The sequence below is a fragment of the Echiichthys vipera genome (genome assembly GCF_963691815.1).
Source record: "Echiichthys vipera genome assembly, chromosome: 23".
In the NCBI taxonomy this organism is placed as follows: domain Eukaryota; kingdom Metazoa; phylum Chordata; class Actinopteri; order Perciformes; family Trachinidae; genus Echiichthys; species Echiichthys vipera.
In genome coordinates, this window is record NC_139848.1 from 1,705,060 (window position 1) to 1,849,238 (window position 144,179).

Sequence of the window (144,179 nt, forward strand, 5' to 3'; positions counted from 1 at the left end):
TTTTTAAAGACTGACCATGCGCGGATATCTAAAACAATGGCGGCGATAGGTTCACATTGGTGTGATGCGGAGGCGGAGTGTTTACTGCATATTTGGTAGGATGAAAATATTCAAAAAACAATCCGAAAATGGTACAGGTTCCCTTGATCCCAAAATGTCCAAAATTAAGTCAATAATCATACTGTGTGATATCTATCCAGAATATGGTTCCAATTAACTGAAAATGGTGCAGTGTCATCAGCATTAAGTTGAAAAATTGTCAACTTCTAAACAGTCAAACTAATTGTTTGATTAAGTGAGAACTCATCTGACATTTTATGACCTCTGGCAACCTATAAATGGTAGAAAGAGCTCCCATGATCCCGAAACAAAACATTAATGGCATGCGCAAAAGTTGCATGATGCCTGTTACTGCTCAGCTCTTTGAGTTTGCTTTTTTTAAACTTTCTTAACTTCTATTCTCCTTTTGTTTGTTCTGTTTCGTCTTTGTTCTGTCAGTTCTGCCCTCTACAATGAGGTTACTTTCGCTAGTTTTCGTGTCTCTTTTCGTGCTGGTTTTATCAATCTCGGACTGTAACCTGTTACGCCAACAACAAACCCTGGATTACCAAGGACATTAAGGCAATACTGAATGAAAAGAGGAAAGTGTCCCGAATTAAGTCAGTATTCACACTGATATCTACCCAGAAAATGTTTCCAGTTATCTGAAAATAGTTAAGTGTCATCAGCATAAAGTTGAAAGATGTTAACTTCTAAACAGTAAAACTAAGTATTCCATTAAGTGAGAACACATCAGACATTTTCTGACCTCTGGCAACCTAGAATGGTTAGAATGGGCTCCTATGATCCCGAAATGTCCGCACCTATCTGAAAATGGTAGTGTCATCAGCATAAAGCTGAAACTTGCCAACCTCTAAACAGTCCAACTAAGATAACCCTTTAGGAAAAACATTCCAAGAAGGATGGTGTCGACAATCTTTTCCAGTAGTGTCTCACACCACATCCCAACATTAGTGGAAAAAAATCATGTTGCATTGGCCGGGAATCGAACCCGGGCCTCCCGCGTGGCAGGCGAGAATTCTACCACTGAACCACCAATGCTCACATGACCTTAAAAAAAAGCCCTCCGAAAAAAAAAGTGAATGAGCTCCCTTGATCCCAAAATATCCGCACCTATCTTACCAGTTGCATGATGCCTGTTACTACACCGCTCTTTGAGTTCGCTTTTTTCAGACTGTTTCTTGAAGTTCTGCCCTCTACAATGAGGTTACTTTCGCTAGTTTGCCTGTTTCTTTTCGTGCTGGTTTTATCAATATCGGACTGTAACCTGCTACGCCAACAACAAACCCTGGATCTCCAAGGACATGAAGGCAATACTGAATGACAAGAAGAAAGCATTCAAAGAAGGCAACCTTGATGATGTGAGGAGAGTGCAGGATGTACTGAAACTGAAATTCAGGGAGGCTAAAGACATAATAGGAGAAAAGCGAGAACAATAATAATAAGTTGAAACTATAAACGCCAAAGCTGTCTACAACAATGAACAAAGTAGACTCTTCTTCCTGAGGAGGCTGAGGCCATTTCATATCTGCCAGACGATGCTGTGTATTTTTTAATCACTCTGGGTATTTCTCAATGACTGCAGCTCCTTCAAAGAAGCGTTTTTGGGGTGGTCTGGTCAGTGGTTTAACACCTAAAGAAGACCGGCTATCTTCTGTTGTCTTCTTACTCCCATAAAAAGATCCGAAGCAACACTGAATGTGTATGCAAACAAGTATCTCAGCCTGTTGTGTCTTCTTCATCTGTGTCAAAGAGCTTCATTGGTGTTAATACACATCAGAGAGACACACTGTTGCACTGGGTGATGTGTTCATTCATTACCATAAGCACTCCGTCCTGCTGTCATAAAAAACAAAAAAACTAGTGCAATACTAAAACCATGTTTGTTATACCCCCAAAGCAATTTCAGTCAAAAGCAACAAGACTTTGATATTTGTCTAGGAAGACGTTTCACCTTTCCTGAAGGGATGAACGCGGCCCTTTCATCCCTTCACAGGAGATTCAACAATCTAACTTCAGAGAACAACTGATCACAAATGGCCTCCTGTGACTCCAACAACTGTCGTTAAGACTCAATAGAGCACTAACCAAGTCCAAACCTACTTCCAACCAACGACTGTCACTCTAACGACTGTCGTTGGCACTAGAAGCACAAACTGTTCCTGTGACATCATCGGCCTTGTGAAAGGTTATATACCTGGTTCTCCACACCAGTTAGCTGGTACAGTTGCTGCCTGGTCCTGGTCCAGTCCTAGTCTGGTCAGATGCCAACATGAAATGATGAAGCCTCTGGGATTAGAGGTGAAACGTCTTCCTAGACAAATAACCAAGTCCAGTTGCTTTTGACTGAAATTGCTTTGGGGATAACGACGACCTGGACAAATGAGAACATTCACGGGCCCGTGTTTGTAATATTATTGTTTAAATTAAACCATATTCACTTCTTATCATGTTCAACAAACTAAAATCTGAAAAAAAAGTATAGAAAAATACTGATGGGGAACCTAGTGCAACATTAATATCCTCATCATAATGTCCGTTATATCATTATTATTTTTATTATTATTGAGTCCTCCTCTAATGCTAAACAAACTTAAATCACCTCACCCTTCATATAGCACCTACCTGTACCTCTGCAGTGCTGGCTCCTCCTGCATCACTCTCACCACTGTCACCCCTGTCACCACTAGTTTCCAGCTGAACTTCATCTGATCTTTAATATGAAAGAAATGGAGAAGAATAAAGTATAGAAAAATACTTATGGAAATGTCAAGAACAACACACGTAAAATAATTTTGGTAGTCAAATTTTATGCAGGAATAACTGTACACTTTGGATGAGCAGCGTAAATAATGTCTGTGTCTGTGTGATATTAAGATATTCTTGTGTGTGTGTTTTTGTCTGTGTGTGTGTGCATGTTGGTGAGTGAGTTTTATAAGCTCCTGGCAGGTGAGGAGCAGCCTCACAGATGTATTATAGGTAAACATGCCACATCATTGATTGACAGCTAGTGTGATTATCACATTATATGTTTATAATGTTTCTTTGCTTTACCTGTTTCCTTAAAAACAATTTTGCGTTTTAAATAAATAGCATCTGTATTTTAAAACAGCAGATGGCAGTCAATGTTTAAGTAAGCTGTTAATAACTTCGTCTTCTCACTTTCTGTCCAGCAATCGGATTGACTTGTGCACCACTACTTTGTGTTGTTAGACGGATCTGTACCCCACCCCCATTCCGTCTCCATGCCTGACACAGAAATGACAGGGCATAATAAAGACGCAACTGCTGCGCAACACAGGCGAGCAGCAGGGAGTGACTAGAGTAGAATGAAGGCCAAGACTGTCAAGCAAACGTTGAAAAGTTAATGAATTTACGAAAAGGATGTTGCATTGGCCGGGAATCGAACCTCCCGCGTGGCAGGCGAGAATTCTACCACTGAACCACCATAGTGATATCTATCAGAAAATGGTTCCAAACATCTGAAAATGGCACAGTGTCATCAGCATAAAGTTAAAACTTGCCAACTTCTAAACAGTCAAACTAAGTTGACCCTAAAAAAAAACCTTCCGAAAGCGGCAGTGTACTATTTCTGACCTCTGGCAACCAAAAAAGGGTGGAAAGAGCTCCCATGATCCAGAACTGTCCGCACCAATCTTTCCGAAACAAAACATTAGTGCGCATGCACGAAAGTTGCATGATGGCTGTTACTTTTCCAGTCTTTGAATTCGCTTTTTTCAAACTTTAGTAACTTCTATTCTCCTTCTGTTTGTTCTGATTCTTCACCGTAACTGTGAAGTTCTGCACTGTAAAATGAGGTTTCGTGTTTCTTTTCGTGCTGGTTGTATCAATATCGGACTGTAACCTGCTACGACAACAACAAACCCTGGATCACCAATGACATTAAGGCAATTAGTTGTTTCCCAATGACTGCAGCATCAATATCTCCTCTCAGAAGTGTCTCTTCCAACTTTTGTAAAGTCAGCAAGTCATCCTGGTTACATAGCTCACTGAGCTGTGAATCTACAATATCAAGGATTTTAAAGAATTTCCCTCTGTAGTAGTCTTTGGCACTTTTAGGCTGATATGCCTCAGCTCCTTCAATGAAGCGTTTTGGGGGTGGTCGATCTGTGGAATGGTAATGGTTTTAACACCTGAAGACTGAATGACAACCGTCGCCCCTTCAAACAGAGTTTGAGAACCCCCAAAGCGATTTCAGTCAAAAGCAACTGGACTTGGTTCTTTGTCTAGGAAGACGTTTCACCTCTCATCCAAGAGGCTTTAGCAGTTCATGTACGCATCTGACCAGGCTGGGACTGGACCAGGACCCGGACCAGGACTGGTCCACCTAACTGGTGTGTAGATCCAGGCATTTAACCTCTCACAAGGCCGAAGATGTCACTGGAACCCTTTGTGCTCCAGGTGCCAACGACCGTTGTTAGAGTGGCAGTCGTTGGTGGGAAGTTGGTTTCGACTTCGTTAGTGCTCTATTGAGTCTTAACGACAGTCGTTGGAGGTTAGATTGTTGAATATCCTGAAGGTATGAAAGGGCTGCATTGTAAATTGGAGATAAGTGGTGTCTCAGACCTTCTCCTCTGTTTAGCAATGGTTTCTTTACTTTTGCATGGATGGCTTCTTTTCCTCCTCTTTCAAACCATCTTTCATCTCTGTCCAGGATGTGGACATTGATGTCATCGAAGGAGTGGGCTTTCTGCTTGAGATGTAAATGGACAGTGGAGTCCAGGCCTGAGGAGTTAGCTCTCCTGTGTTGGGCCATGCGTTCATGCAGTGGCTGTTTTGTTTCTCCAATGTAGAGATTTGCATTCCTAGTTGCATTGGACAGCATGAACCAGATTGCTTTTGTGGGTGTCTGGTGTTCTGTCCTTGGGATGTAAGAGTCTCTGTGCTGCCCTTTCATCCCTTCCCAGGAGATTCAACAATCTAACCTCAAAGAACAACTGTTCACAAATGGCCTCCTGTGACTCCAACGACTGTCGTTTAGACTCAATAGAGCACTAACCAAGTCCAAACCAACTTCCCACCAACGACTGCCACTCTAACGACGGTCTTTGGCACTTGGAGCACAAAGGGTCCCAGTGACATCCTCGGCCTTGTGAGAGGTTAAATACCTGGATCTCCACACCAGGTAGTTGGTCCAGTCCAAGCCTGGTCCTGGTCCAGTCCCAGTCTGGTCAGATGCGTATATGAACTGATGAAGCCTCTTGGATGAGAGGTGAAACATCTTCCTAGACAAATAACCAAGTCTAAACCCGGGCATCCCGCATGGCAGGTGAGAATTTTACCACTGAACCACCAATGCTCACATGACTCCCACATTAGGTCAATAATCACACAGTGATATCTATCCAGAAAATTGTTCCAAATATCTGAAAATAGTACAGTGTCATCAGCATAAAGTTGAAACTTCTCAATTTCTAAACAGTCAAACTAAGTGTTCCATTAAGTGCAAATACATATGACATTTTCTGACCTCTGGCAACCAAGAAAGGGTAGAAAGAGCTCCAATGATCCCGAAATGTCCACACCAATCTTTCAGAAACAAAACATTTGTGACACGCGCGAAAGTTGCATGATGCCTGTTACAGGCTCCGGTCTTTGAGTTCGCTTTATTTATACTTTCGTAACTTCTATTCTCCTTTTGTTTGTTCTGTTTCTTCACCCTAACTGTGGTGTTCTGCCCTCTAAAATAAGGTTACTTTCGCTAGTTTTCGTTTTTCTTTTTTTGTGTGCTAGTTTTATCAATCTCAGACTGTAAAACTTAACAACAGTTTTAGGTTTAAAATAAATAGCAGTTCACAGTAAACAGCATCTGTATTTTCCAGCAGCAGATGGCAGGCAATGTTTATGTAAGCTGTTGATAACTTCGGCTTCTCACTTTTTGACCTGCAATTGGATTGACTTGTGCACGACTACTTTGTGTTGTTAGACGGATCTGTACCCCACCCCCATTCCGTCTCCATGCCTCACACACAAATGACGGGGCATAATAAAGACGCAACTGCTGCGCAACACAGGTGAGCAGCAGGGAGTGACTAGAGTAGAATGAAGGGCAAGATTTTTATGCAAACGTGGAAAAGTTAACGAACTTACAAAAAGGATGTTGCATTGGCCGGGAATCGAACCCGGGCCTCCCGCGTGGCAGGCGAGAATTCTACCACTGAACCACCAATGCTCACATACCCCAAAAAATGGGCCTAATTTTTTTAAATTTTTTGCAACATTACAGTCCGGTACGGTTTACCTATGAGGTGGACAAGAGACATTGACTGTGTTCAGAGCCCTGGGTTGAGTCCCATGGGCTCTGCTGGAGTGGGCGGGACTTACCAGGAACAGGTAATAGTTTCCGTTAGGGTAAAATGTGGTTGCTCGGAAGGTTTCAGGCCATGCCTTCTCCAATGTCCACTCACTCGTCTTCTTTCCATTTCCACAAAAGACTACTCAATCGAAAAAAGTATATGCGCCCAACGTGGGGCTCGAACCCACGACCCTGAGATTAAGAGTCTCATGCTCTACCGACTGAGCTAGCCGGGCCTGATTGATATCAATATGGATTTCTGTTTTTAAATGCACGGCTCATGGAAAACATGGCCAACTAAAAAGGCAAAACATATGCCCCGTGTGAGGCTCGAACTCACGACCTTCAGATTATGAGACTGACGCGCTGCCTACTGCGCCAACGAGGCTGCATATCGGCAGAACCCGGAAGTCGGTAAATAGGAGCTACAGATAGTAACAATCATAAAACCATGAACGTCTTTATATCCGGTTATATCCTAAATAATAAAGGATCTCTGATAAGTTTCAGTTTTGTTTTTACCGTTTGGAGTCGAGCGTCTTCCCAAACATTCTTCGAACAGGTGAATCTCCAACTCTGCCTGAGTTTTCTGAAAATAGTAAACACGCAGCCATGTAGAGACAGAATTTACATGCCCTCCTGTAAATAAGCTAAATTTATAAAATTGTATTAAATAAATAAAAAGTTTCCAGCCATGAGCAAATTCAAACAGCAGTACAAAAGAGGGGTATGACAAACACTAGGGTTCTCACATTTTGCCATACTATTTTAGTTTAACACAAGAGGTTATGTGTTATTTGTTGGAGATGGTTTGTTTTGTTGACAAAACTGCTATAACAACAAAAAAACACAACAGGATACACAAGAAGTAAGATAACCTATAGTACAAGGTACTAAGTGGAGAAGGAAGGGATAGGAATTAATTAGCTAATGCTTCTTCATGCTCCTTTTTAAACATGCAAAGGGTTTTAATGACGATTGCTTCAGGTGTAATATATTTTCATTCATTCAGGACAGAGCCGTTCTATAGGAAATGGATCCTAAAATGACTCCTGTTGTGATCTGACACTATTCAGAAAATACAATAAGATAGAATTAAGTTGACTTTCAAGGGGGGACGGGGCGCCTGCCTCGTTGTGTGTGTATATATGATTTATTAAATGCATAAACTTTAATATAGCAATTAAAAAAAAAGAGAAATGATATATATTTGTTGCAGTTTCCCCCATTGTCCACCAGAGGGAGGAATAACGCATCTTGCTCCGAGTGCACGGCCTGCCCTGATCTGCCCTCGTTTCAATTACACTGTCCGATGAGATGAAACTATACAAATACACATGTGAAATGTTATAAAATTGATATACAGTGTATATACAGTCAAGAAATGTGTTATAATGTAAGTACACAAGTGCAACACGCCCATCTTAACCAGTCAAAAGCATATGGGACAGTGTCAAAGTCAAATTACACTTGCTGGAAAAACACCTTGTTGCATCTTAACTGTGCACACATGACTTTATATTCCCATCAAAGCATGAATTTAAATAAAAAAGTATGTGAATAAATAGGTGCCCCATTGGACACCAGCCCGCAGTGCATTGCAGTCGCAGCATGTTAGCTTTTTAAGCTAGCTGCAGGCTCCTGGGGCCTTGAACCCTAACCTCGAATTAACGCTAAAACAGACAATTTATCTGCTTTACACGAACATTTACACGATAAAGCCACAAAAGCAACATAGCTCATTATATTTTCTGATATATTTCGACAGAAATTTACCCACTGGCCGTGAAAACGTCGACTTTCTGCTGCTTTCTCTGCCGTTTTTCTGGAACCTTCCTCGGGGAACAGCGCTGCGAAGTCCCGATGTCCAGAGCGGTTAAACGTCCTCTTCCTTTACAGGAATTAAACGAAACCCCGACAGTTTCTACCTCGAAACATAAACTTTTAACTAAACTAAACTAATTAAACTAAACGGTAATAAGAGGATGCGAGCAGGTGATTCTTCCATCGTCGAGTCCGTCGAGCGAAGTGAGCGCAGACACCGAGGCTCCTTCAGTGACGCAGCAGCCAATGAGAGAGGCCGAAGCTGACACGAGGTCACGCGTGGGACTCATGCAAGGCGCGTGCAACGAAAACTTTTATTTTTTTAAATGTTACAAAAGTGGCCAAAATGGCTACAGAGTATAACAAAGCATTATAAATGTTATAGTGTTAAAACAAAAACAACCTACAAATGTTAATCAACTGGCCACAGTGTATTAAAAATAATGTTTCCAAAGTGGCTACAGTGTTTAAAAAACACTACAAATGTTAATCAACTGACCATAGTGTATAAAAAAAACATTAGAAATGTTACACAAGTGGCCACAGTGTTTAAAAAACACTACAAATGTTAACCAACTGACCATAGTGTATAAAAAATAATGTTACACAAGTGGCTACAGAGTTAAAAACTGTTAAAATGTTACAAATGTTAATCAACTGACCATAGTGTATAAAAAAACCATTAGAAATGTTACAAAAGTGGCCACAGTGTTAAAAACAATGTTAAAATGTTGCAAATGTTAATCAACTGGCCACAGTGTATTAAAAATAATGTTACACAAGTGGCTACAGAGTTAAAAACTGTTAAAATGTTACAAATGTTAATCAACTGGCCATAGTGTATAAAAAAACATTAGAAATGTTACCAAAGTGGCCACAGTTTATCAAAAAACACTAAAAATGTTTCCAAAGTGGCCACAGTGTTTAAAAAAACACTACAAATGTTAACCAACTGACCATAGTGTATAAAAAAACATTAGAAATGTTACCAAAGTGGCTACAGTGTATCAAAAAAGACTAAAAATGTTAATCAACTGGCCATAGTGTATAAAAAAACATTAGAAATGTTACCAAAGTGGCTACAGTGTATCAAAAAACACTAAAAATGTTACCAAAGTGGCTACAGTGTATCAAAAAAGACTAAAAATGTTACCAAAGTGGCTACAGTGTATCAAAAAACACTAAAAATGTTAATCAACTGGCCATAGTGTATAAAAAAACATTAGAAATGTTACCAAAGTGGCTACAGTGTATCAAAAAACACTAAAAATGTTACCAAAGTGGCTACAGTGTATCAAAAAACACTACAAATGTTACCAAAGTAGCTACAGTGTTTAAAAAAACACTACAAATGTTAACCAACTGACCATAGTGTATAAAAAAAACATTAGAAATATTACAAAAGTGGCCACAGTGTTTAAAAAACACTACAAATGTTAACCAACTGACCATAGTGTATCAAAAAACACTAAAAATGTTACCAAAGTGGCTACAGTGTTTAAAAAAACACTAAAAATGTTAATCAACTGACCATAGTGTATAAAAAACCCATTAGAAATGTTAAAAAAGTGGCTACAGTGTTAAAAAAGTGGCTACAGTGTTAAAAAAGTGGCTACAGTGTATCAAAAAACACAAAAAATGTGACACAAGTGACTGCAGTGTATCACAAACAGGACCTATATACATGCAATTACTGGAGAGATGTCAGAGCGAGGGGGCTGCCAATGACCAGCGCCCCGGGCAGTTGGAGGTTCGGTGCCTTGCTCAACAGCACCTCAGCAGCCCAGGAGATGAACTGGCACCTCTCCAGCCACAGTCTACGAAAGTGGCTACAGGGTATCAAAAATGATTAAAATACAGCATCATATATAAGTTCCAGGTAATTACTCAGTTTTATTTTTGTAATATTTTGGTATTTGTTCCTACATTAGTCTGTGGTGGTTTACTGCTTTGTATTTATGTTTGGTCTGTTTTCTCTTGTGCTGTCTATCTGTGAGGAGACCTCGAGTGTCCTGAACTGGGCCCATGTATTAAACGTGTTATTATTGATTATTATGTGTATATATAAATCATTATAAAGCCAAAACTGCAGGTTTCTGGTGCTATTTCCTCCAGTATTTCAGATATCATGTTGTGGGAATTTTGATTTAATGATCTTGTTATTATCCACTGAGATAACGTAATAAAGAAAAACCTCTGGTGAAGAGCTGGGGTCCACCGTAGCGTCTCACACGAGTGTTTCTCTTAACCAGGAACTGTTTCACGCGCCCGTTACATCCGGAGTGATGGCACAACACAATTCAAACACACACCGACTCAGAGCCATGTTTAATAATTTAATTCACCATGCATAAACCATACAGAAAGAACTTTACAGCAAATGACAATAATAAAAAAAAACACATTTCATGATGCAAAGAAACAAAAACACATCACTGAAGGCTCATGTTATCGTCACGTTAGTTCAATGGTAGTTAGTAAAGCAAAACAACCAAACAGTTAAAATAAAGAACACAAGAAAAATCGAAATTTGTTAGAAAAAAATGCAGATGTCAATTTTTTTTGTTACATCCCTTTTGCACCCAGCGACAGATGCTTGATGTTTCTTTACAACCCGAACCGTCTTGGCTCTGTGTCGGGAGTGGAGTGGGTCGTCACCGGGAATTTCAGTGACCCCCCCGACAGAAATGGGGGTAGAGATGAGTGAAAAGCAGGTTTAGAGTGTGTTAGCTGAGGTGGGGGGTGACATGCAGAAGGCACCCACGTTACACCCCCACCCTTTTCAAATGGCACTAGTTCAAAAAAAAAAAAAGTCCTGGCAAACGCACTCCTTCATATTACACATGAACACCACACATTAATACTGTTTTCATCACAGCAGAGAGAAACATTACAGCAGACGGCTGCAATGTTTTACCAGCAGCTCGTCGTCACATATCTGGAAGAGACGCACTCACATGTTTGGCATTTGATGACAATAACTTGTATTTAGGTTTAAATCTAACTTTGTCTCCATGTCTTTTATAAATGGGATGCAAACGGGTATTCCCTTATGTGTGAGCAATGTTATTTCTCATAATTTGACATTGAGAGGATACAGAGTAATTAACATTTTGAGTTTCTGTTTTATTGAGCTCCTTTCTTTCCTCATTTGGGACGATATTAAAAATGTCTGAAGTGTCTGAATTATCCAACTCAGGCCGATAGATTCGACAGGCCTTGAAATTATTATTCCAATCTGTCGAAATGCATCTGGGGAAAGGGATCGAGACATTTGAATTACAAATACCGAGCACGATTAACACTGCTTGATTAAAAAATACTACTTCATAAAAAGCGTTTAAAGCGCCGCTTCACATCTTCATGTTTCAAGTCACGTGTTCCTCTCTTCACCACCTGCCAAATGAATTAGCGTTGTGTGGAGAAAATATGTCAAATTAAAGCCCTGATGGAGAAAAGCGTGACAAAAAAAACCCCATTAAACTGGCTACAGAAATATTCCCAAAGCAAAAAGTGTCATTTTGCTCCTTCAGTTGTAACAGAACTCATAACAAAAGCGTATAATATGCCACAAAAAGGGGAAACTGCGCATTGTTTTTTCTGTGTTAGCGACTAAAAGACTAGTTTGTAGTGTAAAATGACCGAGTCACTACATGAGTGTAACAGAAGAGGGAGCTGTGAAGTCTCAGGAGGAATGAAAAGGCAACCATAATAAAAAAAATAATAATAATAACGATGATAATAGGTCCAAGTCACTTAAGTTCCCTTCAGAGAAACGAGTGGTTCCCTTTTTCCTCTCATTCATTCACTCATGCGTTCATTCATCCAGCTGTCTCCTGTTGAAGTGAAGTCAGTGCTCCTTCTCCTCTGGAGGAGGATTAAAGGGATATCTTGACATTACGGAAAAACAAAGCAAACAATCTCTTAACACCACAGGAAAACATCCATGAGAAAGGAGCGTTGTTGCATTTTTTCCATAGAAGCCGCTCGTGGCTTCTACGGGGAACGCTAACGACACGAACCCAAGGTTGTTTTCCAAAGGTCGGACCTAAAATAAGTCTAAAAAACCATCAAGGCATCCATTTAAGACGTTAACATAAAGACAGAGCACACAGTGTTTCCCTAACATAGACAAAGTAGTGCTACCATTAGCTTCTCCCCATGATAGAGAACATTTTTATCTTTTCGTCTCACGAGGAGAGATCATAATTGTTCATTTCTGTTAAATAAGGCGGGAAATTCTCCTTAATTTCATTTAAATTCCAGGTTTATTGATTTGAGTTGCGTTTAAAATGTAGGGAAACACTGCAGCCTTCGATCTACCTCTCACATCTACTCCTTCATTGTTCCCTCCATCTCCTCCTCACAATAACACTACTTGTCGTCCTCTCTAGAAAGACACAAGTACGCAGGTATCTTCGTTTTCTTGTAAAAAAAACAACAAGTCTTCCATCTTCCCGATCTATCTGTCCTTCCCCCTCCTCGTTGGGAGAACCCTTTCCTCCGCTCTCCTCTCAGAACAGCACGTCTTCGTTGGTGATGAGCGTCTCCACCACGAGTCTCTGGTATCGGATGTCGTTGAGCGCCGTCATGGCGTCCAGCCCGGGGGCTCTCATCAGCGTCGGGCCGAAGACGATACCCAGGTTCTCGCTGGACATGAGGTTCTCCTTCTCGTACTCGGTCACTCTGGAAGCAGGGAGGACAGAAATAAGGTGTGATACAACTCGTCATCATCAAACTCTGACTCAGCAGCCACGACTTAAGGTGCATGACTGAGTGAACCCATGACCCTTGTGCGTTCTGACCTCTTGAGGTGAGCCATGAGGTAACGCAGCGTCTCGCAGTGAGCCGGCGGCAGCAGCTTCAAGGCCTCGTGGAGAGACTCCAGACGTTTCTCTGGGTCTGTAATCTCTGCAACACACACGTTAGACCCCTTTATTGTTCTGCTGTTTGGTGGAGCACATGTTCAGTCACTGAGCAACTCTTTTATTTTGTGTGATCAGGTGAGTATTCCTTCTCGCATATAACGTAGTGAGGCACATAAAGCGTGAACACCTACTTCCTGTTTCTATGAAGCGCGGGTAGGCGTCATACGTGATGAGGGGGATGGGCAGCTCTCGGAAGTAGAGTTTGAGGGCTCCGGTGATGATGTTGAGGTCCTCGTAGGCGTTCGAGGAGATGTCCGCCTTCTCTCCGTCTGTGGAGCAAATCGGCCGAAGCATCGCCCAAACGTGTTATTGTTTCATATGACGGTTCGCTGATAATAATAATTCCTAAAAGGGGGAATTATTCAGAAGGAACAGGACGCTCACCTCGGTCGAAGGCCAGCTTGACATCTTCAATCAGCTCACTGAAGCCTGATATTCTGTACAAGCCCTCGGACTGGACACCTGAGAGTTAAAGGCGCGTCAGTGTTCATGTGATTATGACAGATTTAAACCCTAAATGCCAAAATTCAACAGTTCCCGCTCCTCAAATGAGAATTCTGACAGATTTTCTTTATCTTCTATAATAACAACACATATCTTTACTTTTTGGACTGCTGCTTTGACAAAGGAGACTATTAAGAGACACGTGACGAAGCATTTCCTGTTATTTTATTACATGTTCCAGATCAAAACGCTCGCAAGTCAGAATTATTCATCGACTTCAGGCCTAATTTCTTCACTACAGGGCGGATTATTCTGCGTCAGTCGCTGACAAAAGTTGATCTACAACAACGTGTTTGAGACGACGATGCCTCTCCACGTACAGACGAGATATAGACAAAGAGAGATGGACGGCAGTGACGGATGATGAGAGACTGCGACGGAGAGAGACGGAGTGGGGGATGAGGAGAAAATTGCTCCCCAGCTCCTGTCAAGTTCACTCACTTCAAGTCACGCGTCTCTTATTGATTTCACGTAGAAGTTTCACTCAGGTCTTGACTCCTAGTCAATAAAATCCTGTCTGTGGCAGCTCCCCTGTGACTTCTCCCATCAGCTTGTGTACTTCTTCATACCAGTGACACACACACACACACATCTTGTGCAATCCTCTCACCTCTCGCCTCGATCTCCTGTATGCACATGTCGACGACCATGGGCCTCTTGGTGTTGTGGGCTTTGACCAGCGTGGTCAGGTCGCAGCTGTACACCTTCTTGACATGCCGCAGATCCGGCTGGCAGTCGTTCGGCACGACTTTGGAGCACTGCTTGTGGACGTTCAACCCGCAATCTGACAGAGAAACACAGAATATGAAAGTAAATAAAACGTAGCGTCTTGTGTACCCCGTCTGCCTACGTAAGGCGTTCAAACATATAGGCGTCGCAGAGGCACAGTTCATCGCACAGCAATAATCACACAAACAATGTGTTCTCTGGCACCAAACTGAATCTTTCAACGTTTGGAAATCCGTGATGAACAGCAGATGAGTCAACGAAAGTGAGTAACTTTAAGCCTGCTCTCTAAGTTTTGAGTCACGGTGTTAAGCGGGAGGAGGTGCGACACGTCGAACACAGCGGAGGAGGCAAAAAGGACTGAGATAAGTGCATCATTCTCTGATGTGATGTTTTTATCTGTGTGTGTGTGTGTGTGTGTGTGTGTGTGTGTCTTACCTGCACACTTGACTCCCTGAGCGATGAGACCCCACATGAAGTTGGCACAGTACTCACACCAGTGGGGTCCTCTGAATGTATGAACCTGACACAGAGAAGAGGCGACATTTCATTATATTTTAATCTAAAATGATCCCGAAATTAGCAACAAATAAGTGAAAACAGATACGGCCATGCAAAATCATAAACAGAAAAATAAACGAGTTGAATGTGTCAAAATTGTATATTTGCACAAAAGAACAGGTGAGAAAAATATGAATGAGACCCGAGCTGCGTATACCAGCAGATATCTTTACTATAGACATCAAAGAGAGAGTGATGGAGGCGGGAAAATGACAGTTTTAATCTGCTTATTTTTAACATAATTGATCTGTATATAATAAAAAATGCTAATAATCTCCATCTGATCACAGTGTTTGTTTCCCTTGAGCTCAGCACGCTCTGGTTCTGACCTTCATGCTCCTCACTAATGGCTTATTGGAATTTAGAAACCTGGGAATCAAGAAAAAGCTTAAATGGAAATACAGAAGTGTGTGTGTTCTCTTTGTTTGTGTGTGTGTGTGTGTGTGTGTGTTCTCTTTGTGTGTGTGTGTATCCCAACACTGTGCTCTCTGAGGTGAATTTGAATAAGACCCATGAGCTGAATCAGCAACTCTGGCAGCACTCAACACACACACACACACACACACACACACACACACACACACACACACACACACACACACACACACACACACACACACACACACACACACACACACACACACACACACACACACACACACACACACACACACACACACACACACACACACACACACACACACACACACACACACACACACACACACACACACACACACACACACACACACACACACACACACACACACACACACACACACACACACACACACACACACACACACACGACAGGAGAATCTCACCTTGAAGTTATGGACCTTCTCATATTTGGGCGCCAGGTCGCTCTCCCTCAGGGTGGCCCTCCGCACCAGCGATGTGAGCTGCGAAAGGGCAAAACATCGGATTGGTTGCCAGAAGGTGGAAGCAGGGGAGGGGGGTTTGGAGGGGGCTGGCGCCCGGTTGAGACGGGTCCCAGAGCTCGCGCTTGGGTCTGAGGTGCTTCCAGAAAGTGGCAGGGAGGGAACTGAACCAGCGCTGACATTCAGACTGAGAGCTGCGGTAAACAAAGAGCCCTTCTGGCTGGTCTCCTTCTCGGCTCGCTTGCGTGATTGCTTTTTACCTCTTTTAACGACATAAGACTCTCGGCTCGGCATTGTGGGATCTGTGGTTGTGGTGTGAATTTAACTCACACCGGAGATTTAAATCAAACGCTGGCTCTGAAACCAAAATCCCATCAATAAATACAGTGAGCCAAAAAGAGGAAATACTCTTTTAGAGATTGTGTTAAAAATGACAAAGAGAGTGAAGATTAAAATGTCACAGCAACAACGACTAGACTCTCAAATCATTTCAAAGCCCTGTCCGACAACAACATCCCAAACCGAGGAGCCAACGCAGGACCAATCCTGCAGTCTTAGCACCACAAAGATCAGCCAATCAGATTAGCTCTGCATACTGACGGGGCTGCGTGCTGCAATTCCACTTCATAACAAAAAAACAAAACAAAAACAGCCGGCCAATAAAAAGCAGAAAATACAAATTTGTGAAAGAAAGTTCCCTTAATATGATTCGATAAATCTTCTTGAAAAGCGCTCCCAAAATCCGCCGAACCGGACTGATGCTGCAGAATGTGCGCTCCCGTGTCTCAGTGTCGTGTCGGTGAGCGCTCCAGCCCACATGGCTCAACGTGTGTGTGTGTGTGTGTGTGTGTGTGTGTGTGTGTTAATCCTCTTTCCCTCCACACACTTGCCAGGCAGAGCAAGTGGAGGAGGGAGGTGATAAAAGGCGGAGAGAGAAAGAAGAGGCAGGAGGAGGGGGGAGGAGGCTGAGCCACGGTGCTGTAATGGAGGAATTTAACAGGTCACACTGAGAGGGGAAGGAGCCAATCAGAACACAGAGATCGCTGTTGTTCGTCACTGATTTCTGCCTCCTCAATTGTCCCGGGAGATGGAGAGAAAGAGAAAGAGAAAGAGAAAGAGAAAGAAGGAGAGAGCTATTATTACATTCATCCATTCACACCTTTTGATTCCCTCTCGTCTTTTGCTGTTTTTCAACTTCAATCCTTTGTTTTCTCAGATATTTTTCTAATACTCATCGACTGTAAACGGCCTCATGTGAGTGTGTCTTGCTGCTTGTTCGACAGAATAAACACCATCCCATGTCCTTAAATGGCCCTGGTCCCCCATTATCTTAGATCTTACAGGTAACATTACATAAGAATAGTTTATGGCAAAGTGTTCACTTAAGAAGGGCACTTTCCCGCTTTCTATTTGGGCAAATTGTCAACAAACGAGAGGTGGGACTGCGTTAAATCCTGCTACTGTGGGAGAGATTTACAAGCTTTAAACTGTGTGGTTTGATGTTTTTTTTAAGATACCTTACATATCATACAGGATACTACAGTTCTTTTGTGGTTAAGTTTCGTCAAACCGGAAAAAAAAAGGGAATTAAGATGAATTTTAAAGGCAAAATGCCATGAAACAAGCGGCCACATATTCAAACGTCATAGTGTGTGTGTATGACTGGTTATGGATATTTAATGACATGTTTTCAGTGTGTGGTGATGGCGGGGTGGATAACAAAAGAGCACCGCGATTATAGAGACAGAAAGACAAAAACCTGTGACGCTTTAAGCTCCAAACGTGCAAATTTTGTGTATTATTTCTTCCGTATTTTCTCTCAGATCATCTTTCTCCTGTCCCTAAATGCTTCACCGTCACCGTCCAGTGAACTCTCTCTCACCACAAGGCCTTAAAATTTAAAATTTAAAAAGCCATCACCAGAAACACACCTTCATTGCCCCCACGGGGCCCATGAACACGACATTTAACCCTGCGATAAGAGGTTATTAGCTCCACGAAAGACGTATTTCTCGCGTGTTTGTCTCCCCCACAGAGAGCCACCTCTGGTCTCAATGTCACGGCTGTGCTGCACTGTCTGCAAATCCACCCAATTATGAAAGCATACACGTACACAGGACCACCCCCCATCACACACACACACACACGGACAGTGATGTATGAGGTGCAGAATAGGTGGTCATGCACTGCAGGTCACACGAGGCCTCAGGAGGTTCAGTACTGGCGTAGCAGATAAAAAAATTGCACACACTACCTTGTTATGTGTGTGTGTGTGTGTGTGTGTGTGTGTGTGTGCGCGTGTTCCGTGTCGTCCACTTTAACCGGACCTCGTTTTCATGCACCCGCCTGCGTAAACACACAGCTGCAGAACCACACATTTACATTAAATGTCGTCCTCCTCCTGCGTCACACTGAAGCCGCACATCTCCAAACTTCTGTTTTCAAAAGCTCCTAGTGAGAAAATAAAGTTTCCCGTGTGTCCTCTGGGTTAAAAACTAATCACAGAAAACAATTATCTCACAGCTGAATGGAAACTAATGAGCCGGCGACGAGGCTCGGCTCCTGCTCCTGAATACTTAGTAGACGGCTTTTGGGAGATAGCGGGTTTCTGCAGGCTGTTATGTAATTTTGCTGCAGAGCCTTTGGCTGGAGGCCATCGCGCCTCTGCATCCATCCTCCTCCTCCTCCTCCTCCTCCTACTTCTTTCACAATGTTCCTCAACTCTTCCACTCTCACTCTGCTGTACTGAAACAAGAACTCAGAACATTTCATACTTTATGTCCCTCGGATTCAAGCAACATACATTTAAAGATTTAAAGAAGTGTTGTCTTCACCCTAGAGACCTCAGTCTTCCTACACATTTCCACTGCCAGTGTCTCTACGTATACTGACAGCACAGGCAGCCGAAGACTCTTGATGAATGATTGAATTTGTCTGAGACTGGTTACTCTTAAAGGCCTAATTTTAAACTGTAGTCCAAAGGGGATATTCGTTGGTCTGCAGCCAACACAACTCACTTTATTATTCAAACCAACTGCTCAAAAACCTAAAAGCCTTCAGGTCAGGTTGCCAGAAACATATGTTAATTGGATGCTTTTGGCCCGAGTTCCTACACAGTTCCTATTTCCATATTTCCTGCAGAGAGTGATGAGTTTAGAAAATATTGATTGGTATTCACTGGGATTATTACGCAGCCTGTAAAAGCTCCCTCTTTAGCTTAAGACACATCCTCAGAATGACAATCAGTGGATTCTGATGAGAAAGAAAATGGTATTTCAGTTCTGAACAACATTATATTTTTATGACCAGGCTCCATAACAACCCCTCGCCAAATCCTGCCATATAAGTGCGTTTGACCTCACCCTCTCCTCGGCATTACAGTCGTCTTTGGCCGGAGCGGGTCCATCCGGGGCCTCTGGGCTCTGCGGCAGGTGCTTCTTCAGGGTGGGCTCCTGATTCAGGGTGGTGTAGCCCACGTGTTCATAGATGGGGTTTATGGTCATCTTAGCAATGTACTCCGCAGCCTGTCAGAAGAGAAGGTTACTGTTAAGATGACAGGTTTATGTCAGTCACGACAGACTCCTAACAGTACAAATGATTACTTTCCATTTGACCTCGCCGTCTCTCAATCTTGCAATTAAATTCTTGATTTTACGGCCCCGTTTACCCCCTTGGTACTTTCCTATTGTCTGAATAACAAATAAACATTTAATGGGCATTTAAGAGCTTAAGGAAATGCTGATGCCGCTTCTTTCCTCCGTGATTATTTTTCAAAGAATCCAGGGACTTAGATGATCACGTAAACACGGGGTAATCAAATGCGAGTCAAGATGAATGCTGGCAAACATGGGCTGAAAGCTTGAAACGCTTCCATTTTGTAATCATCCATAATGAGCATTTGCATTGATTACAGCCCTGATAAATGGCTCTCACTGTGCAGCACCGTCCTCAGAGCCAATGTAGAAAGTTTTTCTTTTATTAGTGGAGTGCGGATAGGAAGGAAAAAGCACCTTTGTCTCAATGTAGAGTGTGATGAGGCCGTCTGTGACCAGGTCGTGGATGGACTCGAACCTCTTCTCTCCAACAAAGTGCTTCCCATCATGGTAGAGGCGGAAGTTTCTTGTCTGGTTGCCAAACCTGGATGGAGCGGAGGAAAACTTTAAGCTTTAAGGGACATCAAAGTTTAAGTAAAGCATCTAGGTTTGGTCATTAATGCTTAAAATCTAAAATCTGGGCTGAAACAGAGGGTTCATCATAAACAGCCTGCAGAAAATACAGAGTTTAAGAAATAAATGGCACAAACTTAGTGAATTGGGCCAGCACATTATATCTGCTCCACCGTGAGATAAAACAGCACCATTTAGATCATTAACCCCGAAAATCCAACCTTTCCATTTCTGCCCGACCCAGAGTGGGACTCTAGTTTATGAAGTGGTATTTATGGAAGGTAATTATAACCACAGGAGATGAGAGAGGCGGTGGAAGAGAGAGAGAGAAGCTTTGTGCAGGTGGAAGAATGACGAGGCTATGAATAGAGCGAACTGACCCGAAACCAAATTGGAATTGTGCCGCGCGCCCGTTTAAAAGTGTGACAACTACTCTGAGAAAAAGACACTCAAGCAGAAGTGACTGCTGATGTGCTCCCTCCCTCTTTGCCCTCTCCTCTGTGGAAAAGGTGTGTGGAGCCATGTGAGAGTAGAGATGAGCGCCTCTGAGCAGCTTACACCTCCAACGGCCGCGTTTAAACCCCTCACACCCTCACATGCGATTAGAGGCGCTCAACGTTCAGGGACGCTCCTCTCCTCTTTTTCTTGCCTCGTCACTCAAATGCACGCGGGCCTCAGACAAAGGAGGTCAACACGGACCCAGAATTGGTTTGACGTGCGATACGACAAAAAGAACAGGCTGAACGTCTTAAAAAAACACAAACAAATGAGCTTATTTCATACAGAAAATGTTGATAATTCATTATGAAGCGACTTGTTTTTTGATCAGAAACTCGGTGACGTTCCCCAGACTCTGTGGCGGTTCATTTTCTAATAAACCCGCTGTAATCCTCGCTCCGTTGGCACCACTGAGCTCACATTTGCTCCTGATTGTGGGGATCTCCCTTAATCAGACAAACACACAGAAACGAACCTTAGAGCCAGCGTGTATGTGCCCGGCTGCCTCTGACTCTCTCGGATGAGGTAGCTGCCTTCGGCCTGACTCAGCAACTGGTCGGCCTCCTCTCTGGAGATCATGCCGTGGTACCTGGTAGCGTGAAAAGCATCAAAATATCAGGTCAAAATGTCTTAGTTGTTCTAATACAGAGACGCCAGCCTTGAGGACATCTTATCACCATCACTTGAATTTTGAATTAGCATGGAAAAATGTCTTTTTTAATCATAAAACAGGTCTAGGTGCTGTTTAAATACGGTGACAGTATCAAAACGCTCAATCCACAGAGACACGCACACAGGCCGTAATCAGAAACTGCTCCGCAAACCATTCTCACTGAATTCTCACATAAATCACAGATAAAGAGAACTTACTCTCTTCCATAGTATTTAGGTCGATTATCCACCTGCAGGGAAGAAAGAAAACATGAGACACTAAAAAGGTACAGGCTGCGAAGAGAAAACAACTACAGAATGAAGGTAAAATTGGGATTTCCACGCTGGCTTAAATGTTTATGCGGCAGTATATTATTGTCACATTGCGCTGTAGAAATGCCACCACGACTAAACACAGCGCGCTCTCTTCGGGAGTGTGTGGGCGCAGAGAATATTGCACGGGTCAGATAAAAAGCTGAACATTGTGTTGCTCCCGACAAAACCGCTGTGGAGCCAATAAATCAACAAAGACCCATCGGCGCTGAATATTAATTTGGATGCTGTGTGTGTGTGTGTGTGTGTGTGTGTGTGTGTGTGTGTGTGTGTGTGTGTGAAAGACACAGGGAGAGAGGAAGGTAAAAAACTAACTCTTGCAGGTTCAGCGTAGTGAAAACGAAAAGCAACAAAGTCGAGATGGTGAGAGTTTCTTCAGCGTTATCAGCCGTGCATGGGAATCTCTGGACGCCTGCCAAAACTGCTCTGAGGTCTGTCAGTAAGCCATGCATGGACACACTAATATTACTAATGCTCAGCAGACATCCTTGGCTGCACAGTACATTTTAAAGAGCCTATATTAGCCACCTGTAGTGGACAGTTAATGTGTCCTTGTTATTAGCTAGTTTTTCATTTTAATAAGCTGCGGTCTTCCAGCTAAAGGACGGTCTCCACTCGAAAAGTCCCCCTGACACGCCACAAATTTAAAAAGTATCAGCCTTAAATAAGTGCCTAGTGGTGCATCATTAAATCACAACACGGAGGAGCTGCTGGTGGCAAAGAGGGGGCTCTTCTACCCCGTCTGTCCGCGGGTTTTAACTGGGTCAGCATCGACTACCTGACCCGACCGGGCATCAAAGCCGACAGCTGTTCATTTAGCATCTACACACACACACATACACGAGGATGCCCTAAGTCTTTTACAGATTAACACCAGATGCACAAACCCCCATTCTCTAATCCCCCAAACCTTGCTGTCCCCCATACTCTCACACACACACACACACACATCTGGTGGCTGCCCCCCCTGTGGGTAGAGGTGCTGGTGCAGGGCATTTGGTGGGTGTGCTTGGTTATTAGGATGGAGCCTCTACATCAGGTGTCTCAAACTGAAGTAAAGGGTCGCTGTGGCTGCAGGTTTTGATTCCAACCAAGCAAGAACACACCTGACTCGACTTATTCAACCACCTGAATCGCTCCCACACAGTTGCATTTGTTAGATCGGGTGTGTTCTTGCTTGGTTGGAGTGAAAACCTGCAGCCACAGTGGCTCTTTACTGGATCAGTTTGAGACACCTGCTCTACATCATCCCACAGAAAACATACAGATGCTAATATTCATGTTGTTTTGATGGGATAAAAAGCAGGGGCTGAAGGGAGCAATGAATTGTGAAATGATTTTTATTGAATAGAGTATTATATGAATGACTTCATTGGTCACCAGTATCACTAACAGGGCTCTACTTTAAGAGAAAGAGGAACAACCGGAGTGGAGAGCTGCTTTTGTTTTGTTTGGTCTTGTTGAAATGATTGGTCCTACAAAATAAAAGCACAAAAGCACTGATAGACGATGTTGGTTTTACTGTAATAACATGAAAAAAAAATACATGCAGTGTTTAACATTTTTAGACTTTACACGCGCCTTCCCCGAAGACAATGAAGTGGTGAACTACAGCAAAACCAATCAGCCGTGCTGCAAACTGAGTCAGCCATCAGTCTCTCTGAGGGGACGAAACACACACGTTAACACGCCATAAAACGTTCCGCTTGCTCGAGGCTCGATCCGAACCATTATTGTTTCAGCAGGTAATCGTATGTGATGCAGGAGAATAGAGAGAACGCCAAAGTGACCTCCTCGGGGTGCTTTTAACTGAAATGAAACATCTGTGAAACGATACCCCCCCCGATCACCACTCTGCACTGACACGCTGCACCTGTGCTCAAGTCTCCTGCTGCTCATTTAAAGCTACGTTTCCATGCATCAAACCAAATAGCACGAGGAACGTGGCCTCCTTCAACGTTATGGACGCTTCACTCTGCCTTTTATCCATTTGCCCGGTGTTATTTCTGAAAGGTAGCACCACAAAGTCATAAAGTTAGGCAAGGCAATTGGGGAAAACTGTATTTTGACTTTTATTGAGGTGAACTTCTAAATTCTGGGTTTAGTCGGATCATTGATGTGCCTGACTGGATTTTACGCAGTGCTTACGCTTTAGGGAATATATTACTGTTGTGCGTTGCCTTTGGGGGGTATTTAGATAAATTTCTCACTGAACATTTTATTTCAGTTAATGAAGCAAACCTGCACGGACGAATGCTCTATTCGTGCGTTCACGTCCTCTGGAAAATATGGTAAATACCAAAAGCCGACGTGAAAATTGCACATGCACACCCCCTCATGTGGTCATTTCCACCGGGGAGCTCGTAGAATATTTTGATACAGGAGTTGCGGAGATGAGATAACCTTTGACCTTTTCAACATGGCGGAGCGCAACACAAGAGTCTCCTTTATCACAACAACACTGATTATGTGCTTCAGATTAGCGCAGCGCCCGGTTTATGAAGCTAAAACAGAAGTATAAGTTTCCTCTACTGTCCTAAAAACCTACTTTTCATGATCTACAAAAACTACAGCCTCTTATTTACTGTTTGTGTTTCGATAAATTCTCTTCTCGCTGTAGCAGATGAATTAGTCTAAAAGGGTTTTCCCCAATGTAGCAGGTCAGGATCTGAGGGTCCAGGTTTCATTTCCCCACGACAACAAACGCACTTGAACACAACACGCTGGTCTATTTCCAGCTCACAGGTGGAAATGACCGTCTTTTCCTTAACACGTGAAGGCACCATAATTCAGCAGGAAGTGCGTTCTTACCTCGCAGGTGCAGGTGAGTCTGCGCGGGTGAGGCGCCTCCTGCTGGAGCTGGTACACTGTGGCAGAAAACACACACACACAGCAAATTATCAGCAAACAGCACGTTACCACCGTAAAGAACGAGTGTATACGAATCTTTACATTTGAGTTACAAAAGGTTAAAATAGGGATAATAGCACACAAGCTGTTCTGTTGATACTTACAGTAAGACTTCCACACCGGTGGCCTGTATTCGTCATGATCTGAGGACAGAAACAGAACAGGAGCTTTTATTCTGACTTCATTTCCTTTGCTACGGCACCTCCAAGTGGACAAACATAATAATGATCCGTGCTGGTTTTATCTGAATGTTCTGTCTCAATTTTGATATGAACCATCACCCAGATAACATCAGGATTCTCTTATTTTATTCCATTTAATTTCAATTCAATTGTATTTATAGTGTCAAATCATAACAAAAGTTATCTCAGGACACTTTACAGAGTAGGTAAAGACCACACTCTATGACTTATTTATGATTTACACAGACCCAACAATTCCCCCGTAGAGTACGGTGGCGTTGAAAACCTTCACTATAACATTTTTCAATCTTTCATATTTTAAAACAATGAAATAACACAGAGTATCGATTTGAAACAACAAACCGTAAATGCTCAGATGTTTGTTTAACAGTCTGAACTGGGGCAGGATTGTGGTGCAATCATAATAAAATAGTTTCATTAATAACACTGCTAAATAAATAAACAAGCTAACAAACAGCGGTCTAATGATTACAAACATCACAATGACACATGAGGTAAAAGCTTCAGCGGATCGATTTCCTTCAGTTTGTGTGCGATTACCTCGGTGTATCACACTGATGGATGTTTTTCCCTCACGGAGCATGAACGGCGGCTAAGTGGCTTCATAAATAAATCTACTGTGAAGCATAAAACGCTGATTCACTCATATTGATTCTGCAGAAAGGACGGTGTGTAAACGAGCTGTGATGTTAGTGTGTGTTTACTGCCCTCATACCTCCCCCTCTGAAATGAACTGCAGATAAATATCAACAGTAGCAGTGTTCCTTGTTGCTTGTGCGGCTGTTGCGGACCATAAACAACGCTTGCATTAATATTAGAGTACGCGTGACTTAGATGCTGAGGAGAACGGGATCATTTTCACCCCCGAGCGCTCAACTGGAGTTTGGATGAACTCTGCAGAAGCTACTGAACATTTTCACTGGAATTCCTTTCGGGTGCCATGACCGAAAGAACGAGGTCGCGGGTACAAGCGGCCGAAATGTGTTTCCTCAGGAGGGGGGCTGGAGTCTCCCTTAGAGAGAGGGGGAGAAGTTCAGCATCCGTGAGGAACTCGGAGTAGAGCCGCTGCTCCTTTGCGTTGAAAGGAGCCAGTTGAGGTGGTTCAGGATCATCTAGTAAGGATGAACCCTGGGCGCCTCCATAGGGAGATGTTCCAGGCACGTCCAGCTGGGAGGAGGCCTCAGGGAAGACCCAGGACCAGGTGGAGAGATTAGATCTCCACACTGGCCTGGGAACGCCTCAGGATCCCCCAGTTAGAGCTGGTTAATGTGGCCCTGGAAAGGGAAGTTTGGGGTCCCCTGCTAAAGCTGCTGCCCCCGTGACCCGACCCCGGATAAGAGGCTGAAGATGAGATGAGATGAGATCCTTTCGGGTTCAAATTCTGCCGTGTGCGTTTATTCATGAGTCACTGTGGCGTCAAAAGATATTCAATTTAACACGATGTTACCTTCTGACATGACAAATAAGACCATTGTTGTATCTGGAATAGGTCGGGACAGGTTAATATGCGTTTTTTGTTTATTTCTTGTTAAAATAAAACACAAACGACTGCATCCAAAAGTGAAACTGAAACAAAAATGACTTAATTTCATTACTCTACGGAAAAATGAGTATTAAATAGACTCATTTTGACACAGGAACATAATATGCATGTGTCCTTTCGCCAGCGCCTTGCAAATTCAGGCACACGCCGTCTTCCACCTTCTCTGCATGAGTAAAACTAACAGCCTGCTTCCTGTCTCGGTGTACGCTGTGTCCACTCTGCGAGCCTTATCTATTCAACACTTGTCGTGCCGGTATCCTGTCTTCAAAATAACTCCAGATCCTCCCCGGGGCGAGTGTCTCACACACTCTTTCTCAAGGAAACGCACCCTCGCAGTAAGACACACTCACAAGAGACCAGACACAACATTTCAACTGCAACAGGGGTGGAAAGTAATAAGACACAGACGCAGTGCTTAAAGGACAATAATGCATCTGTGCTGGAGATGACTGTCTATGTTTTTACACTCTGAGACTTTATACGGTTACTCCAGTGCATGTAAAAGAGAAATATTGTGCATTTTTCTCCACCACACACCCCAAAATAGCATACAATATAATGCTATATTGACAACCATTCAACAGGAAGACCAATTTTAGATATACAAATTAAATACAGTAATGCCTAAAGGACCTTATACTTCTTAAAGGCTCAATGAGAGTGCATTTGACTGCTAATACGACTTTGTTTAAAGACGTTGTGATGTTTTCTTATTGTATTTAAAAAGCCTACTTTGCCAAAAACTGAGATACAACATTATAAAATACTCAATTAAAAGTATTATCTGCAAATCCACTTGCAAAAGGACACTGACAATGTGTATATTGTCATAAATTATGTACTTAATTATTAATGCAGATGTTATAACAGGTCACGGTAAAGCAGATTTGACTACTTGACACACCGGTGGATAGTTGATTCTTTAAAAAATATGCATCATATTTAATGGGATCACCATATTATCTGCAGGTAAATACTCAGTCTGCAAAGTAAACCACCAACTCTAATTCTTAAATACATGTAGAGGAGTTAAGAATCTAATGATTTGCCTCAGAAAGACTGAAATAAGGTAAGATATTCCTTATATATGTTCCTAAAAATACTCAAGAACACACGTGCTACACCATATTTGACTTATAGTTATAGGATCAATACGATTTCTATTGACCTTTACCACATTTACATGCAAAAACACACAAAAACACCATGAATACACTCAGGAAAAGGCAAAAAAGGCCAATAATCCGATGCATGATGCTGCTTACCAAACACATTTAGGGCCATGTTGATGTTCTGTGATATGCTGCCGGTTATGATTTAATAGTCCTGACTCTTAAATCCTGAAAGAAAACACACAGAAAGTATTTCACGACCCCTGGCTGCAGACAAAACAGCTGAGTAACGAATGGACAATAAATGCTCGAGCTCAGATTGGCGGGACTAAGATAAAAAACGGAGCCAACGGCTGTTTTTTTTTTTACATTCAACAGTTAAAAACACATTTGTTTGGTATTGAGATGAAAATGCACCGAAGACGGTTCGCAAAACTATGAATTTATCAGAATATAATAATACGACCGTACTCACGTTAAAATCCATTCTACAGAGTGGTCGCCATCTTGCTGGGTCACGTGAGTCATCTCGCCCTCTCCCTCTAGAGTAACTATGGCAACGGACCTTGCTGATGGTACTTCGTGGCAAAAACGACGTCGTCACTCCCGATTTAAAGGTTGTATTTTCCGTTTTTACCGTAGTTACTGTGATACGCAACGTTATTTATGTTTTCTCCTTTTAAAGAGAACTCACCAAGAGTAAACTGAAAAGGTTATTTCATGCCTCGTAAGCCAAGTACTCACGTTATGTGCGTATATAAAGTGATGTTTTCTCCTTATTATCTCATGGCCGGTTAGCTCAGTTGGTTAGAGCGTGGTGCTAATAACGCCAAGGTCGCGGGTTCGATCCCCGTACGGGCCAACTAAGTTTTTTGTAACGTTTACAAAGTACTTTTTGTCCACAGTTTAGTGGTACAACATCTGTATTCTTGAAATGACAGAATCACAATTCTGAAAAATGTGTAAATATAACATTTTATAGGAGTATTACCATGATTAGGTCTGCTTTTGTTGTCGAAGACCCGAGTTGGTTCAGATTTGAACCATTTTATACACTGTCTGGTCGTTTAAACTCATTGTTTTCCATGTAAAACCTTAATCCAGTGGGAACTGGTGGCAGCAAAATAAGTAAAATAACAAGGGAAACTTAGATTATAGAGATAGAAAAGTACATACATATTTGAGTGTCTCGTCAGTCCATTTTTAGAATATTTTTCAATAAAATAAACAAAACAATTAAAGCAAAGAAACCTATACATTTCTAGTTTTAACCACGATTTACTGCCTATGGCCGCAGAGTCGGCCGCGGGTTCGACTCCGATCTGCGGCCTTCTGCTGCGCCTCTCCCCCTCTGACTCACCCCATTTCATACCTGACCTCTGTAATAAAAATAACGAATTCATATTATAACATATCACCAATTAACCATATTGTCAGATGAATTATCCATAAAGGGTAGAGACGCATCTTGCATGATATTTCTGAGGCTCTGTTTATTTGAGCATTTTAAAATAAAGTAAAAAAACAAACCAAAACAAATCCAAACCCTGCCACTGTCCCTAAAGTGCCGTGTGGTGGCGCTGTTCAGCTGCACCTGGTCGCACTTTCCTCCCTCCCCGGCACACACACACACACACACACACACACAGACACGGTAGTGCCGGGGCGCTGTGGTGCTGCTGGAGGCGGTGTGTGTGCAGCTCTTTATTGTTCCAGTAGAAAGCTCAACGCACGCCCGGTTTCCCCACATTTGTTTCAATGGCTACCGCGCAGGAACCACGTCCCACCTGAGAGAGGGAGCGGTTCGGGCTGCGCACACAGAGAGAGGACCCGTCGATCGGAACTTCCAGCCCTGGACCGTGAGGGGATTTACCGTCTGCCTTGGACATAAAAAGCCCCTAGTGTCCGTGGATCCCGAAGGAAGAAAGGGTAAGGAAACCATGCTATCCGGATTATGAAGCGAGCTCACACGTAGCCTCTGTGGGTTTCCTTCTGTTTTATAAACTTAGTGCTTAGATTTGGACACATTTGCTACAAAGCCCAGTGTAAAGACTTCCCACAGGAAGCAGCGCGTGATGTTTGATGAGCCCGATATCTTTAAGCATTAAGCTCGGGGCTGTTGCAGCAGCAGCAGCCTGTTCCTTTTCCTAATCGGCTGAGCTTTAGCAGAGCTTCTTTCACTGTAAGCTTCATGATACACAAGGATCTCTCTCTCTTCTTTTTTTTTTTTTTTTTAAATAAGTGCTGCAATCACTTGCACGCATTTGCAACATTTTCCCACAAATAATTCACATGGTGTGGATCTTTAACTGGCATTTGTGTGAGGTTTAAAGTGTGGATTTCCCCCCAGGTTATTATGGAGGACTGAACATGACACCAGCAACATTAGCATCAATAAATACATTTAAAAAAGTAAACAGGAACTTCTACCTCCTCAAGACATGGACACAGAGATAGAATAAAGTGTAAAGCATGTATTTATCTATTCTTTTATTTATGCATACATTTATTTATGAGTTTAATCATTTATTCATGCATTTATTTATTCATTCCTGTGTTTATTTATTGATACTTCAATCATGTTTAGTCCTCCATAATGTATCTCCTGTGTTATTCCCTTCACCCAACCTTACAATAGGTTTGTCATTATAATACTGTGTGTGTGTGTGTGTGTGTGTGTGTGTGTGTGTGTGTGTGTGTGTGTGTGTGTGTGTGTGTGTGTGTGTGTGTGTGTGTGTGTGTGTGTGTGTGTGTGTGTGTGTGTGTGTGTGTGTGTGTGTGCAACCACCCTGTCCCTTGAGTGTGATCAGGGTTAGCCTACTGACATCTTTACTCTGGCCTAAAGGATTACTCTGCTAACCTACATCCTGCGAGTGCCAACCGATGTGTCTTTATTTAGGGGTGTGTTTGATTTAACTCACTGGACAAAGCTGCTGTGCCACATACATCGCTCCTTTTGGATCCTTCGTGCTGCCACAGGTGACCAACCCTGGAGGTTGCGTGCGTGCACGGCACCAATGAAAAGGAAAGACATCCCTTTCATTTATTGATCTCTTGGTAGGGCATGTGCTCTCTTTTTGCACCCCCCCCCCCCCCCTTTCAAAGTGAGGTCAGAGCACAGGGTCAGTGGGGAGGCAGCACCCGGGGATCTGCTTTGTCTTCATGGTTGGTGCCTTATCATTAGGCCGCCATGTCGCCAATTCACTTTTACAATCAATATCGAAACCCGTAACGCCGGGGGAATTGGTGTTACACTCCCTTCCCCTCTCTCTCTCTCACAAACACACGCACACACACAATAGAGACCACCCCCGAGGGCGGTTGAGGAGCCTAATGGCTCGTGGGGGGGGTGCAGAGTCACCTTGATAAAACGTAGAAACAAGCGCAGCCCATTGATCTGTCAGGGCCCGTGTTGTGCTGCGGCCTTGATCTCACCCTCACCTGTGTGTTCGTCAGGGAGGAGGTGATGCTTCAGGGTGTCATTCATCAGTTAAAGTCAGACACAGGCTGTTTATTAAACAGCAACAAGTAACACAATCCGGTAATAGATGCACTTGACTGTGCATGTTATTGTTTTTGCAAGGAGCTCCACATGCGTATGGGTATTTTCAGCTTTTTCACATTAGTGTCTTCTTGGAAACGTACCGTAGAGTCTGTGTGAATGCAAATGCTGCGCTTGCTTAACCATCCCACAGCGTTCCTCAGCGAATGCACAACCTTGTTCAAGTGATAACAGATGGTCGGGGAATAGCTGAGTGAAATGACCTTGTGTGTTTTGAATATTTGTCTCATAGGTTTCTTGTCTTTTTCTAATAGAAATTCTGTCTTTTCAAATGATCCACATCTCCCTGCAGCCCCCCCCCCCCCCCTCTTCTTTCTTTCCCAGAATTATAATTCACTGTTTCCTGCTTTTTTAAAATGTCGTGGGTACAAGCGGCCGTGTTTTCTCAGGAGGGGGTCTGGAGTCTCCCTTAGAGAGAGGGGGAGAAGTTCAGCATCCGTGAGGAACTCGGAGTAGAGCCGCTGCTCCTTTGCGTTGAAAGGAGCCAGTTGAGGTGGTTCAGGATCAGCTAGTAAGGATGAACCCTGGGCGCCTCCCTAGGGAGGTGTTCCAGGCACGTCCAGCTGGGAGGAGGCCTCTGGGAAGACCCAGGACCAGGTGGAGAGATTAGATCTCCACACTGGCCTGGGAACGCCTCAGGATCCCCCAGTTAGAGCTGGTTAATGTGGCCCGGGAAAGGGAAGTTTGGGGTCCACTGCTAAAGCTGCTGCCCCCGAGACCCGACCCCGGATAAGAGGCTGAAGATGATAGATGAGATGGTTCCTGCTTTTTTAAAATGTGATTTTTCTGTCATTTATACTAGTTTACTTGTAGTACAATGCACGTCTTTGCTTCGTTAGCTTGTCAGAGTACCGGAGAAACCCTTCATGACACATACAGCACGTCCATCACATCCCGTTTGAGTCAGTTTCATCTTGTGACTGCTGATCCTCTTTTACAGCACAGTTTCTGTATTCATGTTCCCCGTAACATAATCACTATACTTATTAATCAGCTATCTGATGCTGCTTTGAAAAAAAAAAAAGTGTTGATTGTGAGACCTGTTTTACAGCCTGTTGTGCAACCTCCATGTGAATATTGTAACTCGGATTATAGATTAATTTCCACTTTAACACGTGCTCTCTTCAAAGGAATTAAAACCAGATTTGACCGTTAATACGTATAGAAGATAAAGCCTTCTCTGTACGCGCACTTGTGTACACACACACGCGCTCACATCCGATTCCCAGAGTCTTGGCTCCCCTCTCGCAAACTCTTGGGAAACTTTCAGCCACCACCAGTTCAAAGGCTGCTTGAGAGGCCTCGGTCCCTCCGCGTTTTAAAGCCCCAGGCTGCTGGAAGCTCCCACAGTGGCTTCCTTTGTGCCTGTGTGACCAGCTCGCTCTGTATTCCTCTCAACAAAACTCCATGTTTAATCCCCAGTCCAGCCCCTACTGAGGAGATGATGAAACTTCTGTTTCCGAATTTCTACCCTTGTGCCATTCTCAAACTCTTTTAATCGACCCAGTCGGCATTTCTGATTTTGTTTGAGAGGAAAAAGAACTGTGGACGTAGCTGCGTTTTCTGCCTTTTTGAGCGCTGCACTCTTGCTGTAGTTGCTGTGTTGTGTTTGTGGTTTCTGAAATGAACCGTGCTGAGCCCCGCGGGCCTCTTGTTGATGCGTTTGTGCGACAAACCAACCATGCCGTCTGCAGAAAAACCATCCACTGCTGTCTGTCGGGGTAATTGGCACCTGCTTGTTAGAGAATGCTTAGGCAGAGCTATAAATCTTTCTCTGAGTTTAATTGTTTTGCTTTGAAAAACGGATAATTCGAGGCTAATCTTCTTCTTTTTGGGCCTCTCAGATACTCCCCCCAACCGGCCGACACTGAACAACTAACACACAACCATGCAGAGTGTTCATTTCAGTCCACTGGAGAAGTAGCACACAACAACAAAGGAATTTTCCCACAGGTGTAATGAGTAACTCGAATGACAGGTCCCTTTTTATTGTCGGGTCACTTCCTAGGCTGCGCTCCAGTTTCCAGTTGAGCTTTTGTCACCGAGGTGAACGGAGGGAGTCGTTTTTGTGCGTGCAGGTGGAGGGATTAGCAGAAGACGGTGGACTCCGGAAAGATTCAGTTCTCACGTAAGGGAATAAAAGGTTGGATTAGGCGTGAAAGAACAAAAGGGGACGTTCTCCGTGTATATTTTTGTAGGTGAGTGATTCAGGAAGTAAAAGTCAACTTTCCCACAGAGGTCAGAGGTCGGCCACATAGCGGCTCCCCTGGAGCTTGTAGGCATTCCCTGGCTGTGTGCCATATCCGGGGCCTCTTCCTTTTGGACTTTCTGACCATCGGACGACTGAAAGCCCTTCTGTAGGGCTGAAACTAGCAATTGATTTCATCATAAATGAATCTGCTGGTTATTTTTTCAATTGATAAAGAAAATAATGGCCGAAATGATGTCTTGAAATTGCGGTTTTGTGTCTGATCACCAATTAGAAATCCCAATAGATTGTCATAATAGTTTCAGGTTAATGTCTCCATTTGATTATTAGTTTCAGCTCCGCTCTGTAGGATAAACTTTAAACATGTTGTCATTGCACTTCCCATCTTTTAGCCTCACAGAGAAAAGTGACCAATGCTTGGTGGATTTTTAGGATAGTCTACCAAAATAAAAGACCGCAAATTATACACCAGCTTAAATCTCCAGATTTGGGCAAAAGAAAGCAGTGATTCTCAGGCATGTTTGGAGCAGACTTTGGAACCGTCAACCCAGTGACATACTGTATTTAGTCTTGAAATATGGACCTTTAAATGCAGTGGATCCGAAACCTTTAACTGCAGAGAAACTGTTAATCATCATGACGTCCAATAGGTCCCTAATGAGGTATCGATTTAATGATTTATTGAAGTAACGGTGACCGAATGCGTCTGAACCAAAGACGAAAACAGCCATTTCACCTTGGAGAAAAGCAGAGAAAAGGAGATGTTAGAGATTTGATCGTCATGGTCTTGTATTTTCCTCATGCCCTCACGTAGAAACTGCTGTGTTTGTATGTCGGGGCAGTTCAGCCGCCGTCCGTTGCCCCCTGACTGTCTTCTAAAACATTCCTCAGCCGTTATGTCACCAACCGTCTGAGAGCATATTTATTGTCTGAGGTTGAGGGTATATCAAGTGTGGGATGGAGGTGGGGGCGCTGAAAAGTTTGTGTGTCTGAAAGAAGAGAGGGGGGGGGGGGTTGCGGCTGAGCGTCTTTGTGTGTTCTCAGACCGTATCTCATCTGCCCTACTTGTGAAGCTTTGATTCATGTCTGAACTGGTCTTAAGCAGAGCTCCGTGTTTGCTTTGTAGGAAATCCCACCTGCATGTGCTGCAGCTGGAATAAGTGTGTGTCTGTAGTGGGGTGTGAGACGCTAAGTTAAGCTGTCAAACTGTACGGGGCTGTTCTAGTGGCTTCATCATCCTAACCAATAAAAAATCCCCACTGACTAAACGTCTTGTGGTTTCTTCATTGTGCAAGATCAGTTTAACCGAGACTGAATAGATGTGGCAAGACTTTTTGCACATTTCTTGAACTAATTAAGAACAAAATTTTCCTCCAAGAAATGAACTTACTCCTTTTTGAGACAAATGTTGTATTTTTTTCCGCCCATGTTTTAAGGAACTTTTATACTTAATCATTTTCTCAGTGAAGGTTGGTGGAGCATCTCATCTGGCTTGTTTTTCTCCTCAAAAGGCTTCCACATATAAAAAGATTACAGGAATTCATGTACATACACACAAACAAACAGGATGTGATGTGCTGTTTAGGCTGAGGGCCTGTGTAGAAGGTCGGGTGTTCGAGGAAATGCCTGATCCTTCTTGCTATGTGTTTAAAACCCCCCAAAATTTGGGTAAATCTATCCTTTTCTTTTCCCTTCCAGACGTGATCAGAGGTGCCTGCAGCTCCAGAGCCCCTCACTGTAGCGTCTGTCGCCATGGTGGAGCCAGCCGACAGGCCGTCCACAGCCGGACAGAGGCTGGGCGCCCCTGAAAGCTTCGGGGTGTCCACCCTGGAACCGGGTCTGCGTCCTCCTGCCCAGCCTCCGGGGCGACAAGTCTCCATAAGGGTTCAGATGCTTGACGACACACAGGAAGTCTTCCAGATATCGGTGAGTACTGCGAGCGTATGTGGCTGCGAGAGGATGGCTCACTATGCTCCATTTACCTTTAGCCTTATCTCCACTTCCTGGAGGTATACAGGAAGTGGGATAGAACCCAGCTTCCTGTCTAAGCAAGCCACACCTTCGGATCCTGCCCCATAGACAAACTCGTTTCTAGCCAGTATTCACCCTGATCAGGCATCTAAAGTAACCTCATGTGTTTTGAATCTTCCTGTAAGTTCCAGCGAAAGTGCGTGCTTGCATTTAAGTGAAGCGTGCGTTTGTCTGTGTAAGCTCCCGGCTGCCTAATGCTGTTTAGATAAAGAGGTCCTCTGAGAGGCTGCAGCAGCTTTAATGACCCCGGTGCTGCGGTGCTTTGGTATGTCATCTCCTGGTGGGAGTAGTCTTGGGTTTTCTGCACCAACGTCTGCCGCAGGCTGAAAGAGAGTTCGCTTTTGTGCCCTCTTTGTCCGATTTGAATGCCTTTTTTTTAAGAAAACCCAGCCGCTGTATTACCGGCTTAGAATTCCGGGCGTTTTTTGTGATGATAATAAGGAAAGATCGCAGCGATTCACTGTCTCAGCTGGCTTGTCGAACATCCAGAGCTGCCAGTTCAGGGAGCTGTAATTGGCTCTTGTGGAAATGCCAAGAATGTATGTGGTTGTTAGTGTGTCAGAGCCTCGGGATGTGTTTGGGCTTAGTTTGACAGACTCCTGGGATCTGCGTCAATGATGTCATCCGCAGCATGTATGTTTTAGCATTTTTCTTAATTGATTCCCGAATTGAGTGGAGCTTGTGGGGTTTTTTTTCCACAAAGCAGCAGCAGCAGCAGCAGCAGCAGCAGCAGCAGCAGCAGCAGCAGCAGCAGCAGCAGCAGCAGCAGCAGCAGCAGCAGCAGCAGCAGTCCTAGTCCTCCTCGTGACCGGGATATCTTCCCCCTTATCTTTTCCTATCCCCAGTGTTTTTACACACACAGATGTCCTATCTCTGTGGAACATCTTTGAACGTCACAGCTCAGACAACAGGAGAGCATCAGCTGATAACAGCAGCGAGCATGGCCACTAAATACCCATACTGCACTCACACACCGTTGTTCTAGACGGACACTGTTTGGTTGCTGTTACATGAGCGAAATGGGAACCAGCAGAGGGCTGGACTGGGAATAACAATGAAGGAAAGAGAGGAGATGGATGAAGGAGAGCTGAAGTGAACCAACCTAATTAATTACTAGTGTGTTCGGTGCTTATCACAGACTAGGGGAAATAAGGGAGGCATTGTCTTCTGAGATTGACTCCCGTAATCTGTCTTTTACCCGTTACAATGGCTGCCAGTGTGTTTGTGCAGTAGGTGTAGTCTAACGTGTGAATGAAGAGATAAGCCCGCAGCTCCCAGCAAACACTGGCACTGGATTGGGCATTTTGTCCCTCCGTTGAGGGAGGTAAAAGTGGATGGCTTGCTCATTAACTGGGCCGGTTATCTTTAAAAGCTCAGCAGAGGGGGGGCTCCAGAATATATTTTAAAGATCTGAGACACACGGTGCTCTTTATCATTAGCAGTCACATTTATTTTACACCTTAACGGACAATGTTGGCATGCAGCGGTGCTAATGTTGTAATGTTGACTTGGTCAGTGGTTGGATTTGAACCTTTTTTAGTCCATGTTTTAAAGGTCTCATATTGTAAACAGAGAGTCTTTCTATTGTAAAGCAGGGGAAGGTGCTTCAGTCATATTAACTGTGAAAGTATCAGCGCATACACAGAGAAATGCACACAGCCTGTATTCAGAAACTGTGACTTGGCATCAGGACTTCCTGTACGGTTGTGATGTCACAGCTATACAATATATGAGGGTATCGACCGATATGGAATTTTTAGGGCCGATGCCGATTCCTTGAGCCGATATCTGGAGCCGATGCTACTTTTGCTCCCTCAGTTTGCATCATAAAAATGACACAATGATGTTAACAAATGTTACGCGTCTCAATTTAAAAGAAGTTAAACAACATTTATTGAATTTAAAAAAGGCATCTCCAGCAACGCAGAGCTGCCTGTGGACGCCTGTCTGTAAATAATGCCGGGGAAAAACTATCTGCGAACACAGCAGCCCGCATCGGCCGATACCGACACACGTAAAAAACACAAATATCAGCTGGTCGATGTGTCGGTCTGTCACTACTATAGAGAGGTAGAAATTGGCGCTAAAGTGCTGTAACAGTCACTCCAGAGACACCAAGTGTGCAGATGTTGAGGATCCGGAAATTCTCTTCCCGTGTAAACCCGGGGTCGGCTGAAAACCAATACTGTGTCATTCAAAACATTCTGGTGCAACATGCGGCTTCAATAAGAGCTTCTTGGATCCAGGTGGCTGACACTGAAGGCTCCGGCTTTCATCCACTAAAGTCTGTGTCCTCGTGACATTTCCGGAAATCAGCTGTTCATCGGGCTCTCAGTCGGGAATGTGGACGGACTCTATTAGCCAGATTCCCATGAGGGGGTAACGTGGGATTCATTAGATCACAATGAGATCCTGCAGAGTTTAATCTTCTGTTATTTAAATCTAACGCAGCTTTTACTTTACAGGGAACGACCGGAAAAAAGGCCGGTCAGCATCTGCATAAAGGATTCGTTCATCGACAGTTCATATTATTTAGTTTGAGTATACATTTCATCAATAAAACATCATGACGACACACTGGCACACACTGCATTAGTGGCACACACACACACACACACACACACACACACACACACACACACACACACACACACACACACACACACACACACACACACACACACACACACACACACACACACACTTGGAGGCTCCATTATTAATGTGGAGTGGTAGCAGCATGGTCGAGGAGTGTGTGAGTGCAGAACATCGTCGCTCACCCACCTGGTGAATAATTGAAGGTAGAAAGGATGTGCTGTGTGTGTGTGTGTGTGTGTGTGTGTGTGTGTATTTGAATGCATGGTAAATTATAGAGGATGTGTGTTACTCATTAGCTTTCAGTTGGTCTCACCTGTTTTCATGTAATTCAGTATCAGTGTGATCATTCACATAAGACATGTGTGGATCCGACTGTAACTGACCACAGACACACACAACATACGTTTTTGACTCTGTGCTTTCAGAGAGAAGCTTTCGTTGCAGGATTTGCCCTCACGAGAAAAGCTTTCCCGCTCGAGATTCTCTCAGTTTATCACGAGGTCGCAGCATCCAGCATCCAGAGGGGAATTTTCCAAAGGAAACCCTTTTGGTTTGTGTGGCGGAGATGAATGAAACTCAGCTAAAAGGAGCGAGCGGCTGCACTTTACTGTAACTCCAGCACCTGTTTCTCAAAGTCAATTAGATGCATTTATTTTTAAGATGTATTCCTTTAAGTGAAAGCAGGATTTTACTACCAACTCAAAGGATAACCTGTTAATAAATAAATCAAAATGACTTTTAAGCAGTGTGTTTGTATCCAAAGCCTAGGATAGCTTATTCATCTGTGCCATAGAGATCCATAGTTGTCCAAAAATGATTAAAAGCACATTAATGAGCCACTGGGTTGTTCAAATGTAAGTGCCAAGTTACTGCATCAAAGTGGTATTTCACTTACAGCTGTAATGACGTGCAGTAATCTTATTATTTAGTGCTTTTTAAAGAAGAACGGTTTTGGGGTTTCGTACCACAGACATGGCCGAGAAGTTGGAAAGTAGTGAGAGGCGGACTAATGCGTCGTTGGTTTTGGCCTTTTTCTGTGTTTACGATTGGAAAAATAATGAATATCCTTCAGCTGGATCTGAACCAGAACAAAACGAGCCTCGCAGAGAAACCGAGGTCAGAAAAGAAGAGCGAAACAATGCGACCGGATATATGTTTTGATCCTGTCAAGACTGGAAACAGCAGAACCAGCGTCACCCTTTATTTAAACACCTTTTGTTCGCCACGATGTGCGCATATGAGATGATATAACACCGAGGAAGTATGAGGTTCTCTTCTGTATCAGTCAGTGGTGTGTGATTGGTCCGTTTGTTTCTTGTCTAGCATGTTTACTTGATCTTAATCCCTGCAAGAGCAAGTCCAATATATCAAGACATACCTCTCAGTGGAGCTCTAACAACAGACCGTCTGACAGCATGAGAGGCTGGTTTTGTGTTCGCGTGTGTGTGTGTGTGTGTGTGTGTGTGTGTGGGAGGTGTCCCCGCTCAGGTAAAATAAGACCACTGTTGGGTTTTCGTTGCACGATTGGATTGCGGCTTCATGATCTGCGTGGCTTTTGACCTTGTGTGGTAATAGAGAGAAACAGGGCTGCAGGGGGTTGAGGATTAGGATGATTGAACTGCTTTATAGACAACATCATTTGATGGACTATCAGCCCCCTAAGGCCTGGGATAAATGGGCTCCAAGTCCCCCTGCCACATTATGCACAGACACACACACACACACGCTCACTCCTTAGCGCTGATCTGGAGCAGTTGACATTTTAAATGGATGGGCCTTTGTGCCGCTGGCTGCCTTTGGGAGTAAACGACACGTGTGGAAGGAGCAGATATGAAAAGGAATGAGGAGGGAATCAGTCATTTAAGAAGTGTCTTAAAAGACTAAAGGAGCAGTGAAACTGCAGAAAGATACACACCGTTTTACCGCCGTGTTACCTGATTGCAGTCAGCTTGTCCCTCGTTTGGAGAAGCAGTAGGACGGACCCAGAAGCTAAACAAAGAGGTATTACTGCCTCATTGTTGTGCTTCCACAGCTGAGACCTTTGCCATTTGCCCCCGAGCAGGAGTAGACGAAATTAGTTTTCTATTTGTGACTTAGTATGCACAGAACCAGGCCGTTACAATTTTGCCCCAGACTTATTTTTAAGCTTTATGTTGAGCAACACACTTCTTTTCTTTTTACAGGCGTTAGCTAGAAGCCTCACGTTGAATTTGGTGATGTTTATATGTCCCCCTCCTGCAGTATCTTTTGCCCCGAAGCATTTAAAACTCAGCAATTTCCACCGTTTTTGTCTCTTTTATAGAGTTTGTTCCCCCTTGATATTTACACTGAGGAGAAAAGAGAGACACACACACACATACAAAGTGATAAGAGATGAGAAAGTGTGTATTTTGAAACACTATGATCGTGTTTCTTTATGACTCCTGAAGTTGGCAGGAGTCCTGGCAGCTCAAGTGGTTTGGATGTGTGTGTAGAGCCAAGGTGATGTTTAAGGACAGTAAAAAGTAGTTATTTCAGGGTGAGGCTCAAACACTGGCTTTGTGATCTCTGCAAGTTTACGACCCGTCGCGTCAGCGTGGTTTCTTCTCCTCTTCTCTCTCCCTCTCTAGCTATCCTTCCATCCCATCTCCAAACCCCTTTACTACTGATCCTCCAAATAATCTTCATTCTTTCCGCTTTCTTGGAGCGCTTACAGAACTAACAGTAGCTTTGGCAGGCCGCATTCATCATCATCCTCCGCGGAGACCTGCTCCGTGTGTGAGTGTGTGTGTATGTTGAAACCCCCCAGCCCCTGCTCGATCCAGCGCCGTAACATACTAAAACCTATATTGATGCTGTTTATATGGGCTCACAAGGGCCACATTAAACCACGTTACATGGTTATGTGCGTTTATGGGCCAATGTGCATGAACGTGTACACGGTGAGTGCATGTGTGCATGCCACGGCCTGCCTTGCAGTTCTACTGACTAAGACGAGTTCATTCCAGTCGTATTAAAGTAAATATTTGATTAGATTTGCTCATGTAATATCCTCCTCCTCATGAATGTCTCATTGATGGGAGCGGGGGAGGCTAAATATTGTATTGTGATGCATCGTCCTCCCTTCCGCTCTGACTCACACAAATAAGAACATTTGTTCATCATGGCATCTTGGCCCTACATTAAAAATATACTATATATATATATATATATAATATATACTATTTTAGGTCCCAATTGACCTTGTGCTTCCCTGAACAGTAATTGGCCAGTCATAGTTCTGTCACGCTTTCATTTTGAATGTCCTGTATTGTAAAAAGTGATATTTCCTCGTCTCTTTTTATTCTAAAGCAGGTTGAGGTGTTATATAAACACTGTGAAAGTATGAAAGTGATCAATCCACAGAGGAATGCACACAGCCTGGGTCTTTAAGCGAGCCGCCAGGACTTCTGTACGGTCGTGATGTCACAAATATACTATATATAGTGGTAGTTATAGTTCCTATGATTCAGGGGAAGCTCCTCTTTCTTTCTGCTGCAGTGTAAAGTCACAATCAAGCGTACCACGCTTGACAAACTTATGTTTTGTTAAATAACGCCAAAGTCAACCAGGGCATTTTTCAATGTAAAAAGTTGTATTTAAGTGTGTCGTTGCTCTGTTTCAGAGTTGCTATGTTTAGCATGAAACAAAAGAAACATCAGAAACATGTGGATGCTGCGTGCTTGCAGACAGAGCCTCTCAAACGGAGGAGCTGTGCCGTCTTATGTAATGGTTGGCATTCACTGTCTCATTCCTGCGGTCAGAGAGGGAGTGAGGACTGACTTTCCTCTCAGCTACCTCTTCTCCTTATGTTTCCTTCTGTAGCTGACCCCAGAGTTTGACCTGCGTACGGAGCAAATAGATTCCCCATGATGCATCGTACTTAAGTCAAAGGTTATAGTAATGCATTTTTAGCCCCTCATCTCTTGGCATGTCGTGGTTGAACATGAACATGTTAGTGCAATACTACTGTTGCACTATTACGACAGAAGCAGTCCTTTTCCTTTTGCATTTAAGGTGGAGCCACGTGGAAGCGTTTAGACGTGCTGAGTTCAAAGACAGGGCCACAGACGGCGCTGCCTCTGAGCTAGGAAGGAGTGAAGGAGGGAGCGAGACAGAGATTATTAGACTGTTGCTGATGGAGGAACAATTACTCAGAGATTGTTCCCGAAAGGCAGCAGGACGGGGGTAGGAAACAAATGAAGGGGGGCCCCGCTGAGGGACGAAAAAGAGACGTGGTGTTCTTCTGAAAGAGGGGGGATCGCAGCATTGGAAGGGAGAGAAAGATGCATACAGGCACACATCCGTCTCCCACAGAAGCCTTTTGCCCAACGCCGGCAGCCAATGAGCGAGCAAACACTGTCCGCTCCGCTCTGCTTGGCTGCAGATGGGATCTTTTTTTTTTTTTTTTTTTGTAATTGCAGTGAATGAGGTCCCGAGTGAGGAGTCTAGTCAAGCCAACAGTGGAAGAGCTGGGCCCCATTTAGGGTAATCACTGTACCTCTGTTTCACTGCAAAAGCAAATGAGCAGCTATTGTGGATTACAAGCACAGGTTTGGAGCAGAAGCCGGGCTGAATGTGATCTATTTTTACAAGTGGGATAATGATTATTTCCTGTATTTGATTGGAGTTGTGCTACTTTGATTCTTGACATACTATAATAACATCTCCTTGTCCTCACAGCTACTATTCCAGTTGGGCACGATAATCCCTCAGTGTTGTTTTAAACACAACGGGAAATGAAAATTTAGCCGCTGGAAGGTTTATCATCAGTACCAGACCCCCTGGAAGGTAGCCAACGCTCGTTTGGAGCTCCTGTTGTATTAGAAAAATGAATCTGGGTGAAGTAATGAAGAAGTAGCTGCACCTGGGTGTTCATGTCGCTGTCGGACACAGCCGAATCCCCAACTGTCCCTCTCTTCCACCTGAAAACTAGGAACTAATTTGATGGAGCGAGGCAGCTTTTGTCGTCCGTTTGAAAGGTTATAATCATCAGTCATTCCCGGGACAGATGACTCACACGTCACAGGTGCTTATCAGCTCCAGCTCCAGGACACGCTGATTTTCAGCCTTTTTCCAACACGATTCTATGACGTGCGTTTGCGATGTTGAACGTGACACACACGGGGGAAAGGTCGGGTTAGGTTCTTTATTGTCCCCACGGGGATAATCGATTTCACACAAGTCAGTTCTCTTTTCCATGGCAGCATACATTACAAAAAAGGCACAACACATGGGCATCACATACAGATCACACACCCTCTCCCCACAGATAACAGATATAAGAAGAATTCCTTCATTAGTCCAGCGAATGGGGAAATTCAATTTTCACTTTATTATTTTTCATGTTACACACACACAGGCCCGAAATACACACACATGCACAGACAGGACCTATATACATGCAACTAATGGAGAGATGTTAGAGCGAGGGGGCTGCCAGTGACTTGCGCCCCGGCAGTTGGGGGTTCGGTGCCTTGCTCAACAGCACCTCGGCAGTGCCCAGGAGATGATCTGGCACCTCTCCAGCCACCAGTCCACGCTCCATACATGGTCCACACAGGGACTCAAGCCAGCAACCCTCCGGTTCCCAGCCCAGTCACCTATGGACTGAGCTACTGCCGCACCATAATCTCTTCCCACATATCCCCAGAACAACATATAGACCTACAGACAGCACATACCCGTCTACTGGCAACCAAACGGAGACTTTCGCCTATTTTTAGCACTTGAATTCTCCCCAGGAACACAGAGGAATTCAAGTTTTTGTATGTATGGTTAAATTTTGGTTGCGTTACTGTCCAACTGCAGTTTGGATGAGTACAGAGGGGACTAAACGCGCAGGGAACCAGTGCTTCTTGGTGAGAATAGAAATGTCTAAGAGTTTGGAAAGCAGCTCCCAGCCCAAGTGTCAGCTTCAGGGTCCTAAATGAGATTTCCTCCCCCTTGATAAGCGTTAACCATGGCTCCTCATTAAACCTCTCTAAGGGCTCCCTCAATCTCTGCCACAAATCTGGACCAGGCCCTGTAACTTCACCCCTGTGTGTGTGTGTGTGTGTGTGTGTGTGTGTGTGTGTGTGTGTGTGTGTGTGTGTGTGTGTGTGTGTGTGTGTGTGTGTGTGTGTGTGTGTGTGTGTGTGTGTGTGTGTGTGTGTGTGTGTGTGTGTGTGTGTGTGTGTGTGTGTGTGTGTGTGTGTGTGTGTGTGTGTGTGTGTGTGTGTGTGTGTGTGTGTGTGTGTGTGTGTGTGTGTGTGTGTGTGTGTGTGTGTGTGTGTGTGTGTGTGTGTGTGTGTGTGTGTGTGTGTGTGTGTGTGTGTGTGTGTGTGTGTGTGTTGGGAGCATGCTGCCCCAACTTCTCTTTCAATAGGTGAAGTGTTTCCTAATCTCTTTCCTCGCTCCCTCCTCGTCCCCGTTCTGGATGTTTTCCAGCAGCTCTGGTGGAATTCAATGGCGTCCCCCCTGCTGCGTCTCTCAGTCTGTTTCTCTGAGAAACTAGCGGAGGAATGTGTTTGGGAGGAAAAGTAGTCTCTGTGTTCACCTCTCTCCACCGTTTGTCAGGCCATTTTCATCATGTGTCATCATTCCCATTCCCATAATTCACTGCAGACTTTAAAGGGGGTTTTCCCAGTGTTGCATCCCCTGACAGCCACCACTCACTCTCACACACTGATGTATGTGATTTGAAGTGTATTTGTCCTGTGATTGAGTGCTTTTTAACGTATCAGGGTCGTTGTGGAGCATTTCGGCTGCAGATATTGGTGTTTATTTGTGTATTTGATCCATTCTTTATCACATTGGAGACCTTTAACTGTGGTGTAGTTAATATGCAGCTCCTTACTCGTAATTCACCCATGTATCTTCATAATCGCACACATACTGTATGTGTTTACCACAAGCATGCTTTAATTATTCAATCGTGTTTGCACACCCTTTTTCTGCTCGTAAATCGTCGGTTTGAGCGACACGTGCACAAACAATAACACAACCACGCTGAGGCATCTGCGACTCGCTTTAATGGCTGCTTCTTTGCTGAGGGGTTGAACAGGGCGAGGACGCTGAAGACTTTGACTTTGACTTATTGACACAAATTCAGCAAAAGAGCGCCCATGAGTGTGTCACAGCCACTGCTCCTGCTCTGACTGCTGATCTTTACCTCGCCCTTCTCCAGAGTTATCACATTTTAGATAATCTCAGAATGTCACACATCTAAGACACGCACCGCTTCCTCGACCAATTATAACAGATCTTTGGCACAATGGGCATTCAAAGCTAATACCTGGATAGAAACGGTGTTCCCACAGCAGCTACAAGTGTACTCGCGGTACTGTACCATTTCCGTTTCATCATCCTATGTCTCGATGGAGCTCCGGAGGCTTTTAAGAAAACAAAGCAGCCCTGTTGCGAGATTTACAGACCTCATTATTACACGAGGCGTCGAACAAACACACCCGCCACCAACCTACACGAGACACCAATTGCTTTTTTTAATGGTACAACAGTGTGCATGTGTTCCCGTCTGCTGCTCGATTTAATTGTCTGCCTCGATTGTGCTGTGAACACACACACGTACATATACGTTGCACACACACACACACACACACACACACACACAAATACACTGCACACACCGCTGTCTTCATAGCAGCCTGTAGGCATTTACATCATCCCCCATCACTTTGATTTCCCACAGTGCCTTGCTGTCACTGCTGACAATGCTGGAAGGTATTTTGCCAACATGCTGTTTATTCAACAGTCCAGTGAGACGTATGTGTGCCCATCTGTTTACGCGTGGACCCTGAGTCCTCTCCCTTCTAGTGGTGTGGAGGAACAGTCTCTGACGTCTTGCCAGTAGGTTAAGCTGTTTAACCTAATCTGAACGAGAAGATGTGATTGGCGGACGATCGAGGAGGGAGGAAGCCTCTCCCAGCTGTCCTGCTGTTCAGTGCCATGGTTTTACTCTTTTTTTCCTTAAGGGGAAGTTGTACTGTTCAGGCTCGCAGCGTTTTTTTCCCCTTATTCCGCGGTGATATCGAATGTAGCACAGGTATCACAATAAAAACCTGTTCCTCTTCTAAATAACGCATCATTCAAGCCCACAGGCCACAGGGAAAACTCCTCCTGGGGATGAGGAACAACAGCAGGGGCTCTTCATCATTCCTCTTCTCTTAATTTGAGAAGCTGCTTTTAGGCAGCATCAAATAAAGCTGCACCATCAAGTCTACAGCTGCAGAACTAGCACTCTAACAATGACTTTAACATGACACCACTAAACCAGATTTTATGGACTACTTTGCTTGGTCCTTTTAAGAAAATGGCCCGTGTGTTTTGGGCTATTAAACATTGCAGGGACTCAATTATTTTAAGCCTCAGGCAACCACTCCTCAAGTAAATGGTCTGAGACAACATCATAACGTGCATACTAACAAACGAAGAAGAAAGGAAACACAATAGGACTCTTTTTGGAAAGAGGCTTTGGGTTTAAGCTTTGCTTCCTGAGAATGATCGCTGACTTTGGTGCGTTCATGAGCTTTAATGTGGAGACAACATGGATCCGACAAAGATGACGTGTTGAGTTTTATGGCTTGGAGCGTTTAAACAACACGTTGACAGCGGTTTCTTGTGTTGACGTGACAACGAAGAGCAAAAGAAACGGATGAGAGAAAAAATCGAATGTTTCATTATGGTCAGTGCAACATTTGCGATTCTCTTCCGTGTTTCTGCGTAACGTGACGGCAAGTCGTGGGCCATGATTTTTGAAGACAGTTCCGACTTAGGGAAGCGCGTTCATGTGATTTTTTCCCAGTTGTGAACTAATTTTCCTGATTATTCTGACACCACATGAATGCAGCACATTGCTGTAACTCAAGCTGCGTCTCCTCTGTTGATTTTGTTTCCCCACTGACCTGCAGGACACAGCATACACTGTGGTGTGAAGCCCTCAGAGCTTCAGGATAAGGCCGACCATGAAAATATAAAAAAACCTGTGCAGATTTACGGCTCAAATTACAGCTCAGTACGCGCCCACACAGCCAGACAGGAGTTGAGTTAAGGTTCAGGTGATTCCCCGGTACTCAGCAGGGTGTAACTATCGCTTTCATTTTCACTCTTCCCATAACTCTTACTCCTCTCTCCTTGTCTCTTGTGTTGGCACAATTTCTTTTAAGCAACCAACTGATGGATTCCCCCATTTCTCTTCTAGAAAGGTCCATTGCAGGGCCATTGCTGCTTCAAAAAAACTCAAGTAATGGTCGAGTTTTAATATCTCAAAGTCATAACAACTCTCATCTGCCTCGCAAAGATCCCTGCAGGAATTCACAGCAGACGACTGAAGCAAGAAAGGTTTTTGGCTTTGAGGTGTTTTTCCCCCGTCTTTTCCCCCCTTGGAGAATTCTTATCATCGGTCTCACCCATCTGGTTTCTATCCCTGTTGACATTAGCCTGTAGTGAGTGATGGACTACAGAGAATTACCTCTCAAACATCCGCTTACTTCGTGCCAGTTTGCCCCAAAGTCATATTCTCTTGTTACGTGCATGTCTTGAAACTTATTTTGAAATCACAATTCTGCGGGGGCAGTAAAATATCATGATTTTAATTTCCGGGAAAGCATAAGAAGTCTTAATTAATTCCCTTTCCAAGTCATTTTTGTAGTGAACCAACTATTGCAATATATCATAACCCAAAGTATGACTACTACAAATGCCGCGAGCGTCTATTTTTTGGGGGGTGTTCATAGGTCATTTGCATCCGTGACGCTGTGGGGCTCTCTGTAAACCCTCAGCACACCACGACAGATGGTGAGAATATTTTCCTTGGCCGTGGTTTGCAGGGCAGGACAGGATCCGGAGAAAGGGAGTGTGAAGGAAAATACGGGAAGATAAACAAAACAATTAATAGGTAAAACGTGTCTGGGTGGACTTTTATAAGGTGATGGAAAGCTGACGTGTGATTTGAGAGAACGAGATACAGATTGTGCTTTAAGTTTTGGACGCACACTGGTGTGACTGTTTTACTAACTTGTTTAGGAGAGAGATAGACAGAGGCCTCTTATTATAATTGATGCATCTTCATTCAGCTGTTCATCGTTGACATAAAGGAAGCTTTGACCGCAGAGAAACAGGGACAATAGGAGAGAATAAAGTGAAGTGAAAGAGGTTTTCTGAGCTATAGGCCTTGAGGGGCAGAAAGAGATTGGGTGGCAGAATAAAGAGAGCAATTACTTTGATATACAACATCCCAGTTCAGCCAGGCACTGACTTAGTAGCATGAGAGAGTTCTTGGGTTAAGAAGAAGTCGGGTAGGAAGTGTGTTTGATGTGTCTAGGAGACGAGAGATCCAAAGAAAAAGAAAGCAAGAAACATCTTCCCTAATTGGAAAGCAGATCGGTTCTGTGTATTTGACGATTTCGGTGTCCGTCCTTACTGTGAGAAGTAAGTTGTCAAAGGGCGCACTCACACTGTCCATCCGTACCGTACCCAAGCACGTTTCACGGGTAAAGTCTTGTTTGTTTGACTTTGTGAGTGCATCTAGGTGTGGTACGCCTGCCGGCCACGGCCCGTTTGGGAGAGGTGGGCTTTTGTAAAGCACTTTTGCACGTGTACGAGCACGAGCGTGCGCACGTGTACGAGCACGAGGCCGACGGCGGTTCTGACGTCATTTTATGTGCGCCTGTTGGGACATAGAAAAAAGAAGGAGGGACCATGCGCAGACATATAAAACAATGGCGGTGAAAGGTTCACGTTGGTGTGATGCGGAGGTGGAGTGTTTACTGCAGATTTGGTCGATGAAAAGATTCAAAAACAGTCGACAAGACGCACAAAAACTCTGAGGTCTACGGAAAGATTTGGAGACAAAGCGACGTACCCTAAAGCAGGGGGCATGGTACGGACGGACAGTGTGAGTGCGCCCTCAATGTTGTGTAAATCACCCTTCTTCTTCACCTTTGGAGCTTTGTTTCTCATTATCTACATGACGGAGATGTGCTCGCTCGCTGTGAATTCTCCGCACAATTCACACATGAGCTCAATCGGACATTAGACAGACTTTGTACGGAGCTGGCCGGTAAAGTTTGCTCGATGTCCAATCCAACTGATTCAGACCTTTTTATCCTCACATACAGCTCTGCCAGGCAACATAATATACGGTTTGCAGTGCATGCAGTGCATGTGTGAAAGGGGCTTTAGGAGCAGTTTGGGCCCATTTACCTCCGATTTGGGTTTTGCAACTTTCCAGTCAACTCCAACCTTGTTTATTGTCAGTAACACAAACCAGAACCACTCACTGCGTGGGATCTACCACAATCAACCTGCCAGCTGACCATGAAGGATATTTTTATACCCCGTTGTGACACACAACCCCATAACATACATTTTGTTTCAGGGGGCAGCACTATAATTTGAGTCTAGTTTGCTGTTGGAAAAGGGCATGAGTCACTTTATGAAAGGTAAACAGAAGGAGCGAGCAGCCGCCACAGCTGCAGACTGCGACTCTCACATACTGAAGTATAGCGAGTCGTTTTGCTGTTGCTCGCTGTCCATCAATCAAAGTGTGTTTTCCTCATCAGCTGTGTCACAAACAAGAACCTTGAGGCTGCGCCAAGAACACTGAAAAGATGCATTGGTTTCTGTTTCTTTTCCCACATCTGGAGCTATTTTGATTTCTTCTTAACATTTGACTTGTATTTTTTCGGCGTGCGTGATGGTTGCCAGAGCTGGAGCCAGAATCCACTGATGGACAGTTGCTTTGCTAAGGCTCACTGCTAGACCTGCTAGCCTTCTAATTATCTTAAAAGACAAGAGCCGTGTTAGTGTGAGGCCCGAAAGGACAGCTGTGCAAAACTAGACCCTGCCCTTTAAGGACGTGACCTCAGCCTTTTTGCAGGCCGCTTTTTACAGTCGAGAGTTACAGCAGGAAAATCTGACTCCAACAGCTTTTTTCAGACTCTTTAATTGTGCGTCTGCATGCGAGCCGCATGCCAGTGAATGTGTCACTGTGTGCATGTGCTGCAGAGGAGGGCCTCAGTACGTCTGGGTTTGCAGAGCATCATTCCACTTCTGCTTAATCGGACAAAAATCACGCCCCCGAGATATAAAAATGTGTCTTTGTGTGCAAGAGTGTGTTTTTGGCCGACTAAGAAAGGCTCATTGATGGTAGCTGTTGAATGAAGTGATTGTGATTTGGACTGAAAGGACCTCAGTCTGAGCCCCGAAGGGCCTAGTCTGCCTCGCTCAGCTGAGAGATTTCAGCTCACATACACACCGGTTATTTTTAGACCATAAAACTCTCAAACTATGAACTTGAAGCAGATTTTCACTTCCCCTATTTGTGTCCCAGCAACAGTAACATCGCTCCTATTCTTATTCTCCCATTTTATCATAAACAAATCCTATATATATCACGATTGACTTCGGCCGGGCGGCCATTTCCTCGTCTGAAACCGCTGCCAAGACGAGAGCAGATCAGGAGAACAGGCTGTTCAATTTCAAGTGCCACTTTAATTTAGTAAGCAGCGTTGGCAGGGTTTCTTTTTCCTTCTTTTTTTTTAACACTCACGTGTTTTTGAAGAGTTTACAGCCTGAACAAACAACCCCTAACTACTTACCACAAGCTCACATGGTCCGGAAGTTAGTTTGAAACTTTGTCGGGTCAACAGGTGATCACAAAATATTATGGATTCAACTGGCGATCGTTTTTTAGCTTTGATTAATTAGATTTTCTAGTTTAATTGATTAGTTGTGTCACGACATGGTGAAAAATGTGGTCACACAGGTTCCACGGGTAAAGTCTAGTTCGTTTGACCAGTGTGAGTGCAACCGTACCGCGCCTAGCATCGGCACGCTTGCCGGCCACGGACTGTTTTGGCTTTCAGAGCGCACTCACACTGTCCTTCCGGACCGCGACCCGGACTTTAGGGTACTTGTCCCCCCTCCCTCTCCCCCCCGCGCCCCAGCCCCGTTTGTACTCACACTGCCAGGGCCGGCCAATGCTTCTTGCTGTCCATACGCCTTCAAGCCGTAACACGTCACACGCATTGATCGCATGTGTGTGGCTTTGTTTACAAATCTTTCCACAGACCTCGGCATTTTTGTGCGTCTTGTCGACTGTTTTTGAATATTTTCATCCGACCAAATCTGCAGTAAACACTCCACCTCCGCATCACACCAACGTGAACCTTTCTCCGCCATTGTTGTTGTTGTTAAATGTCCGCGCATGGTCCCTCCTTCTATTTACATGTCCGAACAGGCGGACATAACGCTACTGCCGTAGGGCTCGTGCTCGTGCTTGTACACGTGCGCACGCTCGTGCTCGTACATGTGCAAACGGCTCCGCTAAAGCCCACCTTTTTCAAGCGGGCCGTGGACGGCGGGTGCACTCACACTGCTTAAAGGTACTAGGCTTTAGCTGAAAAAACGGTTTTGGCCGCGGCCAAAAGGACAGTGTGAGTAGGCTCTTAGTCTGTTTGAGATCACGCTTTCCTCACTTCTGCTCACACCGTCTCATTACAGCTTCTTTTCACACGGGTTGACAAGTCTTTTTCCTGACAGCTTGTTGTTTTGACAGATATTGTATTAAAACCAGACTTCTGAAAAATATATATATAAACTGTATATTATGGTTTAGCGTCGGCTCGGCTGCTGTCAGGTTCATCATGTGTTCGTGACGCCTGTGTTATTCTTACTGGTACTGATATTTAAAGATTTCACCACCGTTCCCTCGATGACATTCCCCTCTGCATTCCCGAGTCTTACGTTACGTGAATGTGACATGGGATATCTCCCCGATGCATGCACGCGGGCTTACTGCAGTTATTGGAGAAGGGTTTGCTGATATTAAAGGAAATTGCTTTCGCCCCAAAAACATGCTTGGAGATCTTCCTCGGCCGAATTAAGTTCATCTCGTACGACGTGACCTGCCGCACCCAGGTCCACAGACGTTTTCAGACTCTGGCTCGTGCTTTTCTGTCACGAGGCTTCTCCTTTCCCGTGCAGGATTGGGATTCGTACGTGGAAAAGTAGTAAAATACAGTGTTTTGTTTGTAATTTTCCCCTTTTACATCTCCATGTCTTGCAGGAGTTGCAAGTTTTAATAAAGCTAATTTAAAGAGGTGATTGAAAGTGCAGTGTAATATAAAAAAACAATTCAAATGAGGCACAAAGAGGCAGTTTTTTTGCACAACTAACTGCAGACAAACTAGCTCTTAGATCCTGTTCTCCCACTTCCTCTTTTCTCTCCCCTCTTAACCTCCTCTAAACCAAGATTACCAGACCTGGATCCTGTCCAAACTCCAGGGATCTTTGAGCTTTGCTCGTGACCGCGGCGTCTGTCAAGTGAAGCTCCACCATCTCTCTGTCATAACATCGTCGGTTTGCACAATAACCGACAGAGGCGTGTGTAGCGTGAGTGTGTGTCTGTGTGTGTGTGAGTACAGTCTGTGGGTGTGTCTCTACAGACGGGCTGGCCACACAGAAACAGATGGACACACACACACACACACACACACACACACACACACACACACACACACACACACACACACACACACACACACACACACACACACACACACACACACACACGCGGTAGCCAGATGGCGACAGACTTGGCTCCCACCTTGGCCTTCACCGCTCTGATTCCTCTCTTCTTCATTGTTCTTCTCTACCTTCTTTACTCTCTCCCTTCCTTTTTTCCTTTTCAACCAGTGTAGAAACAGAGGAGCGTGTGAGTGAGAGTTACTTTATGTGCAATAGTACGCTGCCTGTGAGTCTTCAGGGTGGTACCGTTTAGCTCAAACTGCCTTGGAGAAAGTTATTCTGGGCTCATTCGGGGGTTCAGTTCCACTCTATTTTGTCTTTATTCAGGAAAAACATGGCCAGCATCAGGTATAGCTGCATCATTAGACAGAGAACTCACTTTTCCAGTGGCACTGTGGTTGTTTTTCCCAGCTGAGCCTCCAGCTATTCATCAGACCCAAACCTGCATCGAGGTTAATGGTCATTGGCTCGTTACGTAAGTGAAGAGAGGCTCCTTAGAGAAAATGGCATCAACCTTCTTAAAATTAGACATATTTAAAACCAACTAGAAAATTAGATGACACATGGTCATGAAAGCTGGGTCATGACCGACAGAATGAGGTCGCGGGTACAAGCGTGTGAAATGTGTTTCCTCAGGAGGGGGGCTGGAGTCTCCCTTAGAGAGAGGGGGAGAAGTTCAGCATCCGTGAGGAACTCAGAGTAGAGCCGCTGCTCCTTTGTGTTGAAAGGAGCCAGTTGAGGTGGTTCAGGATCATCTGGTAAGGATGAACCCTGGGCGCCTCCCTAGGGAGGTGTTCCAGGCACGTCCAGCTGGGAGGAGGCCTCGGGGAAGACCCAGGACCAGGTGGAGAGATTAGATCTCCACACTGGCCTGGGAACGCCTCGGGATCCCCCAGTTAGAGCTGGTTAATGTGGCCCGGGAAAGGGAAGTTTGGGGTCCCTGCTGGAGCTGCTGCCCCCGCAACCCGACCCCGGATAAGAGGCTGAAGACGAGATGAGATGACACATGTGGAGACGTATTTGGTTAAATATAACTTCCAGATAACCTTTGGGAAAGTCTCTCTCTCCTGATCTCCGTAACTCCGTTATGAGCACTCCCCTGATGAGATGCTGTGAGACACTCTGGCCTCTTCTCGTCTCGCCTCTCCTGTCCCGTTCCTCTTTTATTTTTAATCTAATTTGGTTTTTCTCCACCTCTGCTATTCTCTTGCAGCAACGATCCCCTGGCAAAGTGCTGTTTGACCTGGTTTGTGTTCATCTCAATCTGGCAGAGGGAGACTACTTTGGACTGGAGTACCAGGACCAGCGCAAGATGACGGTGAGAGACACTGACACTGAATCTCTCCGCATATTTTAAGTACTGTGTTTTTTTGCAGATTGATATACAGACCGCCCTGTGTGATACATCTATATTTTACTCTTTTTAGTGCTGTAGTTCTCATCTAGAGAGCAAAGTTTTCCTGTTGCACTGTCTTTATTTAATTCATACTAAAAAATAGTAATTTCTTTGTAACCTTTGCCCGCAGCTACAACCTAAAGGGAGACTTTTAACAGAATCTTCCTCTCATCTGGCGTAAAACCACGGGACTTACGCAAATCCACATTTAGCATCTAAAATGTTATTTCAGAGGATTTTAGTTTTAATCACGCGGGTCCCCGTTCTTCTCCCTTTCATCTACATGTTTGTGGTTTTCACCTGGACTCACTTGTTCCGCTTCTTTTACGGAGCAGCTGGTTGTGATCATTTCCAGGATTGTTTGCAGATGCTATTGTCTCCACTGGCTGCAAACGTCTGCTGCTAGCATCTGCATCAGTGTGTGAGAACGCTACTAACACAGGGAGAGTCAGACCCACTTATCTCAGCACATACAACACATGCAGTGTACTCAAGCACTGGGCTCTCACCGGGCCTTTCAGTGCCTCGGGCATGCAAAGCAGTTTTGAAGTGGATCGATGATGTAATGCTGAAGAGATGATGACACACACACACACACACACACAGACACATGGAGCCATACATCAGGGAGATAACTGAGCGCCTCTTATCACATCAGTGTGGATTTTATAGGTGTAATAAAAAATTAAATGCTTCACATCAAAAGCCATTTTAAGCAACATGTGAGACACATGCTTACAATAGTGCTCAGACGAATTTGGTAAAGCTTTATTTTTATGCATATTTTCCTAATAATGTGCAAAAGAACTTATTTATTATAGCAAAAAAGAGACAGTTTTCTGACAGTTAATGCACTGTAACCAGCTGCTGGTGTCATTCAGAGAGTCTTTTACTTGATGCAAGGCTGCACGTGCAGATATGTGACATTTGTCTGCAGGTAAACATACAATTCAACATTTTTATGATGTTTTATGAGGCTCATGTTTTATGTTATATTATGTGCTGTCATGTATGGTGTTGTTGTCCTTGGTCAGCACTGTCGCCTCACAGCAAGAGGGTGCCTGGTTTGAATCCCGGCTGGGGCCCTTCTGTGTGGAGTTTGCATGTTCTCCCCGTGTCTGCGTGGGTTTTCTCCGGGTTCTCCGGTTTCCTCCCACAGTCCAAAGACGTGCTCGTGTTAGATTCATTGATGACTCTAAAATTGAATGGTTGTCTGTCTCTGTTTGTCTCTATGTGCCCTGCGATAGACTGGCGTCCTGTCCAGGGTGCACCCCGCCGCAATAAAGTTTTCATGCGTTCATTCAAGCGTGGAGAATAAAACAATTACTGACGGCTGAAATGCTGTATTTGAATGGAACAAGGGAAGCAGTACATTCCCTATAATAAGTATAAAATGACTTTGATGGAAATATTTGGAAATGACCCGTCAAAGGGTTTGACATGTTTATATTTTATAGAGATTTTCATGAAGCAAAAGTAATTATTTTAGTATCAGAACGCATTTAGGTCTCATTTCGAATGCAAACGAACTAAGGTTGCACAGTCACAGCGTCAGTTGTGATTCTGTCTGGATGCTGTGGTCGTGGCAGTCCTGAACTGTTGAACCACAGCCCACTTTTAGGGGGAAAACTTTTTAGTACCAGTAAATGTAGTAAAGTTGTGCTCTGTCCTCCACAGGTGTGGCTGGATCTGCTGAAGCCGACACTGAAACAAATCAGACGTAAGTAACTCAGTGTTACTGATCTCTTACTGTCGTTTAAGTTTCTTCTTCTTCTTCTTCTTTCTAAATCCGACACTGACGCCTTCCCTCTGAACCACCTCCCTTCTTTTTCCCTCCTTCAGGGCCTAAAAACACCATCCTTCGTTTCGTGGTGAAGTTCTTCCCTCCTGACCACACACAGCTCTTGGAGGAGCTGACTCGGTAGGTCTTCCCAAAACAGGGACCACGCCTATCTGCGGAGGAACGTCTGAGATTAAAAGACATGTTGCTCCGCCTTTAGTTCGGTCTGCCCAGACGTTTTTTTTTCAGTCTGAACATGAAGCAGATGCCCTGTTACAATATGTTTGCATCCTGTCGCCATTTAGGACACATTTTTATCCACATGCCATAACATCAAACGAGATTTGTTTTCCCTTTCTGGACCCAACGAGAGAATTGAGTCCTTCTTCTGGGAACCAGGCTCATAAAAAACACATTTGTTGTTCCAAACCAGCTGAAAAGATGACTGCTCTGACCACTTCTGATCCATGATAGTTTAGGAAAATGGGCTGTTTTGCTGTAAAAAACACTTGTGTTTGTCACCCTGGAAGACTTATTTCCATGTTAGACTAATCTCAGACATCCAGCTGCATCTGGAGAAGCATCTTTAGCGTTCAAAGGTTAGATTATAGAGGACAAATGTTCCACTCATTGCCTCCTTTTCAGCTCCTTGTGTTCAGAAAGTGTAAATTATCAGCCCCCATCGTGTCTGCCTCTTTTGTTTTGTTTAGTCTCCCGGAGCCGGACTGTACAAGTGTTTGTACGCTCATTCAGGGCTTCAAGTTTCAGCTACAGTACGGCGCCATTTTGAATCACAGAACCAAAACATTTGACCCCGCCACATTTTCCCCATGGTGCTGTGGTTCCCCTCTAACTGCCCAGCTGAGTTTCCTCAAGAGCCAAACAGGAAGCCGGCCTCTCATCTGTGAGGGGGTCACTATAGATTTAATAAAGTTATAAGAAAACCCTGTTTTTAATACATTTTACAGTCGGCATTCAATGTGTTTACATTCTGAAGTTCCCTCTCGTAGTTTCCAGTGTTAGTGGCAGGGTCGGCCATTCCTGCTCCGGACTTAAATCGCTCTTATTTGTCAAAGTCTCTGTAGTTTTCACTACTTTCACGCTGATTTAAGACTTTTTTGAGACCTTTTTAAAACCACGTAGAATGCATCGAACTGTTTATGATCATTCTTTTCACCGTTCCTAATTATATATATATTTTTATATATTTATATAAGAAGAAGAAACACATTGAAGGAATTTGACTTGGTGATGATTTGGTGCATAACAATAAACTCTGCAAAAGTATAAAGACATGATAAAAGAAAGACGATTTACAATAGAATATGAGAAAATATACAAATATGTGAAATACCCGTGTGTTTTTTAGTGTATACAGTTGTTTAGGAGTGTGGAAATGATGGCTGCATGAAACCCTGACACGACAAGGAGTCATGTAAACAAGTCTCACTATCTGTTTACTGCTCACTTTGCTGCAGCTGCAAGACGTTACTGCAGAAAATCACATGTATTTGTCACCGACTGTGGCTCAATGGAGGAGTGGGTCGTCCTCCATTTGAAAAATTGACGGTTCGATCCCCACCTCCCCTGGTCCACATGTCGAAGTGTCCTTGGGCAAGACACTGAACCCTGAATTGCTCCTTGGGCTTTGCGTGGGTGTGTGAATGTGTTACATGAGATTAGATGGTCTGTAGATGTCCGCTGCCATCAATGTGAATGTCTGTGTGAATGGGTGAATGTGACAAACACTGTGAGGTACCATTTACCATTTACCGAGGTCCGTGCTGACGGCCACTGATGGATCTACAGAAACAGTCGACCAGCCTGGACTGGAATGAACTTTATATATTTTCCACTGAGGTTGTTCTGCTACTTTATTCCAATAATCTCATATTGTCTTGGGAGTGAGTCAGCGTTAAACAGGAAGTGCTTTGACTCCCATCGTGTCACTGTTGTCAGTGTGTCCTTTGATGGATAATGTGGGCACAGATACAAAGATGGACGGATGAAAGAGAGATTTCTTTGAAGATAGATGAGGCTGATATCATCGTTTAATTACAAGTCCGTGCTGCTTTACTAAGATGGACCCGAGGTCTAATACAGTTGGACAGAAAGAGATTTGTTCCATTTTACTGTGAATTCATTACATGAAATTGCTCTCTGGGGTCTTTTAAGACTTGAATTGTTATGATGCACAGTAACAGTAACCCCGGGCTAAAATAGAAAGAGATTAAAACTTGCTAAAGCCTCATTAACTTTATTAGACAGATAAACATGTGGTTATAAAAAGGCTGAATTATACATCACATAAAAAAAACCCCCACTGTGGATCGTTAATCACACACTCACACACACTTGGATGCACCCTGGGAATGCACACCTCTGGCTGCCAGTCCACTTTCTGGTCCTTGTTCTTTCTTTGGTTTTAAATATACAACAACTCTCCCAAAATATTCCACTGATGGCAGATAGTTTATGGAGCATGTGTTTTGTCTTTGAGGACTGAGGTTGTAGGTTTTGGGGTCAGCTGTAAGTGTTGCTGCATTACAGTCCTGTTCATAGCGCTGCCTCGGCTGTTTCTGGACTCAAATGCACAGTCATGAATCTGGCAACGTGTACATGCTGGTTGCAGACCTGTGCGTGTGTGTTTGTGTGTGAGATCATTGTGTTATAAGAAGCCGACTTTATAATGATTAACAGAAAAGGGGGCACGGGTACAAGCGGCCGAAATGGGTTTTCTCAGGAGGGGGTCTGGAGTCTTTGCGTTGAAAGGAGCCAGTTGAGGTGGTTCAGGATCATCTGGTAAGGATGAACCCTGGGCGCCTCCCTAGGGAGGTGTTCCAGGCACGTCCAGCTGGGAGGAGGCCTCGGGGAAGACCCAGGACCAGGTGGAGAGATTAGATCTCCACACTGGCCTGGGAACGCCTCAGGATCCCCCAGTTAGAGCTGGTTAATGTGGCCCGGGAAAGGGAAGTTTGGGGTCCCCTGCTAAAGCTGCTGCCCCCTCGACCCGACCCCGGATAAGAGGCTGAAGATGAGATGAGAAAAGGGCATAAAGTCATTAGGGATTGGTTTGAAGTCGGCAAATTCACATTATCAGCAGTGTGTTGATGATGGAGGAGTTTATAAAGCGTGCATTAACCCTAATAACCTTTGAATGTTTCCCCCCTGTCCCACGCTCTCCTCTCTCTCTGCCCCGCTCCTTCTCCAGGTATCTGTTCGCCCTGCAGATCAAACGCGACCTGGCCTGTGGTCATCTCATCTGTAACGACACCAGCGCTGCTCTCATGGTCTCCCACATCATTCAGTGTAAGTGCAGTAACAACAGAAACACGCTCCCTCGATATCCCGACTCACGGGTGTTCTCACGGGTGTTCTCACGGGTGTTCTCACGGTTCCCTCGCAGGCACCAGGTGACAAATGTCACACTGTAAATGTTTGCGTTGCAGCTGATCCTGAGCCAGAGCAAACACAACTTCAACAGCTCCAGGAAGACGGCAACTGTACCGTCACCTGCTCACACCTGCTCACACATCCTCACGCAAACAAAGTGCTGCTGGGCTTTTCTGTGAATCACGTCCTGCATTGCTGAAAATAAACAGGGATGATAATAAATGAATTAATAAATAAATAAAATTAAAAATTAACAAAGTATTAGAGACTTAACTGAGAATAAACAGGGATAATAAAAAATAAATAAATAAATAAATTAGTAAATAAATAAAATTAAAAATTAAAAAAATATTAGAGACTTAACTGAGAATAAACAGGGATAATAAAAAATAAATAAATAAATAAATAAGTAAATAAATAAAATTAAAAATTAAAAAAATATTAGAGACTTAACTGAGAATAAACAGGGATAATAAAAAATAAATAAATAAATAAATTAGTAAATAAATAAAATTAAAAATTCAAAAAATATTAGAGACTTAACTGAGAATAAACAGGGATAATAACAAATTAATAAATAAATAAATTAGTAAATAAATAAAATTAAAAATTAAAAAAATATTAGAGACTTAACTGAGAATAAACAGGGATAATAACAAATTAATAAATAAATAAATTAGTAAATAAATAAAATTAAAAATTAAAAAAATATTAGAGACTTAACTGAGAATAAACAGGGATAATAACAAATTAATAAATAAATAAATTAGTAAATAAATAAAATTAAAAATTAAAAAAATATTAGAGACTTAACTGAGAATAAACAGGGATAATAATAAATTAATAAATAAATAAATTAGTAAATAAATAAAATTAAAAATTAAAAAAATATTAGAGACTTAACTGAGAATAAACAGGGATAATAATAAATTAATAAATAAATATAAATAAAGAGAAATCTCATAAATGCAATTTAATGAGGTGGATGCCAATAGTGATATTAACAATCTAAGTTAAATGAATAAATTAGTAAATAAATAAATACATACAATCCACAGTAAAATATAAAATAGGATATAAATGATTGTTAAAAAAGTAAATAAATAAAAAGAAATGAAAATGTAATTCACACTAAAATATGTATAAAAAAATAAAACTGTAGGATAAAGGACAAAAGAGAGGATTAATAATACATTAAATACATGAACACGACCAAAACCAACCAACAAAAGAAAGAATTATATTTTTATATTTTTTTTATATAAATGAACACTTTGTTTCCGTCGCCTCGTCTCCGCGGCGCCCGTTGTCATGCAGCACCACATGTGAACAGTTGTAAGATTTATGGATTCAATTCAGTCTCGCAGACGGCGGCGGGGCGGGGGCACAGCACGCCCAAGAATATCACTTTGTTGCCGTGGTAACCGTCCATGCCGTGGCCCGTATGTGCACCTGCGGGTGGTACAGTTGTACGCCGTGAGGGTGTATTATTATGGCTGGTGTTGGACAGATGGAGATGCACGCATGAGCGCACTGCGTCCTGATCTACAGTGGAGTAGATCAGACGCAGTGGGAGGAATTATAAATTCAACAGAACAGAAACATGAAGGATGAAAAGACGTGTATTTTCTTTTTCTGCTGTCTTTTTCTTATTTCCCTCTTTTCCTCCGCCTCTTTATTTCATCTTCTCACTCATTTCATTTTTATTTTCACTCCAAACAAATATTGGGTTCTCACACTTCCGCCCTCCTTCTCTCTCCCTCCCTCTCTCTCCCTCTCTGTCCCTCCCTCTCTCTCCCTCCCTCTCTCTCCCTCTCTGTCCCTCCCTCTCTCTCCCTCCCTCTCTCTCCCTCCCTTCCTCTCTCTCCCTCTCTCTCCCTCTCTGTCCCTCCCTCTCTCCTCCTCCCTCTCTCTCCCTCTCTCTCCCTCTCTGTCCCTCCCTCTCTCCTCCTCCCTCTCTCTCCCTCTCTGTCCCTCCCTCTCTCCTCCTCCCTCTCTCTCCCTCTCTGTCCCTCCCTCTCTCTCCCTCCCTCTCTCTCCCTCTCTCTCCCTCTCTCTCCCTCTCTCTCCCTCCCTCTCTCTCTCTCCCTTCCTCTCTCTCCCTCTCTCCCTCCTTCTCTCTCTCTCTCTCTCTCTCCCTCCCTCTCTCTCTCCCTCTCTCTCCCTCCCTCTCTCTCTCTCTCTCCCTCCCTCTCTCTCTCCCTCTCTCTCCCTCCCCCTTCCTCATTCCATCTCTCTCCCTCCTTATCTCTCCCTCTTCTCTCTCTCCCGCCCCCTCTCTCCCTCCCTCTCTCCCTCCATCTCTCTCCCTTCTTCTCTCTCCCTCCTCTCTCTTTCTCCCTCCTTATCTATCCCTCCCTCTCTCCCTCCTTCTTTCTTCCTCTCTCTCCCTCCTTCTCTCTCCCTCCTTCTCTCTCCCTCCCTCTCTCTCCCTCCCTCTCTCTCCCTCTCTGTCCCTCCCCCTTTCTCCTTCCATCTCTCTCCCTCCTCTCTCTCTCCCTCCTTCTCCCTCCTTCTCTCTCCCTCCTCTCTCGTTCTCCCTCCCTCTCTCTCCCTCCTTATCTCTCCCTCTTCTCTCTCTCCCGCCCCCTCTCTCCCTCCCTCTCTCCCTCCATCTCTCTCCCTTCTTCTCTCTCCCTCCTCTCTCTTTCTCCCTCCTTATCTATCCCTCCCTCTCTCCCTCCTTCTTTCTTCCTCTCTCTCCCTCCTTCTCTCTCCCTCCTTCTCTCTCCCTCCCTCTCTCTCCCTCCCTCTCTCTCCCTCTCTGTCCCTCCCCCTTTCTCCTTCCATCTCTCTCCCTCCTCTCTCTCTCCCTCCTTCTCCCTCCTCTCCCTCTCTCCCTCCTTCTCTCTCCCTCCCTCTCTCTCCCGCCCCCTCTCTCCTCTCCCTCTCTCCCTCCTTCTCTCTCCCTCCCTCTCTCTCCCGCCCCCTCTCTCCCTCCCTCTCTCCCTCCCTCTCTCTCCCTCCCCCTTTCTCCTTCCATCTCTCTCCCTCCCCTCTCTCTCCCTCTCTGTCCCTCCCTCTCTCTCCCTCCCTCTCTCTCCCTCTCTGTCCCTCCCTCTCTCTCCCTCTCTCCCTCCTTCTCTCTCCCTCCCCCTGTCTCCCTCCCTCTCTCCCTCCTTCTCTCTCCCTCCCTCTCTCTCCCTCCCTCTCTCTCCCTCCTTATCTCTCCCTCCTCTCTCTCTCCCTCCTTCTCCCTCCTTCTCTCTCCCTCCTCTGTCTTTCTCCCTCCTTATCTATCCCTCCTTCTTTCTTCCTCTCTCTCCCTCCTTCTCTCTCCCTCCTTCTCTCTCCCTCCTTCTTTCTTCCTCTCTCTCCCTCCTTCTCCCTCCCTCCTTCTCTCTCCCTCCTTCTCTCTCCCTCCTTCTAACTCCCTCCGTCTCTCTCCCTCCCCTTCTCTCTCCCTCCTTCTCTCTCCTTCCTTCCCTCTCCCTCCCTCTCCCTCCCTCCTTCTCTCTCCCTCCTTCTAACTCCCTCCGTCTCTCTCCCTCCCCTTATCTCTCCCTCCTTCTCTCTGTCCCTCCTTCTCTCTCTCCCTTCCTCTCTCTCCCTCCCTTTGTCTCTCTCCCTCCTTCTCTCTCTCTCCTCCTCTCTCTCCCTCCCTCTCTCCCTCCTTCTCTCTCTCTCTCTCCCTCTCTTTCTCCCTCCTTATCTATCCCTCCTTCTCTCTCCCTCCCTCTCTCCCTCCTTCTTTCTTCCTCTCTCTCCCTCCTTCTCTCTCTCTCCTCCTCTCTCTCCCTCCCTCTCTCCCTTCTCCTCTCCCCCCCCCCCCTCTCTCCCTCTCTCCCTCCTTCTCTCTCTCTCTCCCCCTCCAGCCGAGATAGGAGACTTCGATGAGACCCAGAGCTGGCAGCACCTCCTCCACAATAAGTACCTGCCCGACCAGGACGCCATCAGAGACAAGATCACCGACTGCCACCGCAATCATGTGTGAGTTATCGCGTACTCGTCCAAACATGAACAACAAAGACCTTCATACACTTTCATGTTTTAGAAGATTAAAGGAGGAAACTCTACTAACAGCAATCAAACCATCAAACGGATATCTATTTAAATATCCAGAGTACAAAACGTGCAAAATAACAGAAGATAGTGGAGGAAAGATCTTCAGATTACCTGTTTTTATGAGCAACCGTCCAAAACACTTTTCTATTTTAGTCACTTATTTTAGTTTAGTTTACTTGAGTCTCATCCGCATTACTTCGACTTACAGAAGCTGCGTTGAATCATGAGGATACCACCCAAAAAGTGCAATAATCAAACATAAAGATTAATCAAATAAGCATCTTATCTGATCTAATCGAAGCAAATACTCACTTTTGAGAAGCGTACATTTTTATTTGCATCAGCTCTTTAAAAGTTTTGATACACTTCTAAATGTTAAAATGTTTAAGGTCCTATAAAAATGCACGGCTTCGATGACGAATCATCAAATCTACTGATTAAAAAGTCCCATCAGCAGAACTGTTTATCTGTAGCTGGGCGAGATTATCCCTGGAAAACAAGCGCTTTAGTCTGATTTGGGATTTTAGTTTCTTTGTGACACTAAGCCTGAAGGTGTCAGGAGAAATAGTTTTTACATTAACACACACACACACACACACACACACACACACACACACACACACACACACACACACACACACACACACACACACACAGTTTATCTGTATATTCAAATGTGCACTCACAAACACAGCCATTACACAACTACACCCAGCCCATAAGTCTCTCTCCTGCTGAGATGTTTATCTCTTTAACCACAACTTCTCACACACACACACACACACACACACACACACACACACACACACACACTTTTAATCTCTCCCCCTCAGAGGTGGCTATCTGCAAACATACCACATTGCACCCCCTCTGTGCCCCTGGGACACAAACCTCTCTTCTCATTTACATTATAGCTGTGCTTTTTCCCAGCCGCTGTTTGCAAATACATGGAAAACACGTTTCTTGTTTCTGGAGATGCAACAAATTCCCTTACCTAACCACGGGTATGAGCTGAAAACCAAACCCCTGACTTGCTGATTATTTGTCACCACATACGCCCCCGCCCCCTCCTCCCAAATCCCTCAACCAGCCCCAAGCCGACACAGGAAGGAAGTGGCTAATTCAGCAGCTCATACAGGAAACAGGAAGCTATTTTCAGATTTGTGAGGAAACAAACTTCTTTTGTAGCACATTTCTTTTCCGCCCACAGTGGGTATTGCCATCTGATGCTGTGGTGTATGCATTTTAAGACTGTTTGTTGATTTTACACACAACAAGTCTGGAATATAAACCGGGAATGGGCTATGTCTAACACTTGGTACATGCAGTACAGACAATGACACTTTATTTACAATCTAACAGAAGAAGAAGAAGCTGAATGTGTTTTTTCTTCTTGCTTCATCCTGAGAAAGAGTTGGATGAGCTTCTAATTGATTATGTTGATGAATGGATAATAAATGGGTTCATTGATCGATCACTCTCCTCAACAGCGGGCAGACCCCTGCAGAGTCTGACTACCAGCTGCTGGAGATCGCACGGCGGTTGGAGATGTACGGCGTTCGTCTGCACCCAGCCAAGGACCGAGAGGGTACTAAACTCAGTCTGGCTGTGGCACACATTGGCGTGCTGGTTTTCCAGGTAAAACCATTAATCTCAAACCTACCTAAAATCTGTAATTGCTTTGCATATCTAGGTTGGGGTATGAGCTGTAAACTCCTTCAAGGGTCATGCAGTATTTCGCAGAGATCTTCTAATGGCCTTGACCTCTGCTGTTTGGGTCCAGTGTTACTATTATTAACCTCTTCTTTATCCGCTACAAAAGGGGAAGATATTCTTGACAAACTTCCACAAAGCTGTTAAACCTCTTAACTAGACGGGTTCCCACGCACCCTGGAAAGCCTGAAAACCAATTTTCCAGTAATGGAAAACACATGAGAAATAAAAGAAACAGTCAAATGTCCTTTTGAAAGTCGAAAATTATCGGAAAATGATTTAAACATTCTCCTATTTTCCTAGTAGGTAGCAGAAGAAAGTAATAAGATGTAGAGGGAACGAGGCAGAACATCTGTATCATGTGTTTTGGCTTTAGAGGAGTCGAATAATCCAGATTTTGGGGATCTGTGTGCTTACAAAGTTGTCAGATTAACAGATTTCCTTTCATTCAATTTAACTTCTCAATAGTGAGATTGTCATGGATATTAATCATCTCCTCGTAATGTCTCCTTTATTCAGGGGTACACGAAAATTAACGCCTTCAACTGGTCCAAGGTTCGCAAGCTCAGCTTCAAACGCAAAAGGTTTCTAATCAAGCTGAGAGCAGACCCGGCTGTAAGTCCACACACCCTCCTCATCCTTCCTTATCCGCCCCGTCCATCTCTTCTTCCCTCCATCACACACTTATGTTGTGCCTCTGCGTCTTACAGCAGAGTGCCCACCACGACACGCTGGAGTTCGCCATGGCCAGCAGGGACTGCTGTAAGATCTTCTGGAAGATCTGTGTGGAGTACCACGCCTTCTTCAGGCTCTTCGAGGAGCCCAAGCCCAAACCCAAACCCATCCTCTTCACCAGAGGATCCTCATTTCGGTTCAGGTACGGAGAGAAGAAAAAGGGGAAAGAGACTGGAGAGTGGTACATCTGCATTTGTGTTTCATTTGCTCTTTGTGCCCGCAGCGGTCGAACCCAGAAGCAGATCATCGATTATGTGAAGGACTCGGAGCTCAAGAAAGTTCCGTTTGAAAGGTGAAGCGCCGTCTTTTGTTTAGGTTACAGCAGCAACGGATCTGGTTTGTGTTGTTCCTGATTAGTTGCACATGGTTTGACCTCATCTATCCCCTCCTTTCTTTTTCAGGAAGCACAGTAAGATCCTGTCCATGTCCCCTCAGTCCTCATCCTTCAGATTGCAAGTGCCAAAAGAGGTGACAGTCTTGTTTATTGTTTATGTATCTCTTTAATTTCCGTTGTACACATTAACAGACTCTGTGTCTCTGTGTCTCTGTGTCTCTCTCTCTTAAATCTGTGGCCAAAAGTTCAAAGCTGTTCTCTCCAGAGAGCCATAGTCTTTGAATGAGTGCTTTCTTTTGCCCTCTTTATTCAAAGTCAAAGAATTCAGTTTAATGAGCCCCAGTTAAATAACAGTTTTCTTCTCCTTTTGTTTCCTCGACCCTCTTCTTCTTCTTCTTCCTCAGAGTGCCATGTCTGTGCAGTTAGCAGACCAGCCTGACTTGACTAGACTGGGCCGTCGAGCCGAGTGCAACGGTTCTGAGGAGCCGCCGGTTGCAGCGTCGACCACCAACGGCTTCCACGATATAGCGGCAGCGCCCAGCTCGGCCCCGACTCAGTCCCGACAGAACCACAACGGATCAGCGCCAGACCCTCAGTTCCTCAACCCAGGTCCATCCTACAGGGCAAACAAAGGCAGCAGCTCTTCTATTCCTTACATAGACTGCAGCGACATAGACAGTGAATGTGATGTGACAAAGAACAACGGGGCTCCCAGGGGCCATGGCGGCGCAAATGACAGCAAAGCAGATGAGCTGTGTGTATATAATAATAAGCACGGGGATGGCAGTCGCAATGGGGGGCAAGCTGGGAGTCTGTTCGGGGCTGTGAATGGGTTCTACCACACCAATCACAAGGGGCTGATGCAGCAGCACCAACAGCAGGGTATGCTGGGTAACAGAAGCGCTGTAGATCAGTCTCAGGTGGCGAACAAGTTTAGTGCGAGTCACGAGCTAACGGATGACGATGTTTTGCCCAATGGAGGTTCATTTCATGGCGGCCTCCCGCTCCACAGCACGCTGCTGGATGAAATCTTTCAAGGTCGAGAAAAGCGCGGTGCAGCAGTAGGGCGACCGTTAGGAACCGGGACTCGTAGTCAGTGCTCCAGCCCGGTGATCGGTGGCTTCCACCACCGCACAAACTCGCTCAGTCACGCAGAGATGACAAACGGTCAGCAGCCGCGCTCCGCCCCACGTTGGGACGATGGTGGGCATTATTTCACTAAACGTCCAGGAGTAGTCCCCGTGGAAGCTCCTTCTGTCCCGTCGCCCTCCCATCCACCAAACCCCTACGGTAGCTACTCCCCGATCACCTCGAACCGCACACCGCCACATTTCGCCACACCATATCACAACAACAACATGCGAAATCGCTCGGACACAGATCCGTTCATTCTCAGCCAGCTGACGTCCACCCCCGTCCACCAACACGACCGCCATCGCTCCGGGTCGCACGCCCAAGCCCCATGTTCCGCCCCGATGGAGCGCAAAATGATCATAACAAACGGCAATCACGTGGGGAACCTCGGCGTTCCAGGTCAGGTGCGGTCCAATACTGTGCAGCGTTTGTTCGGTCGTCAAGGAAAGCCCGCTCACAACCCGACTCGTAACAACAATCTAAACCAGCCGGTGCAAATGATCGACGGGTCGACCAGCAGCGGCAGCGGCAGCGACACCAGCGACACGGAGTCTGACACCGGCAGCAGCGCGTACAGCCAGCCGCTAATGTACGGCAATCCAGTCGCTGTCAATTCCATGAATTCGGGGAACTCGAACGGCGTGAACTCGTCCCCGCTGCCTCACAGCAAGTTCTCCTTCGGGAGTCTCCAGCTGGAGGAGCGGGAGGATGGCGCGCGAGAGGGGGAGCAAGGGTGTTACCACTTTAACGAGGGAGATATCGGGGGGCGGGTTTTCAGCTGCTGAAGGGTGAAGATACGGAAGGAACGCACCGTAAATTTAATCATGTAGAATATTCCAGATAAACCGCTTTTATAGACGTGCACAGCCGTGAGTTGCGATCGCTTCAAAAACACATTTTGTGCAAAGGTTCTAACATATTTTCGGCGTATTGAAATTGACATTTTGGACACATTTTGTGTTTTTTTCTAAAGAATAGAAACACTGACCCTACTTTTAAAGGAATCGATAACACGTCCGTTGTTTCTAAACCCCGCAATCCTCATTTTTGTATCGAATTTTGTAAAAACTGCTGACTTTAGCCTAACGTGACACACAGGAAGAACTTTGGCTGAGTGAATCAGTCTACTGTAGGTAACCTCTCTTACAATGTGCCATAACTTAACACACAGATTATGAAGGAAAGTGAGGAAATGCTCATAGAAATCTAAGGGAATACCGTTTAGATTATTTCTGCAATTGAAATCATCCAATAGCACTGATATTATTCATGTCAGTCTTCTCCGTTCGGGATGAATTAGGATTCTGCTGAATGTAGCTCACTCATGTAAATGCTTAATCTCGGGATATGTAGCTGCCGATGCGAGACGTACGTAGATTTTAAGGCGGCACCTGTTGAGTTGCTCTGCTCTAATAGAGAACTCCTGTTTGTTGTAATAGTTAAGTGTCCTAATGTAGCATTTTTTAAATACTTATTTCACTGTTGTCTTGTGCAATAGGAGGCTTTAAGAGCGTTCATTAATGGAGGTTTAAAGGGGGCGGGCGGGGGACTGTTTGTGGTTGTCTTGGAGAGATATTCCCTTTTAATTGTACAGTATATTTAAATGTTCTTTAATGGATTGTAGAGTAATACACTTGACTTGGTAGTAAAATGTGTTAAATGTGTCAGGGGGGGTCTGCTGGAGGAGTAATGCTGTAGCTAGTGGCTGGTCTGCCTTTCTCGTTCGGTTTTCGGCTCGGGACGATTTCCTCTGAGCACCTTTTCATTCGATTTCTACCTTTTGTGCGCACCTCGCACTGTACCTGTGGATATTGGTGGTAGAAACGTTCTGTAGTAATTCACAGTATTTGAATACAGTAGGGAGAGTATGAAGACCCTAACCTTTTTATATTTGTATTTTTGATAATAACCGAAGCTCCTTTCTTGCTGGCTGCTTCCTTCCTCCTATCGTTCTTTCTTTCTTACGCACACGATCAATCAGCAATAATCCAAAAACCATCGTTCCTTAAACATGTGACCATCCACAGCTGTCTGCTTTGCTTGGCTCGGCCCCTGGCATGCACTTAAACCACGCGCATGCGCACACACACACACACACACACACACACACACACACACACACACACACACACACACACACACACACACACACACACACACACACACACACACACACACACACACACACAAATGTTATCTTTCACTTTCACGCCCTCTCTTCTGTTCCATCGCTCTTTATTGAAGGTGTGCTGGCTCTTCATCACGATCACTGTCATTCGCTGGCTTCTGCTCACTGCAACACATGTTTTTGTCTTTCTGTACATACAAATTACGTTGTTTATTAGCATGCATACATTTATGAATTTGGAGCTAAAGATGCTAATGAATGATTGACTCGGTGCATAAATATTGCACATGTTTAGGATTAATTTTATTTTGAAATCTGGGGCTATATTACAGAAACTTCCTGTCTTAAATTAGGTTGTTATTTAGCTATCATAACTACAACCCCAAATACTCATTTATATCCATTTCCAACTCTTGGTAACATCTTTTTAACGTCCTTTTTGGGAAATCATGTTAACAATTTTCCCAAACTTTGACAGGAACCGCTCATCCGTACTGTCTTTTTTTTCATAACCCTTATTGCGACTGGTTACAAACAGTTAAAATAGGATGTGTAAGTTCAAAAGTTTCTGTAATACAACTCCAGGGCTGGATTTCTAATATCCCTAACCTTCTAAGCCACTTTTCTATGATTATACTAGTCGTCAGGGAGCCTCAGCGCTCCCTGAAGCAGTGATTTAAAGGGTTCAGTCTACAAAGTGTACACTACTTCTAAAGCCAAACCACATTTTCTTTTCTCAGAGCTTCTCCCTGAAACAAATGTCCATGCTTTGTAAATTGCACTGTTTTTAAGCATGAGAACTGTCCTTTTTTTTTCTCCCTTTACTCTGAATGCATGTTAACCAGGCGAGCGATGTCCCTGCTTCTCTGTCATTCTGCTGTTTCTGTCCCGGGGGCTCGTAAATGGTTTCTAATGTTTGAGGAGCATCCGGCGCAGTATTACACAAACCTAACAACTCTAGAGATGTGCAGCGTCCCTGTGTCCCTCTTCACTTCTCGTGGGATCTTCCACTTTTCCTGCCTTCTTTCGTTACAACACCATCATGGTTTATTCACTGCGCCCTGTCTCCTTCAAATATTTAGAAACCATTTGTGTTTTTGCCTCAGGTTTCCGCACTGTGCACAAGGACAAAACAGGGCCGGCTCACTTCCAGTGTTTGTTATTTTTTAACGGAAAGTGAGAGGGAGAATAGACGGACAAGTAAAGTCAACCTTAATGCAAACGTAAGTGCAAAGACAAAGATATATCTCTGAGGCGTTTTGTCAGGTGTGAGAGTCTGAGTATTGTCAGAAAGTGGACGCACACGCACACACACACGAGAACACTGGAGGTGAGCCGTCTTCCCTTTCACTGTCTCCACGGCACCTCCACTGTAATGTTAATGTGCTGTACATACAGTTACGGACTGATAGATTGTGATTTTGTACTCATATTGTCATTCGTATGTTAATGGGGTTAATCAGAGCCGACTTTTCTAGATTAACTCAGTAAAATGATTGTAGCTTCTTCTGCGGTACACGCGCTGTGATGATGTAATCGTGTTTGACCGATATCGAGCTGCTTAAAGCAAACGGTTGAGCATTTTTGGGAGATACACTTGTTTGATTTCTTCAAGAGTTAGGTAAGAAGATTGATACCGCTCTCTACGCAGTGAACCCCCAGTCACTGAAGCAACTGTTTATGCTGCTTCTGTCTGGTCCGAGCATTTCGAAGCGTCCACCAGAGTTTCTACTTTTTACACGTTGAGATGATGATTAAACCGCACAGGGTCGGTACAAAAAAACAGCATTAAAGGAGAAAACATGGCATCAGAATCAATCAAATCATGTCAGATAAGATCAAAATGAAGATAAAGTTGAATTATTTAACTGATAAAGACCTTAAATATGTCGTTATTAGACGTAAAGTGCTCAAACAGACATGAGAGTGGCATCAATCTTCTCCTTAAACTCTCACACACAAGCATATCTCCCTAAAATGACTGTTTTCTTTCATTTGAACGGTAAAAGGTGGCATTTTAGCATCACCTCTGTGCTTCTCTTTCTGTTTACATAACACACTTTTTACCCACTGACTTCTTTTGAGGGAATAAACCGGCTCTCTGGCTTTTCTTGGTGGCGCTCCAGGATAAATACGGAACACGCGAAAGGTGCAGCCCAAGAACTGCCAAAAAGTCTTTCTATCGTCCTCAAAAGAACGGCATTGAAATGACCATTTTACCCTCAACGCACACTCTCTTGTACCACACTGTATTCCTGCACACCTGTCCCTTTGTATTCTCATTGCGAAACCCCTACTGGATTTTATTTCTTGTGACTTCACTGAGGTTTTATTTCTTTGTGCCCCTCATCTCTCTCTTTAACACTGTAACTGTGTGCACTAGTGTCAATAAAAAGACGACCTTGTCTGTTGGAAAGAAAAGGGACTTTGGGATTTTCTGTAGATGGAAGCGACGTCCAGCTGCCCCTACCCCCTCAAACACCCACCCCTCACACCCTCCACCTCCCCGCACTGTGACCCCTGACCCGTGTCTTGTGTTGTGGTAGCTAGCTCGTAGAGTAGAGGTTGTCCGTTTCGTTCGGTGTTGTGCACACGTGTGAATCGTCGTTGTTGTTCTGTCATAGTAGTTTGTTTTTTCTGTATGGTGGCAAGTTCTTTTATAGCACCCGTCACAGATCTGCACTGTGGTTTTACCCATGATCCAGTTTGGTGTGTAACAGTGGACTCTTTGGAAACTTTGGGCAAGTATACGGTCACAACTTGGTAGCATGTAGTAAACCTCTGTAGTGACTCTAGCTGTAGTGATTTTTTTTCTTTTACAATCAGAACCGACACTAAAAAACAGGTGATTTTAGGCGTCATCACATATAGAAGATCATATCTACAGTGCATTTTTAAGGGAAATAGAAACATAGCATTGATTTTCCCCTTGTTATGCACAGATATGTCTCGCAAATAGACTGACTCATCAAATCCATAGCTCCTTACTAACATCTACTTACCATTTACTCAAATTACGTCCTTCTTTTGATCCTTTTTTTTATGTTTTATAACCGTATTCTCGTTAAATATTAAACCTGAGTAGATGTAGCCTCCTTCAGAGTTGAGCGACTGTAGCATTTTTGACATGTGGGGACCTGCCTTAACATGACAGCTGAGCCCTGACCCACACGTTTTACATTTAGTGCGGTTACTGTCTAACCTTGATTCATCTTCAAGTATGTGAGGAGCGAATGAGAATGTCACTGTAAAAAATAAATGATTAGGAAGGTGGCAGTGAGTTTAATGACAATAGATAGAGCATGTAGAGTCGATTTTAACTCCCTTTATTCTCTCCTGCCATCTTCTCCCTTATCTCACTCTTTGTTCTGTTCCTGTCCCCTTTTCCATTTTCCTGTTTCCCTCTCCTCCCCCAGAAAGTCCCGGTTCTGAGGACTCTCCGGGGGGCAGTCCCTGTGCGGTTGTTAACGGCAACGGCTCGGTAAATGGACAGGGAACGGGCAGTATTGGCGTCCTGGGTCAAAGCCCCGAGGGACGGCTGCTGTCACCTCTCACCAGCCCGCTGCTCACTGACGCCGGATGCGTGCGCCACGATGATGAGGACGAGGCGAGGAGGAAGGTAGAGATAAAAACGGGGAGAAGGGGGATAGGAACATTTGATGCATGAAACATCTACGAAATCTGAATCCATCTTTCTGTTTGGGTCTAGAAGTTTCCCACAGACAAGGCCTACTTCATCGCTAAGGAACTGTTGACCACAGAGCGGACCTACCTCAGCGACCTGCAGGTCATCACAGAGGTAAGCAGGGCCTTCTGTATTTCCTTCAAGGGAGAGTTCTGATATTTGTATCATCACTTGTACCTACACACGGTGGTTGACACGTCTCCAGTTTGGAGAAGCAGGCAGGCGTCCCAACATGAAAGCTCATGCTCTCGTGGACAAACCCTGTAATTTCACCTCACAGCGGCGGTGATACACTGTCTGTGGATAAGAACCTCACAAAAGCCCACTTCCAAATCACCAAACATCCCTTTAAGGTGGCGTGGTTGAGTCTACTGCCATGTTGATGCGAAATGCAAGGCCATTCTCGACTGGCTGAGAGACAGAAATCTTTTTAAAGCCATGTGTGTTAAGTCCAGGAGCTACTGTGGCCAAGTGTAAACACATCTCCTCAAGTATACAGCCCCAGAGAAACAGCGAAGGTTGAGTCTCTTTTGAAGCCTCGCTGCTGGAATAGTGAGGCAAAGACGGTTATTTCAGCTTTCAGAGTCTGACGTTCGGAGCTAAGGTCAGTCTTTTAAAAGCTCATGTGTTGGGACACTGAGTCAGAGGTGGTTTGTGCTGGAATCTGGACGTGAATTTGATGTTTTTACAGCTTAAACATCGGGGAAGGTGAAACCAAAATCATAAGCTGACAGTCTTTTCTGTCGTGCGACATCAATAATACATCGGGTTGCTAAGGTCGCTCCGGCTTTCCGTTCCAGTATTTTTAAATCCCATCCTGAAAACGGGCTTTTATGTGCATTTAGTTTGGCCAGCGACGGTAGGCTGAGGTTCGACATCTGAGCTGTTATGAGCGTTTCTCTTGTGCAGGACACATGACAGCTTCCCAGGGAGCACATTCAACTTACTTGAAACGACATTCTCCTTTTTGTTTTTCACAAGAAAGCAACGCGTGTGCCTTAAATTCACCTCCGTTTGAAGCGGGCGAACTTGTATCTTGTTTGTTCTTTAAGACGACACACAAGTGTATTAGCTCGGGGCTCTTGGGTTTACAAGTGAAACCACTAAAATCAACACGCTCCGCATGCATTAAACACAACATCTGCTTCTTCAATCCTGGGATGAAAGTACAGCTCAAATGTGGGTCAGACTCCAACTTTACTGTCTGCGTGTAACAAATGAAGGGGAGCTCAGCAGCGAGTGTGACGAGGAATCACGGGTTCAAGCCCCTGCAGCAGCAAACACCTGCCTGCTGCATCACGTTAATATTACTGTCGGACTCCTGACTTCAGTGTGGAGGGAAACGTATCACATTTCCCCTCTCTTGTGTCTTTTTTCTCCCGTTCAGCTGTTTTTCTTCCCTACAGTAGTTTCCACCCCTCTTTCATGTGGGAGGAAGGCGTGTGCTGGCGCTTTTTTAAAACCCCTTAAATATTTTCTCTGGCTGGCACCCTCAGGCCCGATATCCCGCACCCTTCCCTCTCTTCCTCCCTCTCGCTGTCACCCTTCCTCTCTCCCGCCGAGTCCTTCTGTGAAACAGCTGGACGGCATCCTGTCTGCGCGAGCTGTCATAATCTTGTGTGATTTACTCTGAAGGGGAATATAATACCTCTGTGTCAGGGGCTGTAGTGCGGTCGCTCGGGAGCCGGGAGGGTCACTGTGTGTGTGTGTGTGTGTGTGTGTGTGTGTGTGTGTGTGTGTGTGTGTGTGTGTGTGTGTGTGTGTGTGTGTGTGTGTGTGTGTGTGTGTGTGTGTGTGTGTGTGTGTGTGTGTGTGTGTGTGTGTGTGTGTGTGTGTGTGTGTGTGTGTGTGTGTGTGTGTGTGTGTGTGTGTGTGTGTGTGTGTGTGTGTGTGTGTGTGTGTGTGTGTGTGTGTGTGTGCGCTGATGTTTATCATTAGTGCAAACAAATGTCACTGTGCTTTCAAGTCAAGTCCTGACCCATTGACCTCTAATTCAGCGGCCTGTTGGGATCAACCCAGTATTGTCTATCGAATATGAAAAAGGTCTTTAAGTGTCTTGTTTTGTCCAAAACTCAAAGATATTCAGTTTAATAAAAACTAAAACAGAAAAAAGCAGAAAATCTCCATATTTAAGAGGCTGAAAACAGCATTTTCTGCCATTTTTGCATAAGAGAATTCTGATTAATCGATTAGTTGACTAATCATTGCAGCGCTAATATATACAAAAATTGCTTTTGCATTTGTAATCACTGGTATTTCTGCCCGGTTGTGGGTGTGTGTCTGCTGTAGTCCTTCCACAGTGCTGCGGGGCAAGACGAGGCCTTCCCAGACTCCGTCAAGAACCTGGTTTCTGCCAGCTACGATCCGGTGCACAAGTTCCACCAGGGATTCCTTAAAGAGGTGGAGCAGCGGCTGGCGCAGTGGTCAGTATCCGCCTGTTCCCATTCGGAAACTGGAAAAATGATCATTAACACGAGCTTCTGTAAAATGGCACATAATCTACATTTACTTCACATGACCAAAAACTTCAACGAGGAAGAACGAATGAGGGGATTTAATGGGGCTTTGCATGGGAACGTAATGTGCATGAGTCCTCACGTCCTCCTCATAGGAATCTTGTCTGTGTTATTCCTGTAATGACACACACACACACACACTCACACAAACCTTATTTTTGGAGACGGCCCAAAGACTTGCTGGTTACATGAATGGGATTGTGTAAATTGAGTGAAGAGTTTCCAGTCGTGTGGGGTAGGAACGTGGCTGTAGCCTGACATCTACTGGTGAATACGTGTGACTGCATGAGGAATTAAAAGCTATAACAGTGCTTAACACTGCAAATACCTTTACCTATGATGGTACATGATGATCTTTGCTCAGGGTCTGCTACGGTGTGCGTGTGTATGCGTGTGTGTGTGCGTGTGTATGCGTGTGTGTGTGCGTGTGTATGCGTGCGTATGCGTGTTTGTGTGTGCGTGTGTGCGTGTTGGTGTGTAAGCTTGTCGTTTTAAATGTGTCTTTTAAAGGTCTAGCCTTTTCTTTTTGATGCTTTTAATGTTAAATTATTTCTGCACTTTAAGGAATTGTACTGTACATTTCGTTGTACTGGTACAATGACAATAAAGACAATTCAATTCAATTCATTCATTCATGACAAGCATTTGATTTCTTTTCTTTTCTCTTCTGTAGGGAGGGTCGATCTAACGCCCACATTAAAGGAGACTATCAGCGGATTGGTGACATTCTCCTGAAGAACATTCAGGGTCTGAGGGTAACTACAGCCTCCTCTTGTTCTTTTCTTTCGCAGATTTGGATGACAGATGTAGAAATGATAGATACTCCTCTCTCTGTTACTAATCTTTATTTAAATGATCTGCCTTTTGCATCTGCAGCAGCTGACCGTTCACCTTCAGAAACATTCAGAGTGCCTGGTCGAACTGGAACGGGCCTGCAGGTAGGACAGTGTTTCATCTGACATGTTTAAGCTTGTCTTCACTTTCGGCGGCAGGAGCTCAGTCCATAGGTGACTCGGCTGGGAACTGTAAGGTTGCCGGTACGAGTCCCTGTGTGGACCATGAATGAAGTGTGGACCGGTGGCTGGAGAGGTGCCAGTTAATTTCCTTCATCTTCAACCCCCAACTGCTCAGGGTGCCGATCCATTGGCAGCCCCCTCGCTCTAACATCTCTCCATTAATTGCATGTATACAGGTCCTGTTTGTGCATGTGTGTGTATTTGGGGCCTGTGTGTGTGTAACCTGAATAACAGAGTGAAAAAATCGAACTTCCCCTTGCGGGATTAATAAAGTAACAATTCTTCTTTCATCACTTTCCTCCCTCCCTGTTCCTCAGGTCCAGTCGGAAGGTGGAGGCTGCGTGTCGAGACTTCGAGCAGCAGAGAGTTTGCTACCTGCCCCTCAACATCTTCCTCCTCAGGCCTCTCCACCGCCTGCTGCACTACAAACTCATCCTGGAGAGGCTCTGTAAACACTACCCGCCCACTCACGACGACTTCAGGGACTGTAGAGGTACGTGTGTGCCTCTTTAGTGTATGTTTCTCTACATGTGTTGGGTTTTTTTCTCACCTTCTTGAACCCATCTTTTAGCGGCCCTGGCGGACATCTCCGAGATGGTGCTGCAGCTGCAAGCCAGCATGATGAAGATGGAGAACTTTCAGAAGCTTCTAGAGCTGAAGAAAGATCTGACCGGCATCGACAACCTCGCCATCCCCGGGAGGGTTAGACTCTTTACTTACGTATTGGACAGCTTTTAAATAGATTGTTTCCACGTTTGGGGTGAAAATTGTACGTCTGTGTTCAACTCGCAGGAATTTATCAGGCTCGGTTGCCTCAGCAAGCTCTCAGGGAAGGGGCTTCAGCAGAGGATGTTCTTCCTGGTACGACATTTCAGTTACTTTTCAAAGTGAATCTAATGTCAGTGATGGCGAAAATGACGCCTAACCTCCACTTTTCTTCCTTCCTCTCCAGTTCAGTGATTCCTTAGTGTACACCAGTCGAGGAATGACCCCATCCAACCAGTTTAAAGTTCATGGCCAGCTGCCCCTGTACGGCATGACAGTACGTGACCGTAGTCCCTGATCTAAGCATGCTTTTCAATAAAACAATCGGAGGAACTGAAATTGTATTTCATTTAGATGTTAGGACTTGTTTTTGTGCATCGGTGCTTTGTTTTTATTAGTGGTTGTGGCTTTTGTTTACATGCATCGGCCACATTAAGGATTCCTGAGGTGTAGTGCTGAGGGAGTGTGTGTTTTTGCAGATCCGAGAAAGTGAGGAGGAGTGGGGAGTCCCTCATTCCTTCACCTTGTTTGGACAGCGTCAGTCTGTGGTGGTGGCAGCCAGGTTCACACAAACACACACATCTATATATCTATCTATCTCTATATATATATATATTTTTTTTTATAGGAGATGAAAAACGGTGTTTTCCACAGAATCCCGATACAAAACAATTTAAACATCCAATCTGTGTCTTCTTCTCAGCTGTGCGTCAGAGATGGAGCGGTGGGTGGAGGACATCAGGATGGCCATCGACCTGGCGGAGCAGAGCAGCAGCTCAGACACCGACCTGCTGTCCACCAGCCTCTCTGACCACAGTAAGTCTGAATACATACACAGTCTGCGTGCGTGCGTGCGTGCGTGCATGGGTGTGTGTGTGTGTGAGAGACTCACTGTGGACTGTATTTCAGTTTGTCCATTTCAAAGACCAAAAATAAGACAATGAACAGTTTTACCGTTTACATTATTCTATCGATGTACAGTATGTACTCACTTAACTGGGTAAACCTGTATATTATAGGCATCATTAAAGTAGACGTGATGGCTGAGCTGTGGTATTAAGTTGCAAATTCAGTCTAAAAGTTTAGGAAAATGCTTGATTTTAACCATTAATATTCTTTTTGAGATTGAATTTGCTTGATTTTCAACATAATCTGGTGTTACCCAAAAATCTTTTACCATTTGAAATGAAACGAGGTCCCAAGGCACCTTGAAATGTGACTCTTAAATATCTATACAGACCCTGAATAGAGCGTACAGGTGAACCTAATAAAGTGGCCACTGATTCTTGTTTAGATACCGATCTATTCTATCTTTCTATTTAAATGCAAGATTCATATTTATTGTTTGTTTTCTTGATAATGTGGGACATGTTTTACTGTGGACTAGTTAATGCACCTCACTGGATTAGAGCTTTGTATTGCTCCAGAGGATTTGAACCATCAACCATCACGTAATCACCAAAGTATTGCAGGATTGACTGAGAGCCTGTGGGAACCAGAGAGTTCAGTCGTAAAAAGCCCCGCAGGAGAGTTATTTCTGGATGTGTTTATTTGATTTGTCACCCACGGTGGCTTTCCTCGCCAAAATCCCCCGGCTGACGTTGATGTGAGACGGGGACCGAGGACGTATTTCAACCCTTTCTCTCCCTCCAACACGACACACAGCTGCTGTCAGCGCCTCATGAATAATCTCGCTGAATTGTTCCAGGTGGTCTTTCATCATATTTTTTTTTAACGTCATCCGATATATGTAGGTCCAGGGACCAGCTGGCGCCTTCTTTCTGCTGTTTCTTTTTTCTCATCCTTTATAATAAACGCCTGTCACGATGTTCAATGAGACCTCCACCTGGTGACCTTTGCTTTGACGTCTCTGTTGTCCCTCGGCTAAATCGGCTGCTACGTACATTTGAACTCAAACTGTCGGAGTATCGGCTTACAAGTAGCAACAAAAGAGCTTTTTTTCTCCTTTATTTTGTGCAGACTGTATTGAAATTGCGTTGATCACTGTTGTGGCTCAGCGTGGGTTTCTGCTTAACTTAACTTAGGCCTTTCAATTCCTTTGGGAACATAGGGCACTGGTGAATCTTTTCCACCCTTGTCTGTCTCGGGCCATTCTTTCCAGCTGTTTCCATGTCAGTCCTCTTTCTTTAGCTTCTTTCTCTGTGCTTCTTCTCCAGCAAAACCACCACAAAAAGATCCAAAACCACCACAAAAACATGCAAAAGGACCAAAAAGGATCCAAAACCACCACAAAAAGATGCAAAACCACCACACAAACATGCAAAACCACCACACAAACATGCAAAAGGACCAAAAAAAGATCCAAAACCACCACCAAAAGGACCAAAAAAACATGCAAAACCACCACAAAAACATGCAAAAGGATCAAAAAAAGATCCGAAACCCCCACAAAAACATGCAAAACCACCACATGGGGCGGAAGTAGCTTAGTCCATAGGTGACTTGGCTGGGAACTGTAGGGTCGCTGGTTCAAGTCCCTGTGTGGACCATGTATGGAGCGTGGACTGGTGGCTGGAGAGGTGCCAGTTCATCTCCTGGGCACTGCCGAGGTGCTGTTGAGCAAGGCACCGAACCCCCAACTGCTCAGGGCGCTGGTCACTGGCAGCCCCCTCGCTCTAACATCTCTCCTTAAGTGCATGTATATAGGTCCTGTCTGTTCATGTGTGTATTTCGGGCCTGTGTGTGTAACATGTTTAATAATAAGAGTGAAAAAATTAAATTTCCCCGTGCGGGATAAATAAAGTAATTCTTCTTCTTCTTCACATAAAGATGCAAAAGGACCAAAAAAAGATCCAAAACCCCCACAAAAACATGCAAAACCACCACAAAAACATGCAAAACCACCACAAAAACATGCAATAGGACCATAAAAAGATGCAAAACCACCACAAAAACATGCAAAAGGACCATAAAAAGATGCAAAACCACCACAAAAAGATGCCAAACCACCACACAAACATGCAAAAGGACCATAAAAAGATGCAAAACCACCATAAAAACATGCAAAACCACCATAAAAAGATGCAAAACCACCACAAAAACATGCAAAACCACCACAAAAAGATGCAAAACCACCACAAAAAGATGCAAAACTACCACAAAAAGATTCAAAACCACCACAAAAAGATCCAAAACCACCACCAAAAGGACCAAAAAAACATGCAAAACCACCACAAAAACATGCAAAAGGATCAAAAAAAGATCCGAAACCCCCACAAAAACATGCAAAACCACCACATGGGGCGGAAGTAGCTTAGTCCATAGGTGACTTGGCTGGGAACTGTAGGGTCGCTGGTTCAAGTCCCTGTGTGGACCATGTATGGAGCGTGGACTGGTGGCTGGAGAGGTGCCAGTTCATCTCCTGGGCACTGCCGAGGTGCTGTTGAGCAAGGCACCGAACCCCCAACTGCTCAGGGCGCTGGTCACTGGCAGCCCCCTCGCTCTAACATCTCTCCTTAAGTGCATGTATATAGGTCCTGTCTGTTCATGTGTGTATTTCGGGCCTGTGTGTGTAACATGTTTAATAATAAGAGTGAAAAAATTAAATTTCCCCGTGCGGGATAAATAAAGTAATTCTTCTTCTTCTTCACATAAAGATGCAAAAGGACCAAAAAAAGATCCAAAACCCCCACAAAAACATGCAAAACCACCACAAAAACATGCAATAGGACCATAAAAAGATGCAAAACCACCACAAAAACATGCAAAAGGACCATAAAAAGATGCAAAACCACCACAAAAACATGCAAAAGGACCATAAAAAGATGCAAAACCACCACAAAAAGATGCAAAACCACCACAAAAACATGCAAAACCACCACAAAAACATGCAATAGGACCATAAAAAGATGCAAAACCACCACAAAAACATGCAAAAGGACCATAAAAAGATGCAAAACCACCACAAAAACATGCAAAAGGACCATAAAAAGATGCAAAACCACCACAAAAAGATGCCAAACCACCACACAAACATGCAAAAGGACCATAAAAAGATGCAAAACCACCATAAAAACATGCAAAACCACCATAAAAAGATGCAAAACCACCACAAAAACATGCAAAACCACCACAAAAAGATGCAAAACCACCACAAAAAGATGCAAAACTACCACAAAAAGATTCAAAACCACCACAAAAAGATTCAAAACCACCACAAAAACATGCAGCTGTTTTTGGGTCCTCCTCTGGGTTCCATGTTCGTGCCTCGTGGTGATGGACTTTTTACCTTTTCTTAAAGTGTGACTAATCCAGCTCCGTGTCCTCCTCCATAGCTGTGCCTCTGTTGGTTCCTGTTTGGCGCGTTCCCACAGGTCGATGTTATTTCTACGGTTAGGCCAGAACATTGTGAGGACACGTCTCAGGCAGCTGTTGATCAAAGTCTGCAGTTTATCGGTGGTGTTGGTAGCGCTCCTCCAGGTTTCTGGCCCGTAGAACAGTACGGAATTGACGTTGGAGTTAAAGATTATTAATTTGGTATTTAATGATGTGTTTTTGGTTTTCCAGACTTTATTTAATATGTTGAAGGTTCTGCAGCCATATGCCTTTATGTACGTTTGTGTTTTTGCTGTCCGCACAATAGAAATAGCAGGAATGAGTGTTTGTAGAGTCAGCTTGGTTGGCTGGACTCAATAGCCAGACTGAATCTATTAAAGTCAGACTGTTAGAATAGAATAGAATAGAATAGAATAGCCTTTATTGTCATTGCATTTGCATACAACGAAATTCGAGTGCTACTCCCCCTTGGTACATTTTTAGCAAAAGTAATATATAATAAAACAATAGCAAAGTATAATATAAGCAATAAACACACAATATAGTATAAACAATATAATAATGTGAATGGTATAAACAGGTGGGAACAGTATAAACAGATGGGTGGAGAACAGAAACTATACTAAAATAAAATATGTATATTTAGGGTGGAACATGTTATTATTGCACAAGAGTTTTAAAGTGGCTTTTTCAGTTTAAAGTGGCTTTGTTAAGTTATTTAGATTCTAAAATTTTAATCTGATCAATGTGATCAATATGTGTAACATTGAGGTAGTTTGTTTTGTTGTTTTATTTTTTGTTATTGACTGCAGTGATAACTCTGGAAAAGAAGCTACCTCTGAGTCTGTTTGTGACCTGTTGTTACAAAGTTACATCCAAGTCTGATAAAAGGGGTCCAAACCAAGTTGTCCAGTGGCAGTTTCCACCTCCAGCTGCAGCCGATTCAAAATGCAATACACCGCGGATCATTAGCCAATCACTTTGGCTAATGAGGGTTTTATATGTGGTCACAACTTTAGCATTCACTTCTGTGGCAACAAGGTCAAAGGAGTTTAATATCCTGAAATACATTAGTCAGTATAATGTTCTATATCTAAAGTCAAAATGACAGATATAGATAATAAATGTAGGTGTACAAAAATACAGAATTACGTGTGAGATATTTATTTATGCCCTGTTTAATTCTAAACGTTTATGTATTTATCTATTTATTTATTACAGCGTTTATTCATGTTTGAATTTATTTCATCATTTTTTATATGCATTTATCTATTTCCATATTTATTTTTTCATTCATATGTTATTTTATTGATTTATTTATACTCAATACTCAATTCATCCTCCATATCTCCTCGTCATGGAGCCATGACTGGTCATTTCTCCGCATTAGTTGTTCTTAAATGTGCTTAACTTGATCTAAGTGCGCACGTTAGTCTTTTAAATGGTGGATAGTTCACGTGAACGTTATAAACGACTCTACTGACTTCCGCACTTTAACTCCCCGTCCTTCCCCAGAGCTGTTGGAGGACGGTGGCGCTGAGCTGGAGTCGGAGGAGGAGCTCTGCGGCTCACGCTCGTCTCTGGAGCGTCAGGGTCACCGTGGCAACACCACCGTGCACGTCTGCTGGCATCGCAACACCAGCGTGTCCATGGTGGACTTCAGCGTTGCCGTGGAGGTACCCGGACCGTCTCGTTAGTCGTCTTCTCTCCACACATCACGCCTGTGTTTCCTCTGAAGTCTCGTGGCTGTGGAGTCCTGAGTGTTTACCTCTGTGTTGTCCTCTTCTCCAAAGACAAAGGACCATTGCTTCAAAGTCCTTTGTCTTTCTTCTCATGTCTGTATTTTTGTCCTTTTCTCTGTGTCTCGTCCACCTCGTGTCTTTCCTGTCTCCATCCTCTTTTCCTCTCTTTGTCCGTTCCCACCTCTGTCTGTCCACGCTGACATTACTAGAGGCCAGTAGTAGTCCGGCCACTGAGTTGACGAGGCCCCTCGGCAGCCTCCAGGGGCCCCTGTGTCTCTCTCTGTGGTTTGCTGGCACAGAGCACACAGCCTGTCGTTTAGTGACGCCCGCAGGAGTAGAGAGGTACTGCAAAAGCCACATCTGCTGAGAATTTTTAGATCAGGGCTGCCCGACCCTGCTCCTTGAGGGCCACTGTCCTGCATGTTTTAGGTTTCTCCCTGCTCTTACACACACTTACACCCGTGACGAGCTTCAGCTGCTTGATAACGAGCACATCATTAGACTCAGGTGTGTTGGAGCAGGGAGGAACCTAAAACATGCAGGACAGTGGCTCTACATTTGACTGAAGACTGCTACATATTTAATATTCCTGAAGTAACAACTGTGCCAATGTCGAGCTAAATCCTAACAGCTTTGTCTTTCCTGTCTTTTTCTCCTCTTTTCTAACACTACAATAAAATCACTGATCCCCCCCCCCCCCCCCCCTTTTTATTTAGCCTTGCGTGTCTTTTGTGTTTGCAGAACCAGCTGTCGGGTAACCTGCTGAGGAAGTTTAAGAACAGTAACGGCTGGCAGAAACTCTGGGTGGTCTTCACCAACTTCAGCCTCTTCTTCTACAAGTCCCACCAGGTTAGATATCCACCGTAAGAATGCAATGACGCTGGTTTGGATTTGATGAACTGATAAAAGATCGTCTTCTGCTCACAGGACGACTACCCTCTGGCCAGCCTCCCTCTGCTGGGCTACTCCGTCACCGTGCCGTCGGAGTCGGAGAACATTCACAAAGACTACGTCTTCAAACTTCATTTCAAATCCCACGTGTACTACTTCAGATCAGAGAGCGAGTACACCTTTGAAAGGTACGGTGTTTGGGGGGGTGATGATGTCTTCAGCTCGGTTCGCCTGTTTGTCAGCAGTTTTACAGAAACGCCTGGAAAAACAGGTCTACACTGGTGGTGTCCTGTAACTTAATCAGGGCTGATCATAGATTTATTCCTCTTTTCATACATTCTCGAATGAAGAAGTAACAACACGTTAAGAATTGTTGCTTATTGGGCCTTTATTTTAACATTGCATCAGCAGCACAGGAGGGAGTTAAACCGACGCATAAGTCCAGGAGGCAGGAACAGTCTTTAATAGCAGGTTATTTAAAGGTTTCCATGGAGATTTCCATGTCTTTTTTTATTCTAACGCATATCAACGTGCTGTATAAATAGTGTGAAAGCATTAAAACACTCAATCCACAGAGAAACGCACAGCCTGTATTCAGAAACTGTGCCTTTAAACGAGCCGTCAGGACTTCTCTACGGTTGTGATGTCACAACTATGATATCTATGAGTATCTATAAGTAGAAAGTGCAGCTACAGCGCCTTTACAGTCATTCCCCAGCTGCAAAGACAGTGCAGAGACGACGAAGGTATAGATGCAGAAGACCTGAAAACGCTGACCAATCAGAGCAGACTGGGCTTTTCCAGGAGGGGGGTCTTAAAGAGACAGGCGCTAAAACGGAGCGTTTCAGACAGAGGGTGAATACAGGGATATTCAGACAGACAGGACGAGGAAAATACTGTTTTTAAAATGAATACTTTAAAGAAACGTGACCTTAAAAATATACACGAGTAATTGTATGCGTTCATTAATCTAAAAACTCATCTTTCTCAGGTGGATGGAGGTGATCCGCAGCGCCACCTGCTCTGCCAGCCGCTCCCTGCCCAGCACCAGGAAGGACCTTTACTGATGAATGTGCACAGAGAGACACTCGCCCGGGGGGAAGATCTGGACTCGAGACCGCACAAACCCCCAGACGAGACCCGGGATCATCCGAATCACTACTAACACCTCTGGATAGTTGATTCACACGCATCACTCAGAGGTCGTCCCTGTTATTCCACTTCCTGCACCACTAGTGTCTGATCAGAGACGTCTGTCGTCCACCACGTAGCTTTACTTTTCTTTTTCTACACCAAACTCGCCGCACAGAGTCTTGCTGGACGCCTTTTCCTTTACCGACTTTGTTTTTGTGCCACTGAGCGTTGTTCACGTGCACACACAGATTTAATATTCAACCCCAACGCCACATCATGTTTACAATGAGGAGAATTTTATCTGAATGAATGAGTCTTCAGGACGCAGAGGCATGAGTTTGTGCACCCGATTGTTGCGTTTGTGGTAAAGCTTCCTGTTTGAATAAGACCTTCACTGGGATTTTTACCTGTGTGCATGTGAACACGCTCACGGCCATGAGTGTTTTCTATAATTAGACAAATTAAATGTGATGCCAGTTTGGACACAATTAGAAAACCTCTTTTTCCTTTTTGTAAGGCGACTCTTTGTACAGTTCTTTGATACACTGTGAAACGTCCTTTTGTTTTTCATGTTTTCCCTGTTTACTTCAAAACTGCTTCCAACGCCAACAGAGATTTCACTGGTTCCACTTGCCAAATACCTTCACTTCTGTACTCCTCTGGATTTTACTCTTCTAAATAAAGATGAGAAACGATTGTGTTCATATGAAGAAAAGGAGAAATCAATGTCTTCCGTCCAACAAATCAAATAAAGATACTGCTGTGTTTATGTAGATGTGTTAAAATTCAAGTACAGAAAAGAAAAACACACCGAAGAAGAACTGCATTAACAATGAGACGAAGGGACGACCTGCAGGGAGTTACTGTAGTGACTGTTTATTTGTTAAAAAGAAGATGCGTGACTGTGTACGTTGAAGTCACGAGGAGAGGTAGAAGAAAAAAAATTTCATTGTGCATCATATTTGCTCTGTCATCAGTCTCGTTCTTCTAAGGGAACGTAATCGAGCCCGTGGTCTCCATATGCGTCGTAGCTGTCATAGCTGGGCAGTGAGGGCCAGTCCGGCTGGTACGTAGTCGTGTTGTACACAAACGCCTCTGTGATGTTCCCTGCTGCCGGCCTCTCCTGTCCTTCTGTCTTCCCCACCCACTCCGTCACCTCCAGTTTGACCTGGTCCCTCTGGTACCTGATGGGAACCCCTTCCATGAAATCCAGGAACTCCAGCATCTTGTCGTCCACTTCATAGATCTCTCCTCGGACTCGCTGACCCTGGCCGGGGATGTTGAGGAGGTAAGGGACGTTCCATTTGCTGGCGATCACTAGTGGGTATTTCTGGGTGGTGCAGGCGGAGGCGAGGAACTCCGCCTTGCCATTGGCGCTCTGAAACATGCGGAAGAAGTTGGGCTGCCCCTTCTTCAGGGTGCCGTAGACAAAGACACGAGCCATGTGGATGCAGGAGGGCGGACACCTGTGAAATCATTAGAAAGCAAAGAAGTGAGAGTTTATTTTGATAGTCAAAACTTCAGTCAAAACATTTTATATGCAAAAACACCTGCACGATAAAGGAAAGCACACCCTCCTCTACTAGGGTGAGAAGTTCAGCCATCCGTGAGGAACTCGGAGTAGAGCCGCTGCTCCTTTGCGTTGAAAGGAGCCAGTTGAGGTGGTTCGGGCATCTAGTAAGGATGAACCCTGGGCGCCTCCCTAGGGAGGTGTTCCAGGCACGTCCAGCTGGGAGGAGGCCTCGGGGAAGACCCAGGACCAGGTGGAGAGATTAGATCTCCACACTGGCCTGGGAACGCCTCAGGATCCCCCAGTTAGAGCTGGTTAATGTGGCCCGGGAAAGGGGAGTTTGGGGTCCCCTGCTAAAGCTGCTGCCCCCGCGACCCGACCCCGATGAGACCCTCCTCTACAGTTGTCTCAAAGCATCACTTGGAAAAAGAGATACAATAAATAAATGGTGTCTCTGTCTTTGTGTTTCGAGGGGTAATGAAAGTATTGCTTTTCCATAAAAAAAAATATTTTTAGTCTGTATTTATATTAAAAATGTTTTACGGGTTTGACAATGACTTTCTGTCCCATTGTCCGCATTGGGCATTGCAGGTTGCCAGGGTTGCCTGTTGTTGGGTGCAGCTACTGTAGGCTTGCACTGGGTGAAATGGAGTTTGCCGATCCTGCAGCTGAGTGACTGGAGAAACCAGAGTCAACATAGGTCAAGCATTCACTCCATGGACTGAGAGAAAGAAGTTCAATGGCATTAAAACACACGCCCGAAAGGCTGCGTTTCTTCTTAACCGTAGGCTAACTTTCATGTTTACTTAGCTGTAACGGCTAACGCTAACTGTCAGTCAAACTCCTCTGCAATAATTGTTTTTATGGTGCGATTCGCCGGAGGGGACGGGTTCAAACAGGCTCAGGTCTCCTGTAGGCTACAGGGCAACGAGCATGGCAACCTGCCGGAGTTGTGTTTAGTTGTTGCGACTAAGAGACACAAGATGGCGGTATTCTGCCCATTGTCCATATTCAACCTTTAAGTAAAAGTACCAAAACAGAGTAAAAAGTTAAGGTCATGCATCCATAATGTTACTAAAGTATAAGCATAAAAAAACTAAAGTAGAAGCAGTCATTTTACAGAATAAACTGGATTATATAACTGGATTATCATTGGTGATGCAGCTGGAACAGGTGGGGCCGTTTTAGATAATACAGTAATGTAAGTATGCAAAGTGCACGCATGCGCACAGGTGACACACCTGACAGGCTCGTGTATCCTATAGAAACAGGCGTCAAAAGTAAAGAGTAGCCTGTGTTTACAGCAGATCTGAGGTCTGTCCGCAGGTAAACCACGCACAGGTGTGAATTCACGACATTCACGAGGGCTCCGTCCCAATTCTCACAGTGACCGAGTCAGCGCGTTACCATAGTTACAGAACGGGTATTACCGAAATGGAACGCAGTGTCATGGTTACCAGCTCCACCCGTGTGATTACACTTGTGCTTTTCTTGTTCAGACGGATATATCTGCTGTGAAAACGGTCCGTTACCGCGAATAACCGACTACACGCGTTCACACCGTGTTCTACAGACGGAGGAGTCTTACCGGGAGAGCGGCGGAGAAGCGGCCTCGGTGCTTCAAATCATTTCAAAGTGGAAACTGAGATTTTGACGAAGTGCCATCTCCGGTACGTTCAGATCCGTGTGAACGGCGCATGCGCGGTAAACACTTGATTAAAATGGACGGAAACCAGCAGATGGCGCTGAAGTGACGTGGAAAAAAGACAATGGACATGACCTTGGATGCACTGTTACTCTACTTAAGTATTATAATTATTCTTTTAATGTAGATTACTTTATTGTATTTACTTTATTTGAACAAAGTAGTACAATCCAGCCCTGCTAAGCATTATAAACTAATACTATAACATGCATAATACATGTTTCTGTCACTTTTATGTATTTAATAATGTATATGTGTATGTATTTAATTGAAAAATAATCCACTTTTTTAAAATGATGTACACTAGGCCTACTGGTCATCTCAGAAAATAATTAAAATAATGATTATAGTGGTGGTGGTAGAGATAATTGCTGTATTATTATCATATGTTATTGTATTGGATCCATATTTTTTTACTGTTATTAATTTTAACATATTAATTATTAACATCATTATAACACTCTGGAACCAATCAGAAACGAGTATGCAACCAGACCTTGATATTCATTTAATAATTCAATTCAATTTTATTTTATTTACAGTGCCACATCATAACAAAGGTTATCTCAGGACACTTTACAGAGTAAGTATAGACCACACTATGACTTAATTATGATTTACAGAGACCCAACAATTATTACTCATTTATTAAATAGTTTATTAATTATTAATACCAACCAAAGTGTCACAAATGTGTGCAAGTATTTAAATGCTTGAGAGAAGGGTAAAACACACAGATGAGGCACAATGACACAAATCAATGAAAGACCTTCACAGAGTCACACACTGACATCATAATTATGCCTATTTATCATCATTAAAAAGTCACATGTGACTGTATACGGAGGTTATATCAATTAAGTCTATTCTTTACAGTAGAAAAGTAATCATGAAGGACTGAAACGTGACTTAACTAGACACACGAGTGGATTCAAGTGTGATTGGCTCGACGCAGCGCTGATAGGAGGTAGGTAGAAGACAGGAAAACGTTGTGCGTCAAACTCTGGGTCTGCTCTTCTTATTCCAGCGAGCTGAGGCTAATCTCATCCTCCGTATACGTCTCGTTCTTAGTCGTCCACATATACGAGCCCGTGGTCTCCATTTGAGTCGTAGTTCTCATAGCTGGGCAGTGAGGGCCAGTCCGGCTGGTACGTAGTCGTGATGTACACAAACGCCTCTGTGATGTTCCCTGCTGCCGGCCTCTCCTCTCCTTCTGTCTCCCCCACCCACTCCGTCACCTCCAGTTCGACCTTATTCCTCTGGTACCTGGTGGGAACCTCTTCAAACTCATCCAGGTACTCCAGCATCTTGTCGTCCACTTCATAGATCTCTCCTCGGACTCTGTGACCCTGGCCGGGGATGTTGAGGAGGTAAGGGACGTTCCATTTGCTGGCGATCACTAGTGGGTATTTCTGGGTGGTGCAGGCGGAGGCGAGGAACTCCGCCTTGCCATTGGCGCTCTGAAACATGCGGAAGTAGTTGGGCTGCCCCTTCTTCAGGGTGCCGTAGACGAAGATACGAGTCATGTGGATGCAGGAGGGCAGACACCTGTGAAATAATTAAAACCTTATATTAAAAAGAAAATAATAATACACCCACGGGGCGTTTGCGTTAATGGAAGTATTGCTTTGCCATAAAAAAATATATTTAGTCTGAATTAATATTAAACATGTTTTACGGGTTTGACAATTACTTTCCGTTGCTGGTCTCCTGTTGTTGGGTGCAGCTACTGTCGGCTGGCACTGGGTGAAATGGAGTTTGCCGATCCTGCAGCTGCTCATTTGTCCCAGCAGCTGAGTGAGTGGAGACGGCAAAAACCAGAGTCAACATAGGCCAAGCATTCACTCCATGGACTGAGAGAAATGAGTTCAACAGCATTAAAACACACGCCCAAATGGCTGCGTTTCTCCTCAACAGTAAGCCAACTTTCATGTTTACTTAGCTGTAACGGCCAACGCTAACTGTCAATTAAACTCCTCTGAAATACTTGTTTTTATGGTGCGTTTCGCCGGAGGGGGCGGGTTCAAACAGGCTCAGGTCTTCTGTAGGCTACAGGGCAACGAACATGGCAACCTGCCGGAGTTGTGTTCAGTTGTTTAGTGGCAGTGTTCTGCTCATTCTCCATATTCAACCTTTAAGTAAAAGTATCAAAACAAAGCACAAAGTTAAGGTCATGCATCCATAATGTTACTGAAGTATAGCATAAATAACAAGAGTAGAAGCAGTCATTTTACAGATTAAACTGGATTATATGACTGGATTATAATTGGTGATGCAGCTGGAACAGGTGGGGCCCCTGCGGCCTGTCAGCAGGTAAACCACGCACAGGTGTTAAATGAGGATATTCACGAGGGCTCCCATAGTTACAGAACTGGTTTTCCTAAATGGAACGCAGCGTCATGGTTACTAGCTCCACCCGTGTGATTACACTTGTGCTTTTCTTGTTCAGACGAATATATCTGCTGTGAAAATGGTCCGTTACCGCGAATAACCCAATACAAGCATTTACCCCAATGTCCCAGGAACTTTATTTGAACAAAGTAGTTCAAACCAGCCCTGCTAAGAATGATATACTGATAATTTGACAGGCATAATTCATTTTTCTGTCGATTTTATGTATTTAATTGAAAAAGAATCTACTTTTTAAAATGATGTACACATAAATCTCCCCGGTGTCTTTGATCAGATTGTTCAGGTGTTTTAGATGCAGGAGTGTCTCTGCGACCTTAAGGCCTGCTTTTATTGAAGCTCCTTGGACTTTGTACAACAAGCTCGATAATCAATCCACTGTCAGAGATAATCTCTGAGACACACTGCAGTTGTTTTAAGACCACTGAAGCCGGGAAAGGTCATTCACCAACCCGGTGAAGGAGGGAAGAGACACTGTAAACACCAGTGCTCATAATATACATTAATTCAATTCAATTTTATTTACAGTGCCAAATCATAACAAAAGTGATCTCAGGACACTTTACAGAGTAGGTAAAGACCACATTATATCACTGGATTATAATTATTGATGATGCATAACATGTGCATCGCTTTAATGCTGCAGCTGGTAAAGGTGGAGCTCATCATCACAAGTAGCTTGATCTATTAATACATCATAAGTCATTTCATCATATTTTGTATGACTAATCTGAATCTGCAAAGTTATTAACGCATCGGCTCAAAGTAGACACTATATGTCCCTATAAAACTATTAAAGTGTAGCCTACTAAAGCCTATATGAAATGTATGGTTAATGTGTTTTGCATTTTTGTATTTGTATTTATTTGTTCCTTTCATGAAAATGCCTATCCGTTACATTGTACACACACTGATAAATTCAATTCACAATTCACAATACTTTTAAACATTCACATGAATGGAAAGGAGCAGAGAAGAAGAACAATGCAGTTCTTGGATTTCTCTGCAGCTTTTCGACCCAACACAAACACGTGATGACCTCTGATTTCCCCCTACTCTCGCGCACTTATCACCAAATTAAATACTAAACGTACAGCTCAGCTTAAACAATACGTGCACCAAGCTGGACGTCAGGTTTATATGTTTGAATGTACAGTTTGTAAGCTACACACACACAAACACCGTTATAACCCCGAAATACATCTGAACTGTGCAGCCTATGCAATCATAGATGAATTTAACACACACACTTTACTTTATTCTGGACTAAATAGAAAACAGCACAGTAGCCATAGATCCTTACCAGCAGCGGGGTGAGGGTGGTGTCGGCTCCAGCCTTTATCAGGAACTATAAAAGTTAATCAACCAACAGCCGGTCTGAGAACGCGCTTCCGAGGGGCCGTGTGAACAGCGCATGCGCGGTGAACACCAGCTGATGAAGCAACAGGTGGAGCTAAAGTGATGACAGTGGGGAAATGTTACAAAGTACATCTTTAATAATAAAGTACTGTACTCCAGTAGCATTTTGAGATACTTTACTTGAGTATTTGTATTTGATGCTCTTTTACACTTTTACTCCACTACTTTATGGACGCAATTAATTGAAGATTGAAGATTTAAAAAGCTTTATTTATCCCGAGGGATACAATGTTTTCTTTTTTTGTGGTGTGTATATACAAATGTAGCACATTGTGTCAACGTTTTAAAGATAGGATATGATATAAATGTAAAGCCGTTCATTATTATTTATATTATATAGTAATGGAAAAGGACTCACACTTCTCTTTATTGATCACTCTGGGATGACTCTCGCAAAGACATCCAATTTCCAGCAGCTCACAAAAGACTGGTCGAAAAAAAGGAGGTTTAAAAAATACAGGATAATGTAAACAATAAACTCTTAGTTAAATATAGAAGGTAAAACAATAAACAGTAAACAATAAACTCTTAGTTAAATATAGAAGGTAAAACAATAAACAGTAAACAATAAACTCTTAATTAAATATAGAAGTTAAAACAATAAACTCTTAGTTAAATATAGAAGGTAAAACAATAAACTCTTAGTTAAATATAGAAGGTAAAACAATAAACTCTTAATTAAATATAGAAGTTAAAACAATAAACTCTTAGTTAAATATATATACAGCAGAGATAAGAATACAAGTAAAATAAAATCCAGGGAAAATGAAATCAGACAAACGTATAGAGGATAAATATAGATAAATAAATATAAAGTATACATGCCTGTATATGCCTGCATTGTGTCTTATACAGTGGATAAATGACATTAGCAGAAATTAGCAGTAAGATTAAATTATTGCATTATTGCATTGAACACGCTTGTGCTTCCTCCTTTTACTTTTAAGTTAATATTGAACTTTTATTGTGTTATTTTTTATTTAAATAAAGCTTTCATTCATTATATAAATTATATTAATTGTCCACAAGAGGCGCTGTTTCTAGCTCGACGCTGATTGGTTGATAACGTGAGATGACGTCATCACGTCGGTCTGCAGCCTAGCAGCAGAGAAGGCGACGTAAACAAAGCAGAACAGCTACAAGTGAGCTAACGTCAAACTACCGTTAGCTCACGTTTTCGTGAGTAAAATAGCCGTCGTAGCTGCATTCGGTTACACATTTATGAAACTGTCTTTTATTTAATTAGTGAGCACAACTTTAAGTCGCACGGTAACGGACTCGCTCACGTGCTGAGACTGAAGTTAAACGAGTTAACAAGCTACCGTTATCGCTAGCTGCGTTAGCTTTACCGTTAGCCAATCTAGGTTAAGAGTCGCGCAGCTGGTGGACACAGTCGGGTCGCGGTGAGACGCTTGTGGCTCCATGACCACTTGATCACAGTCACCCGGCGGACTCGGACTGCGATGTTTAGCCTGATGGCGAATTGCTGCAACTGGCTGAAACGCTGGCGAGAGCCTGCAAGGTGAGTCCAGTTGTTATTATGATGCACACATCGTCCATGCTCCTGCACTAGTCATGCAGCTAAAATCAGTTCGTTGCAGTAGTTTGCATGACTAAATGATCACAAATCCAGTTTGTAGTCACTATTTTAGGACTGGGTTCATGTTTTGGATCAAAAGCAGTTCACTGTAATCCACTTTTTTTACACATCATATCCTGTTACCCTCAAAATTACCAACACTATTAATCCTTGGGGTCACTTTGACCCTAGCAATGTATACATCCAGAATATTTCCATAATCAAAGGTGTTACTCTTACTTTTTGTGTCAGGTATTTAATGTGTATTTGTTTAAAGAAATAAAATATCTAATCGATTGATCTAAAATAGGATAGATGGATATTTGTTTGTGTGTTTTGAAGGAAGTATATTATTTGTAAGTACTATTTTGTGTTATTTATGATATTTGGAATATTAAAAGCGATTTCCATTATCAAGGACAGTAGCGTGTATTATGTACAGTGTGACCTTAGGAAAAACAAACACACTTTCAAACATTTCTAAATAATTGAATTGTAAAATAATTACGAAATAAAAATGACTAAATCATTAAAATGGTCAACTTGACAAAAGGAACACCGGTGCAACCCGTATGTATACAGAACAATGAAATGAAATATAATCTTTTGTCCCCATAAAATTAGGAAATGTCATTAATATAAAGCAAAAAAGTGATGTCAACCATGTATTTAAACATTGAATGGGGTCAAATTGACCCCCCGGATAACAGGAGGGTTAAAACAACCACTCACAAATGTAAGTTCAGTGGATTTTGACCTAAATAATAAAAGGGGCATGATGAATTTTCATAATCATAATCAGTAAATGTAACACATACAACAAATTTGACTTTTCACTCTAAATATTCAGACAGAAATAGAGATATAGCTCGAAACAGGGTAACAAAAATGAACATTTGACTATAATGTAAAGACTTAAATATCATCAAAACATTGACAGAGCTCAAGGTTTTTAACACACAAGTAAAACTGGTTAAAACTGAAGAAACACCTGTGACCCACACACACACACACACACACACACACACACACACACACACACACACACACACCGACACACACACACACACATACATTACTTGTTGTCCTTGTCTTAATGTGGCCTGTATTTGATGTTCTGTATTCTAACGTGTGTGTATTATTTTTAACTTTGCTTGTGTAACTTTTAGTAAAGGCCTAACCAGGGACAGGGGTCGCAAATTAGTCTCGATTAGAAACTTGTGTGCACGGCATCTAATTTATATTTTATATGAGACAATGTGCAATTTATTTGTCCCTGCTCAATAAACTTCTAATCCAAAAATACAAGTATGGATATAAAATAAACACAGTATGCTGAAATTACAAACATGATGGATAACTAGGATTATTAATGTAACAGGGTGCTTTCTGTGCATGAAGTGGGTGGATGTGACAGTAAAGCTGGTGTATGCAGCAACTTACTTGTCGAAGAACAATGAGTATTTAAACGATGAAATATACAGTTAGGTGGTAGATGGATGCTTGATGTTACAGAGTTATTGCACAGGGATAATAGTTCCCTCTGCCACTGCTCATCATGGTGCGAGCCTGCGGGAAGAAACTTTTCCTGTGCCTGGTGGTTTTGGTGCACTCTGTAGCACCTACCAGAGTGGAGATGCTCATATTTTAGCTGTCTTTTACCATCACAACCAATCAAAATGGACAGAAATCACCTCACCTGATGCACACTGCAAACATTTTGTCTTGTAACGTTGAAGATCCTTTTGTTTTTTATGAAATGTCGCCTTTTCTTTATTCTAATCTTAGGTGGATTAAATGTGAGGTGGTAAGTAATGGATGATTATGCCAGATATTAATAAAGCTGAATCAATTAGTTGATGGGCTGCAAAACTGACAGAAAGAAAGATATCTACCTGTCTCATGTAAAGTAGTTTGAGTAGCCTTGTTGTTGAAGGTGCTATATAAATACATTTTTCTCGCCTTGCTTATTATGTGGCATTTTATAGAGCAGACAGTTAATCAAATTAGTCAAGGAAATATTGAGTAGATGCATCAATCTTGAAACTAATCACACTAGCACTTTATTTAAACCATTCGTCCTGGATTAGAGATGATTCATTGTTCCTGCTCTGCACCTCTTAATGAACACGCCTCAAGGCTGCAATCTTTACTTCTGTATTTTTCAGCTGAGCTTCCCTTTGCGACCGTAGACACAGCATGTAAAACATTGTGTGAAGCAGCAGGACCAGCAAAAATGTAATTGCGAGCACTTAACTCACGTGGTGCCTGTGAGGAATCTGATCCTTAAGACTTAGTCAGAAATCCTCGCCTAATCCTCCAGCCTGGTCTGTTCAGTGGGTCTCTTCCTTTCGGCCTCTTGTTGTGAGGGGACAGAGGTTTATGGGTTAGCAAGGGGACAAAGGGCAGACGGCGTTTCACCTTTTTGGAGGTTTCACAACAGGCAGCTGCCCGATGAAGGCCAGTTGGCTCGAGAGGACTGTTAGATGGATAGTGCGGTTGATGTCTTTTCGGCGCAAGTGTCAAAGTTAAGTATGCATCCAGGAGACAAAGGCGGGTTTTGTTTGTTTACAATTTAGCTTGATTCATCCCTACTCGGGTCTTTGCAGTCTTTTCCCCTTTTCAGCGCATGCTTACTGAATGGATTCAGTTCTTTCCTTTGTTTTATGGTCTCGTCATTTTCCTTCTTGACATGATTGTATGCCAGTAGCTGTAAAGTAAAACTAAAGATTTGAAAGATTGCTGATATATTTACAGCGTGAGCATCTACTGGATGGCCTGTCGGGGGGCTACCTTTCTAGTTTATTTCTTTATATTTGAAAAGTAAATTCAAAAAGGGGATTCAGATTCTCCAGTATTATTGCGAGAGCTTAATAATGTGTTAAAAGATTTCTTATCTCTGGACGGGTACGTTAGGGCTGAATGTAGTCAGACTGTGATTATGACTCCTTTTAGGAAAAGAAATTAGGGTGGAAACCTTAAACTTGCATAGTAAAGTTCACAATAAGAAGATAACTTAGCATTAATAATATATTTGGACTTTTGAGCAACTTGGTGATTCTCCTGGCTTGTTGCCCACGTGAGTGCATGCACACTTACTGGGGTGACTCTGCCTGTGTGTCCACTTTTTGGACATTTAAATTAACTAATACAAATACCTGTATAAATACACTAAAATATATAAACAGTATGGCTGCACAATTTGAAAAAAAGTTCAATTTAATCAATAAAAGACTGTTAGAAAGTAAATTTCCCTATTCCACAATCAGCCAAATATGATTAGAATAACCACCAGTATCGTTTTTGCCTTGAGCAAATGTACTGCGTCGCTGTGGTGGTGTTGTTAGCTAACAATGTCACTGTTGCTGACTCACGCAGTCTACTGTGCAGATATCTGATTGCATTGGTCATTGAGATTATCAATTGGCTTATCTGTGCCCTCAAATGCATGGTGAGAGCTTATGCCAGCTAATGTGGCTTCTTTAGCTCAGATGCTGCACATCATGGCACTTTTCTTCTTCTATCAGACTCATGGTGATGTCTATGTTCATGTTTTTCCCTTTCTTACTCAACAGGAAAGTGACTCTGGTTATGGTGGGACTGGATAATGCAGGCAAGACGGCCACAGTACGAGGAATCCAAGGAGGTTAGGGCTGTTTGTTCTAAATGTTAATAATGTATATGTTTTTAGTGTTTTGCACATTTCTTATTGTTTTAAAAAAACTTTGTAAATAATAGAAAAGTAGAGTTTTTGAACCATGTTCGGCATCTTGTTACGCCTCACTCACTCTTGTCTTTAATATTTATAATCATGTTAATTTTAAATCAAACTGCCTGACAGTTATGTCGTGCTGCTTTTATATTTTATCACTACTAACACATTGAACTTGTGCTTCAAAATATGCCCTACAAAGGTTTTGTTGACATGATTTCTGTTTTTTTTTTGCAGACAATCCCCTGGACGTTGCTCCCACAGTGGGTTTTTCCAAGGTTGACCTGAAGCAGGGCAAGTTCGAGGTGACCATCTTCGACCTGGGTGGCGGGAAAAGAATCCGGGGCATCTGGAAGAACTACTATTCAGAGTCACACGGTGTGGTGTTTGTGGTGGACTCCAGTGATGTCCAGAGGATCCAGGAGACACGTGAGACCATGGCCGAGGTCCTCCAGCACCCGCGCATCGCAGGGAAACCTGTGCTAGTGTGAGTGTTGTATCAACTGAGGGAATTATACTACATATAGGCTGAAAAACTATTACGTTCTGTGTTCAGAATGAAGGTAAAAGTATGGAAAAACAGACTTGTGAAAACTGAGAGTGAGCTGTAAAAGATGAAGTTATGGTGGAGAAATTGCCCGGAGTAAAAGTCTTCAGTCTTTGGTCTAATTTGTTGACAAAAACGTGCACTGCAGTTTGATTCCTGCAGGCGAAGTATTTCTCCAGGTATGGAGATTGTGTTGTAATCATCAATCCGCAATCAGAGCAGAGCCTTATTTCCATAAGATTTCCATGATATTTCCTGTCACTTATAATTGTGAAACTACGCAACAAAGAAGTTTGATAACTGTCCTTGCAGCTACTTTCTTTTCAAAGACTGTTGGTTGTACCCAGAGCTAGTCAGGGATTGCAAAGTTTGTTTTTATTTACGTTTTCATCAAACGTTAATCATTTATATATCTTTCTTCCTCTCTGCTTTCAGGCTTGCTAATAAACAAGACCAAGATGGAGCACTGGCTGAGGCCGACATCATTGAGAACCTGTCTTTAGAGAAGCTTGTTAACGAGAACAAGTGTCTCTGTCAGATCGTAAGTGTTCGTGCACCTGTTGTAAAACGGCAGTTGAGTGACATTAAGGGCATTTGGTTCAACGGCAGTTTCACCCCAATATAAACAAAGAGCCAGTTCAGTTCATTCTCCTTCTGTAGCACAGGTCAGCGTAAGAAAAAACCCCACATATCTTATCTCTTTATGTTTCCTTCCTCAGGAGCCATGCTCTGCCGTTCTAGGCTATGGCAAAAAGGTTGACAAGTCCATCAAGAAGGGCCTGAAGTGGCTCCTCAACAACATTGCCAAAGACTATGAGGCCATCACTGAGCGTGTGCAGAAGGACACAGCCGAGCAGCGCGCTCAGGAGGACCAGGACAAGAAGGAGAGGGCGGAAAGAGTGCGGCGGATACGAGCAGAGAGGTGAGGACGAGAGCGATGGATGGAGGATAACACACAGACCGTAAAAAATATTCTGTCGAATCAAATTTCACGAATCAAATCAACAATTTCTCCTTGGCAGTGTCCAAATAGATGAGCTGGTTTGCGGATTGTAAAAAAAAGTCAGGCAGATAAGGAAAGAAATGTATGTCGGGAAAGTTCAAGGCGAGAGAGGATGGTCAGAGTGTGTGCAACCTCTCTGTCTGCACAATACATAAAAATGATTCAACCGTGCTTTCTTGCACTGCAGGGAAATTAAAAAGACATAAATATTTTGCCTTTTATTAAAAAAGAGGAAACCCATGTTCCATCCACAGGGACCAGCAGGAGCGGGAAGAAGCAGAGCGCGAGGGCAGGCAGATCCAGGAAGAGGAGCTCGATGATGAAAACATGCCCAGCCCCTTCCAACCGATCACCAACGTGATCTCTGAGGTGTGTACAGCAGTGTCTGGCTTTGTTTAGGACTTCCAGTTGGAGTTTGAAGTTCTATTTTGGCTTTCACGTTCCTTTTAGAACGAGGACAAAGAAAAGGAGAGGAAGAGGCAGGATGCCAGGACCAACAGCGCAAAGACAGATGATCAGGAGGAAGAGGAGTGCGAGGACGACAACGATGAAGAGCCAGACGACACTAGACAAACGCCGGAAAATGCCAGTTCAGGTGAGTGTGAAACCACCTCAAAGCTTTCCAAACAACCTCTTCTAGTTAGTTTATAACTATACAGATGTATGGCTGGGGATATGTGCCTGTGCGACAGGATAACACCTCATGATTTCAATCACTTGGCAAATATCATTTCAACAGTATTATGAAACGGGCCGTCTGCCAAGATATGTATTTAGAAGTTCAGCAGATAAATGTATCAGTGTAGATGTGAGGGCAGCGGGCCCCTTTTGAAGAGTCTTCCCTTGCAGCCTGCGGTTCAGCTTTGCACCACATCGGGAAGTAAGTCAGCTTGTAGATCAATAGAAAGCAAGATAATATTGAATAGGTTTTCACTTTGAAAGCAAATGATTAAACAAACCGAGACTACAGCAATGATTTGCTTGCGATATTTCAAAACGTGGAAGAGATATCCTGTCAAAGAAGCAGCTGTCTGATATGTTTCCCCTTTTTTCTCCACTGAATGTCAAATAGATAAACATTAGGACACATTTAGAAGTTAATTACTTGATAGATTAAAGGATAACAAAGATGGCCCAGGGCAAACACTTTGAACGAGTTATTAATAAACATCTGGACTCTTTGTTTAGCTTGTGCCTTTGTTAAACGTCTGCACTTACAGCCACAACAGGCGAGCAAGACAAAAAGAAGTCGAGGAAGCTGCACCTGAAGAGGAAGCACAGAGTGGACCCGCTGCGGACGGAGGACGGCCCAGCAGAGAGTCCCACCCCTCCACCTCCTCCAGGTCAGTCTGTCCTTGAAACTACTTTTGTAGCTCCTGACTAAATCTCCCTGAATTTCACTCCTACGTTTGCTCCTTTCAAATTGTTGTTGTGCAAGTATATTTCCAATATTTCCTGCTGCCGCTGCGACATATTAGGGAGCTTTTTTTGTGAAGCAGCTACAGGAAATGCAATGCTATTGTCACCCGGTCAGCAGAACAAAAATGTTGCAGTATCGCAATAACATCTGATCCTGTATCAATGCTCAATCTAATCATTTAACCCTCTGAGAACCACAGGACTGCTGACATTTCTGCCTCTAAGAGGCTGTAGCGGGCTCTGTTTTTAAATCTGGAGTGCTCTCACATGAAACTAGACAACCTGAGGCATCTATTGATACCAAACATGCCACGCTAGCTTGTGGGGAAGGAAGGTCAATAACGCTCCAAAGTTATGCTACATTTTGGTGATGAACAGGCATGGCAGGGGTTCATTTTGTGTAGTTATATAGGATCATAACCCCTGTATCGTGGTGCATAGCCCTACAACTGATAAAGAAATTTGCAGGAGAGATGGTGAAAAGTAATGAGCTGGACTGAACTGCTCAATCATAACTTCTGATACCTCCTTGATAAACTGAAGCAAGCTTTCTATCCATAAAGTAGCCGGTGTCACTGTAGAGCTATAGTTTGTCAGATGGACTGGATCACTTGTGACTTTCTTGTTTTTTTTTTTTTAGTATTTATCCTGATTACTGTTTATTTATTTTGTTCTGTTTTTTAGTGGGATGGGCCACACCCAAAGCTTCTAGGCTGCCAAAACTAGAACCACTTGGGGACTCGAGACACTCTGGTAAAGATGCCTGTGAAGTCCAGTCGTTCTCTATCCCTCACCGCTAACCATTATTTCATTTCATGCATTTCTTCCTTTTTGTCATGAAGCCAAGTCAGTCATTCACTTTTCCACTAACTTGTGTTGATTCACTTATTATCAGTATTTATTCTATACAGTAATGTTTCAGATGCCTTTCCTTTAGTTGTTTAAAATGAATGTACTTGTACTTCTATTGTGAGTAACAGCACTAATTAGTAGCACTACGTCTAACTACGTCTAAGTCTGGTAGAGTTATTAGTTTCACAGCCTCGTGGTAAACGGTGGCGTTGCAGCAGAGGAAACACTGAACTCTGTCTGGCTTAAGGTGTGCGTCGAATGTTAATTAGTCTCTCAGACCCAAATCACAGCTCTTCTCTTCTCCTGCATCTCACCAGGCTTATGTCTGAATGTGTGTGGATCCTTCATGGTGGCAGATAATCAACTCAAAGGCTCGTCTGTGTATTCAAACTCACTTCCCCATCTCATCTACATATCCCATCTAACCCCGTGGCTAATTCTCTTTTTGCTTACATTGTTATAGATAGAGCGCTAATTGAATTGATTTTCATTTCAGGACTCGATGGATGTAGTTTACTAACGTAGCCAAACCTTTTTTCCAATCCCCTCCACAGAATTTTACAAGAAGCCTCTACCGCCTCTCGCGAACAGGCCGCGGCCTAACGGCGACGCTCATGACATCGTTTTTTAACCTCCTTTTACTGATTGACGTCCTCCAATCATGGCTTTCCCCTTTTTTGCTTTGTGTCTCAAGCGAGCGGTGTGTAGACAACCGAACACAGAGACACCGCATAGCAGACTCCTGACGTGGGAGCCGGTGGGCACCGACAGACACGAAACACAGGAGCAACATGGGAAGGGAAGTTCTGCTCAGAGGCGGTTTCACACGCTGATACACTTCAGCGTGAACCTGCCTGAACAGATTTTCTGTCTGGTTCTGAAGCACATTTGGTACTGGACTCTTTCCATGACTTTAGACTGAAACTCTATTTTTTATTGTTAATATCAGTGTTAGACGGTCCGGACTACATTTGTCCAACTGAAATGCTTTTGATTGACAAAGAATGTAAATATGTCCGCTATAACCTTATATATGTTTATGTCTGTTGACTGAATAATGGATATGTATACACGCCGCCATTAAAAAGGACTGTATTTTATCTCTTTTTTTTTTTTGCACTTTTGGTTTTGTAGTGTAAACAAAGGTGTACTTTGGCGGTCTCAAGTGGCTTTTCACAGCTCAGTGCTTTAAATTTGATCTTTTTAAAGTCAAACATTTCCCTTTTTTACTGCATTTAAATGAGGGGAACTGTGGGGGTGATTTGCTACACTACGCTGTACTGTACATGGACGAGTGTTACACTACATCATTGTTGTTAATTGGTCAGTTCTAGTAATGAATGTCTCGACATTTCACTTAAATACTGTAAAGTTTTTACGGCGATGAAAAGATTTGTTAATTCTGTAATAGGGTACGTTTTCTGTCTCCTGCCAGCAGCATCATCAAGTCTTTATTTATTGTAGAGAATGTAAACATGTGAAAATATATTTATCTACAGGGCTACAGAGGTTTTTCTGCTGTTTACACTGTGTATCTGTTTTTAAAGTGATATTTCTCTTGAGGCAGGAATCCGCCTCAGACTTGCTGCCTCAGGCTCGGGCGGCCCTGAGGTGGGGTTTTTTTCCTGCCTTCTGCACCCACTTTCACTTTGAAAGTAGCTGAAAATAGCTAAAATTGCATCTCAATAAGCACAAACACAAATGCGGAGAAAACAGCTTGGAGCAGAGCACGGCCTCATTTAAGTTTCCGCGTGTTGGAAGAGTTTGCATTGGGACGATGAGGGAGGAGAGCGTATCATTACAACAACACCTGGAACAGACAATACTGGGTCAGAACACATGAGACTATGTGGAGGACCGTGAAATATCACTTTAAAACTACAATATTGTATCTCAAATCTATATCACAGCACTCACTCTGTCGTTAATGAGCTAGATGTTTGAAAAAATATATTTTTTCTACCCAGTTTGAATTTTATAACTGCACAATTAAAGATGTTTTAAGTACATTGTTTGCCGCATTTCTACATTATGAGCGTCTGACACTAGATTAGAAATGTTTGTTGCTCTGAAGTGATTGCCGTGTTTTATTTTTGGCTCAACATCAGTTGGTTCATTACCCGGCACCTACTCGACATACACCTGTGTCTATTGCTGCTCTTGTTTATTCTGTATTTCTGGTACTGGATCATACACATTTAATGTAATATTTGTATATATAGTGAGGCAAAGATATTTTCTTTGCTGAATTAAATATTGTATAGTAAATATGAGCATTTTACAGGGTCTCTGAATCCTTAAAGCCTCCAAATTAAGAGCACATGGCTAAATAATTCAGTTAAATTTTAAATTATAGTGCCAAATCATAACCAAAGTTATCTCAGGACACTTTACAGAGAAGGTAAAGACCACACTCTATGACTTATTAATGATTTACATAGACCCAACAATTCCCAATAGTTTATAGTTCTTACTTACAGTAATGCTACAGCCAATAATATCTACGGATGGTTAGAAATGAGAGTCCTTGTTAACATCTGTGAAATTGAAGACAGCAATGTTAGTAAATCTGCAACTGTTAGCATTTGATTGTCCAATGATAGCATAGCAACGGCACAGGACTGATGATAATACGACCAAATAGCTTATTACTTTCTCTTTTTCTCTACATGTCCGCCACAAAAAATCCTTATTTATTGTTTATTGTTAACTTCTGCGGTAAGATGCCAATTTTTAAGCTGCGAATCTGCAACGGTTAGCATTTAATTTTTGCTGCTTTTTGGTTGAGATCATCCGTATGGTCCCAGGGCATGTGTGCCTCTTAAACTAACATTGTAAGTGATTGCTCAGGGCTGTCTTCACAGTTAAAATTGCAAGGAGAACATGGGGAGATGGATCTTTTAAATGCAGTTTTTGAACGGTAGCGATCTGTCCGGCAACTGTGGAGACATTAATGTCAAAAAACAAGTAAACTGTCTTGCCTGAAAATGATGTGAGGGCGTATTGAGGAGTATAACATCAGATTGGTTTGAGTGATTTCAACATATTGAGTCATAACATACATTGAGCTTTGGACCTGTAAGGAGCACATTATTGAGAGCAAGCTGTTGTATAGGTTTATTCAATGTGTCATGTCAGGGTATTGAGCCGGAGAACATAGGTGCACTCGTGTTTGGTTTCTGTTTTAGGCTCTTATTCTGAAATCAGATCATGTGTATATCTGTGAAACAATCAACCGCTCCTGTATAACCTTGGCTAGATAATAACAAAATGAATCAGAGCAAGAGATTAAAACCAGTGACAAAGTGCATTCATGTTTCGCTAATGCGTGTAAAACGTCTTTATGGGCCTTGAAAACACGCTGGTCATATTGTCTGACTCATGGTTTATGAGCACAACGAACTGAATGAACTCATTACAGTAATACCCGGAGCCGACACACCATCTCTTTTGTTTCCAGTCACACGGTACTGTAGTGATTTGTCACTAATACAAATGAAACTGCCCATGGGCAAAACATTTTTCACTGTGGAATTAGTCCGTATAATAAAACAACCAAAGCTTCATGCTGAAGTGAGCTGGGGAATAAAAAGTGGCACCTTCTGCAAAATGATGGATGATACAAAGATGCAAAATTATTACAATTCTTTAAAGGACGGTAGGTGATTTAAATCCTTTGTTGACAAAGTCATTTACGTCTGCAAAGTGCTGTTGAGAGTGTGCCGCCCTTGTGTTCTGTGTTACTGTAGACAGCACGGAAAGAAACAACTGCCAGGACTTTATTTGGACTAAAAAGAGGGAATTTTTATAATTGTACATGTGAGATAATTTGGAAATGAGCTTCAGCAATCTGCCTTTCCTCTCCAAATAGTTGTTGTTCCTAACCCTTATTTAGACATCTGTTGGCAGCTTCTACAGGCCCGTACTTGCAACCAGAACATTGCAATAATGTGCCGTCTCATTACTGTCCCTCCTGTTGTCAATACACAGACAGGCTTCATTTAAGTGAGTGATGTCATGGCGCCGGAGCCGAAATCCGTGCAGTGATGCTGAGTCCTGCAGCAGTGGCAGATGCACTGGTGCCCTTAAGCAGATGCTTTCAACCATCAATCCCTCGCTCATTATGCTTACACTCCTTCATATCAATCCAGTCCATTCCAGCAGCGATTTTGTGATGAAGTACTGTAATTTACTTTGCTTTCCCCCAAAAACGTTCACGTCTGCATCTGTTTTAGTCACAGATTTTTGAAGATTTGCCTTTCTGCAAGACCCCTTAACGTCTGCAGAGAGCCGGCTTCAGTAAGGAGAGAGGGAGTTTTTATGTCAAGGAAAAGTGAGCGTTGCCATTATGTGGCCTTGAGACCTACGATTGTAAAAAATTACAAAAACTCTCCAAGCAGGCAAAGCTGGAGGATTATAAAATGAGGCTGCATTGCATTTTAGTCTATTGAGGATTCTGTCAGTGGAGAAATTGGTATCTCGCCCTCTTCTACAATGGATGTCTCTCTGTATTGTTGTGCAAATGTAGGTGCAGAGTTGGATTGTATAAAAATGTGCTGCTATCAAACTCCAATGTAGATGCATCGTAAACATTTTAGTATTACATCAAGTTTGCTCTGTAGGCTGTAAGGAAACATTGAGGAGCTGTTTTAGTGTGTTTTTATGTTTAAATTGACACTTTTTACATGTGTGTATATATGGATGCTTGACATATTTATTAATGAGCTGTAAACATAACAAATGCAGATTAACAGAACAAGTCAGACATGAAGAGTTGGATAATACCTTCAGGACAGTGGGAAGTGCTGCTCTCCTGGGTATTTTATTTTGGAGTAGTTATACGAGTCGGTAAAAAATTGGGCTGGTTTTCTACATGCTGCACACTGTTAGTGGAAACAGTTTACAGTAAATACTGAACACGTATTCCACTCACTGTGATCTTGCAGTTGAATCATTATTTGTGCTTTTATTTTGACGTGTCTTCCTAGAGATCTGCGCTCAGTCAAAATGCGTTTTATTCTTCTGTTTTTTCCAAACTGCTCTCTTCTCGAAACATAAAGCGCATCACTCCCTGTATGTCCGAGCATTTTGCCCTAAAAAATGACCTTTGCAGCACTGAGCGTTTAAAACCACAAACATAAAAACTTTCATGAGCAGGGAATAGTTTGAATCACTACTGTGTTAAATCACTTGGCAACAGCGAGCAGCAAAAGGGCCATGAACTGAGATGAAATCTTTTTGGGGCCTTTGTGCTTTTGCCATTCATCTGAAAATGTTGACAGAAAATGTGGCTTTGGTGACATAGAACCCTCTGATGCTAAGTAATCTGGTAATAATACTTGCATAGTATACCAAAAAGCACAAAACAAAACAAAACATAGAACTTAAGGTTTTGGTATAATTCAATATGTCAAACAAGTGCTATAATGTTGAGATGTAATTATAATTATGTCGGCTTAGTGTATTTATGTAAACATCAAGTGATAGAATTCATTTCTTTTTATATGTTAGAATCTAAGGATGTATAAAAAACAAATGTGAGGATGAGGCTTTTTATCATTGTCAACAAATCCCTTGACAACAGGCAAACCAACAATAAATCGATGCTACTAAAAAGCATTATTTGTGTAACCAAGGCCATTTATTTTCTTTACATATTCCTAAATCACCGTTTCTGATCCTTCATGAACATTGGAACTGTAGTTCTCACAGCCCTGATGATGTAAATACTCCCGAGAGAACCAAATGTGTATTAATCCGCATCTGAAAATAGTCCAAAACAAATGCACTTTGGCGTCCCTCAAGGCTCTGTTCTGGGACCCCTCCTCTTTACCGTGTACCTCGGTCAGATTGCAATCATGAGTGCGAGAAAGAGTAACTTTTGTCTGTACTTCTACTTCAGTATGACTTTTAAGGAAGGACTTGTTTTAATGATTGAGACTTCAGGGATGGGAGTGAAAATAGAGACAACCCCCAAGCACATGAAGCTTGTGTCTATTTGTTCCCAATCGCACCTTGAGTGAGTCGACGTAAAGCTCCTATATATGAAGCAGCTTATAATAGATGAGCAGAAAGGCATTCAGTGTCTCAGTCAAGGACACACGGACTGATGGATACAGACTGCATGCAGAGATCAAATCTGTGGCCGGTAAATCCACTCAGCCTGTGGATATTTTGAGCCTTTCATTAATGCTTAAAAGTGTACACCTGTTTTACGCATACACAGTCTAAAATTTCCCTCAAACATTTTAATATTGATAAGAATCTTATCACCAAAAAACATCCGTAGCTGTAAACACTTTGTTAAATCTGGAGCCAAAAATCAGTTTCAAATGTTTTCAAAGCAGTTCTGGTCCTAGTTTCTTATTGCCATCGTATCATTTATCATACACCATGCTGTGTCTCTTTAAATGCTGCAACAATGCTTGCTGCAGGCAGCTGGCCACTGCAGGAAGCTCCCTCTCTCTTCCTGAGCCATTAAGAAAGACAGTGAAGAAGACAAATAATCCACATCTGAAGGAGACAGTGGTAGCATTATGATGATAAGCCACTGCTTTACTACTCCTGTGCCTTTCATCTTTCGTCATATCAAAGTCTAAGCATAGTGGGGACGGATAACCACGCAGGGCACACTGTTTCTGTGTGTGTGTTATAAAAGAATCAGCAGTAGATCTTTATGCAGTGTTACCAGTTTTATAAAGCCTGCTGTGAGCCGTGTGTCAACACAAATCAACCTGTCATGAAACCTTGAGGGTTAATAAGGAGCTAATCAGGAACAGGTTGTGCTCCGGCTAATGGTGTGTGCATGTGTGTTTAATATTAGATGGAAAAGGTAACAGGTAACTGAGTGTGTATGTGTGCTGGAGGGGGTTACGCAGCAGTAGGTGTTGAGCCTATAGGGAATATACAGAGAGTTACTGCTGCTGAGTTTTACCCTGTGCAGTGAGTTATACTGCCTGCAGAGGGCAATGGAGCTCCAGTTATCCCTGCTCCACATAAACGGCACACTGAGCTGAGAATGCTTGGACATTATTGACAACTGTGGGTCTTCACTATTCATCTGGGCTGATTTTAAGGATGTTTCCAGGGCAGACTAAGTGTCCGACCTAGGCCTGTTGACAATGAAGGAACAAAACGGAGCTCAGGTGAAGCCACATTTATTTTAATCAGTTATCCAGGAGCTGCAGGCTGTTTTTTGACTAAAGAGCACAAAGCTTTCATCCTTTTAAGGAAGCCATGTAATGTCTCATTATGTAACTAAACTGGGTAGAAAAGGGGAAAGTCGTAGCATGTGATGAGCAGATTTTTGTGTCTACAGAGCAGCTGCTAAATGTACACAATGGCTGGTTAATGCTGTTACACGCAGCGAGGCTGACAGAGGGGGAGCACACGGGTGAAGCATTGCTGAATTATTTGTATAGAGGGCAAGGGACGAGGATTCAAACCATTGTTAATACAAACACACATGGGTAAATAATAAATAATGAGGCAGTGTTAAAAGGCCAGATCATTGTAGCCCAAGGCGATGTCTTCAAACTCCTCAACATCCAAAAATATAAAGTTTAGTGTCACAGGAAAAAACAAATGTTATGACGTAGTGATAGCCCACTTATTTGGTTTTCTGGAGCGTTCAGCGTATCGTATGGTAGTGCATTGAATCGAGCCGCATCGTATCATACCGCATCGTATCGTACCGCATCGTATCGTACCGCATCGTATCGTACCGCATCGTATCGTACCGCATCGTATCGTACCGCATCATATCGTACCGCATCATATCGTACCGCATCGTATCATATGGTAAAGTATCATATGGTAATGTGTCGTATCGTAATGTATCGATCATATCGCATCGTAATGTATCGCATCGTAATGTATCGCATCGTAATGTATCGTATCGTAATGTATCACATCGCAATGTATCGTATCTTATTGTACTGCATCGTATCATATGGTAATGTATCGTATCGTAATGTATCGTATTGTGTCTTTCTGTCGTTGTGTCTTCATATCCTATTGTATCGTATCGTATCGTATCATAATGTATCGCATCCTATCCTAATGTATCGTATTGTGTCTTCGTATCGTATCGTATCGTATTGTATTGTATCTTTGTGTCTTCTTATTGTCCTATTGTATCATATCATATAATCGCTTATCATATCATTTGTTATCGTATCTGCTTCTTGGTGCTTTATATCACTGCAAATTGAATACCGAGGAGGTTCAAACTGTCATTTGTACAAAAAAATCTGTCACATTCGGCTCTGGGAAAATATTTCTAACTGATTTTGTGTACTGAACAAGTATTTGTTAATCAAAATAATCATTTGTTGCAACCCTAAGGCACAGCGAAAGCAATTTTAAAAACATTTATTTTTTACCCATTAACAGTGTTTTTGATGGAGGACTCACTGATGTATTGTAACGACTAAAAAGCTTGTAAGTGCTGGCTCATGAGATTTAGGCTTGATTCCACAAATGCAATTTGCACCTATTGGTGAAGATGAATACAGTTGATGTAGATGACGAAACCCTTGCTATCTAGTGCCCTTATCTACAAATGCACTCTGTTGTGCTAATGGTGGACCTGTTTCAATGTCACATCATATCACATTTCTGAACCAATTGCCTCATTGCATGCAAGTACTCATCTAAAACAAAGGGCTAATGTGCCACACGCACTCTGCTGTTAGTCACCTGATGGGGACACAATGCACGCTTTGATTAAGGTCGGTGAAATAAAAAAATGGAGGTTAGCAATTGGCAGAAGGAGATGCAGAGAGGCTATAAAAAGAGTGAGATTAGAGGGGGTGAAAGGCAATGAGAATAAGAAAAACAGATAAGGGATAATGAGGTGTTCGCAGGAGGAGTGATAGAGAAAAGAAAAGGGAAAAGTGCAAATAATGGGGGAAGAGACAGAGGAGATAAAGGTGAAAAAGCAGGTGGTGGTATATCTGGGCAGGCTCAGCAAAACAGGGGCTAAACGTGTGAGAGGAGCCACACTGAGAGTGTAACAGGATTGTAGGGAAGCTCAACGCAGATGAAGCCATCGGACGTTGAGTGACAGGGCGGTGTGAAGGAGCACTGAGGGCTGCTCGAGGGAACATCAGGGCCTGCTATGAGGCGATAGAAGACCCAGAGAATATGTTTTTAGCAGTTGTTGAAGGCCGGAATAAATGTTATTGTACAATTAATGACACATTTAGCTCTGTTATTGTCACCTGGCAAAGAAGCATGCTTTTTCTTTGGTGGGGTCAAAGAGTCAAGACGGATATCAGACTGTCAGAGTTTGAGTGACAGGTGATTGACAGGTGCCAACAGGAAACCTCTCACACCGGGATGAACATGTCACACATTGGACTGAGTTTATCTTCAGAGCTCGTATTCACCATGCTGCTAAAAGTGACAATTTTGAATAAAAAAGTAAAAAGTCTTCACTTTTAATTCTACTCGCGGACTTAATATAAGCCATTTAGCATATCTCTTTTGACTTGAGAGCACATGTAAGGGAAATCCTTGAGTCCTATAGGCTGTCTCTGCTCCGAGTATGAATGTGATTAATTTTGTGATCATTTGAGAGCTGCTCTTAAAGGTTACTCCACCACTTGTAGGGTGTCAAGTGTGTCATATTCTGCACTTTTTGGCCCATAAATAGCAGGACAGGCTTTCAAGCTATCCACTCAAATCAGTTCTATGCCAAAGCATGCTTTATTTAGATCAACACAAATACATTCAAGTCATTCTTAACAAGATTTGAGAGTCTCCAGAGGTGTTAAATGACATTCTTCTCAAATACACGCCATGCAGCTTGTCAGATGGTCTGGATAGGGACCAATGAGGAAGCTAAAGGCTCAGGGTGGAGCTTATAGAGCAGTCTGTGGTTGAGAGCTGGCTTTGACCCTTTGACCTCTCCACCTGCCTCCATGTAACACAGAGAGGGACCCCATTGTTTGAGTCATGCTTCTGAGTGGAAGAAAACATGCACAAGTTATTCCTAGATGCTTTTAATATGGACTCCAACCAGGCGCGCTGCTGTTCATTGTTGGCACTTTCAACCCCTCGACTACCAGGGCACCATTTTAATAAATGTTTATACATTAGACTACACAATATACATCTTGTTGCCATGGACGTATTATGAGACAATGGGCCCCTGGGCACAGATGCCCCCCCCACCCTGTCTCTATTGGAACAAAACACCAAAGCTCAGAGTCTCAAAGAGTTTATTTTGAATCATTTTGCATCCCTTTTTTTGCTCATTGTGTGATGATTTTGCATGTCTGTGGTTGTTTTGCAACTATTATTAGTCGTATTGCATCTTTTGTGGTGTTTTACATCAATTTTAGTCATTTTGAGGCATAACTCTTGGTCATTTTGGGTCATTTGAAGTTGTTTTGTGTCTATTTTTATTCATTTAGCCTCTTTTTTGGTCATTTTTCGTCCATGTAGTCATTTTGTGTCATTTGTAATGTTCCTGCTCTCTTTTTTATGTTTAAGGTTGTTTGAAGCATGTACAGTATAGTAGTCATTTGGCATCTCCTTGTGATCATATTGTGCTTTTTTATAAGTCAGGGCCTGGTAGACTCATTCAGTAATCCATCCACGATTCTTGCAGTATGGAACATCTCCTGCGTCGACCAATATGTGGCAAGCAATGGAACAGTGAGTGAACTATGAAAGGGATGGTCGTGCAGGTGTAATCTCCCCGGCATCTCTGCATTTAATATCAACAGGTCATCCATGCCACACAGGTTTAATTAAAGCATGGCTGCATCAATCAATAAGGACTGCACTCATCCACAGAGGAAATGAAGTATTGGTTTACAGGTCGCAGGATGGTAAAATTGTGTTTTTTAGCGTATGATGGCGGCTCGTGTGTATTTCCTGTGTTGATGTGTCAGCACAATATCCGAGGTGCAAATCATGTGACAGGGAGAAACGCTGAGGGACGAAAAGGAAGTAAATTCAGGTCTAAGAAACAGCTGAGTAAAGCCTCTGGGTGATATAATTTGGCTAAAACTGACAGCCCAATATTAAAGCGATGTTTTAGGTATTCATTTAATTTTCACTTAGTGTCCCGTGCAGTCAGAGAAACATAATAAAAATCATAAATATGGATCTTTTTCTGGCCAAAATCAAACAACAATAAATTCAGTGTTACCCTTTTTTGGCTTCTCGTGTTGTTTGTCTTTGGTGGGTGTTTATTTTGCCATTTACTGTGCAAGCATGCACACGACCGAGATAAATAGAGTGTGATTTTGACACACACCTACAGACGCACAGAAAGACGAATATGTTCCCACAGAAAGACACATCAGGGCTGAGTCGGGCCATAATTACTTGCTAGTAGACGGCGGAGGAAAGGAAAGCCAAAAGAAATCATTAGGGAGCTGTCAGGTGCCTAAAATACTCTGATGTCAGTTCTCCGTGGGCTCAGCGCTGTTGTTTTAAGTTTTTCCGCTTTGCAGAAGAACACACAGGAGAGAGCAACAGCAAAGATGAGAGAGGATGTGAAAACCAACAAAGACAATGCTGGATCTGGACCCTGAGAAGACAGAGGCCAGCTAGAGCACAATGAGTGGGCATAAATGAATCATTTGAAGACATGACATAACCCTTCAGCCTGCAGCTGCATTATTTGGCTTTTCGGTGACTTATCTCTGTAGCTGGCTGTATTACTTTGGCTTCCCATTGCTTTTAGGCTTTAATTTAAGATTTAAGATACTCTCAAAGCCCCTCATGGTTTGACTGTTAGATATACTTCTGATCTGTTCTGAAGCAGGCCTCTTTAGATCTGGCAACCAAGTGCTGTTAAATGTTTCAAATTGTACTTTTGCTTTTCCAGCTCCAACACTCATTCCCATTAATTGAAAAAATACTTTATGGTAATAACGACACAACTACAGAAGATCATGATGCTAGCGCTACTACTGAGTGATGGATAGATCTAAGTACATGTACATTTACTATTTCCATTTTATGTTGGATGAACATTCATGGTTGAGGATTTTTCTAAGCTGAATTTCAAACGCACATCTCCCAGTTGGAAGTGCGAAGCGAACCATTACCAAACTGTTACCCTGTTAAATCAAGAGACACAGGACATTTGGAACAGGGATGAAATGTCCAGTTGGTTGATCTTTCTCTTTGTTTTTGTCAATAAACAACCCCTTTAACATTCATTCATTCATCTTCAACTGCTTGTCCCGTCGGGGTCGCGGAGGGGCTGGAGCCTATCCCAGCTGACATCGGGCGTGAGGCGGGGTCCACCCTGGACAGGACGCCAGTCTATCACAGGACACATAGAGACGAACAGAGACAGACAACCATTCACACCTACGGGCGATTTAGAGTTTGCATGTTCTGCGTGGGTTTTCTCCGGGTTCTCCGGTTTCCTCCCACAGTCCAAAGACATGCCTGTGTTAGGTTCATTGATGACCCCTTTAACAAATGTTAATAATAATATTGATGAGAGCTTGAAATGACTCATGTACACATATCTAAAAATATATATTCACTTTAGGTTTACACGTTGTCAGCATGGTCAGATACTTGCGCAGTAAATTCAAACTGGACTATAGGAAATCATTATTTTGCATAATCAATGCATGTAGGCGGTGGACAAATCTGTGATACTGAGAGCACATGAAGGCAAAGAGTCAAATCAAAGCAGCAAGACAAATCCAAACGAAAGGAAACCAAGAGGAGTGTGGTGTCTGACGTTGATAGGCAGAGGAAAACAAACTGTCTGGAAAGATATTGAAGGTACTGAAGAGTGATTGATCCCTGAGGGGTGAATCAGACACAGAGGGGAGACTGATTTTGCCCGAAGGAGATGTATGTTTTATAGAGTTGCTCTGAACACACTTGAAGTGACCCTGTCTGTGTGGCTGCCACTCAAAGGAATAATGCCGTTTTTGTGTGTTTAATCGTTGGCTGCAAAGGCTATTTGCACCGCAAGTGCAGCAATTACAGCGTCTAAATTTAGGTTATTGTAAAAGGAAGGGCGTCTAACAAGATACATCAAAGACGTGCTGTTCATCTTCCAAAGTTCACAGACACACTGAGTCACTCAAGTCGAGGTCTCAGAAACGGGATTATTTACAGCAGCAGAAACAAGGTTGTGAACAAACTGAAAGAAGAAATGGAGAAGCAGAGGGAACACGCTTGTCAGACTCTCTAAGAGACTGAATACCACTTCTCAATCCTTTGTTGTGGTTTTACATCACTATCACTGAATCTAGCTACAGCTATTACAAAAATCCAGATGATAGGTACACGAAGACATTCATATAAACACTCAGACACATTTACAGCTATATATGCTAGCATGGGTTAAAAGAAAACATATGTAAGAAGCTAAAAGCATCACCTAAGCCCTCAAGGCAAGATAAATGACTTTAAATAAGAACTATGAGGGATAGAAAGGAAAAATATATTGTGGTCTTTAACGTCACTGACTCGCTAGCGGAAATGGGGGTCGTCCCTGTGTTAATGTAGCATTTTGTTAGGGTTAGGGGTTAAGGTTACGGTTAGGGTCGGGGTTAGCGTCAAGGTTAGGGGGTAGTGTTAGGGCGCACTCACACGGTCCTTCCGCACCGCGCCCCGGGCTTTAGGGTACTTGTCCCCCCTCCCTCTCCCTCCGCGCCCCAGGCCCGTTTGTACTCACACTACCTGGGCCTCGCGCAAATGCTTCTTGCTGCCTATACGTCATCACGCCGTAACGTCATCGCAATGCGTGGCTTTGTTTCCAGATCTTTCCATAGACCTCGGAGTTTTTGTGCGTCTTGTCGACTGTTTTTGAATCTTTTCATCGACCAAATCTGCAGTAAACACTCCACCTCCGCATCACACCAACGTGAACCTTTCACCACCATTGTTGTTGTTGTTAAATGTCCGCGCATGGTCCCTCCTTCTTTTTTCTATGTCCGAACAGGCGCACAGAAATAACGTCAGAACCGTCGTAGGCCTCGTGCTTGTACACGTGCGCACGCTCGTGCTCGTACATGTGCAAACGGGCTCTACAAAAGCCCACCTCTCTCAGGCGGGCCGTGGGCGGCTGACCGCAATTATGCGCGGAGCGGGTGCACTCACACTGCTCAAACGAACTAGGCTTTAGCTGAAAAAACGTTTTTGGCCCGGTGCGGAAGGACAGTGTGAGTGCGCCCTTAGGGTCTACAAAGGCTTATTTGCCGTTGAATTCAGCACTGATTGTTAAAAAGTAACAGGACGGGAACATAGGACTCTTTCTGTGAAAAGCGGGGAACATTGCACCCTTGAAAAAAGGTCTAATGTTCCCCGCTTTTCACAGAAAGGTCACATACAAAGCGGGGAACACAGGACCCGGGGAACACACTGTTGGTACGCTCCCGCAGTAATGTTAGCCCACAACCCCAGTTCCTAGGGTCCTATTTCCACTCTTTAATATCCTCATACGGCAGATTAATGAGACCTTTCAATGTTTTTTATATGTTCTTAGCAATATAAGTTTCTCTAGGTCAAATCACCTACATCTTATAGCCTATAGTTGTCATTTTTCCTTTTCTTTTCTTTCTTGGTTGAACAGATTTCCAACATTTGAAACAACTATTTCTTCATTCATTTGTAATTTGAACTCTGAAGACAGCTCTAATCAAACTCTTACAATGTTAGTTCATATCAAGAACATAGATCCAGATCTTAAGAGTAGATGGGACATGTGCAAATTCAGCATAGGGATAGTAATGCACATAATGTCGTGTAAATGAATAATCTTTATTGAAATGAATTGCAGCCTTTAAGAGGACATGCAAAAAGAAAGATCATAAATGTTTCCTGTCATGGAGAATCTCTGCCGTCATATCTTGTTTCTTCTGTGCGTACAGGTCGGCGGGGCCTTGCAATCAGAGAGCTGCGCTCGTCTCGGTCAGTTCATACTAGCAGACAATCCAGAAAGCCACTTTGGCTCAACGATCCAATTGTAAAGTCTTGTGAAATAAGCAAAAAGTAGTTTGAGAGTGGACGGTGTGGGTGGAGGAAAACCTGTGTCGAAGGAAAACAATTCACTGAGAGTTACACTTAAGTGTGATTGTCTCACTTGAGGTGTTTTTTAGGGAAGAGTGGGTGAGGAAGGGAGTCACAAGAGGCTGGAGTCATCGCCTGAGAAGAAGAAGAAGAAGAAGAAGCTGCTCTGTGGTTGTTGTTGTTGTTGTTGTTGTTGTTGTTGGGTGCTGTTGTCCTCAGGAAGTATTGGAACCTGCAGCTGCGTGGGTAGAAAGCTCGACCCATAAAACACCCTGCAGGTCCAGGTTTCTGACAATTGATTGTTCCGTGCAGTTTTTACAACCAGTTGACTCTATAGTTTCCTTTTGGGTAAGGAAAGAGCTCCATGTCCCAGGTAAGGAGTCGGTATCCTCACCTGTTTATTATGCATGTAGAAGGAAACAAAGGCACTCAGTTGCAAGAGTTAGTTCAGGGTAGGGGTTAACCGAACTTTAGCCCGAAGGCTTGACCTGGGCATATTTCTGGCTGCACAGTGCTTGTTGTGCACGATTGGACAGGAAGCACTCAAGCTGTTAGCCGTTTAAAACTCTATTCTCTAATGGTTAACATAATGACACAGTCAGTCACATGTTCAAAGTGCAGTGTGGCAGATATGCAGATTAGATTATAATGTTGATGAGCACTACAGACACAGGCATTGTGAAGAGGAATACGAGAGGACCTTTTGCTCCTTTGCGTGATGTAGATCTGCTTTTTCAGAGAAACGAGTGAATTGCCGACGATAGAAACTCCCCTGCAATATATATATATTTTATGCAAAAGACAATCTTTACCACTGAGTGGTTGTTTGCGTCCGTGTACCCTTCTGTTGTGTATGTGTGCACAGGTGGCATCGAGTGGATCCGGGTGTGTAGGCGTGCATACAGTAGATGCGTGGAAAATATTATCTTCAATCCGATAAATCCGAATCAGAGAACTGCACATGGAACCTTTTATCAACCATTGAACCTCAGGGACGGCATTTGCTGTTATTTGATTTGAGCAGAGAGAAAGTCTTTTTATCTGACGGTGTCATTTTAGAAGGTCATCTTTTCCACAAAGACTAAACTCATTAACTTAATCGCACGGACACGGTTACAGACGTCATACATGCACAGACTTGTGCGACAGGCCCCAATTCCTATTGTCTGGCTGAATTTAGCAGTCAGGATGTTAAGACAAAACAACTTTATTCAGACTGACATAAAGGGGGAAAATGACTTATTCAAGTCTTTGGTGTCCACGTTGTGAATGTTGAAAGTGTGTATTAGTTCGTCTTCGTCCCCTGAATTGCCCAGTTTTATTAATTCAAGAGGTTTGAGAGCGATGGGGTTTTCAATAACTCCTGTGCATCATGTTTCGTGAAAGCACTTTCCTCTAATTGTAAGAAATTGGACAGGTTTGAAATGCTGCTTTACTTCGGTCGCTGCTTGAAAGCTAACATAAAATTTCATCTTTGCAAATAATACATTAAGATGGAAACTAATGGAAATCATTTATACCGCACGCCCACGCCGGAACCTTTACAAAGATAAACAGAAAATAAGACTTTTAATTTCAACAGCTGGCTTTAAAAGAATAGTTGGAGGACACATTTAATCACTTTCCTGCTGAGAGTTAGATGAAAAGACTGATACCACTTGGATGCCTGTAGCCAGTTAGCTTAGCTTCACACGGAGACGAGAGCAGGGAAACGGCTATGTAATATATATTTACACACACATAAATTTTTTTGTACATATTAAACAAAGAAGGCCAAACTCTTCTATTCTGATACATACATTTGTTTCTTTCATAAATCACAATATAACCTGTTTTTGGATAATTCAATAAGAAGAAGAAGAATTCCTTTATTTGTCCCGCAATGAGGAAATTAAATTTTCACTCTATTACCATTTTTCATTGTAAACACACACAGGCCCAAAATACACACATGCACAGACAGGACCTATATATAAATAATTTCCCAGTCTGGGATCATTAAAGTAATTCTATATACATGCAATTAATGGAGAGATGTTATTGCGAGGGGGCTGCCAGTGACCGGCGCCCCGAGCAGTTGGGGGTTTGGTTCCTTCCTCAATAGCACCTCGCAGTGCCCAGGAGATGAACTGGCACCTCTCCAGCCACCAGTCCACGCTCCATTCATGGTCCACACACGGACGCAAACCAGCGACCCTCTGGTGCCCAGCCAAGTCACCTATGGACTGAGCTACTGCCGCCCCAAGAAATAACAGTAAAGTCCTGTTTGAATAAGATATCTGAGAGATTGTTTGAAGAACTTTACTGCAAAATGAACAGAACATGCAAAGATCAGGGTTAGAAATTCCACTAAATGACTGTAACCTTTGAACTGAGCCAGGCCAGGTCTTCCCCTCTGTCTCCAGTCTTTATGCTGAGCTAAGCTAATCATCACCTTACCGTACTGGCTCAAGAGTGCTCTCATCTACGTATCTACCAAAAGGGATTGAGCATCTCTCTCAAAATGTTTATATGTGCGGGTGAAAGTCTGTGTCGAAGGCATATTTTCTAGCTTGGAAGTGATTCTTTTTTCTTTGACCACTGAAAAATCACCTCTGCTCCTTTATCTCCTTCCTTATAAATATCCAACACAGCACCCCGACGCCAAAATATTCCAACAAACACACTCTGCTCTTTGCTAGCTTCCCTGCATGTATTGATCAATTACTTCCACAAAGCATCACGGGACCTTGTGCCTCAGTGTGCTCTGATTTATTTGCTAGCTCGCGGCCCACCCATACTTTCCACTCACAGTATGCCTTGTCACCCCCCTCATTTGAAATTAAACAGCTATGGAGCGCACAGCCTTGGCTCTTTTTGCTATCTCCCGTCAACGTCCCTGCAGTCCATCATCTGCTCGCTCCTGGCCGCGCAGCTTTGAAGTTCATAAACTGTGAAGCAAAGGATGGCTGATCTGATGGTCACTGCAGCTGAGGCAGAAAGGACCCGGTCAATAAACCCAGAGAGTGAGAGTGAGATGCCTTTTTTGCAGAAACGCAGGCGGACATTAAAGCGGGAGCCGTAAAATCATGCACCCAAGCACATCTTACCTTTTGCTCTCTTCCTGTCACTCTGTCTCTGAGTGTGTTTGGGTGTGGCGTGAGAGCTCTTTTCAAGGATAGATGAACACTTGCGAAAATAAGCTCCCACTTCTCAGAATATGCGCAATTATGTTTTTTTTATTCCTTTTTGAAAGCTGGTAGGTTGCTTTCCTCTGTGACTTTATCGAAGTCTCTTCTGATGAGCTTTTCAAAACCTTTCTTTTGTATTTTCATCCCTTCAGATTGTCTGTTTTATCAGTTACACCCGACACTGCTGGCAATGAAGGTTTGTCAAGTCAGATCAACCTCGAGAATGTCATGTAACATAACTATTGCATGAATACATCATGAGGGCTCAGTAAATCAGTATTCAGGACTGTGCCATGGGCTGTTATGGGGCTGCTGTTCCAGCGTAATGAATGTGTTAGAGACCAGACTGCATGTAAAGTCAATGTGGGAGAAATGAAGTTCACTTGACCTCAATATATTCCCCTCAGCTCCTGAAAATTGCTTTTGCTTTGGTCCCTTCCACTTGATATCTTTTTACCAATCGCAAAGAGCCACAAAGATCCACCGAGTGTCCTGTCCGTGCACCGTCAGCGCTGCTGTCGTCGCTAAGATTGTGCTTAAGAGCATGATGCACATGTGCCAACTCAGCAGCTGTCGCCTAAAAAGTGAGCAAGGCCAGAGTATAAGAAGAAATCTGTTCTTGCTTGACACTTTTTCAAGTTGCAAGAATGGCAAAGCACACACACACACAGTGGAGTGGCTCAGTGGTTAAACCGACTTTTGTCTGAAGTGATTTTTTGGGAAAGTGTCCTTGAATAAGACACTGACTCCCCAACAGCTGCAAGGATGCGAACAGCTAAATACAGATGGCTGCTAGATCGATGCTGATTAAAATGTTTAAAATCAGCAATTACTTTGCAAAATAAATTTGGGTTTGAAAAGTTAATTTCACTTCTTAAAGTGGATTTAAGAACTGCAATGTGGCTTTGATTATCTGTACAAATGTATTACTTATTTAACTTTTTAGAATTTAAATGTGAAATGTGGCCAACTATATTATATTTAACCTTATTTGGATTATTTTGTTTCCTTGTCATTTAAAGGGGACATATCGTGCTCATAATTGTATTAAGTTGTATTGGATTTCATATAGAACATAGAACATATTTACATACTTTGATGTTCAAAAATATCATTTGTCTCATACTGTCTGTCTGTATATACCTGTATTCACCCTCGGTGGAAACCATAGACTGTATCAGAAACTGGATGTATCCTCTCCGTCGAGGTCCATTCTGTCAACTTGATCCAATCGTACTCGCCTCTGGGAGCCGCCATGTTGTCAGAATTTGCCTCCTCCTCATTTCATCTTAACAAAAAAGGGCATTGATGTGATACGTCCATCTGGCTGACGTTTACAGAACAAGCAACATTAGCACCACAGCCCGTGAGCTAGGCTAACAGAACACGCAACTAGATTAACAGGAGTGGGAGTCATATTGAGATTTTTTTCCGGGACCGGAAGGTAACGGGGGTCATTTTTAAAAATTTTGTAACGGGAACAGGATATATTAAAAGGGTTAAACTGACACGGCACTCTAGCGGACAGTACACCGGCCCTGGGAGTGAAGTGCAGGCAGCACTTCTGATCTATGATTTAAACTGATAATCAACACAGTACCATGCCCACAGACTGTAAACAGTGACCCTCACGACCCAAATCCTCCCTCTGCGCCAGATTAGCATCTAGTAATATCGATAGTAGGCTAATTTATATCGCAAGTCATGACGCAAGTGCGGCTATTTAATTAGCATAACAGAGCTAACATGTTGTGTTCCTAAACCATTGGTTTGTACAGTCGATCGAAGAGCAAACCATCTCATCTCTCATAGTAACACCACCACACGAATGAGCGCAGTCCAGGTTGAGATGCAGGGTTAGCATGCTCATCCCTAATTATTCATAAACTTTAACCTCCAAAAAACATTCACCCCCCTCAGTGTTGTCATGGAGATATGACCTAAACATACAGACTGGAATGTTTATTGTACCAGGCCTTAAACAGGTTTAGTGATGATGTGAAACAGCCTGTTTAACATGGGGGTCAATGAGAAACTGCTCTATTATGAAACCTGTCCCTAGTGGACACTCGGAGAACTGCAGTTTTGGGCACTTCCATATTGGATCAACCAGGAAGTCGCTGTGGTGGGGGCTTGATATAATCGCTTTCTCTTTAAGACACCCCCCCCCCCCCCAGCACCCACACAAACACACACACACACACACAAAGCACTGTAGAGTGAGGGGAACCGCAGAATTGGATGATAATTGGGTTCATCACTATGTGAGACCTCTTGCACATACACTCATTTCATCCATTGTTGACATAATAGTTACAATAATTGCAGCTGCTATTACCAACTCACCATCTCAGACTGTTGTTTATGTTTTTGTGATTTTATTTTGCAGGCAGCAGAAAAGATAAACGCTGATTGTTTTTATGCTGTTCAATTCCCAGTAGCTGGGCGAACTTTTAGAACACAAGTCGACAAGTATTCAGCTAAAACAGTTTGTCCGAACTGCATTCAAATGAAGTAAGATGGAGAACTTTAACCTTCTCTGCCCTGTGCGGAAGCAGATTCTCCCGGTGCATTCAGAAATCAGTCTTGTAATAAGTCAAAGCCGACTGAAATGTTACTAATTTGACCCGTATACCAGTCGCCATGTCTCTCTGTGATACATAAGTCCCCTCTGGATGTAATATTAGAATAAGCTGAAATGTAAAATAGATACTATAAGGAATGGAAAAACCATCAGACATTTGCCAGCAGGTCCAACAGTCGATGATGGTACCTGGAATTTAAAGACCAATGCTCTGTTGTTCATAAGAAGTGGTTTTTACCTGCCCTGACACGACATCTGCTCCTTTTTTAAGTGCTTTCAAGAAGCAACAGCAGGCTTTGGAGAACACAGGTCGACCGAGTTCCAGTGCTTTGGTTTTAGATTTGTGTTTATTTATAGGAAAAGGAAAATAAGGTGTACAGAAACATAGAAAGCCCAGAATAAGACCATACTAATTTTATGCAATCCTGCGTCATTTTATGCAGGTTATTACATCATTCATTGTCATGTTTCTAATTACCATCCTCATCTTCTCTTCCCCCTGCTCCTCCTTCTCAACATGCATCATGCTGCTTAATCACAGGGTGACACCATCATGCACTGGCAATGTCTTTCCTCTGTAACTGGCTGCGGTGGGCAGGGTGCTCATGTTCAGTGCATGATAACCAGGAGTACATTCGACGGTATATCAAACAAGCTATTGGAGGTTGTGGGAAGGTGTTTTAATGTCTCGTGGAGCTCACAAAGTTTTTAAAGATACCAAATATGTCGAGCAAAATGTGAGGAAATATGCACAAAATGATGCACGAGACATGCAGTATATTTCCTTTTTTGGTTGCACTCACATTTATATAATTCTGCCTCCTTGTCATTTTTATTTCCCAGTTATTTTTTATGTTTGCAACCTCTACGCCTGCTTTAAAAACACACTTTTCCAGTGCTGCTGGAAAATCAGATGTTCACATCCAGATACACACATCTACTTTAAATCCCTTTTCTCTTGTCTGGGTGCGAGACACTGATTTGGTAGTCGCAGCAAGGGCGGCTTTTGTGCTCCCACAATCCAACAGCACTTGCTGTCTGGCTTCTTCAAGTGGACTGAGGGGCGACAAAGGTGGTTAGCCATTGTTGCAAAGACAGGTATAGTAATTACATTCTCCTCCATTCAGTCCCTATCTCCATACAGCACCAGCATACCCCTCTCAAACTCCATTATACGCTTGCCAAATGGAACAAAAGCCCAACATTCAATGGTTTTGGCCCTCAAAAATAAAAAAGACACTGACCCCTTCTGGGGTTAGACATCAAATTGTGCCACGGTCTCACAGGCTGCAGAATACAGTGTGACTTTTAATTCCTGGTTTCAGAGCGGGACGTCGTATCAGCCGCTGGATTATCCCCATCTTGGCAGGAGGGCGCTTGAAAGCTCTCACCCATGGCTGTGACTGGGTTCAGGTCACTTACAAATTAAACTGTTTTTATTTTTTTTATAGCACTGTAGATTACATGTGTGGTTATTCCCTTCAAACATCAATATTTTACACAAGAAAGCAAGATTAATCTTTAATCTTTCCTTTATTGTCCACAATGTGGAAATCTGTCTTTGGCTTCACCACATAAAAGCACATTAAATACCACATAAAATCACACAATAACACGCATTCAATAAATAACATCTCTTTCAATACACGAAGAAAGAGTAAAGTGCATTCTGTTCGCAGATCTGAGCATACTTGAGCACACTTGCATGTGAGCTTTAAAACCGTACCATTTCATATTTTAGACATATCAAAATAAAAGTCCTGGAATAGCCAGAGTCATCACACTGCACTGCACGACACGTTCTCACTCAAAATGTAAGTGAAGTTTTCAGATTTGCCACGACAATAATAAGGAACAGGGTTTTCTGTCTGATTGAAAATGTAACATTTTGCTGAAATAAGAGTAAGAATTCTCTTCTGGAGATTGTTTTGCCACAGCCTGTTTTTCAGATTTGCTCTAAATTGCGCTAAATTGAACTGTTTGGGCTCAGTAGACAATTCCTAATGAATACAAGGGCGACACATATCTCATGCACAGTTGCTTGAGAGCGCACAGATGTTATAGTGGAGCCTGAAGTAGCACACAAAGCAAGGCACTTGTCTTGTCTGATGAGAGGGCTCATTTGGAGCTGCCATTAGTAGACGTATGATTTATGGCTCTGTCTGCTGCTCTCACAGAAGCCACTGCTTTCACTTCAGCCGCCCAGAATAGAGACTCTCTCTCTGCTGCTTCCTTGTAGCTCAAATGCAGCACGGTGAGCTTTAGTGGTACGGATGTATGGTGGAGAGACGGTGTCACATACAGCCTCGTTTTAAAAATAGATGGAATGATGAATGCAATGTTGCAATGTATAGAGAAAGTTCTCCGCAGGCATTTTCATGATATTCAACTTTTCGTTGCAGCAGTCAATTAGAAACAGTCATTTCATATCTCGATAACGGTAAATAGCACGATATAGCACGTTTTCTGGTAATTGTAAACAAAAAAAAAATAGTCTACAGACCTTTTTAATGGAATTCCATTGCTAGGCAACAGCCTTGGTCCTTGTCAACATCCTGCCAGCTGATGCCATTCACACACACAGCAACAGGAAGTAAATTGGGACACATTTAGAATTTTGTTTATGTTTACATCTTTAAACAGGTCTAAATGAAATGATCACGGATCTCCTGCTTTGTACACAGACGTAGCGTCTCCGTCGAGGTCCGTTCGCTCAACTTGATCCAATTGTACTCGCCTACGGAGTCGCCATCTTGTCAGACTTTGACTCCGCCTCATTTCCTCTTACCAAAAAAGGGCATTGATGTGATGTTGGGTTGACAGAGATATGTCCATCTGGCTGACGTATACCTCTGAGGAGAAGTGAGTGCCAGAGGCTAGCTGTCACTCAAGAGGTCACGCCCTGAATTATTCATAATCTTTAACCTAAAGAAAAATAAAAACTAGCCTGGTACAAAAAAAAATCACCTCCCTCAGTGTTGTCATGGAGATATGAGCTAAACAAAACAGCCTGTTTAACATGGGGGTCAATGAGAAACTGCTCTATTGTGCAAACTGCCCCTAGTGGACCCACAGAGAACTGCAGTTGTTGGCACTTCCTTATTTGATCAACCAGGAAGTCGCTGAAGGTGGGGGCTTAAGAAGAAGAAGAAGAAGAAGAATTACTTTTATTTATCCGCAAGGGAAATAACGTTTTACTCACTCTGTTATTATTCAGGTTACACACACACAGGCCAGAATTACACACACATGCACAAACAGGACCTATGTACATGCAATTAATGGAGAGATGTCAGAGCGAGGGGGCTGCCAATGAATCCGCGCCCAGAGCAGTTCGCTCAACAGCACCTCGGCAGTGCCCAGGAGATGAACTGGCACCTCTCCAGCCACCAATCCACACTCCATTCATGGTCCACACAGGGACTCGAACCGGCGAAGTACTGTGTATTTTCTCATTTTGTTAAAAACTAGTGGAAAAATGATTTAGGCTACTTTGTTAATTAAAAGCTTTTATTTTGAAACGTCAAACTCAGGAAGTGTCTTGAGCTCCATCGGCAGTAACTTGACAGGAGGCCTGAAAGCAGAAAGAACATGAAAACGGTAAAAAAAGAAAAGAAAAAGAGAGAATATCTGTGAAAGTACTAACAGAGGAAGTAAACTTCAGACCACAGAGTTTCAGTCAGAAGCCATAAAACTCATGGGAGCTGAACACAGAGACTTTTAGGGGGGTTAATGTCCGTACACGGCTGCAGTCTGGTGAGGATTGCATACACTGAAATATGCATTATATAGACACCGTTTGAGGTTTGGTACCCACCCTACCTAGGATGTCTCACCTGTGAAGCACACACTGTATCCAACTGAGCCACCAGGAAGCCCTGAGGCAATGCTTTTTTCTATCAAACAGCTTTACACTAAAAACATGCCCTCAGAGGACACATAAACCTGGTCACCTGTCATTTTTCATCTTTCATGTTTCCTCAGTGATATTTCTAAGGCATCTTCAGTCATAGTTCCCTCTCTCTCTGTTCCTGCGAAGTAGGAAGTGGCTGCTGATGGCGGCGGGACCGAGGTGTCGCTCCCTGCCTGGGTGCTCTGCCATGCCACATCTGTCCATCTGTCAGGCATGCAGGCCCATCAATCAAACGGCTGAACAGGTGAGTGTGGGCTACAATGAGCGACCATTAATCACTCTGAGACATGGACACCAGTGGGTGCACTGGGAGGGGGGATGTTTAAGTACTGTGTATGCTGGTGTGTGTGTGTGTGTGTGACAGAGATGATGCAAATCTCTCATGTGATGGTGGAACATTTTCTCTGTTTAGCCTTTTTTTTTTTAGCTGGTTAAAGGTGCAGCCACAGAATGATGCACACCTTATCTGTGATTGTGTTACTTGTGTGCAAAACTTCTCAGCGTGAGAGCAATTTATTATCATGCATTACAGAAGGTCATCCATGTATTCCCCGGTCGCATAAGCGTACGCCTCTGATTGTTTAAATTAAGCATTTCGGTAGGGTTGGGGGTCACGGTTAGAGTCAGCGTTAGGGGGTAGTGTTAGGGTCTACATCCCGCACTGATTGTGGAAAAAGTAACACACCGGGGAACATAGGACCTTTTTTGGGAAAAGCGGGGAGGATCAGACCTTTTTCTGAGGTTCTGATGTTCCCCAGTCACATACAAAGCAGGGAACATAGGACCCTAGGTACGCTCCCCATTACAGCATCAAGGCTGAAATGTCACCTCCACCAATGTTTTAGCTGGATGGAGGGGGTAAATATTCTTCCAGAAATCCAAGAATTAGTCCATTTGGAGCAGGCATCTCCAGTCTTGCTCCTGGAGGGCCACTACCCTGCATGTTTTAGGTTTCTCTCTGCTGAAACACACCTGAGTCTAATGATTATCAAACCTTCAATGAGCTATGACTGCGTGATAACGAGCAGAGCATTAGATTCAGGTGTGTTGGTGCAGGGAGAAACCTAAACATGCAGGGGCAGCGGCCCTCCAGGAGGATTGGAGATGCCTGATTTAGAGCATTTATGCCAAGTGAATTTTGACCCTCTCATTATATATGCTGCACAATGGATTGTGGGTCAGAATGGCCAGAAAAGCCCGCTGTCCAGATGCAATACGACATCTTGGTTTTTATATAGAGAGGCTAAAAGGACACCATACTTCAATTTAAAGCTGCAGTTGGCAAGTCGGGCAAACCGAGTTTACAACTCTCACGCCCCTCCCTCTCTACCGCCGAGCTCCTCCGCTCCCTCCAATCGCGTGCTCGCCAGGTCGTGTTCACCAGATTCCTGTGAACGCGCCCGTGTCTTCACTCATCAATAAACGGCATGGAGTACACGCTACATGGAGGTAGGCTGGCTAACCTACTCATATATAGCAACTGCTGATGCCATTTAGTGTGATCTGTGGCGCGTGCACAAACTGTGCCTGAGAGTCAGCTCTCACACAGCCCTGCACTGAGTGGACAGGATGATACGGCTTCAGTCAATGTGATCAAACAAATGTTGCCGACTGCACGTTTAAGGTATACAAACTTTACAATAACGCCTTTTATTCCCTGTGGGTTAACTTCTGAAAGCACTGGCTCCTACACCTCCCATAATGCAACTGGATGGCTACTTCCATTAAACCCTCCCTGCCTGCACCTGCTTCCTTAACTCCACAGCTTGTAACGCAGGCTTTCTGTTGCAAATTAGTAGTCTCCGAGCCCAAGCTGAGATGATTATTATTATTTTTCCAGAATAGAAAGTAGAATGACCAAAAAATACACATGCACAGTGTTTCTGACACATTCTTAGCTTTGCTTCTGTCACAGAACAAATGCACTCAGAGTTTAGTCTGTGGGTATAACGCAGCTCATGGGAATGCTTCCCTGCTGAGGGTATTCAGAGTAACAGCAAGAAATCCATAGCAACACGTTAACTAACACTCTAGGAGCATTATGATAATCCACGGTTGTGAATTAACATAGACAATACAGCCCTCCAGGGTGCATTCACACTGATGCAGGTGGAGAGGCTTTCTGTCTGCAGATGCAGCTGTAATGTGACTGTAAAGGCTTCTGTTTGGAGACGTGACGGGCGTGCTGGGCTGAGTTGATGGTGTGTAACATGACGTGTGAGCTAAAGTGACAGACATGTGCGCCCTGTGCGTGGTTGACAGAGCTATTTATCCAGGATTTTGTTCCGTTGCAGGTTTGAAAGTCACTGCCCCTCGAGAGGGGGTTTGATCCCTTTAGAAACTTCCTTTTAATTAATTCCCACACACACATTTAAGCCCCCCCGTCGTCATGGATCTCCCCAGATGCACGGTATATACGTACATGACCTGCAGGAATGCGCCCTCCTCCCTTGTGCCATGCAGATCAAGTGTCTTGCTGCTAATAGAAGAACTTAATATATAACATAGAACTAGTAGTTTGAATGCGGTAAAGTTTCATAATATACCGTTAAGCCACTTGACAGAAAGATCGTCTGCAGAGCCAATTAGAGTAAAAATATGCATGGCATAAATTGTGTCATTTTGCCCCTTCATGCAAAGTCCTGTATGTGTCTGAATCATGTCAAGAATGCAAAGCCTGTGCATTAATTTGCTATTAATGTAGGCTGTGGTGCCGGAGACATCTTTAATAAAAGATAGACACCCACCCACCTGATGCAGCCGGTTGTAGAACAGGGGAAGAAAGAAGACGTGCTCCGTGGCAGAAAGAAATAATGTTTTTATTTGATCGCTACACAAAATACACCAAATAATTGTGTACATATGCACACGCTCCTAACCCCGAGGAGTGTGTGCATAGTTTTACGTGACCATTGGGTTACACATGGTAATACAATACATTTCCCGTGGCGCTGATTCAAACAATAAAGTTGCTTAATAGTGGCGTTGAGAGAGGGCGTAAAAATGGTTTATTCATAATAGAAAATTTCTACTGCTGCTCACCTTGAACCTCTGGATTAGGCTGGAGAGGCAAATCGAGCTTGAGAGCAAAATGAGAGAGAGAGAGAGAGAGAGAGAGAGAGGGAGAGAGAGCGTAAAGAATGATAATTTGCTAAATGAATAAATAATTTAAAAACAAACATGAAACTAAGCTGTAGAATGAATCGCCCAAAGGCAATTAACTCTGGGAAAGAGAGAGGGCAATTAATTTTGTTTATCAGTGATGTATAACTTTTATATGGGCCCACGGGGTTTAGAAAAGTCCCCCTTATCTGGTTTTATGATGCATGTGTTTTTCAGATGCCCATTTGTGGCCTCTGCGACTGTCCGAGTGTATAAATGTCATGTTTTTAAGGAAAGCCACTGCTCTGAGATCCCGGCTGAAGATGCGTGAGTTTTTCTCCTTGACAACCACTTAGTCCTGTATTCAGATAGCCTTTACTCTGCACAGCGAGTAGATCAGATGAAGGGAAACTCTGAAGAGACAAGAGCCACAAAAGAGGGGGAAAGTGTACGGAAATTGGGGGAGGTGCACAAAGACTTTAGTCAAAAACCTGCAAGTCAAACTGATCGTTCCTAAAGCAAAAACACAAACAAGAAATGGATAAAACAGTGTGTTAATCTCTACAAATGTAAGCATGTAAAGCTAATTGGTATCGGAGCTAAAGAGCACATCATTAACTACCTATGTTTCATTAATTTGTGGGGTTACTGCTTTCATAAAAGAGCCCTATTCAGGACCATGGGAGTCAATATTAAATAAATAAATATGCCTTTGAAATAATAAAATGTGGTGATGAATAAATCAGGCAATGTATATATATATATAAATACATGCAAATATAAACATTTAAATGAGTCAGAATTGTTTATAAATATTTTTCTTTTATTTAAAAAAGTTTTTTTTCAAAGGACAAATTAATAAATGAAATTATAAAATAAAAGATTCTTATCAAATGAAAAAATATTTCTTTATTTGTTGAGCTGTGTTAGCTGACGCTGGTATTTATTGTCTCATTGGCTTATTTCAGGATTTATATTGCAGCTATATTTATTTATTGATTTAAAATGGACCTTAACGACATTCAGCACATACGTTTAGGCTCTGTCCTGCTCCTTACTGGATTTGGGGACGGTTACACTCCCGAGATAGTGTTACATTTCGCAAACACACCATAATCCTTCTGAAACTGCCGTACGAGACGGGAAAGCTCGATAGGCGTAGCAGCAGCAACAGTAACAGTAAAAGGGCTTTGCAGATGATGTTGAATCTCTTATTCTGCCCTCTTGAAGCTCTTGAATGTCATGAAAGTTCTTCAAACCAAGCCTCGTGTAAGATTTTTATATATTTTTGAGCTTGCTCTCCTCCTCCTCCTCGCAAGTACGTGTGCGCTTTCCAACCTTTGCTCTTCAGTCCAGACGTTGCAGCTTTGAGCCGTGTTGCAGCAGACAGTAGGGGAGAGGACAAATGAGTTGAGAGGGCGCAGGAAGTCGAATGTGTCTGAGCTTGATCATTAATGTCTTGTCTTCTTGCGGCGCTCACACAGGCCCGTAATTGAGAAATGGAATAAAAACGGGCAGTCTGTTCTGTAAAATCCCTGATCTAGTCAGTTTCAGTAGATAGTGGATTTATTTTGAAAGGTCACATGAGGTTACAGCGTGAAAATTAAGCGCCAGGCCGAGTAGCTGCTTATCACTGGCTCTACTTATACGTGCCGCACAGACAAGACATCACTGAAATAACTGCAGTCCCGGCCTTAGGTCTCTGATATCTTAAAATACAAATGCTGTGGTTGGTTCTCCATCAGCTGGAGACACGGGAGAGACGTGGTGAGAGATGAGCAACAGTTTGAGATGAAGAGAAAGTGCTCATGAAAGCGAGAGTGTGGAAATAAGGGGGGTTAATGGTCATTCACATTCAGTTTTCGATGGGTAAATCTTCTACCCTTCTATCCTGATCGTAGGTAGAGCCTCATCCAAATTAGGCTGCTGGTTTTTGATGTCGCAATAGATATTCCAAGCTCTGGAAAATTAGATTAATCCTAAATATTGAGCTTTGAAAAAAAAAAATGGAGCAGATCAACATTTATTAAATGTATAACTTTGCTAATTTGAAGCTCATCTCATCTCATCTTCAGCCTCTTATCCGGGGTCGGGTCTCGGGGGCAGCAGCTTTAGCAGGGGACCCCAAACTTCCCTTTCCCGGGCCACATTAACCAGCTCTAACTGGGGGATCCTGAGGCGTTCCCAGGCCAGTGTGGAGATATAATCTCTCCACCTGGTCCTGGGTCTTCCCCGAGGCCTCCTCCCAGCTGGACGTGCCTGGAACACCTCCCTAGGGAGGCGCCCAGGGTTCATCCTTACCAGATGATCCTGAACCACCTCAACTGGCTCCTAAAAACACAAAGGAGCAGCGGCTCTACTCCGAGTTCCTCACGGATGCTGAACTTCTCCCCCTCTCTCTAAGGGAGACTCCAGCCCCCCTCCTGAGGAAACACATTTCGGCCGCTTGTACCCGCGACCTGGTTCTTTCGGTCATGACCCAGCTTTCATGACCATAGGTAGGAATGAAGATTGACATGATTTTAATTTTCTTGTCTCAAAGATGTTGCATCTTTGCATGTCTTAATAAAAAGGGATTTAATGATTACAAAAAAGTATCAAGCAGGAATCTTCAGCTGTCTGTTTTGTAATGAGAAATGACAGCTGCTTGACATGTTTACATGAAACAAGAGAGGCTTAGCATCAGAATTCCTTCTTAACTGCTGGTTTAAAGACCTGAGTGGTCAGCCTTGGTTGTTTTCTTTAATATCAAAAGACCAGCTCAAACTTCAAAGCTAGTTTTGATCTTGAGAAGAGGATTTCGACCCTGTGGACTTAGACAGACGCTCTGTTCCACTCTACTCAGAAGTTCTTTACCTGTGAGACCAAAACCATTGTGCTCCAGTGTCTCATTTTGGACGGGAGTGCGGCGTGTTACGTCACCTAAGTGTGTGTGAATCCTCGACTGATTTTGGTCGAGTGGAAAATTGCATCAATCAGTCAGTGATGTGAAGATTAGGGCGTCCTCAAGGGGATTAAAACAAAACAAGACGTGAGATCTTGACAACTAGGCGTACTGTTGTGATTCGTGAAGAGGACGTGTTCTTTCTTCATAATACACTGGAGATCAAAATTTTAGAACAATGTATTAATACTTGATTTATTCTGAAATATTGTTATTTTTCATTGTTCAGAATTTGATAGAATATCCTCTGTGTCCATACCACTGATGTACTAGCATGTTTTTTTAAATAACCAAGGCACTTCAACAAAAACCTTTATTTTGTGAGAAAAAACAGTGGGAAAAATTAAAGAAAACAGTAGCCACTGTGTCAGAAGAGACGTTTTCTTTGGGCTATAGGATTAAAAAATGAACAGGAAGTGTAGAGGCCACAGCTTTGAATGACTTCAGCACATCTGCGCCCACAGGACATCACTAGTTTTCTCACACTGCTCTGGTTTGATCTTGGTCCACTCTGACTCAGTCTCTTCCACAGTTCGATAACTGTAGTGGGTTTCTTAGACATTACTTTGTTGCCAAGGGTTTTCCACTTCCTCCTCCAAATGTAACTGACTTCTTTAGACACAAATGTTTATGTGAACCTCCTTCGGCAACATGCAACACCTTCACTGCAATTGTCTCCCTATCAGACCACAATTTTCATGCAAGACAATGCCCCCTGTCTCACTTCAAAACAGGTGAAGCAGTTCTTTGAAGCTAAGAAAATTGAAACAATGAAATGTCCACAGTCTAGCTCTAAATCCCATAGAGAATCTCTGGGAAATCCTTGGTGACAAAGTAAAGTGTAAGAAACCCACTACAGTTACCGAACTGTGGAAATGACTAAAGAGGAGGCGGCTGTGGCTCAGTGGTGGAGTGGGTCGTCCTCCATTCGAGAGATCGGCGGTTGGATCCCTAGAACCCCCGGTCCGCATGTCGAAGTGTCCATGGGCAAGACACTGAACCTCGAATTGCTCCCTGTGCTGCTCATGGGTGTGTGAATGTGGTGTGAATGGTTAGATTAGATGGTCATTAGATGTCCACTGCCATCAGTGTGAATGTCTGTGTGACTGGGTGAATGTGACAAGTAGTGTGAAAGCACCTTGAGTAGTCAGAAGACTAGAAAGGCGCTTTATAAGTACAAGTCCATTTACCATTTACCAAGAAGAACGGAGCAAGATCAAAGCAGAGCAGTGCGAGAAACTAGTGATGTCCTGTGGGCGCAGATGTGCTGAAGTCATCCAAAGCTGTGGCCTCTACACTTCCTGTTCATTTAAATTAAACTTCTGAACAATAAAGAAATAACAGTATATCATGTAATGTGTATTGTAGTAATGTGTTTTCTAATTTTGATCTCCGGTGTAAAGTAAAGTAAAGAAATCAGACTGTAAAAGGCTTCATCAAAGTTTCCATTGGTGTAGAAATCCGGGACTATTCAAATGCTACAAACATCAGTTTCATTCAAACAGGAAATGACGGTGATGATAACTTCCATGCCGGTGGGCGGCTCTGGGCTGAAATGCCTCAACAGCTCTGGGATGGATTGCTATCACATTAAGTTCAGACATTCATGGTCCCCGGAGGACAAAGCCTAATGACTTTGGCGATCTCCGGACTTTTCCTTCACCATCATGAGGTTGACATTTGTAGTTATGAGGGAAACACCTTCTGGATGAATTGCCCTGATATTGACGTCATATTCAAATGACTTGTGGCGTCAATATACCAACAACAATACATATATTTGACTATGTAACAGTGTTTGCCTGTGTGTAAACGTAAAGACTGGTGTTATTGTGTATTTTTCTCATCGCCTTCGTCAGTCTCATACTTTCCCACATCTGTGTCAAAACCCATTGGTGAAGTAAATCTATAAGAAAAGACTTGACCTTTTTATAAATACAGAGCTTCTAATGATTGAAATGATGCGAACATCGTCATAAATTTGACATATTGCCTCCCCACTTGGACTGACGAGACTAAAATGAGTCCCACAGCTATAGAAGTGAATGGTTTCCATTGTACTCCTACACCGTTTCCAGCTAATCATCTGGCAAAGTCTGTTTTTCCTCACAGTCAGAAGAAGCAAGAAAAAAAAAACCCTCTTGAAAACCAGAAATGCTGAAACACATTTAGTGAGCCTCTCCACTCCCACCCTACCTGCCCTCATTGATGTACCAATTTCACACAAAAATACAATAATAGCAGATGACCCGGGCCATCCACTCCAGTGTCACTTCACAAAAGTCCCCTCCGGCTACAGAAGCATAAAGTTCAGCCGCAAAAAGAGCCTATTTCTGCAGATGCTTCGGCTGCAATAGAAATCTCTCCGAGTGCCTTTTCAATGGGAGATTTAATGTACAGTTTTCACACTCTCCCGGCTCCACCGTGGATGCGGCTAAACATCCATCAAGGTATTGCTACTTGAATTGGTGTACACAAAATCATTTGATATTATTCCGCAGTGAAAATGACTTCTCAGAAAAAAAAGGCCTGTCAACTTCTCAACCCCGTTTTTACCTTGAATTCCTGAAGAAAAATGTGTTTTTCTCGCACACGTCCACGGTGAACTCGGATTCTTTAGTGAAGGCATGCGGAAAATGGTCTCAAATCAGATTATTCAGACGTTTTTGTATGCAAGAAAAACAGACACAATGTCATAAATACCAGTCACTGTGCATAATTTCTACTGCTGTTAGTTTCTGTACTGATCTTACAAGTGACTCATGCAAGAGATGTAATTGCACCCACACACCCAGACAATCTCACTACTTTGATTCTAGTACAGAGATTGATGTATTAATCTACAGCTGCACCGAAAGAATATGTTTATTATTTGTTGGTAAACACATTTCTGATCGACAAATGCTCTATTATACTATATCTATTGTTAAAGCACGTTTCATACAGAGAGGTAGATCAAGGTGCCGTAAGGACGGACACACACACACACACACACACACACACACACACACACACACACACACACACACACACACACACACACACACACACACACACACACACACACACACACACACACACACACACACACACACACACACACACACACATACACACACACTACAAAAAGCCATGCTGTTTATTCTTTATTAGTAAATATATTTCTGTAGTTCAAGGTGCACACACACACAGGCAGACAGACAGACAGACAGACAGACACACAAGGTGCCGTAAGGACACACACAAACACACACACACACACACACACACACACACACACACACACACACACACACACACTACAAAAAAAGCGGTGCTGTTTATTTATTATTAGTCAATACATTTATGTTGATCAAGGTGCCGTAAGGACACACACACACACACACACACACACACACACACACACACACACACACACACACACACACACACACACACACACACACACACACACACACACACACCCTACAAAAAAAGCCATGTTGTTCAGTTTATATTCCTAGTTCTGTAATTATTTGTGTGCACAACCGTTGTAATGGCAAATGTTAAATTATTCTGTTTGTAGATGTTTTAATCTAATTTAAATTTTTGTTTCTTTGTATGGTTCAGTTGCTTTGGCAAAGTTAACTCTTGTTTTCCATGCCAGTAAAGCACCCAATTGAACTGAATTGAAAATTGAAAAACAATGCAATTTAAGCCAAATAAGAAAGGTGCTTCTCCTTGTTTTGCCCTGTGCGCCACTAGAAGTAATATCTATATATATGTATATCTATACGGTGAATATGAAGCTTGAGACAGGACACTGTTAGCGTAGCTTAGCATAAACGCAGAGGGGAAATAGAAAAAATGCCTCCCAGCCCCTTAAAAGAGATCTCAAATTAATGTGTTTTATCTTTTATAAATTCACACAAAAAGCGTAAAAACAACGCTAGGAAATATAACGGAGTACTTAATACGACCCCCTCTTCTTCCCCTGTGACTAATGGTTTAGCTGCCTGCTCAGAACGACGGACCGACACACAAATAAGCTGTTGATGCTGATGCCCCAAATGCCCTTCGCTGCTCTGATAGCCGAATGGACTGTAGTGTGTTTCCCTTAGGCTCCCTGGAGGCAGAGAGGAGCAAACAAACTCATCTCAACCAAGCTGCCATGCAGTATTTTCGTGTTTGTGGACGGGGGCAGTAAAGTAGCAATTCACAGCTGGATACAGTGATACAGAGAGCACTGATAAGGATTGGGGAAGCGGCAGACGTGCAGCGTACTACCCCCTTTTATGAATACACTGGAAATTAGAGGAGAAAGTAATCAGAGGAGCCATTGTCTGGTGCAAACATTTAATCAGAGCTCTGAAGAAAACATGCTCGAGTGACATAACACGCGCATGGTTGTGTTTTTATTTTGTCGCTTCTGTGTGACCATGTTGTCTGAGTGACTTTGAATACACCACCGTTTCCTTGGACCCCGTTTCCTCTCATTTCCCCGGGGTTTGTAGTGACTCGAGTTGCCAAATATCCATAATTAGCCTCAGCGGGAGATTCATGTCGGTGTGTGTGTGTTTTTTTGGGATGCAGGAGAGCATTGCTTGCTTAGCATTTTGTGGTCATCACTCATTTGGAAGACATAAATTCTGACTACGACAGCAGCACACGGTGTCAAGTTGTACACACCTTTTACACCACTGACACAATTTCACGGCCGTGTTGGGAATTCTCACTTGCAGGGTAAATATAAAGTTACGCCAACGCAATAACGGCAATTAACATACAATGCAGGGAGTCGGAACAAGACAAAGTCCAGTACAGGTAGTTTTATGATCAATTCTAACATGTTTTAGAGACCAGATACATGGGAGTTTTCTTTATCCTGTCTGTAGTTCCTTATTTTGGGTGATTATGCTTATTTGCTTTTTTACTGATTACCTCTAGGAGTCACTGATTAACAGGAGTACATTTTTTGGCCGTGAACAATGAGTTAAAAGTCTCATATTATGCTTATTTTAAGGTTCATATTTGTATTTTGGGTTTCTTCTTCCCTCTGTCTGAAGCGCTCCGTTTTAGCGCCTGTCTCTTTAAGGGCGCACTCACACTGTCCTTCCACACCGCGCCCCGGGCTTTAGGGTACTTGTCCCCCTCTCCCTCTCCCCCCGCTGGCAAGCCCGTTTGTACTCACACTGCCTGGGCCTCACGCAAATGCTTCTTGCCTGTCCATACGTCATCACGGCGTAACATGCATTGATGACGTCATCGCGATGCGTTGCTTTGTTTACAAATCTTTCCATAGACCTCGGAGTTTTTGTGCGTCTTTAAATATTTTCATCGACCAAATCTGCAGTAAACAGGCGCACATAAATGACGTGAGAGCCGCCGTAGGCTTCGTGCTCGTACATGTGCAAACTCGCTCTACAAAAGCCCACCTCTCTCAAACGGGCTGTTGACGGCCAGCTGGCCGCAGCTAGGTGTGGAGCGGTTGCACTCACACTGGTCAAACGCACTAGGCTCTACCCGAAAAACCTGTTTTGGCCCGGTGCGGAAGGACAGTGTGAGTGCGCCCTAAGACCCCCTCCTGAAAAAGCCCAGTCTGCTCTGATTGGTCAGAGTTTCTTCAACATCTGCACTATCTGGCAAACTTATAGGAAGTCCTGAGGGCTCGTTTAAAGACAGTTTCCGAATACGTACTGTGTGCATTTCTCTGTGGATCGATTGCTTTGATACTTCAACAGTATTTATACTGCACCTCAACCTGCTTTATAATAAAAAACACATGCTATCTCACTTTTTACAATATGGGAACTTTAAACACCCATATCACAATGCCCCCCTAACCCGTTATCAAGTATTTAAACCAAAACCAGGCTCTTATAGAGATAAAAAGAAAAACCATTTGGGGCTAAATGATAGAAATATATCTTGATAAAAACACTACACAGGTCTGTGGTTGCAGTTGGAGCTGATGTTGTAAGGAGGGCAGTGCTGCAGTGAGGACAAACGCCCGCAATAAGCCGAGATGCAAGGCAATAAAAAAAAACGATGGTGCCATCCTGAGGTCGAACCGTCGAGGTCTGCTCCGAATCAGTTTAGTCTAATTTCACACTGTCATTCTAAGTTGGAGGAAGGAGCCATCAAACGCAGCAAGGCTTATATGTTGTTTCTCCTCTAATGGCTGACTTCTTGGCTCAGATCTGAGCTCCTTTTGAAGTTGTGTTTCCCTTGAGTTGATAAGTGTGACTAACAACCAACAGCGGGGTTGCCACTGAGGAGCGGCAATATTGTTAAAAGTAATAGAGGTGTTATCTCACTAATGCACTTCGTTCTTTACAACCATGGAGGGGGTAGGAGGGTTAGGGTAGGAGATGCGAGGACAACAACTGGTTCCTATTAGCTGCATTTTCACAGCCTCTACTCAAGAAGACGCGTGTGGTACTTTATGAAGCTGCAGTGTCAGAGTCACTGTTTATTGCGGAGAAAGGAATTGCGCCCTGCCTAATGAAAATAAATCATAAGTGATGACTTGGGAGCCAAACTGAATTATACGGCGGAGCATCAATCCCACGTTTTCGTGGGGCTGCAGGGTCTTCAGCCCAGATCCTCGAGATTTAAAGTCGCTAATAAGTTTCTGGTTTTCAATACAGAACCGAACTTTGATGTAAATCCGAAATGGCTCAGGAGGAAATGGGCCTCGTGGAGTACTTGTAGGGCGAGGATGGAAAGTTATTATAAATGCAGTGTGGAATCGTTTGGATGTAATTCCTCATCTTGGGGGAAATTGTTTCACCAAATTGCGTTCCTCTCCAGACCTTCCAACGCTCACAGACACAGACAGGAACAAACTCTTTAATATTACATGCCGCCTCAAACACGGTGAGCCTCTTAATACCAGCCGCTAATCCTAAATATACATAATTAACAAAACACTAGCTATGTGCCTCACCAATTACGTGGACGAGATACTATTGGTGGACTGTTTTGGACTTTCTGTATGCATCGTGCTGTCTGTGACGCTGCTCTGCCATGAATTGTAGGTTTATTTTCATTCTTTGAACTATTGAGTTATACTGTGCCTTACTCATGGTGCTGAGAGTAAAGTACAGTGTAATCCTCCATTGTTGTAAAGTTTATTTCTCTTTTTTCATGACGCTTGCAAAGTTATTGTGCATTTTATTGTTGTGTTTTATGGATTGCTGTAAAGCACTTTATGACACTGTTATTTTCTAAGTGATATACAAATAAACTTTATTATAATAAAAATAATAAATTCATGACAATAGAAACATCTTTCCATGGTGATTACTCGAGGCAGGTTTAATGGAAATAGATGTAAGTAAAGAAGTACAAATCAAGAGAGATACAATATCGTAAAAGAAGAATAAGTGAATTAATAAATATATAAATGAGCAAACAAGAACAGGTGAATCAATAGCTACTTAAAAGTAAATACACAATTAAAGATAAACCTCTCAAAGCTCACCGACCACAGAGAAGTTTGGCTCCATTCTCTATGAGATGTATTCAAAGAGCACATTCATGCATCTAAAGTGAGTATTGTGGGATGTGTGGTGGCTACAAGTGTTAAGTCCCAGCGTTTGACACGGCTCTGTGGTTCTAACATCTTTAAATTAAGACGTAGTGACTTTTTAAATCGTTACTTATTTAAATAAATGCTTCTCCATTGTAGTTTCCTAATTAGCTGCCTGTCTCAGACCTCCCGGGTCGTCTGCTCCCTCGTATGGGTTGGGGTGGTGTAGGGTTGAGGCTGGAGGATCACATCTTCTGGCTGAGTATGTTGACTTTGATTAATGACCGAGAGGGAGGTTAAAACAGTGATTACACACCAGCCGGCAGGCCTCCTCTTCACGTGTGTCTGGGGGGAAATCTATCGCTCATACCGTTGTATATCTGTGGAGGGAAAGAGAGATTTCAGGACTGAGCGAGACGGGGAAACAATTCATTCTCTATTTCTATAAAGACCGATCATCGGCTCAAACAGCACTTGTCAAGTCATACATTTGTAAAAAATGATTTCCGTCGTGCTCAAACGTAAGATGCGATCATTAGCATGCCCGGATTACGAGCGCGCTGTCCTGTTACCATCGATCCAAGGTTAAGGAACGTAATTGCTTTAACCTGACTCCGCCAGATGGATTGATTCGCATTTGCTCAGCATATCTGGGAACTCTACTTTGAGGATCTTTTGACAAGGTGGTTGTTGATCGGATAAACCATCTGTCTATCACCAACATACGGTCCAATTCCACCAATCAGATCCATGAAGCGTATGACGTGCTTACAGCATTGGGGCAAAGCTCAGAAAGTAAACAACAAGTGGGTTAAGGATATTTTCTGTTTGTGTAACGTGAATTTAAAGATAAAAGGCCCGATTTCAGGTGTCCGGTCCATATTCCAACAGAAGAATCCAAGAGTGAAAAAGAGTTAGCGAGCGGCTTGTTCGATAGCTGCGCTCATCTCATCCGTGGGAGCCGCCGTGTTGCTTACACTGAAGAGTTTCTTCTCCTTTCGTTACGATTAAATCCGCCTCAAAACCAACACTGTGGTTCGGTCGCTTGAGCAAACTTCTCCATATTTTCTCTGCCACACGTTACCAGACTGATCTGCGAGTAAAAAACAACGGAGCTCACGAGATCAGGATGGTCTCACAGGGCTAGGAAAGATGGTCCAGGAGGTTATCAGAGGCTTATGTTAGCAGCGCTGTCCTGCTCTTTATTGGATTCAGGGACATTTATACTCCAGCAACAATATGATGGTGTTGGGTTTGGCAAAGGCATCATTCAGTATTTATCACAAAAGCCTTTCGTCTTAAAGTGTGGTCTAAACCTAGTCTGTAAAGTGTCCTGAGATAACCTTTATCATGATCTGGCACTATAAATAAAATTGAATTGAATTAAAACATACAAATGCGTATGTAATGCCGGACATCTACGGATATTTGACATTCACTTGATGGCAGTGAATTTATGTTTATTCAAAGATAGTGTAATGCGATGCTGAATGACTTAAAACAGTCCAGTTCTTAATAATAAAGATGTATTTGTTTGCACAAAAGGGGGAAAGGAAGTACAAAAACTTCCGCATCAGCCCGGCGTGCAATGTTCTTTTTAAAAACACCTCAACTGAGTGTTTCTGTATTAACTCATGGAGCCAAACTTGGATTCAGTAGCTTCAGCTAAATCTGCCGGGGACAGTCGTTACGTCAGCCAGCAAATTAGATGTTTACCGTCTAGAAATGAGCAGCTTGTGTCTTTCTGGGAAAAAAAATCTAATTTCATTTGTGGTACCTCAACAAAAAGCAGTACTCTTGGTCGGACTGAGATGAGGGCGCTTGACAGAGCTCTCCCTAAATGAGTCCTGTTCGGTTAAACTTGATCAATGTGATTGATAATTCCCTGCATCAGTGCAGCTTTCAGGCGGCTGTTCCCATGGCAACCTTATTTCCAGCCAGCCTTTTGGTGTCTGATCTTATTCATATCTGCTAAATCATGTGGCCACGTACAGATCATGTGTACAAGTCCAGAAGTCTCAGGGGAAACGTGATTTTTTTTTTGTGGCCTTGGCGATCGGCGTCTGTGCTCATTTTGGCGTCTGTCATGGCGTCCTTCTCTTCTCTTTTCTATGTCTCTGTTCTTCAAACTTTGAGGATTATCTTTCTGATTTATTCATTCTTGAAATAAACCTACAGTATTTCTATCTGGTTGTCAGTGGAATATCCTTAGGTTCATTGATGACTCCAAAAATTGCCCGTAGGTGTGAATGGTTGTCTGTCTCTGTTCTTCTCTATGTGCCCTGTGATAGACTGGCGTCCTGTCCAGGGTGGGCCCCGCCTCACGCCCGATGTCAGCTGGGATCGGCTCCAGTCCCCCGCGACCCCGACCCCGGGATAAGCGGTTGAAGATGAATGAATGAATGAATGAAAGTTCAATTTCGTGCTTTCAAATGCTCAAATGAGAGCAGCTAATGACCAGACCTTGACATTTATTATTGCCTCAATAAGTAGTTTCATTATTACCAAATATTAAAAGAAATCCTAATCACAGCAATATTAAGTGGGGTATTTTGTCATTTGAAAGTGTCACTTTAAGAAAGGCTTTTAACCTTAAGCTCCTGTCCCTTTTTTTGAACCGCTAATGTGTCCAGAGCTGGAGGCACCTGGGCCCGAGCACGGATTAGCTCGCAAAGAATGAATAAATAAAATGTGTCGTCTGAACTAGATCAAAAAAAAAAAAACAGGAATCAATACAAGATGTTGATATAGAGAGGTGAGCAGGGAATGAATTCAAAACCATGTCCCCCTGCTGACTGCTCCTGTTTCTCCGTCAGTGATTTACACATGTAGAGGCTGAGGAGGAGCAGGAGCAGGAGCCGGGAACAACAGCGTAACGGGAGTTTGACAGACACTCCCTCCCTCCTCATCTGCACCCATCCCAGCCCCCTCCACCCCCCCCCCCCCCTTTGGTCATTCTCAGAGGAGTTGTTCCCTGCCCAGTGGCATGTGGATGTGTATAATGGAGATGGATGGTGGCTGGCTCTGCCACACCGTGGAACAGACGGACTCCTCCCTAAACGCCTGTCTGCCAGCCTCCATCAGTCTCCCTCCGACAGGCCCCCCGGAATAGAGCCCAGACTCAGCATTGGCCTGCTCAGGTGTGTGTTTGTGTGTGTGTGTGTGTGTGTGTGTGTGTGTGTGTCTTTTAAAACACTTACTGACTTACTGTTACATGACATTAACATATTCAGCGTTAGAAAGTTGACAGCTTCTCTTTGGGATCGCACTGCACTGGACTTTCTCCAGCTATTTCAGTGTTGAAATCAAGCAACAGGAAGTAATGCCAGAGCAACCCAGGGGTGAAAAACTGCAGCGAGCTCCCAAAGAGTCTATTTTGCAAAGGCATATCCCACAATCCTTTGGGAGCTCGTACAGCTATTGTCGTCATGCTCCTCCTCCACCTTCGCATTTCCCTCTTCAACTACTTTACCGAGCCTATATCTCTATAGAGCCTTAAACCGTGTGTGTGGGTGTGTGTGTATATACATGTTGATGTGTAGTGTCTACAAAGGCTGCGTTATCTCCTGGCTCCTCGTGCATTTGTGCCTTTGCGTTCTCTATCTCTCTCTCTCTCTCTCTCTCGCTGTCTGGTCGGGTTCACACCAGATGCTGTGAAGGTTCAGTCACGATGCGGTCCAAGCACTGACACTCAGTCTTGTTTAATTAAGTTGCTGGATCAATAAACTCTTTGATTTCTCCTCCCCTCCCCCCCCCCCCCCCTCTCCTGGAACGCCATCTGTTCACTGGGACTCAAGCAAGACCAGTTCAGCCTTTCTTGGATCCTCTGAAATAAGCCATTAAAAATCCATTAAAGCAACACCGGAAGAGAGGGGAGGGAAGCAGCTTTTAGTTTGTGGGGTAAAACAGAAGTTTTGTAAATGTGGTGTGGGGTTTTTAAGGTATACGCAAAAATAACTTAATTTGCAGTATTTAGCACTTAAATAAAGTCTCATCTCATCTTTAGCCTCTTATCCGGGGTCGGGTCGTGGGGGCAGCAGCTTTAGACCCCACGGGGACCCCAAACTTCCCTTTCCCGGGCCACATTAACCAGCTCTAACTGGGGGATCCTGAGGCGTTCCCAGGCCAGTGTGGAGATCTAATCTCTCCACCTGGTCCTGGGTCTTCCCCGAGGCCTCCTCCCAGCTGGACGTGCCTGGAACACCTCCCTAGGGAGGCGCCCAGGGTTCATCCTTACTAGATGCCCGAACCACCTCAACTGGCTCCTTTCAAGTGCTTTCGTACAATACATAAAACTAAAAATCTTAAAATTGTAAGAAACAAGTAAACCTTCAGCGACCATAGACCGTATAAAAGAAGTGGTCGTAGCCACCATGACGTCACACATTGGTTTGTGGAAATGGCATTTTGTAGTAGAAGTAGTGTCATTTTCTCATTGACTTCTATACAATCAATTTGAGTTGTCGAGTCAAATTGTGAACACAACTATAACTTGCTAACGAACAGTTGCTTATGTCAGGCCTGGGCAGGAATGAGGACTCAGATGCGGAGGGTTAGGGTTAGGGCTTTTATTCTAAAATCAAAACAGAGCTGCACTGAGCTAGTGAAACATAAAACAAAGTCACTCTGAACAGGAGGAAAACAAAGTGACTCTAAAATAAGTTTCTCCAAAAAACACAAAGCTGACAAACACTCCAGACTCTTCTTCAGAGGAAAAAACAGAAGCACAGAAAAACAAGAGCATGACGATACGCGTGGAACGGGCTGGAAGTTTTCGACCAGACGGACGAAATACTCTGGCAACGAGACGGGGGAAGACATGGACTATGTACACATGAGGGGGGCACAGGTGGACACAATCATGGATCAGGGGAGGACGTCAAACCGGTGACACAAGAGGAAGAGCAAGTGACCTGAAACGAGAGGAGAGTTACTTTTCAAAATAAAACATGAAATTCACGAGACA

At 43.4% G+C, this 144,179-nt stretch overlaps 5 protein-coding genes across 7 annotated transcripts; 2 read left to right on the plus strand and 3 right to left on the minus strand.

Moving 5' to 3' along the window:
- Positions 1-12,660: 12,660 nt before the first annotated feature.
- LOC310964530 (N-chimaerin) lies at positions 12,661-27,388 on the minus strand (the record flags this gene model as incomplete). 2 transcript variants are annotated; one of them, XM_083937707.1, is made up of 14 exons in its annotated part: positions 12,661-12,886; positions 13,006-13,111; positions 13,260-13,397; positions 13,513-13,590; positions 14,243-14,416; positions 14,797-14,881; positions 15,744-15,821; positions 19,163-19,324; positions 19,811-19,937; positions 20,940-21,053; positions 21,335-21,366; positions 24,260-24,315; positions 24,463-24,501; positions 27,370-27,388. In XM_083937707.1, the coding sequence occupies 14 exons, from the start codon at positions 27,386-27,388 to the stop codon at positions 12,715-12,717; spliced, it is 1,380 nt and encodes a 459-aa protein (XP_083793833.1). In that variant the 3' UTR covers positions 12,661-12,714. The 2 variants fall into 2 exon arrangements, with proteins under 2 accessions (XP_083793833.1, XP_083793834.1); XM_083937708.1 differs by having other exon boundaries at positions 20,928-21,053.
- Positions 27,389-28,917: 1,529 nt separating this feature from the next.
- LOC310964688 (FERM, ARHGEF and pleckstrin domain-containing protein 1-like) lies at positions 28,918-85,530 on the plus strand. Its single transcript, XM_083937941.1, has 28 exons — positions 28,918-29,145; positions 34,686-34,913; positions 53,377-53,481; positions 55,237-55,279; positions 55,402-55,480; positions 58,551-58,648; positions 62,548-62,662; positions 64,228-64,375; positions 64,970-65,065; positions 65,161-65,327; positions 65,409-65,477; positions 65,587-65,653; positions 65,924-66,128; positions 72,198-72,400; positions 72,491-72,580; positions 74,756-74,889; positions 75,656-75,737; positions 75,859-75,920; positions 76,316-76,491; positions 76,570-76,700; positions 76,791-76,859; positions 76,951-77,040; positions 77,243-77,325; positions 77,467-77,579; positions 82,575-82,735; positions 83,543-83,650; positions 83,729-83,880; positions 84,684-85,530. Exons 2-28 carry the CDS (start codon positions 34,740-34,742, stop codon positions 84,757-84,759), a joined length of 3,096 nt encoding a protein of 1,031 aa, XP_083794067.1. The 5' UTR covers positions 28,918-29,145; positions 34,686-34,739; the 3' UTR covers positions 84,760-85,530.
- A 170-nt stretch (positions 85,531-85,700) lies between these two features.
- On the minus strand, positions 85,701-88,016 carry LOC310964838 (gamma-glutamylaminecyclotransferase B-like). Its single transcript, XM_083938127.1, has 2 exons — positions 87,925-88,016; positions 85,701-86,292 (listed from the first exon to the last, which is right to left on the minus strand). The coding sequence occupies exon 2, from the start codon at positions 86,268-86,270 to the stop codon at positions 85,800-85,802; it is 471 nt and encodes a 156-aa protein (XP_083794253.1). The 5' UTR covers positions 86,271-86,292; positions 87,925-88,016; the 3' UTR covers positions 85,701-85,799.
- Positions 88,017-88,676: 660 nt separating this feature from the next.
- LOC310964835 (gamma-glutamylaminecyclotransferase B-like) lies at positions 88,677-91,787 on the minus strand. Of its 2 annotated transcripts, XM_083938124.1 has the most exons (4): positions 91,754-91,787; positions 90,029-90,173; positions 89,735-89,834; positions 88,677-89,589 (listed from the first exon to the last, which is right to left on the minus strand). In XM_083938124.1, exon 4 carries the CDS (start codon positions 89,565-89,567, stop codon positions 89,109-89,111), a length of 459 nt encoding a protein of 152 aa, XP_083794250.1. In that variant the 5' UTR covers positions 89,568-89,589; positions 89,735-89,834; positions 90,029-90,173; positions 91,754-91,787; the 3' UTR covers positions 88,677-89,108. The 2 variants fall into 2 exon arrangements, with proteins under 2 accessions (XP_083794250.1, XP_083794249.1); XM_083938123.1 differs by having other exon boundaries at positions 89,735-90,173.
- Positions 91,788-93,127: 1,340 nt separating this feature from the next.
- arl13b (ADP-ribosylation factor-like 13b) lies at positions 93,128-102,961 on the plus strand. The gene is made up of 10 exons (XM_083938289.1): positions 93,128-93,391; positions 97,024-97,094; positions 97,398-97,647; positions 98,143-98,248; positions 98,427-98,629; positions 98,965-99,079; positions 99,161-99,305; positions 99,931-100,053; positions 100,814-100,882; positions 101,536-102,961. Exons 1-10 carry the CDS (start codon positions 93,333-93,335, stop codon positions 101,610-101,612), a joined length of 1,218 nt encoding a protein of 405 aa, XP_083794415.1. The 5' UTR covers positions 93,128-93,332; the 3' UTR covers positions 101,613-102,961.
- The last annotated feature ends 41,218 nt before the right edge of the window (positions 102,962-144,179 follow it).

Excerpts from the sequence above, each read along its gene's own strand:
- LOC310964688 (XM_083937941.1), top strand. The coding sequence starts at position 34,740 with ATGGTGGAGCCAGCCGACAGGCCGTCCACAGCCGGACAGAGGCTGGGC. Across the intron at positions 76,492-76,569 it reads CGACTTCAGGGACTGTAGAG|CGGCCCTGGCGGACATCTCC; the intron begins GTACGTGTGTGC and ends CCCATCTTTTAG. Across the intron at positions 77,326-77,466 it reads TCTGTGGTGGTGGCAGCCAG|CTGTGCGTCAGAGATGGAGC; the intron begins GTTCACACAAAC and ends TCTTCTTCTCAG.
- LOC310964838 (XM_083938127.1), bottom strand. The coding sequence starts at position 86,270 with ATGGCTCGTGTCTTTGTCTACGGCACCCTGAAGAAGGGGCAGCCCAAC.
- LOC310964835 (XM_083938123.1), bottom strand. The coding sequence starts at position 89,973 with ATGAAAGTTGGCTTACTGTTGAGGAGAAACGCAGCCATTTGGGCGTGT. Across the intron at positions 89,590-89,734 it reads CAGGAGACCAGCAACGGAAA|GTGTCTGCCCTCCTGCATCC; the intron begins GTAATTGTCAAA and ends ATTATTTCACAG.
- arl13b (XM_083938289.1), top strand. The coding sequence starts at position 93,333 with ATGTTTAGCCTGATGGCGAATTGCTGCAACTGGCTGAAACGCTGGCGA. Across the intron at positions 98,630-98,964 it reads CGGCGGATACGAGCAGAGAG|GGACCAGCAGGAGCGGGAAG; the intron begins GTGAGGACGAGA and ends TTCCATCCACAG. Across the intron at positions 99,306-99,930 it reads GCCGGAAAATGCCAGTTCAG|CCACAACAGGCGAGCAAGAC; the intron begins GTGAGTGTGAAA and ends CTGCACTTACAG.